We start from the raw sequence: 143,639 nt of genomic DNA, 5'->3' as shown, positions 1-143,639 counted from the left end.
GGCCTCAACTGGGTTTTCCCCCTTCGAGTTATTATACGGCGTCACCCCCGTGGCATACTAGATATCGCCAAAGAGATCTGGGAAGAGGAACCCAATGAGGGGAGAAATATAATAGAGCATGTAATGCAGATGCGAGACCGGATAGCCCGGGTTACCCCTATTGTACGGGAATATTTGGAGAAGGCACAGGAGGCCCAGCGAACCCATTACAATTGCCAGGCAAAAGTGCAACTGTTCCAACCAGGGGATCGGGTTATGGTGTTGGTACCCATGGCAGAAAGCAAGCTTCTGGCCCAAAGGCAGGGGCCCTATGAGGTGGTTGAACCTGTGGGGGAAGTAACCTACAAGGTGCGGCAGCCAGGATGCAGAAAACAAGAACAGATTTATCCTTCTGAAACCCTGGCATGCACAAGAGGCATGCACAGCGGTCCAAAAAGACCTAACCCAGGAAAACAAGCCTTCCAAACAGGTGAGAGTGTCTCCCAATTTAACACCAGACCAGAAGAATGAGGTGTCTGAGATGATCTTCCGGAACCAAGATGTGTTCTCGACAAAACTGGGTCGAACAACCGAGACATATCACCACATTGTCACGAACCCTGGGGCCAGAGTAACAATGAGGCCCTATCGGGTGCCAGCGGCAAAAAGGGAGCAAATAAAAGCAGAAGTAAAAAAAATGCTGGAGTTGGGGATCATCAAAGAATCCCACAGTCAGTGGTCCAGCCCAATCGTGCTGGTGCCCAAACCTGATGGCACCACAAGATTTTGTAATGACTTCCAGTGACTAAACGAAGTATCCCAGTTCGACGCGTACCCCATACCTCGCATAGATGAGCTAGTGGACTGTCTGGGTAATGCCTGGTACTTGACTACCCTAGACTTGACAAAGGGGTACTGGCAGATTTCCCTTGCAGAAGTCGCAAAGGAAAAGACTGCGTTCTCTACACCAGAGGGTCTTTTTCAATATACTGTCCTCCCTTTTGGACTACATGGGGCCCCAGCTACCTTCCAGCCCCTCATGGACAAGCTATTACGCCCACGTAACAGTTATGCTGCTGCCTACTTGGACAATGTGGTCATTCATACCCCAGACTGGGAAACCCACCTGGAGAAGGTGGAGGCAGTCCTCGATACCTTCAGGTGAGCTGGCCTTACAGCAAACCCTGCCAAGTGCGCTGTAGGGTTTACAGAGGCCAAATATCTTGGCTACATTGTGGGAAAAGGTCTGGTAAAACCCCAAGTGAACAAGTTAGAGGCCATCCAAAATTAGCCCTACCAAGTCGCAAGAAACAAGTCCAGGCGTTCCTAGGTGTAGTGGGGTATTAACGACGATTTATCCCCCACTTTGCCACAAGGGCAAGCCCCCTCTTAGACCTAATGAAAGCCCATGGACCTGATCTGGTGAGATGGCCTGACTCAGCAGAGGAAGCATTCACAGACCTACGGACTGCCCTCTGCAGTAACCCTGTACTGATAGCCCCTGATTTCACCAAGGAGTTTATCCTGCAGACGGATGCATCGGAAGTAGGGTTGGGGGCTGTTCTATCACATATGGTCGGGGAGGAGGAACACCCAATTCTATACCTCAGTCAGAAACTCCTTCCAAGGGAACAAAAATATGCAGTGGTGGAGAGAGAATGCCTCGCTGTAAAATGGGCCATGGAAACATTGCGCTACTACCTGCTCGGGTGCAGATTTGTCCTCGTGACCGACCATGCCCCGCTTCAATGGATGCAGCAGAACAAGGAGAAGAACACAAGGGTGACCAGATAGAGAAGCTGCTAGAATCAATTAAGGCAGGCTAATCAGGGCACCTGGGTTTTAAAAGGAGCTCACTTCAGTTTGTGGTGTGAGTGTGAGGAGCTGGGAGCAAGAGGCGCAAGGAGCTGAGAGGGTGTGCTGCTGGAGGACTGAGGAGCACAAGCATTATCAGACACCAGGAGGAAGGTCCTTTGGTGAGAATAAGGAAGGTGTTTGGAAGAGGCCATGGGGAAGTAGCCCACGGAGTTGTAGCTGTCATGCAGCTGTTACAGGAGGCACTATAGACAGCTGCAGTCCACAGGGCCCTGGGCTGGAACCCGGAGTAGAGGGCAGGCCCACGTTTCCCCCCAAACCTCCCAATTGACCTGGACTGTGGGTTCTTCCAGAGGGGAAGGTCTCTGGGCTGTTCCCCAACCCACATGGTGAATCTCTGAGGCAAGAAAATCCACCAATAAGCGCAGGACCCACCAAGATAGAGGAGGAATTTTGTCACAGTATATTAAATGCCTTTTGTCCGGCAAATTTTTTTTCCCGGGAACCTAACCCCCCCCCATTTACATTAATTCTTATGGGGAAATTGGATTTGCTTAACATCGTTTTGCTTAAAGTAGCATTTTTCAGGAACATAACTACAACATTAAGCGAGGAGTTACTGTAGTTCCCCTTTCTGAAATTAAATGCCATTGTGTTGGGGTTCTTTGGTATTTTCCCTCCCACAAGGATGTTAAATTGAATTAATTCTGGTCACTATTACCTAAGTGGTTCAGCTATATTTACCTCTTAGACCAGATCCTGTCCTCCATTTAGCACTAAATCAAGAAGTGCCTTTTCCCTTGTGGGTTCCAGGACTAGCTGCTCCAAGAAGCAGTCATTAACGGTGTCTAGAAACTTTAACTCAGCATCCCGTTCTGAGGGGACATGTACCCAGTCAGTATAGGGACAGTTGAAATCCCCCATTATTATTGAGTTTTCTATTTGTATAGCCTCCTTAATCTCCCAGAGTAATTTACAATTGCCATCACCATCCTGGTCTGCTGGTCAGTAGTATATTCCTACTGCTATACACTTGTTATTCAAGCATGGAATTTCTATCCATAGCGATTCTATGGTATAGCTTGATACATTTAAGATTCTTACTATATTTGACTCTATGCTTTCTTTCACATATAGTGCCACTCTCCCACCAGCATGACCTACTCTGCCATTCCTATATCTTTTGTACCCTAGTATTACTATGGCCTATTCATTATCATCGTTCCACCAAGTTTCTGTGATGTCTATTATATCCATATCCTCATTTAATACCAGGCACTCAAGTTCACCCATCTTAGTATTTAGACTTCTAGCATTTGTATACAAGCATTTATAAAATGTGTCACTTTTTAGTTGTCTGCCATTATGTGATGTCATTGAATGGGACTCCTTTTCATTTGACTGCTTCTCTTCAGGAGTTGGACCCTTCTATTTGTGCCCTAGAGATCTCATGCTACATCTGATTGAGTTAATTGGTGCAGCAAGGTCAGCTGTGCAGTCAGTGTGCAGGGAGGTGATTTGGGTTTAAGGTGTTGATGGCTGTAGCCACTAGAGGGTGATCTGGCTCTACTAGGTCATCTGAGCTCTGGTCCTGTAGCTGGGCCCTTATTCTAACTAAGGCCTGGTCTACACTACGGGTTTAGGTCGACTTTAGCAGCGTTAAACCGAATTAAGCCTGGACACGTCCACACAACGAGGCCCTTTCTTTCGACTTAAAGGGCCCTTTAAACCGGTTTCTTTACACCACCTCCGACGAGGGGATTAGCGATAAAACCAGCCTTTGCGGGTCGGAATTGGGGTAGTGTGGACGGAATTCGATGTTATTGGCCTCCGGGAGCTATCCCACAGTGCTTCATTGTGACCGCTCTGGACAGCGCTCTCAACTCAGATGCACTGACCAGGTAGACAGGAAAAGACCCGCGAAGGTTTGAATTTCATTTCCTGTTTGCCCAGCGTGGAGAGCACAGGTGACCACGCAGAGCTCATCAGCACAGGTAACCGTCATGGAGTCCTCCCAGGATCGCAAAAGAGCTCCAGCATGGACCGAACGGGAGGTACGAGATCTGCTCGCCATATGGGGAGATGAAGCAGTGATAGCTGAACTCCGTAGCAGTAAAAGAAATGGAAAAGTATTAGAAAAGATCTCCAAGGCCATGAAGGACCGAGGCCATAACAGGGACACACAGCAGTGCCGCGTGAAAATTAAGGAGCTACGGCAAGCCTACCACAAAGCCAGAGAAGCAAACGGAAGGTCCGGGGCAGAGCCGCAAACTTGCCGCTACTACGCGGAGCTGCATGCGATCCTAGGGGGTGCAGCCACCACTACCCCAACCGTGTGCTATGACTCTCTCACTGGAGAAACACACAGGGAAGACGGTTCGGGGAACGAGGAAGATGACGATGGAGGTACTGTAGGTAGCTCACAGCAGCAAGGAAGCGGAGAAACCGGTTTCCCCAACAGCCAGGATATGTTTGTGACACTGGACCTGGAACCAGTAACCCCCAAACTCACCCAAGACCCTCAGGGCACACAGGAGACCTCTGGTGAGTGTAACTTTGTAAATATTTGTAAACATTACAAAAAAAAAGCAAGCAAGTCTGTTAACGTGTATGGGGATGGAGCGGAAATCCTCCAGGGACATCTCCAGAAAGCTCTCCTTCATGTACTCCCAAAGCCTTTGCAAAAGGTTTCTGGGGAGGGCTGCCTTATCCCGTCTGCCATGGTAGGACACTTACCACGCCAGGCCAGTAGCACGTCGTCTGGAATCATTGCATAACAAAGCATGGCAGCGTATGGTCCCGGTGTTTGCTGGCATGCAGACAACATCCATTCCTTATCGCTCTTTGTTATCCTCAGGAGAGTGATATCATTCACGGTCACCTGGTTGAAATGGGGCGATTTTATTAAGGGGACATTCAGAGGTGCCCATTCCAGCTCTGCTGAACAGAAATGTTCCCCGCTGTTAACCACGCAGTGGGGGGGAGGGGTGAAGTGATCATCCCAGAGAATCGTGTGTGTGTGTGTGGGGGGGGGTGGTTTACTTGTGTTTGTGCCGCATGTTAACCGGGAAACCGCAGCCCCCTCCTTTTACATTGAAACCCCATTTTAAATGGACAACCCAATTCATCCTTGATATGGGAAATGCGCTGCTGTTTGCAACCTTTCCCGCATGTTAAGAAGGTTAAAAAAGCCAAAACACTGTGGCCTACGATGGCTGCCTGCAAGCCGAAATATGCGACCTTGTAATGAAAGAGTGTACCCATTGTTCCCTAAAATGTGTCTTTTTTAACCACCTCTCCTCTCGTTCATGTTGGACTTTTCTCATCTCCGACATTGACTGCCTCCACGCATTCTGCTGTGCTCTATCAGCGTGGGAGGACATCTGCAGCTCCGTGAACATCTCGTCCCTCGTCTTACGTTTTCTCTTTCTAATGTTCACGAGCCTCTGCGAAGGAGAAACATTTGCAGCTGGTGGAGGAGAAGGGAGAGGTGGCGGGCTGAAGACGATAGGTGGCGTCAGCTTGCAGACAGACGGCAAGAGGCAATGCTCCGTCTGCTGGAGCATCAAAGTGATATGCTCGAGCGTATGGTTGAGTTGCAGGAAAGGCAGCAGGAGCAGAGACCGCCACTACAGCCCCTGTGTAACCAACAGCCCTCCTCCCCAAGTTCCATAGCCTCCTCACCCAGACGCCCAAGAACACGGTGGGGGGGCCTCCGTCCACCCAGTCACTCCACCCCAGATGATCGCCCAAGCATCAGAAGGCTGGCCTTCAATAAGAGTTAAAGTTTTAAAATGCAGTGTGTCCTTTTCCATCCCTCCTCCCCCACCCATCCCAGGCTACCTTGGCAATTATCCCCCTACCTCTGTAAGGAACTAATAAAGAATGCATGAATGTGAAAAAACAATGACTTTATTGCCTCTGCAAGCGGGAGGGGAGGGGAGGGTGGGGTGGGGTGGTTGGTTTACAGGGAAGTAGAGTGAACCGGGTCAGGGGGGGGGGTTGGAGGGTTCATCAAGGAGAAACAAACAGAAGTTTCACACAGTAGCCTGGCCAGTCACAAAACTCGTTTTCAAAGCTTCTCTGATGCGCACCGCGCCCTGCTGTGCTCCTCTAACCGCCCTGGTGTCTGGCTGCGCGTAATCAGCGGCCAGGCAAGTTGCCTCAACCTCCCACCCCGCCATAAAGGTCTCCCCCTTACTCTCACAGATATTGTGGAGCGCACAGCAAGCAGCAATAACAATGGGGATATTCTTTTCGCTGAGGTCTGAGCGAGTCAGTAAGCTGCGCCAGCGCGCTTTTAAACGTCCAAATGCACATTCCACCACCATTCGGCACTTGCTCAGCCTGTAGTTGAACAGGTCCTGACTACTGTCCAGGCTGCCTGTGTATGGCTTCATGAGCCATGGCATTAAGGGGTAGGCTGGGTCCCCAAGGATCACGATAGGCATTTCAACATCCCCAATGGTCACTTTCTGGTCCGGGAAGAAAGTCCCTTCCTCCAGCTTTCGAAACAGAGCAGAGTTCCTGAAGACGCGAGCATCATGTACCTTTCCCGGCCATCCCACGTTGATGTTGGTGAAACGTCCCTTGTGATCCACCAGGGCTTGCAACAGCATTGAAAAGTACCCCTTGCGGTTTACGTAGTCGGTGGCTTGGTGCTCCGGTGACAAGATAGGGATATGGGTTCCGTCTATGGTCCCGCCACAGTTTGGGAATCCCATTTCAGCAAAACCATCCAGTATTGACTGCACGTTGCCCAGAGTCACTACCCTTGCTATCACCAGGTCTTTCATTGCCCTGGCAAATTGGATCACAGCAGCCCCCACAGTAGATTTGCCCACTCCAAATTGATTCCCGACTGACCGGTAGCTGTCTGGCGTTGCAAGCTTCCACAGGGCTATCGCCACTCGCTTCTCAACTGTGAGGGCTGCTCTCATCTTGGTATCCTGGCGTTTCAGGGCAGGGGAAAGCAAGTCACAAAGTTCCATGAAAGTGCCCTTACGCATGCGAAAGTTTCGCAGCCACTGGGAATCGTCCCATACCTGCAGCACGATGCGGTCCCCCCAGTCTGTGCTTGTTTCCCGGGCCCAGAATCGGCGTTCCACGGTATCAACCTGCCCCAGTGACACCATGATTTCCACATTGCTGGGGCCTGTGCCTTGTGAGAGGTCTATGGCCATGTCAATTTCCTCATCACTCTCGTCGCCGTGCTGCAATCGCCTCCTCGCCTGGTCCGGGTTTCGCCTTGGCATGTTCTGGCTCTGCATATACTCCAGGACAATGCGCGTGGTGTTCATAGTGCTCATAATTGCCGCGGTGATCTGAGCGGGCTCCATGATCCCAGTGCTAGCTATGGCGCCTGGTCAGAAAAAAGGCGCGAAAGTAGTATCTGATGGACCAGGAGAAGGAGGGCGGGAGGGAGGGAGGGAGGAAGGGCCGAGTGACGACATGGCGTACAGGTACAGGAACAGGGAGAAACACAAACAACTGTCACACAGAATGGTCCCCCCAAAGATTAAACTGGAAACCCTGGGCTTAGCAGGCCGTTGATTTCACGGAGGAAGGGGAAGCAAATGAACACAGAACAAATCTATTTTTTACATCTTAAGGTGGCAGCCGACGCTGCAGCATGAGTGACAGCCATACCAATATGACGATGACGGATACCAATCATAATATACCATCATCTGCCAAAAGGCAAGGAGCTGCTGCTGTGTAGCAATGCAGCCACACGTCTGCCAGCCCCACGTCCGCCAGCACCCAGCATCGCCCTCAGCCTCTTCTGGGTGCTTAGCAGACAATATTGGGCAATTGGCAGAAAATAGTATATTATGACTGGTAACCGTCATCATCAAAACAGTAGCATGTCTGCCCAGGTGGCCATGATTGACAGCCATACCAGTATGATGACGACGGGTACCAGTCATAATATACCATCACCTGGAAGGGGCTGGTGCAATGCAGCACTACGGCTGCCAGCCCCACGGCTATCACTCATGCTACACCGTCTACCGCCAAAAGGCAGTTAGCAGCTGCTGCTGTGTAGCAATGCAGTCCCACGTCTGCCGGCACCCAGAGGACATATGGTGACGGTGAGCTCAGCTGAGCTGAGCGGGCTCCATGCTTGCCGTGGTATGTTGTCTGCACAGGTAACCCAGGTAAAAAGGCGCGAATCTATTGTCTGCCGTTGCTGTGACGAGGGGGGAGGGGCCTGACGACATGTACCCAGAACCGCCCGCGACACTGTTTTGCATCATCCGGGCATTGGGATCTCAACCCAGAATTCAAAGAAAAGGCGCGAACCGCTTCTCGGCTCGAGCTGTGGCGCAAACGTAGTATCTGACGGCCTAGGGGAAGGAGGGAGGGGGGCCGAGTGACGACATGGCGTACAGGCACAGGGAATTAAAATAAAGAACGGTGGCTGTGCATCCGGGAGAGACACAAACAACTGTCACAGACTGGTTCCCCGCAAAGATTAAACTGAAAACCCTGGGTTTAGCAGGCCGTTGATTTGACGGAGGGAGGGGGAAGCAAATGAATACAGAGAAAATCTATTTTTTTACATCTTAAGACGACGGTGCAGCGTGACTGATAGCCCTCGGCATCTTTCTGGGTGCTTGGCAGCAAATACGGGGCGGTGTATGACGATGGTCTTCAGGCCTATTGCACGAGCTGCTGCTCAGGGAAGACTCTGCTAACGTGCGATGACCCGACTTGTAATAGGACGGCTAACAGTCATAATACACCATTTACTGCCAAAAGGCAAGCCCCACGGCTGCCAGCACCCAGATCGCCGATGAAGGCTACCAGTCTACTGCACCGTCTACCGCCAAAAGGCAGTTAGCAGCTGCTGCTGTGTAGCAATGCAGTCCCACGTCTGCCGGCACCAAGAGGACATATGGTGACGGTGAGCTCAGCTGTGCTGAGCGGGCTCCATGTTGTCTGCACAGGTAACCCAGGTAACCCAGGTAAAAAGGCGCGAATCTATTGTCTGCTGTTGCTGTGACGGGGGAGGGAGGGGCCTGACGACATGTACCCAGAACCGCCCGCGACACTATTTTGCATCATCCGGGCATTGGGATCTCAACCCAGAATTCCAAGGGGCGGCGGAGACTGCGGGAACTGTGGGATAGCTGTGGGATAGCTACCCATAGTGCAATGCTCCGGAAGTCGACGCTAGCCTCGTACTGTGGACGCGGTCTGCCGACTAGAGCACCTAGAGCATTTTATTGTGTGGACATACACAATCGGCTGTATACAACCGATTTCAATAAAACCGGCTTCTATAAATTCGAACTAATTTCGTAGTGTAGACATACCCTAAGGCATTCTGGATACTTGAAGGCAAATAAACTAGTCCAAACTAGTTGGAGTGAATTCATCCATTAAGTGGGGAGCAGGGAAAACTGTCATATCTGCTTCAAAGAGATGATGGATGGGCCAGAAAGGAGTTCTGTTTGCTGTGTTCTTGATGTCCAGTCCTGGGCTGAATAGCTGGTCCAGTCTGCGGCCACCTATGTGTGTGTCTGGAGGCAGAATTTCATGGTTTCCATGCTGGACTTTGTTGAAGTCTCCTGCATGGTCATTAGAGCCTCCAAGGCTCGAGAATCAGAGGCACCTCAGTGTCAGAGCAACTCAATTTATTCTTCTCTGAAGCCCACAGAACTTCGGAGAGGCTGGGACACTTGGGTGAGCCTGATGTTCTGTGGTCTCTAGAGCCACACCTCATATGGGTGGTCTCAAGGATTTGGCTGCAGGATGGGGGTCTTTTCTCTTCCAAAGACAGAAGGAAGCATGAATGACTAACTCTGCTTCCCCTCTTTTGTTTCGCTTGCTCTTGCCTCCTTCGTGGTAAACGTGGCCCTGAGCAGCCAGCGAAGTCAGCCTGGTCCATACTGTGTTGGCTGGGCCGTCTAGCCAGATCTCAGTGACACAGCGAGGGGAGTCGCTTCGTTTGACATCAGATCACCAGGAATGGGGTTTTGCTGATGACAGACCTTGAGCTTATGAGCAAGGGCCACAGCTGCTATCTGAGGGTGCGCATTGTTCTAATCTGCTGCCCGGCACAGCACTGGCAGGCGCATGGGGCTGGCCAGACGTGCCTGCTCTCGGGCTTTCCTGGTCGTGCTCAGATAGGAATTCAGACTGCAGGTCTTGGTGCCTCCTTGCCTTCCTGGCCTTGCTCCCTCCAAACTGCAGCAGGAGCTCCAGCTGGTCTTTCCCGGAGGGTTCCCAGGGATGGGGTGAGAGCCGTAATCCTGTTGATCCCAGCCTGCTGAGTGCTCAGAGTGGTTGAAGGATTCCTACTCCTCCTTCCCCGCTGCAGCACTCCCACCCCCACACCTGCTCCCCTTAGGATACAGTATCCTCATCCTGGCAACAAGGAAGCCCCGAGCCACGAACTCTCCACCTGCTTTTGTGACTGACAGGACTGGAGCCACTCACACAAGATGCTCCACCCCCTTATAGAGCATTTGAACTCTTGATTGGCTGTCTGCCCCATTTGCCACCTCTTTAGGAAGAACAGCCAATCAGAGCTGCTGCAGGTGGAGCTTTCTCGCCCTCCTCCTAGCAATCCAAAGCTGTTCTCACAGGAGGGGATAGGACGGGGGGCGGGAGCAGTTAATAGTGTTGCAAACGCTCCCGGATTGGCCGGGAGTCTCCCAGAATCGGCATCAGTCTCCCAGTGGCTATTGAAAGCATTCCGGGAGATTTTAATAGGCCGCTAAAAGTCCAGTTGGCAGCACAGTGGGGCTACAGCAGGCTCCCTACCTGTCCTGGCTCCGCGTGGCTCCTGGAAGTGGCAGCATGTCTGGCTCCTAGGCGCAGGGGTGACCACGGGTTCTCTGCACGCTGCCCCCGCCCCAAGCTCCAACTCCGCAGCACCCATTGGCTGGGAACTGCGACCAATGGGAGCTGCGGTGGGCAGTGCCTGCAGGCTGGGGCAATGTGCAGAGCCACCTGGCCGCCCCTGAGACTAGGAGCCGAACATGCTGGTCGCTTCTGGGAGCCTCCTGAGGTAAGCGCCGCCCTGCCAGAGCCCACCTCTGCCCCAGCCCTGAGCCCTCTCCCAGACCCAAACTCCCTTCCAGAGCATGCACCCCCTTCCACACTCAGCCTGAAGCCCCCTCCTGCACCCCAAGCCCCTCATCTTTGGCCCCACACTCTCAGCCAGAGCCCTCACCCTCCTGCACCCCATCCCTCTGTCCCAGCCCAGAGCCCCCTCTCGCACCCAGACTCTGTCCCAGAGCCCTCACCTCTTCCCTGAGAGGGTGGGGGGCAAAATTAATTGCTGGGCAGGGGATGGGCAGGGGTGTTCAGAAAGTGAAGGGCAGCCTCCAAACCAACAACAGCAGCTTTTTTTTTGTTGTTGTTTGTTTTTAAATCTCATGATTTTGGGGGTCCAGCTCATGATTTCTCAAGGCTGACAATGCTGAGCCTGGTATGTCCTCCCTTGCCCATGGCTGCATTCTCTGCCCTACTTGCAGGCCTGTCCCCGGTGGCCATGGCCTCCCTCTACCCCTTTATCTGACCCCTCCATTTCCCTCGCTGAGCGCTCTGCTATTTCGCAGGCTTTAGTCTCACTTTGTCCTCTGCCCCATCCTCCCCTCTCTGCCCTCCTCCAGCCTGTGCTCGCTCCCCCCATGCTCACTGTAATGCCTCCTTGCCCTTCCCCCATCTCTCTCCCCTGGGATTGTGGAGAGGAGCCAGGGTCTGGGGAGGGGCCTGAAGGAGGCAAGGGCCAGTGTCTTATAGCTGTTGTGCTGCCCTGCACCTCTGGGAGCTCTGGGTGGGCATATCATCTCTCTTGCCCGCTGGGCTGAGGGGCAGCAGCCCCCGAGGAACCTCTACTATTGGTGGAGGAGCTACTGGGCTGTAGCTGGTGGCCTCGGGAGCTTGCCTCCTTGCTGGTCAGGTTGCTGTTTGTGCAGGGCACCTCATCACCTTGCAGCTCCTTGGGTCTTAGCCCCATTTCACAGATGGGGAAACTGAGGCATGGGAAGGTGAACTGACGGGTTGTCAGGGGACCCAACCCCCTGCTAGATCCCCAGGCCAGCCATTCTCTGCTATCACTGTGCTGCTGTTGGCAAAGTTTGTGTTTGAATGGGCGGCGAATGGTGGTGCTCGGACTGGCTCTGCAGGGAGGTAGCTGAAATATTTGTCACAATTAGCACAGGCTCCCTGTCAGCCTGGGAGTGGAGAGCTGTGGGGCTGGTCGGCCCTGGGAAGCCCTGTGACCCTGGGGTGAATGGAGGAGACCTTTAGTGCTCACCAGGGCTCTCCGACTCCTTGTGCTCCTGGGGCTCCTGGTGCGTGTACACGGGTGGGGGGTGGCGATGGCGAGGGGTCTTTAGGGCTCACTGCTGTGTTCTGCCAGCCATTTTCAGACACTTCATCCCCCCAGGCTCTGTAAATGCCCAGGATTTTCACTTTGCTGCGGCAGGCAGGAGAGGAAAGTGGTGAAACCCTGCGTTTTACTTCTGAAAACAGGCCTAAGGTAGCATTAGCCCCTCGGCTGGAAGATGCCGTAGGGAAGCCTGAGCAGCTGATCCCCATTTGTATGGGCATAGCGCTGCGAGGGGAGCATCGGGGGCCTGAGTATGTGGGGTTCTCACAGGCCCTCCACGGGGAGTCGGGTGTTCAGCAAGGGAGCAGACAGGGCTCACAGCTATATTTAGGACCAGGTTTTCCTTAGCCTCAGCACAAAGCGGCATGTGCCCTAAGGACGGGGGGTGGGGGGGTGAGGTGGAAGAGGAGCGTGGGAGGGGATTCTCCATTGCTCTCAAGGGGGAGGGAGGATGTTTCCTTGGTGTCTCTGGTGGGGAGGAGGGAATGCTCCATTGCTTTGTTTGGGGGGTGATGGGGGGCAGGGGTCTCCATGGGTCTCTGTGTGGGCTGAGCTCCGTTGCACATTGGGTTCTTAGTGCATGTTAAGATTCTGGGCCCAGCGCATCCCGTGGGGTGACTGCATTGGCTCCAGCCTTCCTGCATCTGAGCATAGGCAGGGGACCTCCCCCCCCCCCATCACTGCTGACCCCTGTGAGTTCTAGCTGGAGCCTGTGCCCGGGGCATGGCTGGCGAGCGGCGTGGGGAGGCCCGGGGCAGGAAGGGGGAGCCGTGGTGCTGCTGGCGGCAGGACCTCAGGGCTATTTTTACTGCACTGGGAGCCTCATGCTCCAAATAGAAGAGTCTCTTTCAGCAGGTGGCATCTTGGACTTCCCCTTCCACGTGGGTTGGAGAGGGGGAGAGGGGGGGCTGAATTAACCCTTCCAGGCCTGGCTTCCAGCAGGGGGTTCCCCTCCCTATGTGCTCCAGTGCCCCATCGCAGCATGATGGGGCAGGGTCTGGAGGAGCTGAAATGTAGCAGCTTTCACCTTCTCTCTCCTCCTCCTCTTCTTCTCCCATCCTGTCTCCTGCTCCCCTCCCCTAGACCTAGTCCCTGCCCTGGTTCATTCTCCCTACTCTGCCTCATCAATCTCTATTTTCATGGCAGGCCTTGGCACTCGTTGGCTGTGCTGAATTGGCACTTTCTGTAGGTGACTGACAGGAGCCAGTGCTGACTCAGCGAGCGGGGAGCCAGTCGGAGGAGGAGAAGGAGCAGAGGCAGTTGCCATCAGAAAATGTTTCAAATCTCAAGGGCCAGAAAAGCTTCTCAGTTCTCCCCAGGCTGTTCGTCCCCATCCCGCCTGCCCCCTCAGTGCCAAAAAATGCTTTAAAAAAGGCCCAGCAGCGAATAGAGAATGCTGGGCTGATGCCTCAGGGACAGATGGCCGCTCAGTGCAGGGCACATTGTGAATCTCTCATTGCACCACTATGGGCCCTGAAGACCCTGCCCCTGCTCAGCCCCATATACCCTCCCCTTTGTCCCCCAGATCCTGGCCCCCACTGCAGAGTTTCCTCAGACCTGCTCTGCAGTCCCACTTCTGGCTCTGGCCTAGTCCCTCTTTGGGCCTATGCTGAGGTTCCTGGTAGTGATGGTGGGTTTTGTGATCTGGCCCCTGCTCAGTAGGAAATGGACTGGGACCCAGCGAATTCATTTCACAGCAGACACCCTAAATGATTGCAGTCCCTGCACTGGAATTAGAGTGGCACTGTCAGGGTGGAAAGCGCCCTGCCCTGCTGCCCATCACCAGTGTTCATGTGATTCTCCAGCTCTTTCTATCTTCCAATGCAGTATCAGGCCCTGGGCAGGGTGAATGCAGCAGAAGAAATGGGGTGGGGGCTGGGTAAATGGGCTTCCTTACCATGACCATATGGGCAATCAAAAGCATGTTATTTCTGACATAGCAGGATCCTTGCCACGTTTCACAACAGACGGTGAAAGCACAGTTGTTTCTGTAGAACAGGTGGAGCTGTGGCACCTTCTTCTGGCACCTGATCTATTAACTAACCATTGGCATTGTAACGGGAGCTGGGTGGGGAAAGGGAAAGCCAGCTTGTGGAGGAGTTCACTATCTTGAAATGGTTTTGTTCTGATCTGGAACAAAAAACACATATTGCAAAATTCTCCATGAAAAGGGATGGAGCCTGACTCTGCCGCAGTCTGCCTGACGGGTTGCCCCATAGCCATGGACCCTGGAAACTTGGGCTACTCAGCAATCTTCCAGGCAGACTACAAAGAGGTCAGAGTTGTTGGCCAGTGAGCTGGCAGGATTCCAGGCAGAATCCCAGACCTGCCAGGCAGGCAGACAGGCCTCCATCAGAAACCTGCCGAGTTTCTGGAGGACCTTCGTCACAATCTGACCGATTCTGCAGCACGTTCAGATTTCAACAAATTAGCAAATTCCAATGAAAAACTATTTCAACTGGCATTTTTCCGACTTGTTCTAATTTTAATTCTTCTGCCTGGTGTTGGTGGCAGCAACAAGGGCTGGGTTCAATACCTACCGATCCCTCTTAAAACTAACAAACATACTGGCTTGAGCCTCCATGCAGAATTTCTAGAATCATTAAATACCTTCTTTGGGTGCCTTTGTGTCTGAAACAAAGACAATGTATTAGGGGAGATGGGAGCACAGCATCAGCTTGGGAAAACAGCCACAATACAGCAGTATGAATTAAGTAAACACCCCTCCCCCCATGGCAACTTTGGGTAACTCAGTTCCCCACCCACCAGTGTGAACAATCAGTAAGCAAATGTCCCTCTACATCACTTTCCCACTTCCCCGAGGGCTAAGTCCCACTCATTGGGTGGTGAAATGCCAGACTTCTGAAGTCACTTGGACACGCCTGTCTCCAGCCCCTTGGGAAATGCTGCCTGGTCCTGTCCTTTGCTCCACCACGTAATCCATCTACAGTGATTGCTCCTTCATTAGTAGCTGGGTAGGATGAGGCCTCATCAGCATTCACTCTGCTCTACTGCTGTCCTCTACAGCTTCAGAAAAGATCCTTCTTTGTCCCCATTGAAGAGCTTTCTTTCCTTTGTTTCATCTCTCATTCAAGAGTCCTCAGTGGTAGCAAGCCAAAAGCACACAAGACTTTCAAGCAGAGTCCTTCCTTGATGCAAAACAGGAACCAGCTCCCTTCATGTTTCATTTCCACTATCCAACCAATTCTGAGTTTGTGTCCAGTTCTGGTGACTCCCAAAGTGTCACTGGAGGAATTCTTGGTAGAAAACTTATGCAAATGAATCTCTCTCTGTAGTAGGCAGGCCACTCATCCGATTTGAAACTGGACAGGCCTGCTTTTGTAAGGTTTGTCCCCCATCTGATACTGAGACAACACCAGCTGTAGTTTTGTTTGGTGTCAGATGGGGGACTCCCCTAATGGAGAGTGCACCACTCCACCCCTGCTGGTGTGACTGCCTCTTGTGCAGCATGACCTCCCATGCACTGTGCATGGGAGGGCATGCCACTGGGGATGGGCCCATGCCATTCCTGGAAGTACCGGAATGCCCAGTATTCCAGGAACGTGCGAGTGGCAACCCTCATCTGTAGCTGTACTTGATCCATAGTGTCCGTCCATCTGGAGTTCTGGGTAAACAGCTTATGTGGGTAAAGTAGCTCTGTGGCTTTTCTTCCAACAGAAGGGAGCAGAGAGCTCCTTACCCTAGAGCATCAGGCCCTGGGGCCTACCTCCATTCAGTTACCTGGCTCTCTTGTGACAAAAGGGGCTGTCTAGGCACAGCAAACTTTTCACACCTTGGGCAACCAGGTGAGAATCTGCCTTAGTTACAAATTATTTCTTCATCGGTCATGAGGTCCCATGGTCACCACTGCTCCTGGCTCAGGGAGTCTCCCCAAAGCAATTAGCAAGAGTGTTGCTGTCCTGCTAGCCTGGTGCCTGCTTTAGGTCCCTGGGCCCACCAGAACCTCAGTCCTGGTGGTAGTAGCCAAAGTCACAGATTTCATTTTATCCTCCCTCAGCACCGGGCCAGACCTAGCACTTCTGGGGGCTGGTTGTTTTGTTCTTTCACAAGCTGTTCGCAGAGCTATTGAGGGATCACTTTGCGCGGTTACTTACAGGAACAATCATTCTGAGCCATGAAGTGACATTGCAACAAGCAACATGTGAGAACGTTCTCCCGGAGACAACGGAACTGTGTGTGTGTGACGGCCATTATCCTGAAACGTGACATTCCCCAGCAGAAGTGTTGACAAGGGACACAGGTACCACCAGAGTTATGCCGCAGGCATCCTGCTTTCTGATGGAATCTTGGCTGAGCTCCCAAGCAGGGCCTAGGCCAGGCTTAACTGGAAAGCCTCCAGAGAAACCCAACTCTTTGGACCACAGATGTTGTATGAATAAATAAATACTACAGATCATGTAATGCTGGAAGAAGTAGCACTGATGATTTCAGAGGGAAATCCTCTTCCTTCTGAGTTAACGCTGAACTAAAGCCCCAGCATGCTGCCAAGAAATTGTGCTGCCAGAGCTGTGATTTTTCATATGGGATGTAAAGGAAAGGTCCTATCCATGTATAACCATTAACGATCCCTTCGTAGGTTTTAGCTCTGCTGTGCTAGTCTAATTCCAGTCAGCATTTTTATATTCCACCTCCCTAAATTTCTCCTGCTATACGAAGGTCAGGAAGTGAGGTGAGATGCGTCCTGATCTGAACTGTTGTGTAGGATTGCTCTGTGTTTTTAAATAACTGCTATATTCCACCCCAGAGGTGGCTGCTTTTCAGAGCTGGGTGAAGTGATTCCTGAATGCGGGTGGTTGTAAAGCGATCTAGCTCCAAGCTGACAGCCCTCCACCCTTTGGGAGGATGGGCCTTTGGCTAAAATCCATTGAATAGAAGTGGTGACCTCAGATGCCCAACGCACATGGTCACCATTGCTGATGCCTGTCTGGTGGTTTACCAGCAAAATGCCATATGTCACATTTTGATTTCAATTCGTGACCCATATTGACCAAGTGATTGAATTTCAAGACAGTAGCTCCTAATGGCCTCTGGTTCGAGATCCTAAATCTTCCATGGAAGGATTAAAAGCTGATGAGGATGGATATAGACCTGTCAATGACGTCTGAAAAATTCCGAGGTCAAAATGAGGTCCATAGGCAATGGCTCGTAATGCGTGAGTGGGCCAGATATCACTATTCTGTGCCTTTGGTGGGCACCATAACTGTCTGAATCCAATACAAAAGGAGGCTGACCTCTGACAGGTCAAAGGGCAATGTTCAGATGTGGGATTTGTTTCCTGTACTCAGCAGCCCATGATGAATGAATGCCATGGAGCAAATGTGGTGCAATGTAGAAGTAAATTTTGCCAGTCATTATTATACCCTCCTTTGGGGAGGCTAGCCCGCTGGTTCTGCCCCTTCCACCTGAGGCCCTCCTCTCCCCCATGGCCAGAGGAACCCCGGCCTTCCCATCCCAGCTGTGCTGACCGGCCTCCCGACCACTGGGCTGGTCCCAGTGCCCGACCGCACTGGCCACCTCCCCGCAAGTGCTGGCCCAGTCCCAGCGCCCAGCTTCACTGGCCAGTCCCCCCAAATGCCGCTGGCCCAACCCCTCCAGCCAGCCCAAGTGCCGCTCATGGCCACTGGCAGGCCCAAACTCCAGGCTGCTGGCTGAAACTGAGCCCCTGCCAGGCCTGCTTCAGGGTAGAGGGGGAGGGAGGGCGGAGCCTCCAGGGGAACATGGGTGGGGCCTGCCCTGGCCTTTGATACCTGCCGCCCATGACTGTGGTGAAATGAACCTTTGGAATAGCTAAAAGAGGTAGTTTAGACAGGTTGGGATGAAAGAGGTAGAATGGCCTAGTGGTTAGCCCATAACTTGAGAGGCCTGGGTTCAGTTCTCTCCTCTGCCACAGACTGTCTGTGGGACCTTGGGCAAGTCAGGTAGCCTGTCTGTGCATTAGTCCCCATCTGTACAATGCGGTGTGTGAGGGTTGAAGCATTCAGGTATCGTTTTGACGGGGGCCAGATAAGTACCATGGAAAGATAGAAATGAGCTTGTAATGATGATGTTTATTAGTAAATAATAATGATGTTAATGTTACATTTCTAACCTGCAGCTCAAAGTCTGTGGGATGATGCTAGGGAGCATTGGTTTATTCAAGGGCCAGCTCTAGCTTTTTACTTCTGGCACCAGTTCAAGTCCAGCCTAGGTTAGCAGCGATCAAAAGGCCTCCCATCTGATGGCTGTTGGGTGGCTCAGGTAAAAGATGCTGATGGTCTCAGTCCAGACCCCAGAGGACACACATTGACATTAGGCACCACCATTACTATTGGCACTGATTGTCAGAAGTCTCAGCAGAGGGACTAAGAGGCAAGCAGGCAATGGACAATGTATTCCCCTCTCCTGTAGAGAGGGCAGGAGTTTGGTACATTGGGGAGATCACCCTGTTGCTGTGCCCACTGTACCTGATCTGTCAATAAGCAGAGGCCTTGGTCTCCGGCACTGTCACGTTCCTCCATTTCATCAGCACAAAATTCACTCATTTTTTAACCTCGTTGTTGATTAAGAACAAAGGAAATGGAAAGCACCCATTGTTCTGTTGTGAAATTGTCCATGCATTGAAAATGGGGACACATGCATATGGCTGTGTGTTGTGTTCTATACAGTGTTGCCAACTCTCATGATAGTTGGTGTTTTCCCTTAAATCCCCAGCTCCTGGAGTCAGGTGATTATGTAAGCATCTCAACTTGCATTAAAACAAGGATGTTTCTAGCACCCTGGTTACAGAGCAAAGTTTGAAAAGCCTAAAACTGAATCCTAAAAACTCAAAAACCAGCAGGCCAAGCAAAAGAACCCACCTTTATTCTATTTTAAAAATTGCATTATTTTTAAGTCAATCTCATGATTTTTTTGAGGCCTGACACATGAGTGTGGGACTGACAATGCTGTGTTTATTACCCCGCCTTAGTCACTGTGTGGCAAATACCCCTCCCCCCTATTATCACTTAGTTGTCAATGTGGTGAGTGACTGCCGGTGGGATCTGTAAAGTAGGGTCGAAAAGCATATGTAAAAGGGGCCTTTTCTTCCTCAGAACATCTCCTCCCTGATTCTTGGAGTCCAGTCTGCTGGCTTTGCTGGCAATGGCATGTTGTTCCTCCCAGCCACCTTGCAGAGCCAGCGCAGCTACAGGAGTGGGAGATGGAGGCTGTTCTGGGAACAGGCGTCATAGCCAGAGTCACTAATTAAATCTCAGCTGTGGTGTTATTTGTAGCACCTGCTGGCCTCAACGAGGACAGGGCCCCATTTTGGTTGGCGCTGCATGGACTCACCAGAAGAGCCAGTCCCTGCCCTAGAGACTTGCACTCTTAACGCTGGGAAGCAGCAGGTGGGCCAGTCAAGCCAATGGGGTAGGGAGTGATCCCCTGAGCGTGTTTGGCATGGACTAACTGTGCGCGCAGTTCATACATGTGCCTGTCAGCAGCAGTAACCTCAGCCAATCACCTGCCTGGCTGTTCCCAGATGGCAGAGTTCTGAAGCTAAGGTGAGACTGAAGGAGGGTGTGGCAGGCCCCTGCTGGAGGCCTCATGGTCCTACTACACTCCACCCCAGAAAAGGAGCAGTAAAGGTGGGTCCTCCAGGCCTGTCTAGAAAGGCTGCAGGGAAGCAACCAATCAAAGCGCAGCAGACCCAGTTAAAAGGAGCTGCAAGGGCTGAGCAGATCAGTTGCTGGTGGGGACCAGATGAGCAAGGAAGGTGCTCCTTGTTGGAGCGCAAGGGAGAGCCAGAAGATGGGTGCTGGTGACATTGACATTCTGTCAGCCCTGAGGGAAGGGTAAAGAGGAAGGAGCTATGTGGGAAGTGGCCCAGGGAACAGCAGAAGCAACTATTACAGGAAGCAGCAGGTGGCTGCTATTTGTAGGATCCCTGGGTTGAAACCCGGAGTAGTGGTCAGTGAGAAGCGCTAAGGACAAAGACTCCAGTGAAGAAGCCCTGGGGACATTGATCCATAACAGGGCAGGGACAGAGTTAAAGCTAGCCCAGAAGGGGCTGAAAACTGAGCCCAGAGACAGGACTAAAGACAGGAACAAGAGCACTGGAATAGGCCCCGTTGCACCTATTAATCTGGAAGGAGTTTTGTTCCTTCATGCATGAGACTAGCTGGAGGCCTGAGCCACAAGACCCGCCTAATGAGGGTAACTGCTGAGAGAAGGCACCGTGAGCAGAACAAGAGAGTGCAGGTTTGCACACACCCGACAGGAGGGGCTCATGAGAGGTGAGTGGGCCCTTCACAGAGGGCTTTGAAGGATAAGGTGGTTGGAAAGAGCACATTCGCTGCTGTTGTGCCCCTAGCAGCTGGGTGTGGCAGAGCAAATTGTTTCCCCATTGGGTGCCCCTTGCCAATGGTTGCCCTGTGGTGATCACTCTTCCCGTAACAAGGCCCTCCAACCAGGTCATGTTTAAATCCATGCCTTCTGGGGTAACAGAATAAATAGTCCTGTAATCCTTCTACCAGGCCAAGTTGATAGAAGCAAGGGCCGGGTTCAGTACATAGGGGTCCCCTCCCAACAATGTAATGCAAAACTAGCTTGAGCTCCCACCCCGTGACCTGGGAAAATCTTACATACACCCCTGGGTGCCTCAAAGAGGTAATACTTCCCCTCTCGCAAGCACAGAGTCTCGGTGTAGCAGAAAATTTTTAATAACATGAGGTAAACGACATCAGCATTAAATTGGGAAAACACCACAACTAGGGTTCATAGACCAAACCATGAGCAAAGACCCACCCCAGCAAATTGGGCCATGTCCTTTCCCTTGGTTCTTTAGTCCAGCAACCCAAGAATCACCCAACGTCCCAAAAGTCCAACAACCCAAAAGTCTTTGTCCCTGGTCAGTGCAGCCCCAGAGTTCAAAAATTTATTTGCAGAATTTTATCCCCCCAGCTTAGGTGGAAATGGGAGGTGGGGGGCACAGGGTGTTAAGGGGCACCTTACATGGTCCGAGCCAACTGCCCTACCTCTCCGTGGGATTCGGCTGCAGCCTTCACTGGGAGCTGCTCCACTCCACCAGCCGACCCACAAACTGCTCTGCTCTTCAGGCCCCCCTCACTAGTTAACGCAGCACTCAGTGATCTCAGCTCTTAATAATTTTAGCTCTCTAGTGATTTCAGCTTGTACTAGGAGAGCCCCAGTGCTAGTACACTATTGGCCAAAAGTGAATTCAGCTCAGTAGCCTCTAACTAGACTCCTAATAGAATCAAAATTAGCTCTGATATTCAACAGAGAGAAGGAGGTGCAATTGGTGTTTCAGACCCTCAAAGGGGCCCATACAAATACCCATCCCCAGCCTCTCTCAATTCACAGGGTTTTGGAACCCATGTCCCTTGTCTAGCGAATGCTACTTAGTTGATGGCGAGTCCCTCTGTCATAAAACAGTTCCACTGGCCTTGATTCACATAATCAGGGTAACAGCACTTTATTTTTCCTGCCCCAATAACTAACAGAAACTGGGGATCCCACAGCAGCCAAAGTTACCATTTGGGCTGCTGTGGGCTCATGCTAGGCAGGATGGGTGTGTCTATGCAAACAAGATCAGCCCCTGAAGTTCTTTTGCACAACTCACCACAATTCACCACCAGATGTCAGGGTAGAGCTCATCCTGACTCTGCTATGCCCTTTCAATCAGTCTTTGGCCCTGACTCTGGTCCCTGTGGTCCTTGTGTGATCTTGGCTCATAGCTTTGAATGTCCTTATCCCCTTCTCTCCCCCCACTTTCCCCCCATGACTGCAACGGTGTTAACAGGCCACTTCACCTTGAATGGTCCCTTGAAGAGTGTGTTAACTACTTATGCTAAAGAACAGGTTCCACCTTGTATTTAGCTCTGACACCGAGAGCCTTTCCCAGCCCTGAAACAGAGCTCTGTGTAACTCAAGAGCTTGTCTCTCTCCCCAACAGCAGTTGGTCAATAAAAGAGATTACCTCCCCGAACTGATCTCTCTTATCCCCAAATGTCAGGGGGGCTTCACACCCCCTTCTCCAGTGGAGGTAGGGAACGCAGGCCCTCTCAGTACACTGGGTTCCACTCCAGGGACTCTATAACAAGCAGCCAAGGCCTGCTCCATACAATGCCTTGCTGCTGCTGCCTCCCTGGATTTCTTCCTATTCCGCCTCTCCCCTGCCACCGCTCTAGGTTCACTCTTCCCCCAGGGTTGGGACTCTCCAGGCCCTCCCCTGCAATCCCCCACCAAACTCCCAAGCCATAAACTACAAACAACCCTCTTGGGGCTCGATCTTCTGTCCCTCTCACTTCCTCCTGCTCTGTTCCTGACTGGATGCCTCCCAGGGTGCTCTTCCTGGCAGTCCAGTTTCTGCTCTTCTGTCAGTGCTCTCCACTCCAGTCTGCTCTGCTCCGGTGGCTGCTCCCTGTCTCCCCGGCCCCTCTATTCAGGGGAGGTTCCCAGGGCCAACTCTCCCCTGGGCTAGGGTGACCAGATAGCAACTCTAGAAAAAATGGGACAGGGGGTAGGGGGTAATAGGTGCCTATATAAGAAAGTCTCCAAAAATGGGACTGTCCCTTTAAAAATGGGACATCTGGTCACTCTACCCTGGGCTTCCTCCTGGTCTCTCTAGCCCCAGATAGGGACTCCAAAGTCCCTTCTCCTCCTTGCAGCCCCTTCTGCTCTCCACTTCCTTCATGTATGGTCAGCACCCAGCTGGGCTTCATCTCTAAGCTTGACCTGCTCTCCAGGGGTAGCTGGGTAGCATATTTGGCCTCTCAGGCCCACCTTAACTCTCTCTCTGAGTTTGTGTGGGGTACATTGTACGGGGAGCCCAGCCCCAGCGTGGATGCAGCACCATGGGAGATAGCGCCAAGCACAGGAGCACACAGCAACATCTGGGATCACTGGCAGAGCAGGGTGGCCGTGTGGTGACAGGACAGAGGGGTAGCAGAGGGTGAACTGAGAAGAGCCAGGTGGGGAGGCACAGGCCAGAAAGCAATGGATTCTGAGAGCCCAGTGCAAGGATGTAGGACTGGCTTCAGGCAAGGACTCCTCACCTAGGCTTTGTCAACACTAGAGGATTTAACTTGTTAATTGGTTGCCAGTGAGCTCATTAGCTTAAATCTGTTTAAAAGCTGATCTCATTAAAGTGACACAAACTGCCCTGTGGGGGCTCTGGCCATGGTGGAAAGCCACTCCTGTGGGTTTCAGTCAAGCTGAACTGAAATCAAAGGGTGTCTGTGCACAAAGGTGCTGAGTTTAACCCCTTGGGTCCCAATCCCCCCTTGCGTTGAATGGCTGCCAGTCTGGATGTGGGCCAGGCCTGTGGGGGGGGGGGGGAAGGGACGGACACTGGTGACTCATGGTCTCCATGAATCACCCTTCTGACCCTACAAATCTCACAGGACAGCTATGCCAGGAGTGAGACATGCAGCTTCTTCAAGGGGGCACACCCATGTGAGGGGCAGTCTGTACAGAGCCAGGGGCTGGGTGACAGCCATTGCATTAGCCCTGCAGCCCCATTACCCTCCCCTGCTCTGTAAGGGACCCATTTACAGTGTGTGTGCAGGACCGGCTCTACTGTTTTTGCTGCCCCAAGCAGCGCGCTGAATTGCCGCCGTGGACGGCGGGGGCAGTCCATGTGCCGTTAGGGCGACATGCGCGTTTCTGGGGCAGCAGCAATTTGGTGGCAGCTTCTGTCTTCAGCCAGAAGACAGAAGCTGCCGAATTGCCGCCACGGGCAGCTGAACATAGAAGCTGCTGCCGAATTGCCGCCGCCGTGGAAACACGCATGCTGCCCTAACGGCACATGGACTGCCCCCGCCGTCCGCGTCGGCAATTTGGCGCGCTGCTTGGGGCGGTAAAAACACACGGAATGCCGCCCCTTGCAGATTGCCACCCCAAGCACCTACTTGGAATGCTGGTGCCTGGAGCCGGCCCTGTGTGTGTGTTGGGGAGGAGGGGGCGAGGGAATTGGCCTGGCTGGGGTCGCTGGAAGATGAGTAAACCTGCCCTCTACTCTACCCATGTTTCCTGTAGGATCCATCCAGCAGCCACGTCTCTCCCTTGCGAAGACTGGCCGATCCATTTCTCAGAAGGTAATGTGTCGACGGCGCAAGGGGGAGCCGCTCAGCATAAGCGCTGTTTCCAGCCAGTGGAGTGTTCCAGACGCTTCCTCTGCGCCCCTACCCGGCCCACCAGGTGATCACACATAGCCCACACACTGCTAGTTTAGTGCTTGCCTCAGTAGGCCCCTGGGGAGGGTCGGTGGGTGATCTGGGGGGAGGGACGGATGCCTCCTGGCTGTTGAGGCTTGAGCCCTGGCACACGCCTATCCATTTGGCCTCTTTGCTGTAGGGGCTGAGAGCTGCAGAGGAGAAATCTCTTCCCTTCGTGTCCTGGGCCTGCCTCCTGGTGGCCACAGCTGGCAAAGTGGGGAAAGCAGTTTGCTCTGCCCCATCCCCTGGCTCCCCCGCAGTATCATTAATGCCCATTGTCTGCCGCCATCCAGCAACCACGAGGCTGGGGCAGCCCGGCAGGTCAAAGCTATGGTCAATCTGATGCCTTGGGAGCAGGCCTGGGGTATGCCCAGGTGTATGATGGGAAATCTGCCCCATTAGCATCGGGATTTGGGGGGGTGTAGCTATAGCTCCACTGTTCACACTGCTTGGGCGGGTGGGGGAGGGGCAGCAGAGATAAGGACAGGGTGGGGCTGTGTTTACCTCCTCGCTCTCTCACCAGCTGCAGCTGCAGGGAGATAGCCCAGGTGGAACGAGGGTCGCTCTCTTTGCTGCCGCCAGTGAGTCTGCTTTTGTGATGGGATCGCACGTTGCCTTTCCACAGCGCTCATCGGCACTCGAGGGTCTCCCGGTGCTTTCCGGACAAATGATGAGGCACCCCCACATGGCTTCAGGATACCCATTTTGCAAACTAAGGAGCGAGTGGCTGTGTCAGAAACAGCATGTGGGAGGTTTGGCTTCTGGTTGCCTGCTCTGGTGACTGGCCCACATGGCCTCCTACACCAAGGGCTGGGAACAGATAGTCTAGCAAACACGCTGCCCCAAGGCCTGCATTGTTAGTTTTCAGTGCTTCAGCGTCTGTGCTTGCTCAGCGGAATACATAATTCAAATGAACATGCTAGGTGGAAATAGAGAATAACTGGGAAGATCAAGATACTAACGCAGCAGTGTCTCTCCAGAGAGACAGAGGCCATGTCATCTTACTTTCCTCCTTATTTGCTGCTTGCAGATGGCTCCGTGGAGCTGCTGAGCTCAAGCTATCTCTCACTGCTCTCAACCAGGGGCTCCAGAATAGGGAAGACCAGAGGGCTGTGCCTCGCCCCCCCCCCCCCGTTTGCCAGCCGTAAGGGAGTGTGAGTGGGGGTGGGGGAGGGGAAGGAGAGGAGCAAGTGGGGGGCAGGGTCTTGGGGGAAGAGGCAGCATGGGGGTGGGGCCTCGGCAGAAGGGGCAGTGTGAGGTGGGGACTTGGGGAAAAGGGGTGGTGTGGGGATGGGGCGTCAGCTGAAGGCAGGGCCGGCTCCAGGCACCAGCTTACCAAGCAGGTGCTTGGGGCGGCCACTTTGGAGAGGGGCGGCACGTCCAGCTGTTCGGCGGCAATTCAGACGGTCCCTCACTCCTGCTCGGAGTGAAGGACCTCCCGCTGAATTGCCGCCGCAGATCGCAATCGAGGCTTTTTGTTTGTTTGTTTTTTTGTTTGTTTGGCTGCTTGGGGCGGCCAAAGCCCTGGAGCCGGCCCTGGCTGAAGGGGTAGGGCAGGGGGCGAGGATATGGTTTGGACATCAGTGGCCCCCCCCACTTTTAGGGACCTTCTGCTACTCCTGCTCTCAACACTTCTATCTATCTCCATTCTTAGCTGGCCTCCATCATTAGTGTCCAATGCCTACATTTGTGCCCTGCTCTACGCCTCAGAGGGCCTCAGCCAGGCTTTTGCATTGCAAGCACTGTCACTTGTGCATGCGTCTTGCTTGTTAGCTCTCTGGGGCAGGGCCTGTCTCTTTGTTCTGTATTTGTACAGCACCTAGCACAGTGGGGTCCTGGGCCAGGACTGGGACATCTAGGCGCTACCACAATACAAGTAACAATAATAATTAGGGCTGTCAAGCAATTAAAAAAATTAATTGTGATTAATCGTGCGATTAATCACACTGTTAAACAATAATAGAATACCATTTATTTAAAAATTTTTGGATGTTTTTTCTACATTTTTCAAATATATTGATTACACTTTGTATTGTATTGTAATTGAACAGTGCTGACTTTATATTTAGTTTTGATTACAAGTATTTGCACTGGGAAAAAAAACAAAAGAAATAGTATTTTTCAATTCACCTAATATAAGTACTGTAGTGCAACCTCTTTATCATGAAAGTTGAACTTACACATGTAAAATTATGTACAAAAAAACTGCATTCAAAAATAAAACAATGTAAAATTTTACAATGTCACCTGAAAGTGAGAATAGGCATTTGTATGGCACTTTTGTAGCTGGTGTTGCAAGGTATTTATGTGTCAGATATGCTAAACATTCGTATGCCCCTTCATTCTTCGGCCACCATTCCAGGGGACATGCTTCCATGCTGATGATGCTCATTAAAAAAATAATGCATTAATTCCATTTGTGACTGAACTTCTTGGGGAGAATTGTATCTCTCCTGTTCTGTTTTACCTGCATTCTGCCATATATTTCATGTTATAGCAGTCTCGGGTGATGACCCAGCACATGTTTGTTTTTAAGAACACTCTTGCAGCAGATTTGACAAAACACAAAGAAGGTACCAATGTGACACTTCTAAAGATAGCTACAGCACTTGACCCAAGGTTTAAGAATCTGAAGTGTCATCCATAATCTGAAGGGATGAGGTGTAGAGCATGCTTTCAGAAGACTTAAAGCAACAATCAGATACGGAAACTACAGAATCCGAACCACCAAAAAAGAAAATCAGCCTTCTGCTGGTGGCATCTGCCTCAGATGATGAAAATGAACATGCATCAGTCCACTCTGCTTTGGAGCGTTATTGAGCAGAATCTGTCATCAGCATGTCCTCTGAAATGATGGTTGAAGCATGAAGGGACATCTGAATCTTTAGCGCATCTGGCACGTAAATATCTTGCAGAGCCCACTACTACAGTGCCATGTGAACGCCCGTTCTCACTTTCAGATGACATTGGTATTCTATTGTTTAACAGTGTGATTAATTGCGATTAATTGTTTTTAATTACAATTAATTTTTTGAGTTAATCGCATGAGTTAACAGCGATTAATTGACAGCCCTAATAATAATGCATGCCAACAGTGGGGTCTGTGCCTATCTCCCAGCCCCCTGCAGAATCACACAGTAGATCCTGTCATCCCTGTGCGTGGCTGATACTGCTTGAATTGTGCACAAATCTCCATGTGTACAAAGTTGTGTCGGTAAATGGACACCAGTTTGAAAATGTCTTGTGCATAGATCCAGAGTGCTGTCCATTGGCGAGAAACACATGTGCTTGCTGAGCCCTATATCCAAACAGGGGCTGGTGGTAGCTTGAAGAGACCATTTGGAGCCTGGTTTGCAAAGCATTCTTAAGTTCCATGTGGGTATGAACAGGTGCAGTCACATATGCATTGCAAGCCCAGCTCTCCAGCCTTCATTTCCAGCTTTAGGGCAGAACCTGACCCACAGGTCTGGATCCATGCTTACTGTGTGCCAGAGACGCTGCATTGCAGGGGTAGTGGGAGGGGAAAGAAGGGCTTTTGAATGTGCCCATGCCAAACTCCGCCATGACTGCCACTTGGAAAGTGGGTGGTGGGGACTAAAGGGCAGCCAATCTCGCTCTGTGTTTGTGTGTGACATTCCTCGGCCCTGGTGTGCTGAGTGAGTTGGGGGGAGGTGGAGATAGTGTCATTCCCCACTCATTCCCCACCCCACAGCAATGCACGCGGCAGGTACCTGAAGGCAATGCACATTGCCAGCCAGCAGCCTGATGCTGCATGGGAATCTGAGCCAGCTAGGCCTGCGGCACTCTGACAGGGCAGTACGTTGGGACTGAAGCCAGGCAGGGAACTGGCAGGCTCAGCAGCAGGGTGATACAGGGCAGTGACTGCAGGAGCCCATGGGGGTGGTTACCTCTCTCGGGCTGCCCCTAGTGGTTGGGACAGGACCCACAGGTCATCATTCCCAGAGAGCCTAATTCGGACAGCACTTTCCTCTTAGCTTAGGGCATTCCCTGTACCCAATCAACCATGTAGGGGACTGGTGTGCACAGCACTGGCAGTGACTCCCTGTAGCAATAGGGTCACTTACACTGCTTTTTCTGGTCTGGTTTCCTGCATACAACTCATAGAATCACAGAAGATTAGGGTTGGAAGAGACTTCAGGAGGTCATCTAGTCCAACCCCCTGCTCAAAGCAGGACCAACATCAACTAAATCATCCCAGCCAGGACTTTGTCAAGCTGGGCCTTAAAAACCACTAAGGCTGGAGATTCCACCACCTCCCTAGGTAACCCATTTCAGTGCTTCACCACCATCCTAGTGAAATAGTTTTTCCTAATATCCAACCTAGACCTCTCCCACTGCAACTTGAGACCATTGCTCCTTGTTCTGTCATCTTCCTCCAGTGAGAACAGCCTAGCTCTATCCTCTTTGGAACTCCCCTTCAGGTAGTTGAAACCAGCTATCAAGTTCCTCCTCACTCATCTCTTCTGCGGACTAAATAAGCCCAGTTCCCTCAGCCTCGCCTCATAAGTCATGTGCCCCAGCCCCCTGATCATTTTTGTTGCCCTCCATTGGACTCGCTCTAATTTGTCCACATCCTTTCTGTAGAGGGGGCCCCAAAACGCAATACTCCAGATGTGGCCTCACTAGTGCCGAATAGAGGGGAATAATCACTTCCCTTGATCTGCTGGCAACGTTCCTACTAATGTGTTCCTACAATATGTCGTTAGCCTTCTGGCAACAAGTGCAGACTGCTGACTCATATCCAGCTTCTCGTCCACTGTAATCCCCAGGTCCTTTTCTGCAGAACTGCTGCTTAGCCAGTCGGTCCCCAGCCTGTAGCAGTGCAGGATTCATTAGCTATGGCTGAAGAAGTGTGTCAGTTATTAGCACTAGGTGGCTAGTGCTGTGAGCCCAGCAAGCCCTGTGAGGTGTGTTGCAATCTTCCAACAGCCATATTGCCACCCTCAGGAGACCAAAAATCATGTCAGCTCCTAAAAAATCATATGTCTGATCCACACAAATCATGAGATTTAAAAAGCATCATCAGCCTATGTGTTTGAGTCTGCCTTTTTGGCTTTTTAACGTGTGTGTGTGTGTGTGTGTGTGTGTGTGTGTGTGTGTGTGTGTGTGTGTGTGAGAGAGAGAGAGAGAGAGAGAGAGAGAGAGATAATTTTGGGATGGATGGACCCTCAAAAATATCCCTTCAAAGATGGAGATAAGGAGTGGAGGGTAGGAATTGGTGCTGGTGGCAGATTGGGGAGTATGTAGGTTACATTCTTATATACAGAGATAACACAAGTACTCAGTGGTGAGCTCACCAGTGTGATAAAGTCTAAATGTGTGATTAGGTTTTTCCACCATATTTTAAAATATACTGTACAAGGTCTATAAAGCGGATGTAAATGAACTGCTGAGAAGCATAAAGCTCTGTCTCTGTGTATCAAGTTTTCCAATATTTTTCAGTAAAGATTTATGTGCCATGCAAAGATCCTGATGTGCAAGTCTCTTTGCTCCATCCACCGCCTTTCAGAGCTTTCTGTGTGTCAGTGCACTAATTATATTATATAACCCCTAAATATTCCTTTTTAAAATAATCAGTTCAGTCCCTTTCAAAACAGTTCAAAAATGATTTTAAATCATTCATTTTTCTCTGTATAATTTTGATAACTACATAAATATCTACATCATCCAGTAGTCATCATACATGTAGCTTGGTATTTTAATCTCATAATTAATTATCCAAACAGCTAAAAAGTAATTCATTTTTATTTTAATCATTCTTCCCTCCAGCAGCCTCTGGGGCGTCTCCCTTCCCCAAGCTCAGCAGCACCCCTAAGATCCAACCATCAGTTCAGCCCCTCCATCAACCCTGCCCTCCAGTTCAGCCCGCCCCCACCCCTGCCTCACCTCTCCTCCTCCTGGGGTTCTTCACTCCATTCTGCCAGGCCAGGCGGGATGCAGCTGGGTCCACTCTTATCTCTCTCTGCCAGCCTGGGGGGCCAGCTCCAGGGGCGCGTCACCCCCTCTGCCACTTCCCAGCTGGGTGCTGAAGGGGGGGAGGAGAAGCTACACAGGCACTGTTCTGTCCATGTTTCTCACAGGCGGGGAGGAGGGAGAAAGGTGTGGCGCCATGGTGGACTGCTGGGCTCTTTGCTCTCCCTGTCCCAGCCCCCAATCCTGTGAGAGCAGCGAGCAGAGGGCAGAGACTCTGCAGGCCTCCAGCAGGGCTGAATTTCGGGAAGGGATGGAGCTTCTTGCCTCATTGTGAGACAGGCTCCAGAGTCCTTGCGATTAAATCACAAGAGCTGGCAATACTGTAACAGTGCTGTGCACGGATCACATTCTTAAAACCAAGCTCTTTGCCGTTTGCACTGACCCGCTTGCTGACCCACGGCAGTACATCGTCAGGGTATGCTTGCTTGCCCTGAAGTATCAAAGGCATTGCTGAAATGAGCCACGTGTGAATACTGTATTAACCCATCCAGCAGATCAGACAGTGATCTGCAAAGTGCCGTTATGTTGCTACTCAATAGCAGCTTAATTTCCAAAAAAATGTGAGCATTAGTGCACTAGAAAGAGGTGATCACTCCTGTTTAATTCAAATAGACCAGTGTCAGTCTAGACCCAAGCACGCTCAGGAACTTCGTGAGATTCCTAGTGCTGCTTTGCAGTCTGCTTCCTGTATAGGTGATAGAGTTCACACTCAAATACCTTATCTTCAATGGCAACTCTCAGGCCTGACCAGAGGAGAACATTGCAGGGCTGTTCTTACACTTCTGAATAGTCAGATGGGCTCTAGGTTAAGCTTAGCATTGCTGATTCTGTGACAGAGACAATGTGGGTGAGATAATATCTTTTGCTGGTGAAAGAGACAAGCTTCTGAGCTCTGCAGAGTCCTTCTTCAGGTCTGCCTTGGAGTTGCATATAGTGGTCAGAAGGTTATAGATGGCGAGTCCTCTGGGGATGATGCTTTGTTTTGTTTCTTGCATTTGCCCAGGAAGAAGACCTGAAGAAGAGCTCTGTGGAGCGCTAAATCTTCTCTTTCACCAGTAGAAGGTTGGTCCAATAAAATATATGACCTCCCACACTGTGTCTCTCATACCCTGGGACCAATACGGCTACCTCAGTTCATTCTGTGAGTAATTATACTGTGTAAGGTTCTTATCTGGCCCCCATCTGAGCACCTCACTTTCTTTACATACATTTATCCTTACATACCCCACTAATGCAGGGCAGTGCTTTTATCCCCATTTTATAGATGGGAAACTCAGGACCAGAGAGGCTAAGGAACTTGCCCAGGGGCACACAGAGTGGGGATTTGAACCCAGATCTCCTGAGGACAAGGTTATTGCCCAAACCATGGGCTCATCCATTAGCTGCCATGTCCTTTGTACAGAAGCCCATCATTTGAAACAATTTTATCTCCGTTGAGCCAATATGTTTTTATGCTTGGAGGTGCCTGGGCATTTTCAGTTGATCATCCACCTAGTACTTTTATCAGCATATTTATTGTCATTTGGGGAGACAGTGTAGCTATGCTGGTGGAACTTCTTTCGTGGGCATACCCTGCATCTCCACTAGGGGGCTTCGCCTTTATCGCTATACCAGCAAAGGCTCTGTAATGTTGACAAGCCCTTCCTTTCAAACCTGGGTAGTACTTGAGCCATGTTTACTTCACACACCTCTTCCAGCACCTCCTATGTGCTCTTGAAAGTATCTTTGACATTCAGATTGGGTGGGTGCTAATCATTTTGTACACACTAGCTGTGGTCCTTGTGCTCCAAGAATCTGTTTGGAGATTCTTTGTGCTAGTTTATTTTCAATGTCACAAATCAATCAGTTGTAGAATATCACCCTTTACAAATGTATTGACTAGAGCTAGACAGGACCGGGATTTTTCAGTTGATGGGAAATTCCACAATTTTGATTTTTTTTTCCATTCTGAAATGGAACCAAAACAAACAAACAAAAATTCAAAAATTTCTCCCTAAACAAAATTCCAAAAAGAAAAAAAAATCTATTTTGGGTTAAAACATTTCATTTCAATATAATCAAAACACTCTGTTCCAATTTTGGCCGTTTTCCCCCAAATGAAATTTCATTGAAAGTCACATGTTTCTCAAAACATTGTGATGAAAACTGTTTTTCAATGAGAAACAGTTTTGATGACAAATTTCTGACTCCCTCTAGGATTGAGATTAACAAAGAACTTTGTTTCCATATCACCAGGGGGAGAGGGAGGTGAAAGTAGCAAATGCACCGAGTACACACTTGCTTGTGGTAATTATTATGTGGTGTCACTTTGAGAAGTGGCAATCAGGTGTCTGTAACAGCCTGTATCGTTATGTTCACCCTTTTTACAAGACTATGATTATTTTTGTACTAAGTATGTCTTGTGAGGTATCATTTGAAAACTTGTAATGTGCTGAACATTATTGTCCTGGTAAAATATGTGTGGCAACATCATATGTGATGTTATAAAATTCTACTTTGTAAGACATGTTCCAAGTTGGGGAAACAGTTTCAAACCAATTCTCTAGAAATAAAAGGCTAGGCAGCACCTCAGCCAGGTGTCAGCATAATCAAATGAATTATCACCTGATTAAGACGCCATTCTTTGGCAGGAACAAAGGTGTGAGCAAGAAAGTTACATGTTGGCAAAGGAACAGCTGGAAGTTCCTGTCTCACAGACTTGCTGTCTCCTGAACCCCAGCTGGAAATGATTCTGAAAGAGCAGGAAAAGATATAAAAATGAGGAACAGAGGACACAAATCATCTCTCTCTTCATCTCTACTCATGGCACTGACAACTCTTGAAAGGCAAAGGAACTATCATTAGACTGGGAAGAGATCCTGGCTGAAAGATCCAGCCAGTCTGCAGAAGAATATGTGGTGAGAGAGACCCTTTTGCTTTAAGTTCACTTAGCTTGTTAAGTTAGGTATTAGTTTGCGTTTTAACTTTTATTTCTTTGTAACCAATTCTGACTTTTATGCCTCATTACTTGTAATTATTTAAAATCTATCTTTCTATAGTTAGTATTCTGGTTTTTATTGTTTTATCTAAACCAGTGTGTTTGGGAACTCCCATTTGAGATAGCAGGGTTTGTGCACATCATCTTCTATTAATAAAATGTCAGACTTTCTATGAGTTTGTATTGTCCAGGAGAGAGCTTCGCAGAACAAGCCACACATTTCTGGGGACAAGTCTGGGATTGGGAGTTTGCTGGTGTGGTCCTGCAATGCAATTCATGGGTGGCTGGCTAAGCACTCATACATAAAGCTGGGAGTCATTTACATGCTAGAGGCTGTGTCTGAGCAGACCAGGAGTTGTTGCTCTCACAGCAAAGCAGTGTAAAAGGCACCCTAATTTGGAGAATTCAGGGGACATACCGTCCATCAGCCCAGATTGTACCCCGGGGAATGTTCCAGTGTCTAAATAACTTAGTGGCACATAGCAGGCTTAGTCTTAGAGTTAATGAAAATAATGTATTTTATTTCTTACTTACTCTAAAAACAAATCTGATCTAACATGGAACTGGAAGCATTAAAGAAATTGTTGTATGCACCGAAACATCTTCCCCTTCTGTCAGTCTGCCTTGAGCTTTGTAATTATTTACAGATATGCCTACGTATTGTGCAGTGACCTGTCTGTCTGATGTCACCTCCTGCTGCTGGGATGCCTTTGGGAGACACTGAGAAATCTCTCCCCTCCCAAGCCCACCACGATCTGCTGATGTGGGGAGCTCCTGAAGTTGGGGACACCAAGCTGAGCTCTCTTCAGCCTCCCTCCTTACGGCTCTACAGTCCTTCCTCAATCATCCTGCTCTCCAGGCAACACCAGCCAGACCTCCTGGCTGACACTCGAGCCACCTGTTCATGGGCCCCCTGTCACCATTCCCAGAGCTCCCTCCCCGAGATCCCCACACACTGTCCCCTTGACAAACCTCCCCCTCTTCTGGCAATGTCAGCAGCTTCAGCTGTTCCTTCACCCCACATACTGTGATATCATCAACCGCACCCTATAGCTCCACTATTGTGCTCTTACTCCAGTAACATCCCGCCCGCGCAACCTATAACCCCCTGTGCTGTGTGCTGACCCCAGTAATACCCCACCCCTGCCCTATAACCAACCCCTGCTGTGCTACCACCCCAGAAACACACCCCACCCCCAACCTATGAGCCCCTCTGCTGTGCACTGACCCCAGTAACACACTGCCCCCTGCCCTATAGCCCCCTGTAGTGGGGCGGAGGGGCCTCCCACTGAGCCAGAGGAGTAGGGATCACTGAGCTCCCTGGTGGGTAGAGCCAGGCCAGCCCTGCCCCACATGCTGGAAGCTAAGGGGCGGTACAGGAAGTATAAGAGGTGGGGCCTCTAGCCCAGTTGAGCCTGAGCCAGGGAAGGAGATGGATATCCTAAACCTGCTGCAGGCCCTGGGCTCTGCATCAAGCCATGGAGCACCCTGACCCCAGAGGAAGCTGAGAGTGGAGCGGAGCGACTAGGATTGCTGGCGGCCCAATACCCCGATGAGACAGAGGACCCTTGGGCTATGGAACCCCTTGGCCAGATGGTGGTAAGAAGCAGTCCCAAGGAAACCAGACTTTGGTCCCCCTGCTGCCAACTCCACCCCTGTGATGGCAGTCTCCCCAATGTAGGCCAAATGGCCTGTGTTCACCTGCTGTGGGACTCCGCCCTTCCCTGCCAAAGGGGCCTGGAGTTCTGGCACTAATTCCCTGAGACTGGTTGGTGCCCCAGTGCCGTAGTGAGGTGAAGTGGCCTCCCACTGAACCAGAAGGGGAGGAATGATCACTAATGCACTACATCCCTGGCCGTGCTGTCACCCCCGGGAATGCCCCACACACACCCCGGCTGTGCTCTCGCCCCTGGAACGCCCCATACACACCCCGGCCATGCTCTTGCCCCAGGGATGCCTCCCAGCTCCCCCACCCCCAGCTGTGCTCTCACCCTGGGGATGCCCCGCTCCCCTGTTTAATGCACTGCTGAAGGGGCTCAGATATTACAGTGATGGGCACGGTATAAGGAGCTGTACGGAACAGACTAGTGTCCTCCAGGCGCCCTCCCCCCCCCGGCATAACCCTCTCTCTGCACTCTCTCTGCAGTTGTGCTTTCACCGCCAGGAGCCCTTGTTTCATGGTGTTTGTGACAGTTAGAGCTGAGTGTAACCCTGTGAAAATCCTCCAGCACACTCGAGGCGGGGATGGGGGGCAGGGCCCGAGACCCACACTAGGGAGGGGGCTTATCGGGCAGACTCTATCTGTGCAGGGCTGTGCTGCCGCCCAGTTCCCCTAGTGACTGTGGCCTGTCCCCTTCTCCCAGCTGCTGTATAAATAGAGGTGCCGAGCAGCAGAGAGCTCCTGGCAGCCACCATGCAGGGACTGAGGCTGCTGTGTTGCTGCGTGGCGTCTCTCCTGCTCCTCGGGGCTGCAGGTAAGGCCCAGCTCTGCTCCCCACTGCCTAGGAGGCTGGGGCCCCCGGACACTGTCAGGGGTTGTGCATTGTGTGTGCTGAGGTTCCGGGGCCCTTCCCTTGCCTCAGCTGTGCCCCTCTCTGCCAGCTCCCCTGTTCTGTGTGGGCACAACAGGGGGATTGTCTGGCCTGTCCCCTGCTCCAGGGCAGTGACTGTACCCCCAGCCCGCAGCTGGGGTGTGCAAGCCACACAGGTCTAAAGGGGGTGCCTAGAAAGCACTGGGTGTGGCATGAGTAGACCCCTGTAGGGAGCTGTCGAGCTCGGAGGCCCCCGGGGGGTATCTTGGCTTGAATTGACCCGGGCAGCCCCCCGTGCCTTTTGGGGGCAGCTGCCATGATGCAGTGAGGCTGTCCTGCAGCAGGCAGGCATGTGGGGAGGTGTTCTTTTGCTGTGTCCATGTTGCATGTGAAGGGCAGACTTTGATGCAGCGGGTGGGTTATTTCTGCGCTGCAGCTGGGCATTATGTTGGGCCTGCCCGTGCGCTGGAGTCACTCCGGAGTCGGGGACTCCGTGAATGTCCCAGCTGTGGGAGGCTGCACAGGAACACGGCAACTATCCAATGCCTGAATTTTTTTCTGTGCTGCACTGGGGGAGGCTGGGCTGCATTTTACCGTGGGGTGCTGTGCTATGGTGGTGTGTGTGCAGGGGTTCCTCTCCGTTTCCTTGCCCTGATGTTGCAGATATGCCAGGCAAAATGTAGGTGCAGTTCGGTATTTTGAGTCACATTCCCAGGACCTCCCCTCGCCCCCTCACTTTCTCCCCCATGCATGCAAGGCAGTGACCCCATGCCACCATGGGGCCCAGCTCCAAGGATTCCTGGGCTGTGTGTGGCTGCTTCCTGCAGGCTTCTCTCCTTTGGGTTGCTGTCGGAGGAATGGGGCAAGCAAATCAGCGTTACCCTTGCTTGCCCTTGAGTTAATTTGGTCTCTCTTTGCTACATGGGCTGGGGCTGCATATCCCAGGCGGCTGCAAGGTGGCTAAGTATGGAAACAGCCTTGTAACTGGACGCCGAGCTCCCCACAGCCCTCCCGCCCCTCCTCCCGCTCCGCTTCCCCAGCCTCTCCCACCATGGCCATGCCCAGCTGCTGCCTTCTAGCATTGTCACACAGGGGACTGGCAGCAGGAGTTTTATCCTTTTAAGGACATCCTTTATCATTCACAAGAACAAGAGGGGAGAGTGGCTGACAGATCCCAGCTCTCCCTCCAGTGTGTCCTGGGCTCCGAAGGTTATTCCCCAAGCTGAGCATGAATGTGGAACGGCTTGGCACCGGGAGGGCCAGGAGAGGATTCAGCCCTCCTTGGCTGTGGAATGGTTCGATAGCTGCTACTGCAGCCTGAGGGCTGGGGCAAGAAGAATGGCTCGTGGAGCCATGTGCTGGGGTGTCCATCAGCCCCTCCCCTGTGCCCATTGACGCTCAGGAGGGGTGGAGCCCTGCACAGACTTCTGGTGTCCTGAATCACATCAACTTGGCTGCATTGCACTCTGGAGTGGAGAGGAGCATTCGGACAGTCAAGGTCCTTCCGGAGGCTGCGTCTATATGGACCATCTGGGCAGGATTTGGTGCCATCAGCGCCTGCTTGGGCATGCCCAGGCCATGTGACACCATCGCTGGCAGGGCCTATCAGAGCCCGAGCCAGAATGGCAGGAGTCCCCCAGATTCTCAGCATGGGTGCCCAGAGAGAAACTGGGACCATGTCATGGTGGGACGCGCAGAGCACAGCGTTCCACTGCCTCACAATCCGTGGATGGGGAGGGCACAAGTGGCACCCCAAGGGGGCTGGCAGGGAGCTGTCTGGGAACTGTCAGACACATCCTGGATCCTTTCTCAGCTCTGACCTCCCATCTGCTTCTCTGGTCCATAACCTCAGAGCTGTCCCAGAGCCCAGCTCTCCTGTGTACCTCACTCTGCCACACACTGCATGTGCAGGTACCACCCTGCATGTGCCACTTCCTCCACTCAGACTGCTGGGTGGCAGCCCTCCCTCACACTCCAATATGGGGACACTTGGAACCCATCCCCTGCTGCGGCCTGCATAAATTCACCTGTCTCTTCCCACGCCCTCCCTCTACCCTGCCAAGTCTGCTCAGCTCTGTCCCTAGCTCCCGTCCTTGGCCAGCCACTGCCACTGCACCAGCTACCTGCCTCCTCATGCCTTGCCCATTTCCCATCGCCAGGTAATGTGCCGCGCAACACACACGGTCAGTCCCATTTGAGTCATTTGCATACTGGAATCCTATTAGTTTCATCATTATGATGTCACAATCGTGAATTAAAGTCTACATCGAATGTCAGTCAGGGGGAGGTTTGCCCTCATGCCACCTGGGCCGTAGCCTTTACAGAGGGATGGGAAAGCAGTGGCACCTACCAAGACTTGAGGTCAGGGATGCGTGTTTTGCTCCTCCCCTTCCTCCTAACAGCGACAGTTGCAGAGAAGGGTTTCTCCGATGGGCTGGGAGGGAAGTGGAGAGATTACCATTTCTATTTTTATGTACTTAGGAGACACTCAGATGCTCCCCTCACTGGAGTCACACAAGTATCTAGAAAGACAGCTGGTTTTTCCGGCAGCTACTGCTGAGCCCACCAACCCCTCAAACAGGAGCGGCACTTCTTGCTTTGTGTTAGTGACTGTAGCAGCTATGCAAGGGAGGAGTTACTTTCTTCTGCACACGTGGGGCCTCAAATAATCTGCCTTACCCATTTTTAAAAAGCAATTCAGTTTTCCCCTTTTAAATAAATGACTCCCCCACTCTCCCATGCACATACACATATACACCCCCTGCTGTGCAGCATGCACCTGTCCAACTCTGAGTTCCTTGCTGGTTGCCCGTCACATCGCTCTAGCTGTGTGTGTGGCAGGAATACCCTGGGGAAGTCACAGAGACGCTGCATAAGACGTCTTGTGTGCTCTCTGCAAACCCTTCCCATACCAGTCAATGCCCATAATCATATCAATGCCTTTTGCAGTCCTGTCACTATAGATTGTATCATCCCTTATATGTGCGTCTCACTATCACAGCTGGAAATTGTCCCTTGTTCTGCAGTGATAAGAGTTTTTATCAGGGACCCCAGGTGGCATTGTTGCTGGTTTTCCATGGCTATGCATTGTTTTTAGGGTTCCCAGGTACATGTAGCATATACAGGACTTAGCCATTGTGATGCCAGGGACTAGACCTGGGCAGCATCTCTTGCTGGGGGGCATGGATGGGCTAGGATAAAATAGGGCCTGCTCCAGCCAGTGCCTTTGTGGAGCTACAGCATAGGTTTCCCCTCTTCCCTGCCTATTTCTGTGCTGCTCTTTTGTGCACTTCCTCATTTTGCTTTGTGTCATGTGACAATGGTAACGAATCACAAGAGAGAGCCACTTTCTTCTTGCGCGAACAAGGAACTTTAATGGACTACAGGAAACAGTGTCATTCCTGAACCCCCTCTGCAGAGCTGCTGCCTCAAACCCTCTCCAGCCCCGTCAGGTTCCTGCTGTAGATTTAAAGAAACATGCATCCCCTGCTGGCAGCAAGAGAAAACCGTGACATCCCAGGAGACGATGTGTTCTCACATGACCTCCACCCAGAAGCTGGTGTCCTGCAGGAATGGAAGATCAGATGTATGAGGAGGAATGAGCAAGGCAGCTAAAAATATATAGTCTGGAAAGAAGAAGGCTCAGGGGACACAGGGTTGCAGCCTATAAAAATACCTAGATATTGCAGCACAACCTGAGAATTATGCTGTGGGGCCATTTACATAACTTATTGCAAAAGCTCTCTGGCTCTGCCTTTGGCCTCACTGGCGGTGGTATGACCTGCTGAGTGCAGTGCAGCTACTCCTTATTTACACGGGTGGAAGTAAGAGCAGAATCCACCACAAACTATTGGAACAAGTTACCAAGGGAGGAGGGTGGATTCTCTATCAGTGACAATTTTAAAATCAAGACTGGATGTTTTTCTAAAAGATCTGCTCTAGGAATTATTTTGGGGATGTTCCCTGTTCCAAGTTCTAAAGGAGGTCACACTAGATGATCAAAATGGTCTCTTCTGGCCTTTGAATCTATGAACCTATGTTCAGGTCATGTCCAGTTAGGAATTGATGATGGGCCTAGTAACAGAGAGGTTACATAGGTGTCTTCATGGTGCTTTCGCCATCAGAGAGGCATTCCGCGAGTCACTTTTCAGCCTGTATTAATGGGGTGTCTTTCACATCACGTTTTTCTAGTTTTCTTTCTTTTTCTAATTTTAGTTTATGGGAATTTTGTCTAATTCTCCAGGTTTTAGATCTATATTTGATGGTTTATAGTAGAAATATATTCTCCTTGTTATCACATCGCCGACTGTATATTTTTTATGTATTTTGGCTTCCAGGGAAGATTATTCCCTGTGATTTTTACCATGTAATGAAGCATTTAAGGAACAACATAATTTATGATTAAAAATAAACACCACTGAGGTAACAGTATAAATGAAAGAAGAGAATTGTTCAGACTTGACCAATGGCAGCATAAGAAGCTATGACTTGAATCTAAGGGAGAGTACAACTAGGGTACAAATCAGGAATAGGGTTTTTAATAGCAAGGCCCAGACAACAAATAAAGATAGTAACAATCTTTTTATACAAAGAGGTACAGGGGAGTTTGTGAAAAATGCTGGTTTTTCCCCCCCAGAAATGTTTGCATGTGTGGTTGGTTGGTTTTTTCAAAAATCTCCACTGATTTGCAAAAAAAAAAAAAAAAGTGCTATTTTTCACTGAATTTTCACTGAATTTTTTATTGCTAGTTTTTATTTTTCCAAAAACCGACTTGTCAGTAACAGAAACATTTCAGTCTCCATTTTGAGAACCTTTTTGATGAAACATTCAATTTAAAAGATTTTGCACAAAAAAAATCAGGAAAAATGGGTCATGTTTGAACCCTGCAAAATGGAAAGAATGTCAAAATGTCAACTTTGTTTTTCAATTTTTTATTTATTATTAATTAATATTATTTTATTTTATCATCAGCTTTGTTCTCAAAGGAAAAGGGTTGAGACACTTTCACTGGTAGTGTTTAAGAGCAGGCTGAAGAAGGTGTTAGCAAGCAAGAGAGAGAATTCTGTACAATTCACGTATGACCAAAATGATCTTTTCTTCTGTGAGTCTCTGATTAAACTGCAATTACATGCCATGTCATTGTGACAGATGTCAAACTAAGAATGCTGAGAGCCAATTCTTCTCTCAGATACTCCCCTGCAGCCCCATTAATGCCAACGAGATTGCCTGGGTGTGGGCAGCAGTAGACTATTAGTGTTTTAAAATTAGAATCAGTTGTCTGATTCTTCAGTGAACAGATGGATTGTTGATTCATAAGACTGGAGACATTTATAGAACATAAGTCACATTTTACACCATGTAAAATACACCTCTACCCCGATATAACGCTGTTCTTGGGAGCCAAAAAATCTTACCGTGTTATAGGTGAAACCGCGTTATATCGAACTTTCTTTGCTCCACCGGAGTGTGCAGCGCTCCCCCCCACCCCAGAACACTGAATTCGTGTTATATCAGGTCGCGTTATATCGGGATAGAGGTGTATTGGCTGATGCATGTTGCAGTCTGAACTGGGTACCTGTAGAGCTTTGTTGGAAAACCTAGTGAGAATCTGCGATGAATTAACTGGATCTAAAACCTGAGCGTCTTTTACTTGAGCTGAAGTACCAGGTACATTAGTTCAGAGGCAGGAGCATACTCATAGACTTCTCTATATGGTCTTGCCACTAGAGGGGGACAGAGCCACATTATTTTTGAGTGGGTTACTGTACTGCAGTGGTTTTCAACCTGTGGTCCACAGACCCCTGGGGCTCCGCGGACTATGTTTAAGATTGCCAAAGGTTCCACACCTCCATTAGAAATTTTTTAGGCGTCCGCAAGTGAAAAAGAGTTGAAAGCCACAGTTCCACTGGTATCCAAACCTTGTGATGAAACACTCCATATTATAGCTGAGAAAATACTTTCATATTGGAGCTGCTGTGCACCCCTGTTGTGCTCTCTTTCAATGAACGGGCTCACAGGCAGGAAAACTCAGGGCAACAGTGACTTTTAGAGAATATTCCCAGAGATCAACTTTCAAAGGTGTAAATGGGAGTATTTGTGCCAGACACCTGATTCCAAGGGTTATGCTCCTCATCCAATCAGGGTAAGGAAATAATACCATGTGACCTATGTGTGCAATCAAAATGAACTCAAATGTTGAATGCTGGAGTACTGGCAAAAGAGCTGCTCGCATCCAACGAAGCAAGAATTATTCACCCGAGGTGGGGGTGCGGGGGATTCCAGAGAAAATGGATACTGGAAAATTGTAAGGCGCTCGTTCACAGTTCCCAAACAGGAAAGAACCCCACTCTCTCCTACTCCCCCTACACATGAAATTCATCAGCTAATAATCCCTAAGAATCACGTGTTCAGATCTGATATCACTGTGCAGCAGCTGTTGCAATTTTATCTCCTTGGGATAGACCAACAGGTATGAGATTACATCACACAGTAACACTACAGTATGCAAATCCATACATGGGCCGGGCCTGTCTGTGGCTGTGATCACAGGTGCTGCTGGGCTCAGTTCTTGAGATCTCCTTGGGTGTGAGGCCACCTCTCTCAGCTTTTCTGGGGGTTTTGTGCCTAATGTGGTCTGTACTTGTGTAGTAGTAGGGTTTTATGTTTGTATTTTGTATAATTTAAAATGAAGGATAAAGAATAATAATATAGCATGTATTAAATGTGTTGGTGTATGATTTGACCATATTCTGCCAGCCACCCTTTCAGAAAGCAGAAAGGAATGGCCTAATGGGCCATTGGTAGAGATGCATCAGCCAGAATCTGTGTCTGTGCTGAATTCAAGGCAGTGACAGACCTTTTAGGGTCACCACTTAGTTGTAGGTTTAGCATTTTAAAATAAGTAAAAGAATGCAATGGTTGTTTTTCTCTTGCGTTGCAATTTGATGTTTCTGTTCAAATGTTCTGTGTATATCAATTCTGTGTTGTGTGTGAATAAGGAATGTGTGTTAAGAGATAAGTGTGAAGGCCATCACTGAACCAAATGTTCTAGAGAGGAACTGAAAACAGACGCAAGATTGCCAGGAGGTTGCAACACGCCCCTGTTGAAATGTCAGAAGAGGGCAAATTGACAACTCTAAAGATGAGACAGGTACCTATAAGCATAACACTTGTGCTGTAGACACAGGAATGATATGGCCCAAAGAGCTGTGGGTGGTTGAAGGAGAGGCCAGGCCAGAATGCAAACAGGGTCATTGTGAGTCCAGCTCCTAACGTACAGGTCTCCGTCTCACCAGGGGCCTCTCATTAGTTATTCCAGCGGCAGAGAAGTCAAGGACCTACATACCCACTCACTGATGGGGCTGTTCCTCTCTGTCAGAACTGATCAGATGGGTGGGGTGTTGCCTGCTGTCTCTGCTGCACCACGCCAGCAGCTGAACGGAGAACCATGGCTTTTCTAGGCTGTCAGTGCATGGAAGAGGTGGCATGACTCAGCCATGGCATGCTAGTGGGGAGCTGGCACGGCGGGAGCACAGCAAGGCCTTAATGGACACTCCAGCTGAAATTGCAGTCAAGATCATTAAGTGTTTCAACTCCACCCAGCCACCTCCATGCAGCAGGTCAGACTAGAGGATCTGGTGGTCTCTTCTGGCTTTGACCTCTATGGCGATGACTATTGTGGAACCTAGTGGAATGTCCACTGGGGAAGTGAGTTGCTGATGGGAAGAAGAGTCTGTCTTGGCAGGAGCTGGGTGTGGGGCCTTCAGAAAAGGGGCCAGGTCCCCTATTGACCAGCCGTTCAGACAAAGTAGGTGTCTTGGTGGGCTTCCAGCAGCTTCACAAAGGCATAGCTTGCTCGCCCCATCTCTTCCCCCGGTCCATACCTACCTGCTGAACAGGAGAGTGGGGGTGTTTCAAACAGACGTGTTTGGTAATGTTGGGTGGACTGTCATACGGGCACCCAATGGCAGAAGTGCCATTTCTACATTGGAGCTAAGTTCTCATAGTTTCTGGTGCTGTAGAAAAACAACCCTTTGGGCTAAAATGTCACTGGCTCGTTATTAGCAGAAAGGTGACTTTTTGGTGGCCGTTTGCTCGGCCGTTTTGAGGCAGGTAAGCCTGACAGCACATTTCCCACCCCCACCCCCCCAATTTCATTGTCCAGACGCTTTTTTATGCTTAGATGATTCAAAAATGGCTGAATTTGGACGCTTCAGATGCTTCAAAGGCTGATGAGGACAGGCCTGAAGAGAGAAATAACAAACTTTGGAGCATCTGAAGGATCCCTGTGTGGGATTGTAGCTTATGTGTTTTTGCACTGAGAGGTGATAGGATGAGGGCAAAGTAGGGCAAACATAACGCCGGTGCTAAAAAGCAGGGCTTGCTGCTATCCTGGTCACACCTATGCACTCCCTTCCCAGCCTATGGCACAGACAGGATCGACTGTGTTTCATCATTGGCATTCTGCTTGTTTAAGGTATGGATTGGCTTGCTGGAAAGTCACTCTGAAATCGCGACTGTTTTTAGTGCCATGAGCGCACAAAGTAATTAATTAATTCACACAGTGCAGCCAGCCTCTTCCAAACCTCCAATGGAAAATGCTGACAGCTGTGTAACCAAGGCAGGAGGAGAGAGTTGCAAAGTTCCTCACCAGCTGAAACCCAACGTTAGGACAGTAGTTCATACCCGGGGGCAGAAGTGTAATGTACAAGTGTCAATGCGGCTGGCTTTGTGACACAGGCAAAGAAAATGAGAACAGGACCCCAAGCTTTGGCTTTTCAAAACCGGTTTGCTCCAAGTTACTTCTGTCAGAAAAGGCGCCCAGTAGGAGGTGGTGGGCGGTGCTGAACTGACCTTCCATCCCATATCCTAGACAGGCGCTAGTGATGGGCAAGCTTCCAAACAGCTTTCACTGACCATGCTCCCCTTCCCTCAGAAGTGAAATCGTTTTCTGTGGTAGATACACCATTGAAAGATGAGGAGAAGTGGATTGCAGGGAGGACGTCTCCTGACCTCCCTCCTCTCTGCTGTGATTCTTTGCACCTCCCAGCCACGTGCTAAGTTGAGACTGAAAACTGGCTTTTCTCAGAACCGTTGCTTGGTGCAACATGGGAGTGGGGGGGGGCAAGTGTGAACACAGTGGTTCGCCAGTAGCCCCGGACACACTGCTGAGAGCCATTGCATGTGAAGGACTAAAGCCTGCAGGCCTGCTGACTGAGAACGGAGTGCTTCAGAAAGGGCGCGTGCCATAAATTAGCGATCTACTGGACTAGGGGGGTATTTGTTAGATAGGTGGGAAGCCTTGCCTTAGTGCAGAATCCATGTGGGGAGCTGATGGTAATGATGTGCTGGCCAATAGTTCACAGAATGATAGCAAGGTAGGGCTGGAAGAGACTTCAAGAAGTCATCAAGTCGAGTTCCTTGGGCTGAGGCAGGGCCAAGTAAACCTGGACCATCCCTGACAGGTGTTTGTCCAACCTGGTCTCAGAAACCTCCTGTGATGGGGATTCTGCAACCTCCCTTGGAAGCCTGTTCCAAAGCTTAACTACCCTTATGGATAGAAAGTTTTTCATAACATCTAACCTAAACCTCTTTTCCTGCAGATTAAGCCCATTACATCTTGTCCTACCTTTAGAGGACATGGAGAACAATTGATCACTGCCTTTTTTATAATAGCCCTTAACATATTTGTGGACAGTTATCTGGACCCAGGTGACAGAGTGCACCTGGCTTTTCGAGGCCCCCTGTTGGAGGCCCGCAGCCCTACCACACTCCCGGCTCAGTAAGGAACAGTGGAGGTAGGTCCTCCAGGCTTGCCTAGACTAGACAGGCCTTGGGGAAGCAGCCAATCAGAGCCCAGCAGGCTCAGATAAAAGGAACTGCAGGGTCTGTGCAGAGCAGTCCCTGGCTGGGACCAGAGGGGTGAGGAAGGGGGCGCCTGCCTGCCTGCCTGCCTGCCTGCCTGCCTGCCTGCAGGAGCTGGATGTGTTGTGTTTACTTAAACTGGGAGAAAGGGGACTGGAGAACTGTAACCCTAAGGTAAGGGGAAGATAAAGGGACCGGGTGGGAAGAGGCTCAGGGTGGTAGCAGCAGAGGATTGCAGTGAGCGGCGCGTGGCTGCTGTGTGTAGGGTCACTGGGTTGGCACCCAGTGTGGCTGCTGGGCTGAGTTCCCCATGCCCACTGACAAAGTGGCCTAAGCCCTGAGAAAGGGACAAGGCTTGTTTAGAAGCCCGAGCAAAGGGCTGGATTTAAAGGGGCCAAGATGGGGCTGAAGACCAAGTGAGGGCCAACAGATTTCCTGGACTTCTGCTACCTTGGAAGGGCTCCATTTTTGATTGTGTGATTTGGCCAGAGGGCTGAGCCATTGGTGACGTCAGCAACCTATAGGACCAGGGTTCTCAAACTGGGGGTTGAGATGCCTCAGGGGGTCATGAGGTTATTACATGGGGGGGTTGCAAGCTGTCAGCCTCCTCCCCAAACCCCGCTTTGCATCCACCATTTATAATGGTGTTAAATATATTAAAAAAGTGTTTTTAATTTATAAGGGGGGGTTGCACTCAAAGGCTTGCTATGTCAAAGGGGTCACCAGTATAAAAGTTTGAGAACTACTGCTATAGGAAGTGCCGGGAGCAGGAAAAAGACTGCAGCACCACACCCAACCACTAGGAGGCGCTCAAGAGGTGAGTTCTGCCCTGTCACATCCCGCTCAGTCTTTTTTTTTTTTGTCTCAAGAATAAACATGCTCAGTTTTTTTTATAACATTTCCTCATAGGTCAGGTTTTCAAAACCTTTGATAATTTTTGTTGCTCTCCTCTGGACTGTCTCCAATCTGTCCACATCTTTCCTAAAGTGTGGTGCCCAGAACAGGACACAGGACTCCAGCTGAGGCCTCGCCAATGCTGAGTACAGCAGGACAATTACCTCCCGTGTCTTACATACAACACTATTAATACACCCCAGACTGCTATTAGCCTTTTGCATCTGCATCACACTGCTGATTCATTTTCAACTTATGATCCACTATAACCCTGAGATCCTTTTCAGCAGTGCTACAACCTAGCCAGTGATTCCCCATTTTGCAGCTGTGCCTTTGATTTTTCCTTCCTAAGTGAAGTACTTTGCACTTGTCTTTCACACCAGAGAAATAGGAAACCAAGATTCAAGAGGCAGCAGTTCGCGTCTGCCTGCTGCCATGCTGAAAATATTCCGCATAGGAAAATCCTCCGCCCCAGTGCAGCTGCCTCTGGGCTGGGGGGCGGCAGCTTGCTCCTGCACAGCAAGCTGTGGGCACTCTAGCTGGGGCGTTGGTGGGGGGGGGAATGTTAATGGCCATACTGAGTGGGCCGACTGCAGTCTGGCTTTGGGGCCTGGACAGGAGGAGGAGCCCTTCCTAGAGTGCGGTGCCTGCAGTGGGGCTGCCTTCCTGCACTCTGCAGGGCAAATGTGGCACATGGGCTCCTGTAGGGTGGCTCATCTCCAGGGCTTCTGGGAGCGAGGACACCCCCAGCTCTAGCTGGGCTGCAGGGATGGAGCAGGGAATCCCTTGCAGTGAGTTTCACAGCTCCCCCTGCTGGTGCCCAGCCTGGGTGCAGGAGGCGGCAGCAGCAGCTGGCTGGGGGCAAGGGATTGCAGGGGGGAGCAGGCGGAGGGAGGCAAATGGGAAGCCAGGGCAGAATGGTGGAGGCTGATCCAGCCCTGCCTCTCCCCTGGCTGCTTCAGACTTTCCTGTCCTCCTCCTGCCCCCAACCAGACCCCGGCTCCCTCCCCCACAGTCTGCCCCAGCTCCTCTCTGCACCTGCATGGAATGCTCTGCCTGCACCTCGTCGCTGAACTGTCCCCTGTGCTTCCGCCAGCTACGCCCTGCGGCGAAGGCAGAGGGGAGCTGGGCCGTCTGTGCTCACTACCCAGCCGTGGCACGGCCCCTTGTGCAGGGAGCCAATTGGGCTTTGCCCCCAAGCTCAGCTCTGGGCATGTAGGACACCCCACTGACCCAGTGGAGGAGAACAGGTTTGCTAGTCAGTCAGGGAAAGCCCCTGCTTGAGGAGAGCCCCAGTGACTGCATCAGCAGCAGGGTGGGCGGGTGGGTCTGAAGTGCTGAACTTGCCCTAGCCACCGAGTTTCCTGGCTCCATTTGGATACTGGGGCTGCCAGCTGGGATCCATGCTCTGCATGGGGGAGGGGCGGTGTAATTGGCCTTGAGCAAGGCCACGAAATGGAGCTGTCACCGCCCAAACCTCACGCCTGCATGGAGAGCTATTTTGGGGAGATAGGTCCAGCATTAAATCATTCACAGCTTCCAGTCCGCTGGCCACCTGGACTGGCCCCTCCCCGAGGCAGGGCAGGAAACGACAGCAAGGGGACACGCACAAGGGCTCTCTGCTTCTACACCCCTTATTTTAACCCCTTACTTGCTGCTGGCGCCTGTGGGTGTGTCAGGGCCAGCTGCAGCCCCCCTTGATGCGATGAATGGGACATTGGGGCTCAGCTGGCTGGAGGGCAGCTCCCAGCTGTGTCACTTGGCACCATCAGTCAAAAGGGCTTAAGCTTGATACTCGTATTAACTGGAGAAAGCATCGCAAATTCTGATGGGAAGGAATGCTCCTGAGCACCTGATCCGCCTCCGAACTGGAGCCCTGGACAGCAGAGAGTTCAGGAAAGCCTGAGACTGCATATGCGCCTCCTCAAATTCAAGCCATGTTTGCAGACTGTCAGAGCCTTCTCCCAATCAGTACTAGTGCAGACGATTGCCCAGCCCGAGGGAGCTGCTCCCCATCTGACCCCAGCACAGGCTCCAAGGGAGCTCCCTCCCCGTCCAATCTCATGCAGACACTGTTAGTGAACACTTTCCATGAATTCTTGGTATGTCTGTGACTCCAAATCCCTGAGCTCTCACTGCTCTGGCAGTTAGTCCAGGACAGTGGTGCCCAAATTTCTCCTGTCACACCTGTCCCTTACCAGTAATGGAATCTGTGGCTTCCTCAATTACTGCACAGCCAAGGCTGAAGGCGGAGCTGAGTTGGGGGCGGAGCTGAGCTGGGGGTGGAGCAGAGCTGGGTGGCGCTCCCTCCCCACCCCTCTGTGGGGACTGGCCCAGGCCCTGCCAAGCTCCCCACCCCACCCCCAAACATTCCTCTGTGTTCCCCTAGTGGGGAAGTCCCACAGTTTGGGGAGCACTGGGTGTGGAGCACAGGCCTTTTGTAGAGCTCTGGCTCTGGAGAGGGAGTTTGTCATTCTGATCACTATGCAGAGCGTCACTGCCACTGACAGATCAGAGGAGCGGATGGTTTATTTAAGTTGGAATCTGCTAATTCCCAGTGCATCTGATGAGACCTTAGCTTGGACCCCTCCAGCCCTGGAAGCTTTGCTCTGTCTGCCTTCAGCCTTGTGCATCATGGCTCACCTCCGTTGGGGAGTGGGCAGAGAGGGCTCAGAACCTGATGGTACAGCACCAGGATACTGTGGTGATAGGATCTTTGCAGATGTTGTTGAGCTATAAAGATGGATTAGTTAGAAAGGAGCATTGCAGCAGCAGTAGAATGCAGATGGTACCTTTCCCGAGGCTCGCTGCATCTCTGTAGTTCACTGACTGCCCTGCTGTCATGGCTCATGGAGGGCAGAGTTTAATAAGAATGGACTCTGATTTTTCATGTGCTTTCCTACATTCATCTTAGAGGCACAAGGGAAGGAAGCTGTCACCCCTCCCCAAAGCAGTGCTGAGAACGGAGAGGTAAATGCGCCTGAGGCCAGGTCTACACTAAAAAGCTGGATCGACGCAGCTACGTCACTCAGGGGTGTGAAAAATCCACACCCTTGAGTGACATTGTTAAACTGACGTAACCCTTGGAGTAGACAGCACTAGAATTTTTTCATCAATCTAGCTCTTGTGGATTAATTCTAGCGACAGGAAAATCCCTCGCCTCGCTGTAGTGAGTGTCTACACTGAAGCGTACAGTAGTACAGCTGCAGGGTGTCTAGTGAAGACATGGCCATAGGAATTTTTGTTTTGTTCTATTTCCCCCTTCTCCGCTCAGCATGAGGTAAAATTCCCACCAGCTCAACACCTTCCACCTGATCTTTCCTTCCAGAACAGATCTGTGTTTGTAACCGCCTGCTTTACCACGAGAGCATATTCATTGAAATGGAACCTCCCACAACTCCAGCCCATATCCAGTCTGCCCTGTGCTTCATTGTACCACTGTCCTACTCCATTCTCAGCCAGTGCATTTCAGGCCTGATCAGCAGCTCCCCCTCCTATATCAGTCACGAGCTCCCACAGTTCTGCCAAGGCATCTCACCTCTGACTTGCAGCCCCCTTTTTCAACCAAGCACAGTTTGCAAGTGCCAAATTGGATGGTCGTTTTGTGTTGTCTGGTACCTCCAGGTCCAATTCACATAACATTGTATCTTAGCTGGATTGGGAGCCAGATCTTCCATATGACAATCCAGCTGATGCATCGCTATCATCCACTCCAGCCATATATTTAACCACAGGAAGAACTTTCACTAAGGTGCAGAGTCTATGATGTTTGTAATATCCTATTAGGCTGGAACGTAGTTCCCAGTTTTTCACTGCAGAGATGGATGCATTTCATTGGTGGCCAATTGCATTTTTCTATGTGAATTTTATAAAGTGCCGAATAAGTCTTTGGGAGGTACCTTAACACTAGGACTGGTTGAAATTTTTCCATCAAAACTTTTTTTGATGGAAAATTGGGTTCTAGACTGAATGAAAACTTTCTTAGAAAGTGTCTGCATCCCTTGAAACTTTTTGATTTTTTTCCCTTGTCTGAAAACCCCAATTTTTTTCAGTTTTTGGCTCAAAGAGTTTTGGGTTTTCAATGAAAACTCAATTTCTGTGCTGAGTGGTTCAACAAAAATAAATTGTTTCAATTTTCAATGAAATATTCTGTGGGGGTAGAGGGAATCCCATTTCCTGACTGGCTCTGCTTTAGTAGTATCTTGTAAATAAGTGCTCTGAATGAATGATTGGAGTTAAACTCCTCTGAGCTATTGAGAGCAGCAGATCTGGCCGTCTACTGCTGGAAAGATAATTTCCTGTAGTTTTGTCACAAAGTCTTCTATTTGACCTCCAGGCTGACCTTGCTTTCAAGAGGCTCCAATGCCCCGACTCCAGTGTGGTAATATTCAGGCAAACACATGTATGACATTTGGGTAGCTAAGCTAAAATTATATTAAATTACAAGAATAAACTCCAATCTAGTAGAACTCAATTTCTGAAGTGTAACCTCCTTGTATGAGATATTCCTGCTCCATGGGTGAGGGAGCTCAGCTTTTATTCTGCCCCCTAGGAATAGTGTTTAGAGCATGGGTTTTTTCTCATATTGGTGTCTGTAACGGAATGCTAAACTCTATTACACTGTTCAGCCCCTGTGTATAAAATACCTTTATTTAAGCTAACAGCAATACCTGGCAATGCATTAAAGAATTTTATGAGGAACACATCTGGTGTGTATCTTGCTCAGAAGTAGCTCTGCAGCCAGTCTATATCTGATACAGGAGCATGACATGATGTCAGAAGTAAACTAGTGCCAAAGAAGAACAGAAACAGCAGGAAAATAACAACAAAGGTTGCAGACAGAAGGAAAAAGAGATAAAGGTTGCAAGATCTCATCAACTTGTTGCTCTTCAATGCCCTAGAGAACTTTAGCTTTGACAAACCTTCACAATGGACAGACTGGAAGCAGTATTTTGCAAGATTTCAAAGAGCACAATAAGGTCCACCAAGAAACTGGCGATATACAGGTATCTTCTTTAATTTTATGCTGTGGGGAAGCAAGCAGAGCACATCTTTAAATCCTTTGACTTTGCTGAAGACAGTCAGAAAGATGATTATGAAAGGGTTCTTTCTTGATGTATAACTTTATACCTCAGAGAAATGTGGCTTATGAAAGAGCCTGTTTCCATCAGGAATTCAAGAACCAAGGGGAAATATTGAATGTTTTATAAGAGCTCTGCATCCATGGGCTGAAAACTGGGCTCTTGGAACATGAAAATATCAGAGACCGATAAATACCTTTCACAGCAGCTACAATTAAAAACAGATTTAAGTCTACACATGGCTATTCAGATTGCAAAGCAGTCTGAACTGGTGAGACAGCAAAACTAAGAGCACCTTGAAAACCAAGACAGTAGCTTAGAAGCAGTAAATAGACTTAGCATGTCTGTTAAAAATCATTATCATAAGACCCCTGAGGCTAAGAGGGACAAATTCCAGCCTACATGCACATGGTGTGGAAAAAGTCACATCCCAAAAGATAATGCATGACCAGCCAGAGGAAAAAAGTGTAATAAATGCACAAAATATGGACATTTTGCAGCTGATTGCTGCACCAAAGCAGTCAGGGAGTTGACTTATATCACAGACAATCAAGAACCATTGTTTCAGGGATCTATCATTTGTGACAACACAGAACCTGACTGGAGAGTGAAATGGAACATTCATAGCAAGACTGACTTTAAAATAGACTCAGGAGATAATGTCACAGTCATCTCAGATGAGACTTACAATCACTGTAAACCCCTCGCAGAGCTGAAGTTGCCTGAAACAGCATTGACTAGCCCTGGAGGAATCCAGAACTATATGGGCCCGTTCACCACAGAAACAACTTACAAAGACAAAAGCTGTGCATTCAGAGTGCATGTGATCAAAGGACCACAGACCAATAGCTTTCTCATTTGCAGTGTGGCAGCCGCGATGGGTCTAGTGAGAAAGGTGGAAGAACTTAATGGAGGATTTGATGTTTTTGGACTTTTGAAAGGAGCTCCACTACAAATCAACTTAAAGAGACAATGTTGAATCATACAATGTGCATTCTGAGGACATCATTACACCACTACCTCGATATAACGCCACCCGATATAACACGAATTTGGATATAACGCGGTAAAGCAGTGCTCCGGGAGGGCGGGGCTGCACACTCCGGTAGATCAAAGCAAGTTCAATATAACGTGGTTTCACCTATAACGTGGTAAGATTTTTTGGCTCCTGAGGACAGCGTTATATCAAGGTAGAGGTGTACCTGTTTGTAGTGGATTATTTTTCCAGGTGTATAGCAATCATGTATTTGAAAGACGTTGCAGTGTTATCAAAAAACTGAAGTGCACTTTTGCTCACTTTAATATTCCAGAATAACTAGTGATGGACTACAGACCACTATTTACTGCAGCAGAATTTGTCATTCTGAATGAAATGTGATTTTGATCACATTATTAGCAGCCCACATTACCCATAAGCAAATGGAGAGGCTAAGAGACCTATACAGACAACCAAGAAAATCCTACAGCAAGAAGATTCATTCCTTGCTCTTCTGAGTTACAGAATACCAATAGCAGCTACTGAATATAGTTCAGCACAACTCCTGATGGGAAGACAACTCAGATTCTTTTCCAGAGTTGGAACCATAGTGTTCCATCTCCAAAGTGGCCAGAAACAAAGAGTAGCCAAATCGGATAAAAAGGCTAAAAGAGCTTATGAATACTTTTTTTACAACAGATGTCACTCAGTTAGAAAACTGCCACGTCTAGAACCTGGTGACCAAGTTCATGTCAACTTGGAGGGAGAAAAAGGATGGACAACTCCAGCTGTCATAAAGAAAAAATTCAGTGCCCAGATCATATGTGATTGAGACTGACAGTGGAGAGTTCAACAGTTGACATCTACAGTTTGTTCCTCAGGAAGAACAACCAACAGAGCAAACTTTACAGATGGTGGATGCAGAACAATGAGGAGAATAATAATAATCAAGAATTCTAGACTGACCACAGCCAGATGTTGCAACTAATGGACTGCCAGATGACCAAGTTATGTGTTTTGGTTGTGTAATTAGAAAACCAGTATGATTCAGAGACAATTAACACTGATATGTACTGAACTTCAAAGATTTCTGTGATAGTGTATATTTTATAGATGGTAGGAATGTAGAACTTAAATAGGGAGATGTAATGGATGCTAAACTATAGTCTACTGTTGAGCCACTAGGTGTATGAGAACTTTTATTTTAAGCTAACTTGAGCCATACCTGGCAGAGCATTTAAAGGCTCTTATAATGAAGACATCTGGTATGTATCTTGCTCAGAAGTATGCTCTGTAGACAGTCCATATCTGATACAGGAGCATGACACTGTCTAAGGGAGGAAGAAAATAACTCCTCACTGAGCAGTGAACTGCAGGCTGTGGGTGAAAGCCTGGCCCTATTGACATCAACAGCAAAACTCCCACTAGTTTGAATGGGGTCAGGCTTCCTAAGCGTGTATCTCAGTGTCACTCTTTAGCGGGGCAGAGGAGGCATTGCCAGTGGCTTGGGAAGTGCCTCCTTCCCGCTGCACTTTTCTTCATCGCTTCTCATTGCAAGATACACCAAGAAGGCTTTTATGGCGTGAAACAGCTGTGACCTAGGGCTGGGTATCTCAAGGGCTGTTGTGCTACAGCATTTTTTGTGCTTGTGTCACTGGTTCAGTTCCAGCCCAGATAGTGTTGACTGCATCGGGCCATCTACACCTCACTTTGGGGGCCCATGTGAACTGAGTTGATTGCCTCCATTCTGTTCCTTGTGGCTAGGGGACCACATTGCAGAACACTACCTTAACTGGCCACTTCCCTGGCAGTCTCAGCAGAAAGGCCAAAGAAGCCACTGGAGGCCCCCCTCTCCTGGCTGCAGCTTGCCCTTCCCACTCAGCATGTGGTGTGCCATGGGGGAGTAGTCTTGGTGGTAATCGGCCAATGTGCCAGTCTTGGTGATAGTCAGCAGACGTTGGCAGGCAAGGTCTCTCACTCTGGCACCTTTCAGCAGCATGAAAGTCAGGTGGGGGGACCCAGCACTGTGGCTCCGGCTACCACCAACAAGCACAAGCTATCAGTACCTGATTGGTCTGCCCATGTTTGTACATAGCTCTGGCATGCTGTGCAGAGGAAGCATTAAGCAAAGCCCCCAGCAGGGCATTTGGGCGGAGGGGGTGGGTGTTCCCCATCAGGTGCTGCACTGGGGAAGTTGCAGTTACTCACCGTGCAGCTATAATTGTATCAATGACACTGATAGTGATACACTCTGCCTCCCCCCGATCGTTTCCCTATTCTTCCCTCTGACCCATCAATCCTTCACCCTCATCCCTCCCAATCCACCGTGGGTCTCCTTTCCCAGTGTCTCATGGAAGCGCCTCTTCGCAATGTGAGCCATCCTGCAGCCTCTGGCTGTGGAGTGCTTGTCTGTGTAGAGGGGCATCCTGGCTGGAGGTGGGCTGGGTGGTTGGTTGGAGAAGGGGTTGTTTGATTGTTGGGGTGGGCAAGTCTCCCCTTGCCAGTAGGGAGTGGAGGGTTAAGTTAGGTGGAGCAGCTCTCCCAGGGCTGGTGTAGGGACTCCACTAGAGGGCTGTGGTTCTCTTAGAGCAGCTGCTGCCATTATGAGAACGGCAGGTGCACTGGGGCATGAATGAGCAGCAGTGGCTCCATCCCAGCTTCAGAGGTGCTGGAAATGTTAATGGGGATCTGACCTGAACGCTTTAGGGTGATGCTGTGTTACAACCCCTCCCTAGTGCATCAGCATCACTGCAGTCCGGGGGGAGGCTGGGGCTCTGGGAGGGTCAGGCTGGTGGGGGCGGGAGAAGTGGTTCTGGGAAGATATCGTATAGTAAAAGTAAAAACCAAGGCACTCTTGAAGGTATTTGAGTAAGTGAGGTGCATTATGGCCTAGTGACTGGTTCAATAGTCGGATCAATCGAGTTCTGTTCTCCCACTTGACTCACTGTGTGACCTTGAGCAAGCTGTTTAGGCAAATATGTCCCAAATGGACACTAATTTCAGAGGGGGGCCTCAATTTGGCCTGGATCACCTCTTGTCGGACTCTCGGAAGGGCTGAACACTCATGACGTTAACTGACATCCGTGGGAGCTGCCTGTGCTCAGCCCCTTTTGAAAGCAGGCCTGAGCTGTTTCCAAAAAACAAGGCAGCCCTGCTGTGTGGATACTTTTGACTATTTCAGCCTTAACCCATCTTTGCCTCAGTTTCTCTAGCTGTAAAACAGTGACAGTAATACCTCCCTGCCCTTGTCCATCACACTGAGAATCATGGATAAAAGGTGTTATTTCAATGCAATGTGCAGGTAGCTGCTGCGATACTATGTGGATAGGGAGCATACAGCAAAGCTAGTATGGATTGTTGTTATCGTTAATTGCTTGCTATGGTTCCCCTGTCTCTATTAATATTTGCATCATCCTGACAGGAACTGGATGAGGTAGATTAGTGACTGACTGTGATGGGGCGTTCGCCCCACACTGGCATGCAAGGGGTTAATAGGGCCCTAAGGGAGGCTGCGCAGGAAGCAGCCAATAGGAGAGGTGCTGCAAGGAATAGCCAATCAGGGCCCAGCAGGCCAATATAAGAGGAGCTGCAGGGCTGAACAGGATCAGTTATACCCTGGAGCTCAAGGAGGGAGGACTGAGTGCCTGGCAGGCAGAAGGAAGCTAGCATCCTGGACAGAGGCCTTGGCTACACTGGTGCTGTACAGCGCTGCAACTTGCTGCGCTCAGGGGGGTGAAAAAACACCCCCCTGAGCGCAGCGAGTGCAGTGCTGTAAAGCACCAGTGTAATCAGCACCTGCAGCGCTGCACGCTCTTGCAGCTCTGCAAGCTATTCCCCTCGGAGAGCTACTTGCAGCGCTGGCGGCGCGACTACACTCGTGCTTCACAGTGCTGCTGCGGCAGCGCTGTGAATCCCCAAGTGTAGCCAAGGCCAGAGCTTAGATAGAGAAGAGCTTCTGGCTGGCTGCTGGGATTTGCAGGCTGAGGGAAGGGCAAAGAGGGTGCTGGGGCACTGTGGAAGTGGCTGAACAATTGGCTGCAGTTGCCACTGAGGAAGTGGCTGGACAATTGGACTGCAGCACTGGCTTCTGGAAGGGGGGAGTGCAGATTATGGCATGGCCAGAGGGCTGTGTCATGAAGAGAATGCCACGTTCTTTGGAGTGATGTGGTCCGGGAGCATAAGTGATGGTGGGCGAGTGGGAATGAGTGTACCCACCTGCGGAGCTAATCCCCAAGATGACCAACAGGAGTTGCCAGCGTGGTGAGTGGAGCCCCGTCATGCTACACAGGCAATGTCAGAATTTACATTGTGGTGTTATGGAGAAACTAATAATTTCTGTTGGCCACCACCAGGGCGGTGCAAATTTGGCAAGATATTGTGGTTTTGTCTTCAATACTCTGGATCAGTGGCCTGAACATGCTTCTTTGGCACATCCCAAACTCCCACTGAAATCAGTAGTGGATGTCCGATGTACCAGTAGGGCTGTGGGTCAGTCGATAAGCTTTTCAGATCAGGGGCCTCCTATTTGTCTGCAAAGCAGTCCCACGTGGTCAGTGCTCTAGACAGTGCTCACCCCCTTCCAGCCAAATCCCTGAACCCAAATTAAGCAAATGACAGTTGAAAAAACCACTCTTCTGCAATTTCTTTCTAAGGGCATGTCTTCACTAACAACGTTAAAGAGCTGCCACAGTCACGGCTACCAGCGCTGGGAGCACTGTCTACACTGCCGCTTTATAGTGCTGAAACTTGCAGTGCTCAGGGGGGTGTTTTTTCACACCCCTGAGTGAGAAAGTTGCAGCACTGTAAAGTGGCAGTGTAGACAAGGCTTTAAGAAAATGGAGCATGTTTTCCACTGCATGCCAGGTGGTGAAAACTGGACATGCAGAAGGTATCTAATTAAAAGCACTAAACTTGGGAATAAAAAACGTCAGTCACAGGTTTTTTGATATACCCTGCAGTTTGTCAGAGATTTATTTGCAAAAACTTTGTAGTAAGGACAAATCAGCTGTCCTGCTAAATACAACATTAAATATTATGGAATGCATGATGTAGCTCTTCTCTGTTTTACATTTTCTTAATCAGTATTTTTAAGCTGATTTTATATTTTAAATGTCTTAAGCCTTCATAAAGTAATCATTCCAGATTACTACATATTTAACTCACTGAAATAAAGACATTATTTTAAAATAATCAGTCATAGAGGTTTAGTGTTCATAACAATTTTAATTGCTTTTAGAAAAAGGGAACACTAATTTACTTTGTGTGATCTCCATAACAATAGACATGTTTATGAAATTTCACCAATTTTAAAAAATGTTTCCAAAGATTTTTGGCATAACTAAGGACTTTATATCTTACTAAGCTACTGATTTAGCTGGAGGGTTCTCTTACAACTAGTTCATCAAATAGAAGTAAAGAAAAGGAAATTCATTTGTCCAGCTAGCTGGAAGGAAAAGGGTGTTGTCCCTTTAAGTCTCTCTTCAATAGGGAGGGTGAAGGGAGAAAGGGATGGACAGGAAGATTTTGGAAGTAAGGGATTTTTTTTTTTGTACTATAGTAATTTAAATTAAAATGTGTATTTTAGATAAGGGTGGTCTTTTGAAGGATTTATTTAAAAAACTATGTCTGAAGATCCAAGCATTTAAGGCTAAAGATGAACACAGATTGTGCATCTAAAAATCTATGCAAGGATTTTTTAGAGATGTGATTTTTATAATCTTCAGCAACACACTAATGAAATATTTTTAAAGCAAATTTTAAACTAAGGTCCTGTAGACTAACATGTTCTGAATAAATTTTATTAAGATGATGTTAAAAAAAATAGTGAACAGAGTTTGAGCATAGAAGTTTCTGGTTATCAGGGAATAACATACAGATTATCGAGGGTACAAAGTTTGGTTTAAAATAAAGTGGCATGAGGAATACATAATCTGCAATATCCCCAATTTGGGGGTAAAAGGTTGATGGGTCAAAGTACAGACATTAAGATATGAGGGTATGAAGTTCATAAAGTGGCTATGTTCGGGTGTGGATTATAATGAGTGGATATGATGATGAGGATGGATTGACCCTCATTTGGTGAGATTTAATATTCAGGGAGTTTATGGTTCCAGTTCATATGATCCAATGGAGAAGGTCACTTGGTCCCTTTCTCGTAGTGGGAGAACGATGTCGCTCTGGCTTATGCCTCCTGATATTGTCGGTGGCCGGTGATGTGCTCGATGTAGATGTCCGTGGACCATCGGATGGCGTCTGAGACCATGAGGCGCCACATGAGATGTGCGTAGCGTCGACCGATCCTGCAGGTCCACAGCCCACGCTCGTTGCAGGGGTCCCAGGCACCCAGGGCTCCGACAATCAGGGCGTCCACCTGCACCTCATAGCCCTTCGCTCTCAGGATGTCAGCCAGGGGGCGTACTTTTCCAGCTTACGAGCTCGGGCTTCGCGAAACGCCGGGGTCCTGTACTCAAAGGAAACCGTGATGTCGACGAGGATGATCTTTTTCTGGGCCTCGTCGGTGACGACCACGTCAGGTCGTAGCTGGCTGTAGGTACCGGCGATGGTGCAGTTCACGGAGATCTCCCCCAGGTGTGGCGTGATGGCTTTCACCAGGCGGTTCTGGATGGCGTTGTGGCGCAGCTGCCAGGCTCTGGAGTGGGATTTGCAGCTGCACAGGACGTGGGGCAGGGTCTTGTTGGGGTAGCCGCACTTCCTGCAACGCTTGTATCGGTTCCCGTGGTGGACGGCTCCATTGAGCGGGACGCAGTTGAGCTGGGCACGGTGGATGAACCGCCAGTCGGCGAAACGGGTGAAGCTGCCCCTGTCGAGGAAGTGGCTGCTGGCGTCCCACTTGCTGGTCAACTCAAAGGCTTTACCCTGGTCTGGTTTACGCTTCAGGGTTTCCACGTACAGCAAGCAGATGGTGGCCTTCAGAGTCCTCTCCAGCAAGCCCCTGGCCGTTGGGGTAACGACAGTGTTGTCATCAGACCCAATCTGCGGCACCCGGATTCCCAGCTCCTGGCGCTCCTCGCACCACTCCCAGCGGCAGCCGATGCACTTCCCCAGGCGACACATGGCGTTGCGAGTACGGGACCACAGTGAAGCAATGTCGTGCCCGTCCCTATTACATAACTGTTTTTGTCAGTAAATTCAGAAACTGACAGTATATACCTGGGGGTTGGCAAATGCCTGTTAATTGGCTTCATTATCCCTTGAATGGCTCTTTAACAGTTTCAATGTTGTGCTAAAAGGTCTGGCAGGCTGGAGGCTTTTTCACTTTTAAGTTACTGGATCCCATCTGGAGGAAGACTCACCAGGCTGCAGCAGCTAGCTGCGGAAGCCTGCAGGAAGGGTCAGAACAGGGATAGGAAGAGGAGGAAGGGTGGACACTAAGACCCAGGGGTGCCCCACATTCAGAGCCGGCTCTGGCTTTTTTGCCGCCCCAGGCAAAAAAGCCTCCGGCCGCCCCTCCCCTCCCCCCAGCGCAGCAGGGGAGGGCGGCCAGCACCCCGGGGCGGGGGGGAGGGGGCGAGCCCTGGCCGGGGCTCCGCTCTCCCCGGCGGCCAGAGCGCCGGGGCGGGGGGTGGGGGCGGCGAGCCCCGGCCGTGGCCCCGCTCTCCCCGGCGGCCAGAGCTGGAGCACCGCGCTGCCCCCCTCCAGGTGCCACCCCAAGCACAAGCTTGGTGGGCTGGTGCCTGGAGCCGGCCCTGCCCACATTTTTGGGTGCCCTACGCAGCCTACAGACGGCCCTGGGTCAGGTTTTCTAAACCTTTTATTCTTTTTGTTGCTTTCCTCTGGACTCGCTCCAATTAATCCACATCTTGGCACCCAGAATTGGACACCATACTCCAGCTGAGGCCTCACCAGTGCCAAGTACAGGCATACAATTACCTCCCATGTCTTACATACAACATTCCTGTTAATATGTCCCAGAATGATTTTAGTCTTTTTTACAACAGCATCACATTGTTGACTCCTATCCAATTTATGATCCCTTATAGCTCCCAGATCCTTTTCAGCAGTACTACTGCCTAGTCAGTGATTCCCCATTTTGTAGTTGTGCATTTGATTTTTCCTTCCTAAGTGAAGTACTTTGCACCTGTCTTTATTGAATTTCATGTTATTGATTTCAGACTAATGCTCTAATTTATCATGGTAGTGTTGACTTCTAATCCTGTCCTCCAAAGTGCTTGCAACTCCTCCAGGCTTGGCGGGATAAAACAAGTAAACAAAGTTTCCAGAACAATTTATGTCAGGTTTATATTTCAAGTTTTTCTAATGGAGTGATTTTATTTTAAATGGTAAAAAAGATTAACCTACCAGTGACATCATTCCCCACACTGGATCAGTTATCTATGTTCAGAGTAAAGTTTAATTGAATCCTTTTCAATATGTACAGCTGTTTGGCAGTAGAATAGGCAGGTCTTGTGATGCTCCCAATAGTGACGCAAAAGCATGAGTACTAGCCTCAGGGCAGACTACTGAAAACCAAGGCACAAACCCCAAACAGGCTGTGCCTTCTAAACTTAGATTTCACCAACAAACTGCACCAAGTGCAAACTCCTCACGCACATTAACAGCCTTAAACAGAGTCAGACAGTTCCCTTGGGTACTCTGGTCTGTCTTGCCACCCAGGTGAGCGTATCTCTTTTGTAGATGGCCCCTTACACCAAGAATCAAAGCAATATTCAGCTTGCTCCTAGTTCCAAAGAACCAGTCACTCACCCCAGGTCAGTTGCGCCTTAGGTCTCACACCAAGGACATCACTTGTAGCCAGTCCTATAATAAACTGTATGAAAATGTATTAAATAGGAAAAAGAAATTAGAGAGAGATTTACAAGGTTAAAGCAAATAGTCACATAAATAAGTTACAGTATTAGGTTTCAAAAGGTAACATAGGCTTCTATACTCAGCAAGCTCTATTTGACCTTTAGGGCTAACCCAGGCTAACCAGCTGGGGATCTCTTGCTTATGCCTAGAACACCTTGTCCTGTCTCACCCTCTCCTGAACAGCATAGAGATCCTTAGTTCCTTTGGTTTGAGGTTTTTATCCCACTCCTGTGCTCTGAGTTGCAAACTCCACTGATGGGAGGAGCCACTTTCATGACTCATCCTCACTGGGAGAAGAGCAGAACAACAGTAAGGATCTTTAGTCCTTTTGCTGACAGTTTCTCAATCCTGATGTAGCGAGTTTCCAGTTGTAAGATCCAACCCTCACCCATCTGGTATCGGCAGGTCCCCTCTTTCGGGGCAGGGGCAGAACAATGTCTGTAGAGGAGCAGCTCGTCACACTAATGTCCCTCTCCTGCATGGTGATTCGTACAGTCAGAGGCTCGCAATGCACCCGTTCAGTTCTTACAGTACAATTTGGAATGCAGATGTTATAAGTGAGATCAGTTCATGCAGCAACTCCGAAGCATTCAATGGAGTCTGAACACTTAGAATTCTAATACCTGTTTTATCAACGTTAACCCACAAGCGAGCTAGACAGATTCCAACTATGTATCTGTTAGTGGCTGTGCCCATTTTGCTGTGTGTGGAGTATATATTTTGTAAAGGTTTATAAGTTAGTTAAAAGTAAGCTAAGCAGTGCAAGAAAACATAGATGATTATCAATGTAATATTGGGGTCTTAAATGGGATGGATTGAGGCCATTAAAATGAGTGATTCAGCAACATCTGTTCCAGCAGACCCAGTGAATGAAAATATCCATTTGACCACTTCTTACCAATTCAGTCTCCTGTTAGGAGTACTGTGTTTTATGTATCCTGATTCAAACTGGCTTTCTTTCCACTCCGCGTATCTGCCACAAGGGAGTTGGAGTGGGTGGCGTTGCGGTCTGGTGCACTCCAGGGTGTTGGGCGTGTTTGTAGGTGGGCCGGGGAGAGGCACATGCTGCAGTTTTGACTAGGGTGGCGGGTTGTCTTAAGCCTCTGCTAAAATGAGTCAGCAAATGAACTGGCAGCGTTAAGGGGCCCGGAGGTTCAGGGGCTGGCAGGGGTGAGGCTGGAGATTTGTACTGTGGTTCCCTCCACGCTCTGCCTGGCTCAGGCAAGATTGTTGACCTTTGTCCAGTCAAAACTGTTTTAGTTTGTTGAAACTGTACCCGGGAATCTCTCTGCCTGCAGCACCCAGTGGGCACTGCCAAGAGGAGAGGTGACGGAGGCAGGCAGCAGAGAGAAGGGCAGGGTTTGGTTCTCTTTGCCAAAGGAAGGTTGCTGAGATGGAGGGGAAATAAACAAAGGGACGGGAATCCTCTAGGGAGTACCCTCACCGCCCCCTCTCAAAGTAAACCCAACCACGTCAGTGCCCCTGAGAGACGGGAGGAAGTGGTGTGTGTGTGTGTGTGTGTGTGTGTCGGGGCGATGGGGCAGCACTGTGTGCATGTCACTGATGGCCTGGGAGACTGCTTACATGTCACTGGGGGTGGGGAGAGGATCTACACTGCATGCATGTCACTGATTACATGGGTGGGGGAGCGGCGTTGCATGTGTGTCAAGGGTGGGGACTGTATGAGTGTCACTGGGGGTCCCATGCAGTGGAGGGGGAGCCGCAGGCCTATCCCAGTGTCTTGAGGCAGAACTGGCTGTTTCCCCACAGGAGTTGTGCTGTGCAGTCCTTCTCCCTGAATCTGCTTCGTGCTGTTCCCTTTGGCACGGATTGTGATGTACCAGCTTGTTTCCATAGCGACGCTGCTCAGTACTGGCACTTTGCACTTCTCCAGCCTTTTTGCTCCTGGCTGTCCTCCTATAGTATCAAGGTGAATGAACGGAGCCTCACAGCCCCTAGGGAAGACTCAGCCCTGTGTGCAAATGGGAGCTGAGGCAGGGCGAAGTGAAGACCCCCATCTCAAAAATGGCCGCTGTGATTGGGTACCGTGGTGTTTGGATTCCCAAACTGAGTCTTGCTGGGTCTAATTTGCAGAGGGCCTGAGACTCCTACTGGAGTCACTGGGATTTGGGGGCTTAGCATCTCAACCCCAAGGGACTGAGTTGAATACCTAAAAAGCATGATACCCCAAATCAGTAGCCACCTTTAAAAAGGTGGCTGTATTGCCCTCACTCATACAGTGAGTCTGGTGCAGAGCCAGGAATAGAACCACAACCTCTACTCCCCAGACCTTCGCGTTAGCCAGAAGCTGCAAAGGCAATACAGTGATTAACCACAAGGGTGTTGTCATGAGCAGCAAGTGCTGTAATGAATCTAGCTCCGAGGAACTTGTGAACTGCCTCACAATGTCCTTGGGACAGCAGGGCAGCCTCACAAGTTCAGTAATAATAATGAGAGATTGTCTTGCAGGAAGGAACCCCCAGGGGAAAGAGACTCGTGGGAAACTCATTTGTTTGCACCCAAAGGCAGCTGTATTGCTTGGCTTCAATAACCAGGAGCAGGAAAGCACCTAAAGGAAACTACAGTAAGGGATAATGGAACACCACAAGCTAGAAAACTGGATAAGGGCCAAGGGGGAAAAAAAAGACATGCTTGTACACTAATGCAAGGAGTCTGGGCGATGAAATGGAGCTACTGGTGTGGGAAGTTAAACCAGCCATTATAGGGAGTACAGAACTGTGGTGGAATAGCACTCATGGCTGGAATACAGGTATTGAAGCATAGGTGGGTCAAAATCACTTTGGGGAAGGGTTGTAAAAGGGGTTCTGTTAGGATGATTTTAGCAGCCCTGTTATGGGCAGTAATCTCTTTAATATTGTTAGAGAGAAACACTTTTGGGAACTGTGTCATAACGGGAGACTTTAACTTCCTGACTATAGATTGGAGAATAAATGCTACCAGTACTGGTAGGGCCCAGTTATTTCTGACAGTGATAAATGACAGTTTTCTTCATCAAATCATCACTGAACCAACAAGAGGTGATGCAATTTTAGACTTGGTTTTACTAACTAGTGAGGACATCACAGAAGAACTGGTCGTAGGAAATTACCTTGGATCGAGTGATCATAGAACTGGAAGGGACCTCGAGAGGTCATCTAGTCCAGTCCCCAACACTCAAGGCAGGACTAAGTATTATAGACAATCCCTGTCCAACCTGCTCTTAACAATCACCAATGATGGAGATTCCAAAACCTCCTTTGGCAATTTATTCCAGTGCTTAACCACTCTGACAGTTAGGAAGTTTTTTCTAATGTCCAACCTAAACCGCCCTTGCTGCGATTTAAGACCATTGCTTCTTGTCTTATCCTTAGAGGTTAAGAAGAACAATTTTCCCCCCTCTTCCTTGTAACAATCTATTGTGTACTTGAAACCTATTATCATGTCCCCTCTGTCTTCTCTTCTCCAGACTAAACAAACCCAATTTTTTCAATCTTCCTTCATAGGCCCTGTTTTCTAGACCTTTAATCATTTTTGTTGCTCTTTTCTGAACTTTCTCCAATGTGTCCACATCTTTCCTGAAATGTGTCACCCAGAATTGGACATAATACTCCAGTTGAGGCCTAATCAGTGCGGAGTAGAGTGGAAGAACTACTTCTCATCTTGCTTACAATACTTGCTTACATGAATTGATTCAGATTAAATTAAATAGAAGGATAAATAAAACCAGGTCATCAACTATGATTTTTATTTCAAAAGGGAAGACTTTGGGAAATTAAGGGAATTAGTTACAAAAATCAGCTGGACTGAAAAGCTCAAGGACTTAAATGTGGTGGAGGCTTGGAATTTCTTCAATCAACTGTACAATCTATCTGAAATTTGCACCCCAAGTAATGGGGGCGGGGGGAAACTTGTAGGGAAAGGTTCCAGACCCAGCAGGATGAATAACCATCTCAAAAAGGTTAATAGGAGTAAGCAGAAAGCCTACAGAGAGTTGGAAAAGGGGGTGATCAGCAAAAAAAAAAAAACAAACCCTACATTGTGGTGGTTATAAAATGTACAAATAAAGTGAGATTTGTTAAGTCAAGCTGAATTAGCTCTTGCCAAGGAAATAAAAAACCTCTTATTTATTTTAAGTGATATAATAAAAAGAGTAAGGAAGGATGAGGTTGGGCTGTGCAGTGGATGGGAAGGAGATTAAAGTTAATCTAGGTATGGCCCCAAAACTAAATGAATAGTTTGCCTTGGTTTTCAGTTACGATGATAATATAGAAAATGTACATGAAGGCAGTGTAGCTGATGGGAATGATTGTCTAGAAATGGAAATTACCAAATCTGCGGTGGAATTAAAACTTAAAGCTCTTAATGTGCTCAAATCAGGGGGACTGGATAACTTCCACCCCAGAATATTGAAAGAATTGGCACATGAGATTGATTTATTAAAAATCTTTGCTACTTAATGAGCCCTCCATTCGGGGGTAGTACCATATGAGTGGAGAATAGCTAATGATGTATTTATATTTAAGAAAGAGGGTGGGGGAAAGTGACCCGGGGAATTAAAGACCTGCTAGTCTGACGTCAGTAGTATGTAAGGTTTTAGAACAAAAGGAAGGAAAGAATAATTAAATGAATAGAGGTAAAGGGGATGCAATGCAGCATGGGTTTCCCAAAGACATCATGCCAGATTAACCTGATTTCCTTCTTTGGGAAAATAACTGCTCTTTTTTAGATAAGGGAGGTGCAGTAGATCTTACTTGGACTTTAGCAAAGCATTTAATACAGTGCCACATGGGCAAGTATTAGTTACATTAGAGAAGATGGTGATCAGTACAAGCATTGTACGGTGCATAGGCACTGACGCTGAGGGTGCTCCGGGGCTGGAGCACCCATGGGGAAAAAAATGGTCACCAGCAGCCCCCCAAATCAGCTCCTCCCTCTTCCCCCAGCACCTCCCACCGGCCGGTGGCCCCACTGATCAGCGCCTCCCTCTTCCCGCCTGCTGCATTCAGTTGTTCCATGATGTGCAGGAGGTGCTGGGGGGCAGGGGAGGAGAGAGGGTGGGACGCACTCAGGGGAGGGGGCAGAATGGGGTTGGAAGGGCCGGGGTAAGAGTGGGAAAGGCAGGGTTGGGAAGAGGTGGGCTGGGGCCTTGGGGAAAGGGGTGGAGTGGGAGCAGGGCCTGGGGCAGAGCAGGGGTCCAACACCCCCTGGTACATTAGAAAGTCAGCGCCTATGGTAAGGTGGATAAAGAATTGGCTAAAGGGGAGAAGGCAATGGGTTGTGCTGAAAGGTGAATTATCAGACTGGAGGGAAGTAACTAGTGGAGTTCCTCAAAGACTTGGGACCCATCTTATTCAATATTGTTAGTAATGACCTTCCTACAAACAGTGGGACTGTGCTCATGAAATTTGCTGGTGATACAAAGCTGGAAGGTCTCATCGATACAGAGGAGGATCGGAACACGACACAGGAAGATGTGGATGGCTGTGCCGATGGGAGTGACAGAAATGAGATGACATTCAGTAGTACAAAGTCAAGGTCAGGCACTTAGAATCTAGTAACAAGAATTTCTGCTGCAAGCTGGAGGGGTCCTCAGTTGAAAGCAATAAAGGAGGAAAGAGACTTGGATGTGTGTGTCGATCACAAGATGACTCCGAGCCACCGATGTGATTTGACTGGGAAAAAGGCAAACGCAATCCTAGGATGTATCAGGCAAGGCATTTCCAGTAGAGATAGAGATGTAGTAATGCCATTGTACAAGAGACTGGTAAGACCTCTTTTGGAATGCTGTGTGCAATTCTGGTCACCCATGTGCAAGAAAGATTAACTTAAACTGGAATCAGTGCAGAGGGAGCTACTAGGCTGATCAGGGGAATGGAGGGCCTATCTTATGAGAGGAGACTAGAAGAACTTGGCTTGTTTAGTCTAGCAAACAGAAGGCTGAGAGGGGATATGAGTGCTCTCTATAAATACACTAGGAGGTAAATATCAGGGTGAATTCCTATTTAAGCTAAAGGACAGTGTTGGCACAAGAACAAATGGATATAAACTAGCCATGAACAAATTCAGGCTGGAAATTAGAGGGTTTCTAACCACCAGAGGGGCAAGATTCTGGAGCAGCCTCCCAACAGGAGTTGTGGGGGCAATAACTTAGCTTTGAGAAAGATCTGGACAAACTGATGCATGCAGTTGTATGATGGGGTTGTTTTGATTGGGGGAGGTGGGGGGAGCAGGACTCAGCAGCCTTGGCACTCACTTCCAGCTTATGTTCTATATTCCTGAAGCTCATGCTCCAGCGTTTCAGCAGGCCACTGGCAGGGGTCAGGAAGGGATTCCCACCATCCACCTTCAATGTCTTCTGGGAGGGTCTTTTTTAATCTCCTTCCTCTGAAGCATCAGGGATGCCTTCGGCTGGAGATGGGACACTGGATGGGTGGGGGCAGGGCTCTGTGGTGACACTGAGCATTCTCTCTCTCTCTCAGGTACGTGGCTAGCTGGTTCTTGCTCATATGTTCAAGGTCTAATGTTACCAAATCTGCCCGTTACTTTGGGGTATGCTCATTTATTCGGGTTACTCTTCTGGGGGAGGGGAGGCGTTCTGTAATTCTATCAATGTACTGCTTGTGTCACATGTGTTATCATATGGAGCTCTACTTCTCCCTTATGCAAGTCCCCTCCCAATGGAACTATCCTGCAGGACCTAGGTTCTCTAGGGCTTGGTTCCTCCAGCCCCAGAGCCGGATGAAAACACACACACACACTAACAGAGCAAGTCTGAGTGGACCGGGTCAAGCAGCACTTTCAAGCTGCCACCCTTATGTGTCCCAGATTCAGCATGTCCCTATCCCCACTCTCACATCACAATTCAACTGGTAGTAACCTATTTGATGAGCAAACCCCACAGTATTTTGGGTGCCGCAGGGATCTTTAGCTTAGGTAAAAGAAGTGTTGCTGCAGAGTAAATGGGGAAGCAAAAACACAAAAGAGTAAAGTTCAGCAAGAGAGAGAGAAGTGACCAGCTTAACCATAAAAGTTATTTATTGAATAATAGTGATAACTACACAAGGAGGGCTAAACCAACATAACATACATTATTAAAGGTTAATACCTAAGGTAGAAAGGAAAACAGAGAGAGAGAAAGAGGGGGATCTCACCCACTCCATGAGGCTTGAACTGGTCGGGGTTCCCAGGTGGTGGTGATAGCTCAGGGTGCTGAGTGCTGGAGACAGGCAGAGCCCCCAGCATGATCAATCAGGAGAAGATGGAGTCCCAGCAGAACTGATGCAGAGGTTTGGGTGTATGCAGTAGAACATTTACTTGAACATAGGTAGGGGTTTTTGTAGAGAAACAACAATGGTTCAAGAGAGAACACTAGATTTGTTTATGGGTAAACTGATGACTCAAGGGTTTTCTTTAGGCTAGACAATAGGAGCTGATCACCCTTGGCTATGGGTGGTGGTTTCTTCCAGGGAGCTCACAATGCAACTAGGCTGCTTCAGTGTTTTGGATATCAATCAAGGATTCATTACTAGAGTTGGTCTGATAACTGCTGAGCTGGGTGTGGGCAGGCCTAGGTTCATTAACATCTGGAGCAGAGATTCCCATGATGCAGTGCTTCCCTGCTTTTCTGGTCCCAGAGTTCAGTGCGGTTCTTTGTTCTTCATTCTGTATGCTAATCCCTGTCCCATCTTTCATGCAGATGAGGCTAGGGGAGTTATCTCTGCTCTCCATTCTGTATGCAAATGGAGATGTCTTAATCTTGTCACCCTTGTCAGGATGGGTCTAGGTGTGTCTCCCAACGCCCTTCACTGCTCTCTGCAAGCCTTTTCTCTGATCTGTCTTGGTTCAAGCAGAGATCAACGGGGTGTGTGGGTGTGTGTCCCTCATAAGTGAGACAGGCCAGACACTGCGCCCTAGTTCCCCAAAAACACAGAGCTGACTGGTATCACTAACTGATCACATATGTGGAGTTGGGAAGGAATTTTCCCCCAGGCTAGGTTGGTAGTGACCTGGGGTTTTCTCACTTTCCCTTGCAGCGTGTGGGTGCAGGTAACTTGCTCCAAATGGGGTGTTGGGTCAGGGTGGTTAGCTATCCTTGTAGGTATAAAAAGCCTGTGGATCAGATGGGAGAGAGGAATGAAAACAGTCAGTGAACACTGGTGAGGGTGGAAACAGAATTTCCTGAGGGGCTGCTCCAGGGGAGGGTGGGCAACAAATCATGTTCATCTATGTGTCTGATAATTCTGTTCTTTACTATAGGTTCAGGGCCGGCCCACAACATTTTGGCACCTGAGGTGGGGAGCTCAAATGATGCCCCCATGCCTCCTCGCTTGGGCCAAAACTTTGAAAGGTCTCAATTCTGTCTTCTTCCTGTTCTACTCCTCTCATGGTACTGCTCTTCTACCTACCCCAATAAAGGAGAACTAACAACTTAAAATGCCTTGTTCAAAAATTTTAACACTTAACTTTCAAACACCTGAACAGCAAATGTAACTTTTCTTGTCTGCATAGTAAACATTGGCATTTTTATCTGTTTGATTATTCAAAGTGGTGCTTTCCGTGCCTCTTGGTTGCAAAGATTTGAACTGCTTCCTGAAAGTCCACAGTCTGGGCCAGCTCATGCTCTATTGAGACGGTTGCAAGGCCGACCAGCCTCTCCTGTGTCATTGTGGAGCGTAGATGTGTTTTTATTAACTTCAGCTTGGAGAAGCTGCGTTCTCCAATGGCAACTGTTACAGGAAGTGTTAGTAATATGCACAGAGCCACAAAAGCATTTGGAAAGAGAGTGGTCATCTTATTTGTACACATATATTCCAGAACAGCCTTTGGAGTTGATCCTGATGAAATGTATCTTGAAAGGGCTTTCAGTTCATCACCTAAATCACTCACATCAATATCGCACATGTCATCATATGTCAACACTGTCTCTAGTGCCCTGCATTGCTGGTGTAGGTCTTCTTCGGGTATACTGAGGAGTTTTGGAATATCATACAACATCCCAATATACTGCTGTGTTCCTTGAGCTGCATGAAACGTTCTTCAGCTGACTGTATTGCACAATCTAGCACCTGGTTAAAGAATTCAACTTTGAATTGTTCTCTGGGGTCTTTTATGGGATTATCCCATGCCTCGTAACCAAAATGTCGTCTTCTTCAGTGACTCTTGTATTCTTGAATGGGTGGGAAAATAGCTTCAGTGTGAAGTTCCTCTGCCAACTTCTGTGCACTCTTCAGAACATTTTGAAATCCCTCATCTGACCAGTAAGACTGTATGTATGACTTTGCTTTGTCCAGTTGTTCCATTGCTTCAGATATTTCAAGGTCAATACCTTGGAGTCTCTTGCTTACAACATTTATTTCAAACAGAATGTCATGCCACAACACTAAGCCACACAGAAATTTGAAGTTATGTATGTTTCTGGTGATTCCATTTCCCTCTGCCACAGTTCCTGTCATAGCATTAGCCTCTACAATGGCAACCAGGGCCAGCTTTAGGCCGATTCAGCCGATTCGGCTGAATCGGCCCCGCGCCTAAGAGGGCCCCGCAGCAGTCCACCCCGCCCCCAGCTCACTTCCCCATCCTCCCCTCCCCTGAACGCTCCGCCTCCCTGCTCCTTCCCCTCCCCTGCTTCCCGCGAATCAGATGTTCACGGGAAGTCTGAAAAGAGGCAGGGGCAGGTGGGCAGCAGCAGGTAAGTTGGGGTGGGGGGTGCGCGAGGAGGGCTCCAGGGAGGCGCAGCACGGCCCACTCTGGCCCTGGCCGAGCACCACTGTCCCCGGCCCCAGCGGCTCTGGCTCCAGCCCGGATCGGGCCCCGGGGCACTGGCCCCGGTTCCGCCCGAGCGCGCTGGCCTAGCCCGGCCCGGCCCGGCGGCTCCGGCCTGGCCCTGGCCGAGCACCCCCGGCCCCAGCCCGAGCGGCTCTGGCTCCGGCCCAACTCTGGCCCCGGGTCACTGGCCCGGCTCCGGCCGAGCACCCCCGGCTCTGGCTCCGGCCCGAGCAGCTCTGGCCCTGGCTGAGCACTCCCGACCCAAGCGACTCCGGCCATGGCCCCGGCTGCTCTGGCTCGGGCCCCGGGGCACCATCCCCGTCCCTGGCTGAGCGACTCCGGCCCAGCCCTGGCCGAGGGGTGCCGGCCGAGCACCCCCGGCCCCAGCGGCTCCAGCCCAGACCCAAACCCCGCGACCCCGGCCGGAGCGTGGCCCGATTCCTGGGAATTGGGCCCCGCTCTTGCTAAGGCCGGCCCTGATGGCAACTATGGCATCATCTATCTTTCCAATTTGGTGTTTGATGGGCTTTATCGCCTCTACTCGACTTTCCCATTGTATGGCACTCAGTGGTTTCAGTGTCAGAGAGGATGTTCCCAGATGTTGCTTCAAAATTTGCCATCGATAAGTTGATGAAGAGAAAAATACATAGATTCCTTGAATTACATTAAAAAATTCAGCAGCCTCACTAGAAGCTGATGCTGCATCACTGACCACCAAGTTCAATGAATGAGAACTGCACGGAACAAAAAAAGCTCGAGGGTTTAACTCTCAGATCCGTGTCTGCACTCCTCTGTTCTTTCCTCTCATGTTGGCACCATTATCATAGCCCTGACCTCTCATGTCAGCTATCGCAATTCCCATATCTTCCAGCTTTTTAAGAAGCACATTTGTCGTACCAGCTCCTGTAGTATCATCAATGTCAATGAAGTCTAGAAAATGCTCTGACAGTCACCATTGCAGGGACATTTTTCACTAGGTTCTGTTACAAAATGCACCATTAAAGTAACTTGTTCCGTGTGATTGACGTCAGGTGTGCAGTCCAGAATAACAGAGTAATATCTTGCTGACTTCAGATCTGCCACAATCTTCTGTTTGACTTTTGTTGCCAGTAACTGTGTGATCTCATTTTGAATTGTTTTTCCAGGGTAGTAGTGTGTGTACATTTCTTGGGTGGTGACTCTTCTTAGATGCTCGTGGAGTACAGCATCAAACTCCGCCATCAGCTCCACAGTTTTAAGGAAATTTCCATTGTTTGGCACATACAGCTGATCTGAAGTGCCATGCAGTGCTAGGTTTTGGGTAGCAAGCATTCTCACAATGGCAATGAGCCTTTTCAGAACATTTTGCCAGTAAAGAGACTCTGATGCAATCTTCTCTTGATGCTAATCATCTATGGTGGCCTTTAACCTTAGTCTCATTTCAAGCTCTTTCCACCTATGGAATGCTCTCTGGTGATTTGCTGCCCTCTCATGGCATGCCAGATTTTTCCAGTCCTTTGTTCCTGTAGAATCCAATGTGGCTGGAACATTAGACAGAAGAGTTTGCAACAAAAACAGTACGCAGCATTCTGGGTTTTTGAGTACATAAGCCATGGCCTCTCCATTTTGTCACCATTGGGGATTTCACACCAGTAATGTATTGGAAGGAAACTTCTATTTTCATTGTCTTTGGGGAACATGAAGTTTTTCACTTGCTGTGGCTCATGCAGTACAAGGAAATCCCTCAGGCTATTGCTCAAGTGAGTCCACAGTCCTGGATCACCTAGACTTAAGGAACTAAACTCAGCAGCAGCTGTTTCTTGCACCTCCACCACACTCTTCTCTGATCTACACTTTTCTTCAGGAATGTGCATGGTTACATCCATTTGAGATGGAGATATGGATGCTGCAGTAGCTGCCAGGTCACCTGCACTCTGACTAACAGGAAGATCAGGCATCTCCTCACCACTCACATCCTCACTGGGGCCGGAAGGCTCACAGTGAACATTTGTATCTATGTATCTCAGGAGAGCTCCTTCCTGCTTAGATAGAAAAGCTTCCTTTGTTTGCTTTCTTTTTCTGAATGCTGCCCCAGAGGGGCATTTTCTTCTTTCACTCATGACTGCTGTTCTGTGCCAGCTATAGTGGCTCTCAACACTCAATTGAAGGGGACAAATAAGCAGGCTGGTAGCAGGGCCTGAGTGAGGGAAGATATCAGCATCTTAAGGGCCTAAATGGCTCCTACTGCTTCAGTTGACTGCCTGTTCTCCTCAAGTGGGTTCATGGAAGCAGCAGGAAACAGGAAGCTCTCTGAGAAGCTGAGGTTAATCAGTCCAGGCTCCTGGGGGTGCTAGAGAGGTACATAAGAGGCTCCTCCTCCTCTCTCTCCCTGCAGCGCCTGCTGCTTTCTGTTATTCCCTCTCACCTTTTCTCCTGCCTGCCTATTATGTCTCTTGTGCCCTCCTTCCTCCAGCGCAGCGCTCCACCATCTCTGTGCATCTAGAGCAGAGAGAATGGACACAGACTGGCTAACCTAGTGAGGAGGGCTTTAAACTAGGTTTGACGGGGACAGGTGAGCAAAGCCCACAGGTAAGTGGGGAACATGGAGACCGGGGAGATGGGTCGGAAACGAGAGGGAGTGTGGGCTATATTGTCAGAGAGAAAGGAGGGTCAGGACAAAACTGGGAGGAAAGATCAAACCAGTATCTTAGATGCCTATATACAAATGCGAGAAGTATGGGCAATAAGCAGGAAGAACTGGAAGTGCTAATAAATAAATACAACTATGACATTGTTGGCATCACTGAAACTTGGTGGGATAATACACATGATTGGAATGTTGATGTGGATGGGTACAGCTTGCTCAAGAAGGATAGACAGGGGAAAATGGGAGGAGGTGTTGCCTTATATATTAAAAATGTACACACTTGGACTGAGGTAGAGATGGACATAGACGGAAGTGTTGAGAGTCTCTGGGTTAGGCTAAAAGGGGTAAAAAACAAGGGAGATGTCATGCTAGGAGTCTACTACAGGCCACCTAACCAGATGGAAGAGGTGGATGAGGCTTTTTTTAAGCAACTAACAAAATCATCCAAAGCCCAAGATTTGGTGGTGATGGGGGACTTCAACTATCCGGATATATGTTGGGAAAATAACACAGCGGGGCACAGACTATCCAACAAATTCTTGGACTGCATTGGAGACAACTTTTTATTTCAGAAGGTTGAAAAAGCTACTAGGGGGGAAGCTGTTCTAGACTTGATTTTAACAAATAGGGAGGAACTCGTTGAGAATTTGAAAGTAGAAGGCAGCCTGGGTGAAAGTGATCATGAAATCATAGAGTTTGCAATTCTAAGGAAGGGTAGAAGGGAGAACAGCAAAATAGAGACAATGGATTTCAGGAAGGCAGATTTTGGTAAGCTCAGAGAGCTGATAGGTAAGGTCCCATGGGAATCAAGACGGAGGGGAAAAACAACTGAGGAGAGTTGGCAGTTTTTCAAAGGGACACTATTAAGAGCCCAAAAGCAAGCTATTCCGCTGGTTAGGAAAGATAGAAAATGTGGCAAAAGACCACCTTGGCTTAACCATGAGATCTTGCATGATCTAAAAAATAAAAAGGAGTCATATAAAAAATGGAAACTGGGACAGATTACAAAGGATGAATATAGGCAAACAACACAGGAATGCAGGGGCAAGATTAGAAAGGCAAAGGCACAAAATGAGCTCAAACTAGCTACGAGAATAAAGGGAAACAAGAAGACTTTTTATCAATACATTAGAAGCAAGAGGAAGACCAAAGACAGGGTAGGCCCACTGCTTAGTGAAGAGGGAGAAACAGTAACAGGAAACTTGGAAATGGCGGAGATGCTTAATGACTTCTTTGCTTCAGTCTTCACGAAGAAGTCTGAAGGAATGCCTAACACAGTGAATGCTAATGGGAAGGGGTAGGTTTAGCGGATAAAATAAAAAAAGAACAAGTTAAAAAACACTTAGAAAAGTTAGATGCCTGCAAGTCACCAGGGCCTGATGAAATGCATCCTAGAATACTCAAGGAGCTAATAGAGGAGGTATCTGAGCCTCTAGCTATTATCTTTGGAAAATCATGGGAGACGGGAGAGATTCCAGAAGACTGGAAAAGGGCAAATATAGTGCCCATCTATAAAAAGGGAAATAAAAACAACCCAGGAAACTACAGACCAGTTAGTTTAACTTCTGTGCCAGGGAAGATAATGGAGCAAGTAATTAAGGAAATCATCTGCAAACACTTGGAAGGTGGTAAGGTGATAGGGAACAGCCAGCATGGATTTGTGAAGAACAAATCGTGTCAAACCAATCTGATAGCTTTCTTTGATAGGATAACGAGCCTTGTGGATAAGGGTGAAGCTGTGGATGTGGTATACCTAGACTTTAGTAAGGCATTTGATACAGTCTCGCATGATATTCTTATCGATAAACTAGGCAAATACAATTTAGATGGGGCTACTATAAGGTGGGTGCATAACTGGCTGGATAACCGTACTCAGAGAGTTGTTATTAATGGTTCCCAATCCTGCTGGAAAGGCATAACGAGTGTACCGCAGGGGTCTGTTTTGGGACCGGCGCTGTTTTATATCTTCATCAATGACTTAGATATTGGCATAGAAAGTACGCTTATTAAGTTTGCGGATGATACCAAACTGGGAGGGATTGCAACTGCTTTGGAGGACAGGGTCATAATTCAAAATGATCTGGACAAATTGGAGAAATGGGCTGAGGTAAACAGGATGAAGTTTAACAAAGACAAATGCAAAGTGCTCCACTTAGGAAGGAAAAATCAGTTTCACACATACAGAATGGGAAGAGACTGTCTAAGAAGGAGTACGGCAGAAAGGGATCTAGGGGTTATAGTGGACCACAAGCTAAATATGAGTCAACAGTGTGATGCTGTTGCAAAAAAAGCAAACATGATTCTGGGATTTATTAACAGGTGTGTTGTGAGCAAGACACGAGAAGTCATTCTTCCGCTCTACTCTGCTCTGGTTAGGCCTCAGCTGGAGTATTGTGTCCAGTTCTGGGCACCGCATTTTAAAAAAAGATGTGGAGAAATTGGAAAGGGTCCAGAGAAGAGCAACAAGAATGATTAAAGGTCTTGAGAACATGACCTATGAAGGAAGGCTGAAAGAATTGGGTTTGTTTAGTTTGGAAAAGAGAAGACTGAGAGGGGACATGATAGCAGTTTTCAGGTATTTAAAAGGGTGTCATAAGGAGGAGGGAGAAAACTTGTTCACCTTAGCCTCTCAGGATAGAACCAGAAGCAATGGGTTTAAACTGCAGCAAGGGAGGTCTAGGTTGGACATTAGGAAAAAGTTCCTAACTGTCAGGGTGGTTAAACACTGGAATAAATTGCCTAGGGAGGTTGTGGAATCTCCATCTCTTGAGATATTTAAGAGTACGTTAGATAAATATCTATCAGGGATGGTCTAGATGGTATTTTGTCCTGCCATGCGGGCAGGGGCCTGGACTCGATGACCTCTCAAGGTCCCTTCCAGTCCTAGAATCTATGAATCTATGAATACGTATGCACCAGCAGCAGACACAATTTTCTACACTCTGGGTCCTAGTGGCGTCCCGCTCCCCACCCCCCAGTCTGGCACCTGAGGCAGCCGCCTCAGTTCACCTCATGGTAAGGCCAGCCCTGTATAGGTTCAACCAATTTGCCCAGTACTGAAGTTAGGCTTGCCAGCCTGTAATTGCCAGGATCGCCTCTGGAGCCTTTTTTAAAAATTGGCATCACATTAGCTATCCTCCAGTCATTTGGTACAGAAGCTGATTTAAGTGATAGGTTACACACCACAGTTAATAGTTCTGCAATTTCACATTTGAGTCCCTTCAGAGCTCTTGGGTGAATGCCATCTGTCCTGGTGACTTATTACTGTTTAATTTATCAATTTGTTCCAAAACCTCCTCTATTGACACCTCAATCTGGGACAGTTCCTCAGATTAAAAAGAATGGCTCAGGTGTGGGAATCTCCCTCATATCCTCAGCTGTGACGACTGATGCAAATAATTCATTTAGTTTCTCCACAATGGCCTTATCATCCTTGAGTGCTCCTTTAGCATCTTGATCGTCCAGTGGCCCCACTGGTTGGTTAGCAGGCTTCTTGCTTCTGATGTATTTAAAACCAATTTTGCTATTATTTTGTGACTTTGTCTAGCTGTTCTTCAAATTCTTTTTTGGCCTACCTAATTATATTTTTACACTTGACTTGCCAGAGTTTACGCTCCTTTCTATTTTCCTCAATAGGATTTAGCTTCCACTTTTTAAAGGATGCCTTTTTATCTCTAGCTGCTTTTTTTTACTTTGTTTGGCCCTGGTGGCACTTTTTTGATCCTCTTACTATTTTTTTTAATTTGGGGTATACATTTAAATTGAGCCTCTATTATGTTGTCTGTAAAATGTTTCCAAGCAGCTTGCAGGGATTTCACTTTTGCGTTATACCTTTTAATTTCTGTCTATCTCACTTCCTCATTTTTGTGCATCATAATGATTGTACAGAGGAGAAACTAATGCATGGTGAAAGTTGCCAGAGGAGTCACAGGAAGGCAATGGCAGAACTGGAAAGAGATCCCTGATCTCCTGTCACCCTCTTCTGTGCCTGAGAGCCAGCCCTTTGCCTAGGGGTCTCAAACTCCCAGCCCGTGGGCCATCTGCGGCCCGTGAAGCTCCAACAATGTGGCCTGTGGGACTCCAGCAGTTTTGGGGCCAGGTCTCTCCCTTGGCATGATTTGCAATGGCCCCGGGCCCGGCAGCTCAGCGGGCTGAGTGGTGTCTGCCTGCTCGCTCCATGTGGCCATCAGCCCCTCCCTGGGGTGGGGCTGTGCTTCTGCATGCTACCCCTGCAGCCAATGGGAAGCTGCGGGGGCGGTGCCTGGGGGAAGCAGTACATGGAGGCCCCCCAGCCCGCCCCTCCTTGGAGCCCCAGGTAAGTGCCACACTCCCCAACGCCCTCCCAGAGCCTGCAACCCCACCCCTCCTCCTGCACCCCCATCCCCTGTCCCAGCCCAGAGCCTGCACCCAGCACCCAAACTCCATCCCAGAGCCTGCACCCCAATCCCCTACCCCAGACCTCCTCCCCCACCCAAACTCCCTCCCAGAGCCTTAGGCAGGTGGAGGGTGGAGTTTTGGGGGGAGGGTTCTGGGCAGCATGAGTGACATTATTGGCCTGCTGGGAGGATTTGAGGACTGGCACTGGCCCTAAGGTAAATTGAGTTTGAGGCCCCTGGCCTACCACCATCATTATTCCTCCTCTGAGAGTGGCCACTATGCTTCCAACTGATAATCATCTCTACTGGGCTATTGCTGGCCGAGGCCAAGGAATATCAGCCCATTTTCAATGAGAGGAGCTGCTGTAAGACATTATCAACTAGCTTTTCAGCAGGCTAGAGCCGGGGCCGGGCCAGGGCCCCAGGCAAAAAAGCCTCCCGCCATCCCCCGGCGGGGAGTGTGGCAGGGGAGGGCGCCGAGCCTGGCCGCGGCCCTGCTCTTCCTGGGCAACTGGAGCGCTGGGGGGAGGGCGGCGAGCCCGCCGCGGCTCCGCTCTCCCCGGCCGGCCAGAGCGCCGGGGGAGGGCGGCGAGCCCAGCTGCGGCCCCGCTCTCCCCGGGTGAGCGCCGCCCCCCTCCAGGTGCCGCCCCAAGCACATGCTTGGACGGCTGGTGCCTGGAGCCGGCCCTGGCTAGAGTGGTGCTTGCAGAAGCCAGGAGGGAAACTAGACAAATGTCTCCATGCATCTTTCTGAGTGCTGGCCTCTCCCTATTGCAAGGCAAATACAATCCTGACACATAATGGCAGCTAAAGTGGATTGAAGCACTTTATCCAGTACAAATGTCCTGGATTGTTCACTGCAGACTGCACGTCCTCCCATTCCAGACATGCAGCTGCAGTGAGTTCAGTTCACCTCGCAGAGATAGCCTGGGTGGTTTATATCACCTGTCACATGCTCAAGTGCAGAGGAGGGTTACAGGCACCGAAACACAATGTCCAGCTGTAATTGCTGCAGATATTCTTGCCAGCATTAGAAAGGTCACCAGGGGATTCTTTCTTTGCTCTCTGTGCCAGCCGAGCTGTGGCTTTGTTCTGCGTGAAGGTGAGATCTGTGCTGTGCACCTTCCCTGTCCCCCACACTCTGGCTTCGACTTGAGGGGCACCCTTAGAAGGGAGCTATGCACATGGGGTATCCTCAAACTACTCAGAGGCCAGGCTTCCTGCAATGATGTTACTGTGGCTGAGGTGTCATTCTGTGGAGCACCAGCTGCTGGAGGAGTCACTCGTGGGACTAACAGTGAGAAACAGCATCCCCCCTCCCTGGCGAAGGCCTAAGGGTGTGATCCTGGCTCCCCTGAAGTGAATGGCAGAACTGCGGTTGACTTCAGTGGGGCCAGCATATCACCCTGCACCTGCAAACAGCTCGCCTGTTCCGTGGTGCAGCCCTGCCCACCCGCATCGTGCACACGTCTCACCATCTGCACATGCACTAGTTCTTCACATGCACTGCTCCGGGAAACAGAGCCCCCCCTGCTCACAACTTCACTAGCTCCCCATTCCTTTCAGTTCAAAACCTCCCTCCTCTTTCCAACCTCCTGTGGGCTTGCTCCAGCCCACTCCCCAGGCCTCCTGCTCCATTCTGCTATCCCAACCCTGGCCTCTGCTCAGTCCCTGCTCACTAGCTCGCCGTGTTGGCTGTCCTAGAATAGCCTTCCCTTGTTCCCCACCCCACAGATCCTTCAAACCTTGTATTTGCTTCTGCCTCAACTAGTATTTCCCTATTGTCCCTGGACAGTGTTGGGGGGGCCCTGGAGGGGTGCTGCTGCCCAAGGAAAGTCGTGGTGTTCTGAGTGGCATAACAATGCTGAGATGCTCCATAGCACACAGCTGACTGAGGTGTGACTGGCGCATCTCCACTCCACCTTCTGTGCTCTCCCCACCACCCATCTTCACGTGCCAGCTCATGACACCTGCTCCCCAGAGGACCTGCTGGGAACAGTTACAATATTCCAGAAAGGTCAGGAACATAAGACTAATCCTCCTTGACTGACTTTTTCCAACAGCCAGATTGATGGCTGGCAGCAACCTGGATTATTGTAATCTGCAGCCAGTAAAATAGCCTTGCTGGCATGCATAGCACAGCAAGCCATGTTTGGGCCTCCAGCTTAGAGCCCAAGCAGAACCAAAAGCGAACTATAGGGAGCTCGGTTAGAATAGAGGCAAGTATCTCCAGCTAACCCTGAAGGGAGGAGACCTGGTAATAAACTCCTTGCAGATGCCAAACCAAAACCAACCCATGGTATGACTGAACCAGGCTATTAGCCAAGCTGGATTTTGCTAAATCTCTTTGCCTTTCAGCCACCTACCATTGGGCAGTCACCTTCCTTTTACTCAAGTGACCCCTTTACCCCATCTGTGTAACATAAGGGTGCTGTGTATTCTGGTCCAGGAGCTCCTGGCTGCATCTGCGAATTTTTTCCCCCCAACCTCCTTGTCTTGTGAGCCCTGTGAATGAAACTGACCAGCTCTTCAGCCCCTGGGGGAGCCTTTGCTCACAGGCACCCAACAATTCCTCTGCCCCCAACCCTCTCACCCAGGGTCTCCTGGTGCATTTAAAACACATTGTTCCAGCAGGGCTCTAAGTCTCGGAGGAGGAGCAGCCCCAGGACTGGGGTGGATCTTGAGGTGGCAGGCTGGGGATGGGGCCTTTGAAGGATGGGGAGAGAAGGAAGTAGAGACCTGGTGTGATGGCTGCCATCTTGGCTGACAGCAGGGCTTGATCTGGGCCCCAGGAGACCTGAAAGCATGGATCTCTACAGCTGGAGCTAAAGGGCCAGGTTCTGTAGCTAAGAGCTGTGCTGCATCCATAATCTTGATGGGTTGGTCACTGAGGGGGACTTTTAGCTCACACTGACCAGTGGGTTACACTAGCATGAGATGCTTGTTCAGCATCTCCACCTCTCCAAGCTGCTGACTGCCTCAAGACCAGAGTGTGGATAGACTGGTGCATCAAAAACCTGGTGACTTGTGGGATTTAAGTCAGCTCTCCAGGTTGCTCTGATGATCAGCAGGAGCATGGGAAGCCAGGTGCAATGGAAGGGTGGTTGCAACAGGTGCCAGAAGAATAGTTCAGGGACCTTCCTCCTGCCTGGAGTCAGAGTGCATTGGGCCAGGACCTCTCTCTTCCAAAGAGAGAGGCTGAGGTGGTGCCCATCTGGGCATGGGCTTATTCTATAGGCATGACCATTGCCCACCTTCCTCAGCTCCTGCTGTGGATATTTGATTCCTACCTGAACATCCAATGACCGTGTAGCATTATACTGGAATGTAGTTATAAGATCTAGGATTAAAAGTACCCAAAGGTGAGAGGAAGAGACATTCCCATACAACATAATAAACAAATAGGAGCTCTCTGATGAAGTGCTGTCCCCTTAAGAACTAGGCAGGCTGGGAACCACCTGTAGGATATAAATTGCCTTCCCCTGATCACTCAGTCTCAGGTAGGCACACAGTAAGCGGCCTAGGAAGAGAGCCCAGTTCGGAGTAATGAGCTGTACCTGATTCTTCATCTAATAATAATAAAAATAAATTAGAATGTTGAAAAAATGAACTGAAACTTTTCCATGAAAAATCTAGGGAAAAAATGAAACATGTTAATTTAAAAAAAAAATTCTTAAACATCTTGAGGTTTTGTTGTTGTTTGTTTATTTTTTTGTCAAAGCGCAAAGAAAAAATTTGACTTCATTCTGTGGTTCTTCCCTTCCCCCTTCTTCAAAAATAGAGGGGGAGGAGGGGAGAGAAAAACTGTAAAAAGTGAAAACAGAAAATATTTAGTTTTGATACATTTTGTTTTGATGAAAAATGAATATTTTTGCAGAAAAATTTCAAATGCATGTCAGATATTTTTCATAACAAAAACCTTTTTGATTAAAACATTTTGACCAGTTCTAAATACTAGTAATAATTAATACATTGTTGCTGACAAACTGGGATTTGGCCTTGTGTTCCTTGAGTCCTTGTAAATCTTAGTCACTGAGCTCTACGAGTCAGCTGAAACAGCTTCCCTGTACCAAGAGGGCAGGCTTGGATCCCATTCAATGAAGCATTAGAAATTATTATTATTGCCAGAAAGGATCTGGGCCAATCATCCAGAAACTTCTCTACCCGGGCACCTGTTCTCAAGACTTTTCTCTAGTCCAGTTTTGAAACATGGTTGCTGGAAAGTTCAGTGGAGTTTGTGATCTTCTCAATGAGCCCAGAGCCAATTGTCTAAGCAATCGAGGGACAAGTTTCCAGTGAGCTTCAGTTGATCTATGATTTTGCAAAGCTATGTAACATCCAATTGTTTCACCATCAAACGAGGCCAGTCTCCAGTGCTGCTTGGTTTTCACCCTGAATTCTTGGGTTTCTTTGAACCCAAGTGAAACTAGGGGATGTGAATCTGAGTTGAGTGAAACTAGACTCAAAATTTGCATGGACTCTTGCAAATAAAGACTGCTGAATGTCTCACGGCACTAGTGTATGAGAGAGAAGCAATAGCTTGCACATATCCAGCAGTTTAAACATTCAGTAAACCAATATCACATATGTAGTCTCATGGGCGAAACTGCATGAGCCTTGAGCACATCTGAGATACACCTCTACCTTGATATAACACTGTCCTCGGGAGCCAAAAAATCTTACTGCGTTATAGGTGAAATCGTGTTATATCGAACTTGCTTTGATCCACCGGAGTCCGCAGCCCTCCCCCCCCCGCCCCCCGGAGTACTGCTTTACCGCATTATATCCAAATTCGTGTTATATCGGGTCGCGTTATATCGGGGTAGAGGTGTACTTAGGAATCAAAGGTCAGGGGGCAGTCATTTCCTCTAGATTGACCTGTGATTGCAGTGTTATGAATCATTCACAATCTCTATTCTATTATTTCTTCATGAGTATGTTTGTAATATAGTAGCTCCCACGATATATTAGGCACTGTCCACATATACAACACACAGACAGGGACACACAGTCCCTTATAAATAAGAGACAGAAAACATAGCCAGCCATTTTGGGGTAGATTCACCCCATTATTTTAATAATTTACAAAACTAAACTCCCTTAGGAGAAGTTATTTCTTTCTAAAATCGTCCATTTTAAAACCTGCTCCTTATATTTAATGACGAGCGTGTGCTTCTAACTGCTTGGCAAGGTTGCTGTGAAAGTCAGGATTAATGATAAGTGCGGTTTTTATGTTTCGCCATCCTCGGGTAGTGTGTGGGTGGGTGGGAGGGATTTTGCATTACCCAGAGAATGGTTAATATGAAAGAAAATGAGGCAGTTATTATTCTAACACAAGCTCAGGAGGCAGCAAGGGGGATTGAAACAAGAAAACCCCACCCTAAATTATCATCAAAAGCCAAATTGGTATTATTTTTGTCAACAACATTTCTCAGCACAGAAGCAACAAGCACAAGCTCTTATCAATTGTTCATACAGTGCCAGAGGGCTCAATGCCACGTTACAAACAGGGGAAGACAAGATCAAGCAAGGTTAGTTGCAAAGCACCAGTTCAGGTCCTGGCACATTTGCAAAAGGATCCTCAGGCCAGTCTGCCTTTTTTGATGTCTATTTCCAGCAGGTGCAACTAAAATAACGGAAAAAGGGGAATTGCTGGCATCCAGAGTGCATGCTCCCTTCCCATCAGCATTACTTTCATTTTGCTTTGAACAGCTCCAGACAGCTTGTGTTAAACTTGGCTCTAACAAATCAAGCAAACGGCGGTAAAAATGTCCTTGCCGCACCCATGTTATGTGCCACTAGAGCAGCCCAGAGATCTAACCTGTTTAAGAGGTATCTTGATACGTATCCCACAAGCTCCCTGGGACTCAGACTGAGATATATTTTGGTCAATGAAAGCAGATTAAACAGGCCTGCGATTTATTCTTCTTTGTTGGGCTGCCAGGAGCAGAGATGGCGACCTGAGGATCCTGGGGTGACTACATGTGACACGATAGGTTAGAGATCTGCATAAAGTACTGCTTTCCCATCTCATTGGCCTGGCCGTACTACGACGGCATTCTCACAGACCCGCCCAGCAGGTGGGAGTACTTGAGGCATGTTCTTTGTGGCAAGGTCTTCTCTGTTTGAATGGCCAGTTTATATCAGTGTAAATCCAGAATGGCTCAATTTTGCATATTTACAGTCATGTAACCAGGGCTGGCTCCAGGCATCAGCCTGGCAAGCAGGTGCTTGGGGTGGCCACTCTGGAGAGGGGCGTCACGTCGAGACGTTCAGCTATTGACTTTTGTTCTTTCTTGTTTGCTTCCCTTAATCCACAACAAATTGCAGCTGCTTTATGAGTATTGGGAAATATAATAGCCCCTAGCTAAAAACAGATGTAAACTGGTGCCAACTCTCCAATGCCCTAGCTCTGGGAGGTCAAATGCAATGGGCCTCACCGCTGACCCAACCCTGGATTTGGGTTTGCCAAACTAAACCCAGTTGATGAAGTTTTGTGGGAGCAAAGGCAGGTTCCCTGCAGCCTACCCCTGCTTGCAGCCTGCTAGAGCTTTCCTTTCCTTAGGCATAGGAAGCAAGCAGCGTGGTTTGGCCCAGCCACCGCAGTACTGCCTCTGTTAAGCCTTTATCAACATTAAATAACAGTTTCTTCCTCACCCTGGTATTTTGTGCTGGTGACAACGCACTGCAGGAATGCTGATCCCTAAATCAGCTGCCGCTGACAGGAATATCTCTCTGGTCGCAGCGAGGGCACCCGGTTTGCTGCCGAGCAAAGCAGGGCACAAAAGCCTTTGTCTCTTCTCTGCTGTGTATCCCCTGCCCTATGCTCCGTGCTTCTATTTCTGTTGGTGGGGGGGCCTCTCCAGCCAAGCCACCTGTTCCAGTCTGTCCCATTGTGCCCCCTCCTTCCTCAGTGCTTTCAAGCTGCAGATGGGATCTGAAGGAAAACTCCCTCTCTAGCCTTAAAGCTATTGGCATTAGAAATAAATACGTAGATGGCAGGGTTACTTGCTCTGGTTTTAGGGCCTATGTGCTGCAAGGGCTAGATCCTCTGTTTGGCATGATCTGTTGTGAGAATGGTGTTCTTCCACCACCAGAGAAGGAGAAATAATCTCCACACTGCACTGTTGCTGTAGGAGGTAAAGTCCTCTGCAAACTACCATAGACAAGTATCATTCTCCCCACTTTATGGATGGGGAAACTGAGGCATGGAGTAATGACAGCAGTGTGTCAGTGGAGGTGGAGTCCATAGGGGAAATTAGGAGTCTGAGGCACCTGAACTACAACTCCCATGAGGCACCGCAGCAGATCAGGCAGACACAGAGATTACTGGACACTATCTGAAACATTATGATTTTTCTGACAAAATATTGAAAAATTTCAGCAAAATTGTCGTTTTCCTCAGGACATTTTCCATTTTGCAGAGACCCCATTTCCCACTGGAAAAATAGGTAGGTAGAAAATTCCCAACCTGCTCTAGAAATTAGACGCAGATGACAGGCCACTCAGCCATTGTCACTGAGACACCACGCTGGGCCAGCCCCCTCCGGTGAGACAGACCTGTGGAAAGAGACCCCCCCTCCATCCCTGGGAGTGAGGACAAAGAGCTGACCCCTACTGCCTAGCCTCCGAGCTAATTCCCACTCTGATTTCCCAGTGTGCCCTGCGGAATGTCTGCCATAGCAACTGTCATGCCTGATGGTTTTTGTGGTGGTTGTGGAAAAGTCAGATGACCCCCATCTAACTTCTGTGTGGCTGTGATGTGGCAAGGGGCTCAACTATCATGCTGATGAGTGAAGTATAAATGCTGAGAGATTAGACAGATACTAATGAACAGGGCCCTGACCCTCCTCCACACTCGAAGAGGAAGGTAACTGTGTAAGAGAAGCCCTGACCTGGAGCCCAAAGCTATGCTGAGATGAGGAATGCCCAAGGCTCTGCTGTGGTTCTGGGGAATAGCCCGATGACGTGGGTGGAAACTATAATGGTGCTCTGGCACCCGTTCCTTTCTGCTGTAATCCAGTCCCCAAGGCGCCCTGAGCAAGGTATATTGTCTTACATAACTTTCCACTGCTGTAACTGAACTCAGCTGTCTCGGCCTGGTACCTACAGCACAGGGCTCCAAGTCCTGGGCAGTACCGAGTGTCATTTTACAATGCACTTATAGGACATGTTTGATAAATGCTTTTACTTGTTCCCCTCTCTGTCCCTTCCTCCCCCCACCTCATCCACCTGGAGGAGGTGGACTCTTCCCACATCTGATGTCCCACATTGGTTACATTTTATAATTGAAATTGTGGCCTTTGGTAGGGAGACACACAGTAGTCGGTTGGGTAATATCTTCCCGGGTAGTTCCTTTTCTTTTTTGAGTTTGAAGGAGCCACTTCTTCAGTTTCCACCATCCAGTTGCTGGACATATTTTTAGCCTTAGGAGGGCGCTAAACCCATAACCTTGGCCCCTTTGGCTTCCAAGTGATCGTCAGTTGGCCATCTGCAGATCAGCACAATTTACACTCGATGTATTTAAAGAACATGGAGGGGGGGAAAGGGAGAAGGAGATGGGGTGGACCGCAGGAACCTTACATAACACCCCAAAGGTCATGGGAAATCATGTACACGTCTGAAACAGCAGCAGAAGAGTCCAAAGCATGGAGGCTGATTTGATCTGATCAAGTAATTTTTTAGGCTCTACCTTTTGGGATGAGCTGGTCCAATGCCACCCAACATTTCAAGCAGCTGTAGCATGTTACTGGCTTACGGGTCTTTATGTTGCATGCTTATTTAGCGTTAAAATCAATAAGCGCAGGCTCCAGGTGCCATGACAAAGCATTAAACACAAAAGAGAAGCAGCAGCAGGTCCCACGGCGCCCAGCCCATCTCGAAAACACACTATGTGCCCTTCAGCCCAATTCCCCCTCCCCTCACACTGTAGCACTCCTCAAATGCCTGGCAGAAGAAACAAGCTTCACAGCATGCCCTGAAGCTGAGGTTGCTAGATCCCGGCTATTTTGGACCAAAAGGGGGGATGAATTCCCAAGTTCTGGTGTCCTGGAGAGCATGCTGCCAGGAACTCCGAGAAGCTGCACTGATCTCAACAGCAGCAGTATTGTGCGCTGGGGCCTCTCTCAGGTAGGCTGGCTCCAGGCCATTTAGGGCTGTGTGGGTCAGAAGCAGCACGTTCAGCTCCCACCAGACGCTCAGTCCATGCAGCACCTGCCTTTAGAGGTTATGAGTCACTTTACATTAGGCTCCCTTAGGCCTGCTTACATCACTCCCTGATGTGGATGGGAGGGTCAGGGTGGCTCAGCTGGTGCGGAAGAAGCATGAGCTGCAGGAGGGTGGAGGCTGCTTTACCCTGGTAGTTACTTCTCTCCTACAAGCGTTTCTAGCCCCTGCGTGGGCGAGTTGCGCTCTCTTAGGTGCCCTGTGGGCTGTACTCAGAGCTGATGTGCTGGGAGGGCTGGCTGCTAGCGACACGCTGGCCAGTGGGTGAGAATCCACATTGAGACACAGGTCAACTCTGAAGAGTAGTTCTCTTGCAATTCACTCAGGCTGCCATGTCAGTCTTCTCCCCTGGGTCTCTGTGCTCACTTGTCTCAAGGCGAGCAGCATGGCTCCCATGGGACGTTCTGCCCTGACATGCAGCCGCTTGGTTGAGGCTTTGCTCAGGGGAGGCAGGGCTGGGGGACAGACTGGGGCAAACTTACCTTTCAGCCTTCTAGTCTGCTCTGTAGTGTCAGGACAGAGGTTTCCCTGGGGATGCAGTGACTGTGTGCCATGATCGGAGGGTGTGAAGGCTGAGGAGGGATGGGTGGGGATGTTTTGGGTGGTGCAAACAAGTATAACTAGAAGCAATGAGGTGGAACTGAGCAGTCAGGGTGGCTCGCAGAAGTAATCCCCTGAGGGTGAGATCTGTTAGACCATGAAACACCCTCCCCAAGAAAAGGGCATTTTAGAGGGGACTGGACTATGCTGCAGGAGCAATCCTGAATGGCAGGCCTGGGTGTTGGGACAGGACCAGCTCCATAGCTGGGAGCCAGGTGGTGGAGAGCAGGAGATTTGGAGTCAGGGCGACAGGTTGCCGTTCCCAGGTCCCACTGACTGGCTGTGTGAATGCAGGGCAATGGCTTGTCTCTGCTGTGTCCCCATTAGAGGGAGGCTTTGAGCTTCAGTCAGGAATGTCTGGGAATTGCTGTGAAAGGCTCTTGGAGGGCAGGCCCCAGATCCTGGGTCGGTGGCGCTATGAACTTCATGCTCAGTTTGTGCGACTGACCCCTTTGCTCAAGCCCCAGTGTCCCCAGGCGAGCTCTGAGATCAAAGAGCAATAAGACTCCCAGCAACACTGAACCCCTGAACCACCGGGGACCAGCGCCAACCCCTCCCTCGCCTCATCCCCCCTCCACGCTCGCTGCTGGCAGCTCTACGCGCTCCTCCCTGCACCGCCTGGCAGCCACTGCAGCATACCCCATTGACCAGGCTCAGCTCCCTCGTGGCTCACCCACCCACACGGCATCCAGCTGGGTTCCCCCACGAGCCTGAGCCTTCCCTCCCTCCTCCTGGCTCTCACCACTAGGCTGCTCAGCCTTGCTCCCCTGCTGCATCTCCTCCCCTAGCCCTCCTCCTCCTCTCCACCTACCTCTGACCCATGGCCCTGAGTCCCTCCTGCCACTGCTGTGCAGCCCTGACGCCCTCATGCCTCCCGCCCCACCTCCCTCCCACCTCCGCCCACTGCCCTCCTGCCTCCTCCCCCGACCCCAACTCCCTCCCATCTCTGCCCTGCAGCCAAACACCCTCCCTCCCTCCTCCCACCCACCCACTGCCCCAACTCCCTGCCCTGATACTCTGCCTCCCATCCACTGCCCCGACTCCCTCCCACCTCTGCCCACTGCCCTGACTCCTTACATACATCACACTATAGTATTAATGACCAACATGTTACCAGTTTGCATATGATTCTTTAGATGACACCTGTTAGATACAGATTATGACAACACGGTGTTGGGGCGATGAGTGTAAAAGGCCTGATGTGAATTATGGTATGGTGTGCACTGTGGGGTTCTCAGGGTCACAAAAGATAATAGTGTTACTCTAAGGTACTTAGACTTCTGTAAGGCATTTGACTTAATAGTGTATGACATTTTGATTAAAAAAAACCTAGAAAGATATAAAATTAGCATGGTACCCATTAAATAGATTAAAAACTGGCTAACTGATATTTCTCAAAATTTAACTGTAAACGGGGAATCATTATCAAACTGGTCTGTTTCTAGTGGGATCGGTTCTTGGCCCCTATGCTAATTAACATTTTTATTAATGACCTGGAAAAAAACATAAAATCACCACTGATGCAGAGTGCAGACACAAAAATTGGGGGAATGATGGTAAATACTGAAGAAGACAGGTCATTGATACAAGCGAGCTGGATTGTTTTGTAACCTGAGGTCATGCAAATAATGTGCATTTTAATATGGCTAAATGTAAATATATACATCTCGGGGGGGGGGGGGAATGTAGGCCGTACTTACAGNCTTGTAAGGTATCATTACAAAGCTTATAATCTACTGAGTGTGATCATCCTATTTGTATAAATGTACCACTCTCATATCTAAAACTAGAAATATGAAATATAACTCTGAGGGCTTATTGTAATTATGCAAGTGTGGGCCATTAATGGTGGTTTGGAATCTTGATGACTCCCATTAACCAGGACCATTGTCTGCAGATGGCTGTGTTTACCTGTGAGTCTTCCTGTATACGTGTTTGCTGGCAAGTGGGTAATGAAGTCTTGCAGTGACATGTGATCATGTCACCTGAACTGGAATCCATCCTTAACCTGGTGCTTTTTCAGTGAGGGGGGGTGGAAACCCAGAGGGACAAAGGGTTCCCGCCTTATGCAAAAGATATATAAAGGGGTGGAACAGAACAAAGAGGAGAGAGAAGAGCCATCATGAAGAATCCCCTAGCTACTACCTGAGCTGGAACAAGAGCTGTACCAGGGGAAAGAATTGTGCCCAGGCCTGGAAGGTGTCCAGTCTGAGAAAAAACTTACTGAAGCATCTCAGAGGGTGAGATTATCTGTATTCAGTTTGATTGGACATAGATTTGCGCATTTTATTTTATTTTGCTTGGTGACTTACTTTGTTCTTTCGGTTACTACTTGAAACCACTTAAATCCTACTTTCTGTATTTAATAAAATCACTTTTTTCTTATTAATTTACTCAGAGTATGTATTAATACCCGGGGGAGCAAACAATTGTGCATCTCTCTCTATCAGTGTTATAGAGGGCGAACAATTTATGAGTTTGCCCTGCATAAGCTTTATACAGGGTAAAATGGATTTATTTGGGTTTAGACCCCATTGGGAGTCGGGCATCTGAGTGCTAAAGACAAGCACACTTCTGTGAGCTGTTTTCAGGTAAACCTGCAGCTTTGGGACAAGTAATTCAGACCCTGGGTCTTTGTTGGAGCAGACGGGAGTGTCTGACTAAGTAAGACAGGGTGCTGGACTCCTGAGCTGGCAGTGAAAACAGAAGCAGAGGTAGTCTTGGTACATTAGGTGGCAGCTCCCAAGGGGGTTTCTGTGATTCAACCCGTCACAAGCTGAACATGAGCTCCTAGTGCGACTCTGGCCAAAAGGGCTAATGTGATCCTGGGTGCATTAACAGGGGAATATCGAATAAGAGCAGAGAGATTATTTTGCCTCTGTATTTGGCACTGGTGTGACTGCTGCTGGACTACTGTGTTTAGTTCTGGTGTTCTCAACTCAAGAGGGATGTTGATAAATTGGAGAGGGGTCCGAGAAGAGCCACAAGAATGATTAAAGGATTAGAACACCTTCCCTACAGTGACAGACTTAAGGAGCTCAATCTATTTAGCTTAACAAAGAGAAGGTTAAGTGGTGACTTGATTACAGTAAGTACCTACATGGGGAATATTTGATGGGCTCTTCAATCTAGCAGAGAAAGGTCTAACACGACCCAATGGCTGGAAGTTGAAACTAGAAAAATTCAGCCTGGAAATAAGATGCAAATGTTTAACAGTAAGCAACATTAATCATTGGAACAACTGACCAAGGGTCGTGGTGGATTCTCCATCACTGGCCATTTTTAAATCAAGGCTGCATGTTTGTCTAAAAGAGCTGCTCTGGGGAATTATTTTGGGGAAGTCCTATAGTCTGTGTTCTACAAGAGGTCAGGCTAGATGGTCAAAATGGCCCCTTTTGGCCTTGGACTCTCTGACCCACTGCTCTGACTCCCTCTGGCCTGTTTCTCTTGGTCCTTCTCTCCCACCGCCGTCCCTCTCACAGCTCTGCTCTTCTCCACCTGTTCCATCTGCAGGGCCCTGTCCCATCTCTTCTCTCCAACTTCCCAGCTCTCCTGTGCCACTCCCCACTTCCCATCTCCATTGCTCTGCGTGCAGGGCCGGCTCTGGCTTTTTTGCCGCCCCAGGCAAAAAAGCCTCCCGCCGCCCCCTGCCGAGGAGCGTGGCAGGGGAGGGCGCCGAGCCCGGCCGCAGCCCCGCTCTCCCCGGCCGGCCGGAGCGCTGCAGGGAGGGCGGCGAGCCCGGCCGGGGCCCTGCTCTCCCCGACTGGCCGGAGCGCCGGGGGGAGGATGGCGAGCCTGGCCGCGGCCCCGCTCTCCCTGGGTGAGTGCCGCCCCCCTCCAGGTGCCACCCCAAGCATATGCTTGTAGGGCTGGTGCCTGGAGCTGGCCCTGTCTGCGTGCATTCTGCACTGGATCCCCCTCAGCCACATCCCACTTCATAGCCTTCCCACTTCTGAATTTGAAACCCCAAGCAGGAGTGAGAGGGTGGATACCATGGCTCTCCCCACGGACTGACTTTGGTGAGCCACTGAAGGTGGCCAAAGCAAGCCACAGCAGAGGCACTAGCCCACCACACCCCTCCTGCAGAGACCCTGCAGACTCACACGCTGTCTGACATCTTTGGATATGTCTGTACTGCAGCAGGAGGTGTAATTCCCAGTTTGGGTAGACATACACGGGCTAGCTTTGGTTGAGCTAGCACACTAAAAATAGCAGCACACCCAGGGCAGCACAGGCTAGCCACCTGAGGACTTAGGGACGCAGATGGGATTGTACGTGGGCAGCTAGCCTGAGCTACTGCCCATGCTACCATGGTTACACTGCTATTTTTATCATATTGCAGTGACCCAAGCTAGTGTGTGTACGTCCACCTGAGCTGGAAACTGCACCTCCCCGCTGCAGTGTGGACAGACCCTCTGCGGCTGTTCTGTCCCGTTGATACGACCAGCTCACTGCTGCTCGAGTCCGTGTGCTGGAGTGTTGCAGGACTGGCTCTCCCTTGCTGTTATTTACACTACAGGCGAAACCAAACGCAGTGATTGGAATCTTTTAAAAGCAGGTTGTTTTTTCTGGTGCTTTGCTTTCCTAATCTAGCACCTGGCTGTTCCGAGTGCCAGTTACAAGGGTTTGGTGTACAGGGAATCACTCACCAAGCAACCATCCCTACTGCTCAGGGAAAGCTGCAGCATGGCCCCTGAACAGGGAGGCCTGGGGAAAGAAACTGATCTGACAGGGTCAAGTCTCACAGTGTAGGATCTGGGTCCGAATGATCACAAAGGCCAGGAGTGTTCAGGTCGTAGGTTTGACCATGCTTCTCTCTCCGGTAGTAGTATGAACAGAGACTGTGCTCCCCTAAGTGCAGGTGCTAGGGTCTGCAGGATGAGGTCTGCTGGGCTGGGCTGAGCTGAGCTCTGTGTATGGCCTGACTGGCTGGGCAGGGCAGTGCTTTGAGATCCTTGGATACAAAGTGCTAGCATGCCAAGCACTGCTGTTCATAGTGGTGCGAAGCACTGTGCCGGGTGAGACTGGACACTGCTGGGCTGGAGGGCAGTGGGGCACTTCCCACACTTTCTCCAATACAGCATTTAGGAACCTGGACAGTGGGAAGACCATCAAAGGGTCATGGGAGAAGACTAAAGGAATGGCCCATGTCAAGCTCTGGTTGCTATCTGAGAGAGCCTGACAGTGCTACCCATTTTTCCTCCCTTTGGCTTGAGTGAGGATGGTACTTTCTGGTTGGCATCTGCTTGCCAGCTGGAGTACAAAGGAATTATTCCCTTTTGAAATGCGTCCCTGGTATGTGGACATTAGACTTTTCAGGGGATTATTCAGACTAGTAGCAACTGTTTGTGACAGAGACGCTATAGCCAGTAATGCTTTATTTTAAGTATCTGTTGACTAATGTTGAATTACAGAGGGGGGCCCATGGAAAACGCAGGTGACATCTCCCGGAATGCAGAATGAATTCATTGCATTCCAGTCAGTTTCAAAGAGCGGCAAATGTTTTCCTAATAAAAGGCCACTCACAATAAATAGCACTCTAGCATGGACCCTGGGTCAGGCTGCACCTTCAAATCTATTCACACGGGTCTGCTCTTCTTGTGGCCAGTACATTCTGCATCCCCCTTCCTTCAACTCTCACCCTCACCTCTATTATTGACCCAGCAGACACACACCAGCTAAACTCCAATTGCTATGCAAGAAACTGAACATGGAAATGACCCTTTATGATTTGCCACACGCAAGTGGCTTTTCAAATATAAATGTTCTGGGCTAAGCTTCTCCCCCACCCCCACCCCAGCCAATATATTTATAAAAGGTCACTTTCCTTGAGAATTTTATACTGTTCACATCTGTTCCAAACACTGCTTCTGCTGGGGTGAACCACAGGGGGCAGAAGGGTTATAGCAAAAGGCAAGACCCAGAGAGAACAATTGCTGGTATGACTTACTGGGGCTAAGAGCTACTTGACAGTAATCTCCTAAATACTGTCCATGTAATATAAGATATTCTCTCCAACAAACACCTGTTTGCATACGATTTATTGATAGGCATTAAAAGCAAGATGGCACCAAAGATGGTTTTTGCTGCCCATGGATCAACAGGGATAGCATTAAAATTCATTTATAATAGCCTCAAAATAGAGATTTTGTAACATGCTGGGACTCCATATGCAGCATCGTATTAGTAAGCAACTGAGTTTTACTCCACATCACACACACATAAGCAGGTGTGAGTGTAAGCACACACACATATTGTGTAGGCACATGTAGGCTCTTTTGAGGAGAAGAACAGAATCAGCCTCAGATAAAACTGACTGCTAATGTTCTAATCATTTAGAATTGCAAGTTTCTGCCTCGGGGGGCACTGAAGATGTTGCCAACTTTGTTGAGAATCACTTATCAGCTGGAGACCGGAGCCTAGAGGGGAACGAAGGGGTACTTTGCCCAGACTCTGTACCTCCTGAGAAGACTGTTCTCCTCCAGCCTGCAGACAGCAATGAGGCAGCAGCCCAGGAAAGGAGCGGAATGCCACATGACTGTGGTTCCAAGACAGGTGCTGATATAAATATCCCTGTTGATGGCTCGAACAATGAGAGCCAAGAGGAGGACAATGACGTGAACGTTGCTAATGCTTCTTCGTCGGTTTCAGAATGTCACACTGCCACAGGCAGCAATGCTGATGGAGGTGAGATTGTGGCGAGAGAGCCAGAGCCAGCAGAAGGGACTCCTCTCCCAGGGGAAGACACGGAAGAGCTGCTGGCCAAAGAACAGCCTGGAGGCAGCAGGAGCGAAGCTGCAAAGGAGAGCAAGGAGGAGGGGGAGCTCCATGTGGCAGGGGTGGAGATCAGGCTGGAAGAGGCTGGGAGTGAAGAGGACAGGAAAAACTCTCCTCCCGCCACAGCAGGGAGTTTTGAAGAGAGCACCTGCCTGCCTGCAGAGGAGAGGCAGGTTTCCCAGCATGGTACAAAGGCTCTGGCTAGAGAGGAGGTAGCAGCAGCAGAACACCACTCAGGGCCTGATGATGGCAAAGATGCTGCTGAAAAGGAAAGCGAAGTCAGCGAGGCCTCCCAGAGGAGCACGCCGCCCTCACCGGCCAGCGGGGAATCGCCCCCTCAGGGAGATGCACATAGGGCTGAACCTGCTCTAGCAGAGCTAGGAACTCTTGAGGAAGAGGGGACACAGCCGGAAGAAGGCTCTAAAGAAGACAAGAGCCGTATTCCACATGCCAGCCAAGGTGCCGAATCTCATGTGCAAGGTAGGAATCATGCAAACACGCAAGACAAAGAAGTCTCTAGCTCAGAGACCAGTCATGTCTCTGGGGACCCTCTCGGGGGCAATGGACTAGCTGTAAAAGAGAAGGAACCTGATTCAGGCAACAGAACTGGTGACAGTCCTGAGGGGGAGACCGCCACTGATGGCCAGCCAGCGGAAAGGGACCGAGAGGAATCAGGCACTGCCTCGGCTGAGGGAGTGGGAAAAAACCCTAACTTGGAAGCAGAAAAGTCTGAAGAAAGTTCAGAGGAAGAGGATGATGACCAGGAAGAGTCTGAGGAAGAGGGTGATGACTCAGCAGAGGAAGAGGGTGATGACTCGGCAGAGAAAGAGAAAGAGAGGGCTGGCCTGGCAGAGGAAGAGGATGGTGATCCGGCAGAGGAAGAGGGGGCTGGCTTGGCAGAGGAAGAGGGTGGTGATCCGGCAGAGGAAGAGGGGGCTGGCCTGGCAGAGGAAGAGGGTGGTGATCCGGCAGAGGAAGAGGGGGCTGGCCTGGCAGAGGAAGAGGGTGGTGATCCGGCAGAGGAAGAGGGGGCTGGCCTGGCAGAGGAAGAGGGGGGTGATCCGGCAGAGGAAGAGGGGGCTGGCCTGGCAGAGGAAGAGGGGGGTGATCCGGCAGAGGCAGAGGAAGAGGGGGCTGGCCTGGCACAGTCAGAGGAAGAGGCTGAAGAAGTCATTGCCCCAGATGTCCGAGAGGCTGCTAGTGACATGGAAGACCATGGCCATGTCAAAGAGGAAGAGATCAGTGAAGTGGAAGCTGAGTCTGATTCTGCAGGCCAGGAGAATGCACCCCGCAGAGACATGGAGCAGGACAAAGATCATTCTCACAATAGTAACCCAGCTGTAGCAGGAAGCCTTTCTGTGGATGCGCAGTTAGTGGCAGAAACAGACAGCCCACCTGGCAACAACCGTCCTCCTGCTGGTGCTGTGCCTGACCCCAGGCAAATAGGTCTGACTTTTTTGTTACTAGGCGTGCCAGTAGTAATAGCCTAACAGCAAAGGGCATTGGTTAGTGAACCACTATCAAACCCAGAGCGCCGCTGAGCTTGGCAGACATTAAAATGCACCCAGTGCACGGCCCTTGTTCTAACGCTTGTGCTTTCAGTGTGTGACCCTAACCAACTGCTCAGACCGGAGATCCCTGTCCTGCCAAAGCCAGGAGGGGTGGCATTGGTGATATGGGGTGGTCCTGGGCTGCGGTTGGTACTTGGTAATGGGAGATGAAGGCTTTCACCCCTTGGGCATTAGGCTGAATTAGTACAAGGTCAACAGTGACTATCCATTGCCATCTGACAGCTCTGCCATGGCCTGCATGAAATGAAGTGTTATGTTCCCTCCCCGTTTCCCAGGAACGGGTTGTCCAGCTCCACCCCAGTTAGCACCTGTTGGGAGCCTCAATAGAGATGCCAAGGACTCCATGGGCCATGGCAACTGAACTCCGCTCTCAGCACTACAGGTGGTCCCTCCAGGATGGGGCACATTGGCAGGGGGTGAACTGGGCAAAGGTTGGCCTGGATCTGTTCTGCGGATAAAAACAGACATCCATGTCCAGGAACCAACATGGCCCTTTCACCAGCATTGAATTCATGTCCTAATACTTCTAAAGGCAAAGGAACCTGGTTCTTCACAGCTCCGTGCTTTGTGCAGTCATTGATACCAGTGCAAAATGAGTGCTAACATTCTGCTGTGATAGTGATTGACACCATTTTGTACCAGTGGGGTAGTCCTGAATGGACATCTACCAGAATGCCCCTGCCAGTGTGATCTCACAGAACAAAATGGCATGCTCCATGCAGCAAATGGACCAGGACACCGTTCTGCTGCAATCTGGTCCTAATGCACCAGTGCTTTACACTGGCGTAGATGATTACACAGGCCCTGAGACAGCAGAGAGCCAGGTCCAAGGAATATAAACACTTTGAAATACACCACACCTTTCACACAACCTGGCAATTTAAGAGTCAGCACAGACAACACAAGAGAATTGGATCTAGACTGGGTGAAGTGTCCAGTGTACACCAGTTTGCAAACTAAGGGGAATGAGCTATCCTGGGAATAGCAGGTTAGAACCCTGAGCCTTTGCTTGGGAAAACAACAAGGAGTCCGGTGGCACCTTAAAGACTAACAGATTTATTTGGGCATAAGCTTTCGTGGGTAAAAAACCACTTCTTCGGATCTGCTAGTCTTTAAGGTGCCACTGGACTCCTTGTTGTTTTTGTGGATACATTCTAACACGGCTATCCCCTGATACTTCACTTGGGAGTCACTCATGCTCCCCCTTAGTGATAATCCCTTCCAAAGATGTGAATTCCAAGGGAAGTCCTAGATAAGTTTTAACACAGTCCCCAGATTGCATTATTGTTTCAGAACTCTCTGAGCAGTGCTGGGATTGTTTTCCCCAGAGCGCTGGGAGGGGAAAGGTGGGTGGATGAACTGGGCATTCAGATTAATGCCAGATCATGAAAAAAGGAGGCCTAGGTCCTGCTCCTGCAATGTGCAGCTCATGGGCAGAATGCAAACCCGGGCAGAACCCCATTGACTTCAGTGGCGCTTGGTGTGGTCACTGCCTCCCGCTCTCACGCTACATAGTGCAGGATCGGGGCCCTAGATTTTCCCAGGAAGCCGGCAGAAAGCTGGTAAATTTCCAAATTGCACAGACCGCATGCTCCAGTCAGTCACAGGTGAGTTTGTGGGTGAACAATGAATAATTATCCGTCCCATATTTTCTTTGGACCTACTCATGAAATCTGTCTCATAAATTTTTCAGACTTTGTCACTGATTAGCTTACATGACAAGGAGAAACCCCACCCCCCACTCCCCTCCCCTTGCTTAGTGCTGTGCTGTCACATACTGACCTACTGAGCGGCTGCTGGTGCCCAGATGTAACCAGAGCTGAGTCTCTGTGGCTTTTTTTGGCAAATCCAAAAGACCTTTCTTTGCATGATGTGTGTGCGCTTCAGTTCAGATTCTCAGGCTAGTGAGGAGCGTGAGAACGAGAGCCGCCCATGTGGTGAGTGGTGGCTCTATTCCCAACCCAACAGGATGGGCTGGGAAGATGTTTGGTCACAGAGCTGTTTGCAAACCATTCTTGAGCCTAGGGCCCAATCCTGCACTTGCTGCTTTCAGAGGGAGCTTTGCCATTGACATTAATAGGAGCTAATGCATCTATAGAGGTCAACATACCTACAAGGCCAGACACACACCCCTGTGTGATACATCCTGCTGCATACACTTTGAGCACTAATATTCATATTGACATTAAGTGGAGATCTAGATATATAGTCCTATTCTGTTCCAAGCAGTTTGTCTTGTGCTACAGCCCTCTCCCCTAGGCTGATGTAGTATTATTATTATTACAGTAGCAGCTAGAGGCTTCAACCAAAAGCAGTGCCCCCATTATGCCAGGTGCTGTACAAACACATAGGAAGGGCCAGACCCTTTCCCAATGAGCTGATAGTCTAAATGGCCAAAACAGACAAACGATAGGGGAAGGGAAAGATTATTCTCCCCATTTGAGAGATGAAGAAACTGAGGCCCAATGATGTGAAGTGACTTGTCCGAGGTCACCCACGGATTCTGTGGCACAGCTGGGAGTTGAACCCGTGTGTGGCAAGTGGCAGGCCAGGGCTGTCCGGCAGGGCCACGTTGCCTCATCCAGCGCCCTCCGTCGTCAATATCAGCACATTTCATTTTCAGTTTTGGTTTGTAAAGAGTGGACGTTTAACTCTTCTGCAGATAGATGCCTGGGTGGAGAGACAGAGGGGGTAGCCAGACTAAAGCAAGGCATTAGCACTATTGCTATGAAAGAGTTGTAGTTCGGGTCTGACCAGCTGCAGGTGAAGACATATTGAAATCTTTCTGCCCATATCAGTGCCAGGGCAGGGACTGCTATCCAGCAAGCTGGCATGTGCAAGTTGAACATATTGCTATGGTTTTCTTTATTATCAAGCATCCCTTTCAGATGAATATTTTGCATTCATTGATGTCAAGCTCTTATTTCTTAGTTTGCCCAGGGGCATGGTGGAGTCTCCATCACTGGCCATTTTTATATCAAGAATGGATGGTTTTTAAAGATGTGCTGTAGTTCAGAGGGAGTTATTCTGGGAAAGTTCTATGGGCAGGTGTGATACAGACGAGATGATCAGAATGGTCCTTTCTGACCTTGGAATCTATTAATCTGTAACTTTCTAAATCATGAGGAACATGCCAACAGGACTAAGTGGGTCAGTTGCTGGTCTCTCTCCAGAACCAAATAGAAAGATCACCACATTGCAAAGCCGTAATCATAATTGGCACCAACAGACACCTCTGTTGGGAGCCTCAGCAAAGTTTTGCGAGAGAGCGGGGAGGGAGGGGGAAAGGAGTGTCTGCATTAAAAACAGAGCAGTGAGCTCTTAATGACTTAGCCATTCAAAGATTCTTCCCTGGCAAGGGGGTTACAGATGCTTCTCAGCCCCCTCTGTGGCCAGGAAGTCACTCACCATGTCGTGCTGTGGTTTGCGTGCTCTTCCTAGTCTTGTTTTCAGACATGCCTAACAGGCTGTTTTCCTTTTTCTCCAGAAGAGACAGAAGATGTTGGGGAGACTGCCAAGAGGGACCGTTCCCATATAGAGAGCACCCTTAAACTGAGTGAGGCTAAACCTGCAGATGACTACTCAGGTAGGAGTGTGGCAACGGGCGTGCAAAAAGGGGGCGGGGTAGGAAATACACTCAGGAAGCAAGGTGGTTGGGTGCAGTGGGGGCCCCAATCTATTGCAGACATAAAGACTGGGATTTGGGGAGATTCTGTGGCTTCTGGGGCCAGGCCGTGGGAGATGGCCTTTATTGAGTAGCCTCTAAGTGCAGGCTTGTTACACATGCATAACAAGAGGAGAAGAGCCCATACTCCCACCTCTGAAAGACAGAATCATGCAGTTAAACAAAAAGCACTAGTGTCAATGTCTTTTTTTTTTTTTTGTCTTAAATCTTGTTTCTTACAAAGCTGGTAACTTTTCACATTCTCCTTGAGTTTCTTGCCTCTTAAATGCTTACCTTTCCCCTGGATTGCCATAGTTCCGATAGTGCTAAGATGTACACATGGTGTGCATAAGAAGGAAGTTCAGATAAGTCTGGAGAGCCACAAAAATAAGAACAGACATAAGCTCCCCTCAAAGCCAACCCAATCCAGCCCAGCCCTGAACATTTATTGAGGCGCAAAAGAGTTTTGAGCAACTTTTAAAGTTTTATTTTTCATTTTTGAAACTTATCATTTGCTGCTGCTCTCCCCTGTGTCCGCTGGGACTAGATGAAGAAGCACCAAAATACTGTGGGAAGAGCTGTTCCTGACACTCTTCTGGCCTTCAGAAATGAAGATGTACTGGGCATGTCATAGAAAGCCTGTTCTTACTGGCACCCAGGCACTACAATGAAGGGCCCTTTAGGAATTTGTGTATCAAATATTAAATAGTAATGAATCTTGTGATTTCTTACCCAATGTACCGATACATTTGCAGGTTTGGAGAAGGCTGGGGAAAGCATCTGGAGTGAAATCCTGGCCATAATGATACCAATGAGACTTTTGCCAAAGAGATTAATGGGGCCAGGATTTCACCCCTGAAATTTTGGGTACTTATTTGAATCAGCCGTTTAAAGCTATTGACGTTCTCTCATCACTGATGGAAAACTAGAGAAAGTTCTAAGGCTTAAGAGGGGTCGGAGGTGGGAGTGGAATCACGCCAGAACCACAGGATTGCTTCTTCTGTGTCTTTTATGGGTGATTCCACAGAAGCAAATCAAAACTGAACAACGGCTACAGCCAGGCAGCAGCTACCTCCCAGTGAACAGAGGTTAATGCCACCGGCACAGCTCATGGGACAGGCCTGGAATCTGCCATCCCTTCTCTAACTACAGTGCTTAATCCAGAGCATCTCAAAGGGTTTTATTCTGTGGTACCTTATTTTCTAAAGATGGGAACATAGGACTGTAGGGCACCTCCCTGGTCATTGACTCAGTCCCCTGCTATCATGAGATTTCATGCCCATTCTTAATACCTGTCCCAACCAGAAATCTCTACCCACAATGAGAGGCCTCCCATTCCAACAGCCAAATGGAGATTTGTTTGCTTGTTTATCTGCACTGCCTCTGTGTGTGTACATGAAAGAGATCCAGGGAGGTAAAGAAGATGGTCAGGACACCAGAGGCATCTGGGAGTAGCTTTGAGTTTGATTTGTTTCTATTTTATTACCCCTTGAACCTGTAGCAACACTGCAGCGGTTGAGAAAGATCTACCACTCCTCCATCAAACCCCTGGAGCAGTCCTACAGATACAACGAGCTCAGGCAGCATGAGATCACAGGTAAAGCTGAGGGGCTGTAGGGATGCATCGGGCACAGTTAGAGTTCTGCTGCGCGTAGGTTCAGAGTACAGACACTGGATCCGTGGAAGACCTTGAATCTTCCTTTGCAGCAGACAAAGAGATCCAGAGAGTGTTGTTACCTGGGTCCCATGCAGCCCAGGGCAGCGGGTTTCAGTGTGTGGGAATTCTGTGTATGCACGTTGGCTTTTTAGGTCCCTGCATAACATCACCTCAATCAGCAAGAACAATTCCTCCTTTTCCCTGGGGGAGTGCGTCAGTGCACTGAGCTGATGAGCCTCAAGGGCCCGGCCCTCCACTGCCAGCACCGTGCGCAGTCAGGGGCCCCTGTGCCATGTGCATGTGAAACGCTGCCAGATTAGAACCTTCCACGCACCCTGACAGGGGTGCTTTCTGCCCACGCCGCATGGGTGTGAATCACTGCACAAGGCCCAGAGAACCAGCCCTCAAGAAGGCATAGGACAGCTGGCTCACAAGGAGGCTTAGGCTTAGGGTGTCTGAACCCTCTAAGGAGTAATAATTCTGTAACACTCCGTCCTGTTAAGTACCAGACACGGATGGATGAGCTGCTTCTCCTGCAGCTCTTCTTCTGGGTGCAAGATTTTAGCCTAACTTCTCTTTCCAGGGGAGTGGATGACTCAGGGGGCGTGATGGAACATGGAGCTTTTTAGCTCCAGGTCATTAGCAATGGAAATTCGGCCTAGGCCAGTCGTGATCAAAGGTTGGTCCCCGATGGCTGTGCCAGAGCCCGCTAGTAATTGCTAAGCCCTAATGGTGTGCTTGGTCCACTCCAAAGGAGGTAAGAACAGCCGCTGCTCTAAGGAGCTTGTAGACTACGCGAGGCCCTTGCAATCTGTGTGACACAGCAGCCGCATGGCCCCATTTCTAATGCATTAGTGTCAACATCACAAAACCCTGTTGGCAGCCTCAGCAGAGCAGCCAAGGCCTGAGGTCCCAATTCAATGGGAAAACTCACATGCTCAAAGTTAGGCACGAGTACCTTGCTGAACTGGGGCCTGGATGGAACCGTGGAGACGAAATGCTCCTCTCTGCTCTAGAGCCGGCCGTACTAGATTGGGGTGAGGCACATCAGTTGGGGTGGGCCGGCGATGCTTGCCCTGCTGCTGCCCATGCTACACCTGCCCTCTGGGCTTTTTACTCATGCTACAAAAGATGATTAGCCTCCAGGGATGGGGGGATTACTCCATAGCAGAGTCCTGGAGTTTATCCTTATTGCAAGGAGCTGATCTGTGGCTTACACCCTCCCTGCCTTCCCATCTCTGCTCCCCACAGTTCCACTCATGCACGCCCTCAATCCCACTCAAGATGCAATTTCCATTCACCACATTGCAGGTTCCCCCGTTACTATGGTACATCTGCCCCTCCTCCTGGTGCTACCCTCCCCTCAGTTGGTTCAGCATTACTCTGCATCCCACACATATCTGCCATTGCAGCTGTTCTCAGCTGAGCTACTATAGCCCAGCAATTTAAATAGCCCATGAGCCATATTTTGCCTGTAGAGATCCAGTCAGACCTGCCGGTTCCCTCAGAAGCTACAGCTTTACGGGCCTGGTAGGACTCTACACCAAGCTCAGCACCTTGTATCTGCAACATTATTTTTGTATAACTCTATTTTGCGAAGCGATGAAAAGGGTCGTCATCCAGCAGGTCCTTCCAGAGCTCCTGCCTCCAAACAGGGCCACGTCTCCTGGTCAGGATCGTCCGTGGCTCACGTAGGCTCTGATTCCCATCCTATTTATTTGGGTGGGCTGGCTGGCTTGTAGGGGATTATGACCCACGCTGAAACCCATGGCAAGCATTCAGCTTCCCATATTTAACCTCACACTTACACACACACACGTGTGCACACACACACGCAGAGCCACTTGGCAGCATCTCTTTTTTATGCTCTTTGAGGTAGTCTCAGTTGGATCTTTGATATTTCAAAACCACCAGTGCAAAAAAGACCAACCACAAAACACTTCAGTGCATACTCAGTGCTCCGTGGGCTGTAGGAGAAAGTCACACTTCTACCCATCATAACCACATACTAGGAACTCCCTGCATCCATGCCCCATTCCTCCTCCACTCCTACCCCTGAAGCATGGTGGCTCCAATCATGACACCATTTCAGCTCCTCCAAAGCTGCTTCCTTTTGCAAGTGCTGCATAAGCCGGTGCTTGCGCTCGGCTCTGATTAATATTTGGGCATTGCAGATGGTTTGCTTTGAGATCGCCTGAACTTTAATAATTCCCAGTCTTTGTTCTCTGACTTTTCACCTCGCCTCTGTGTGCATGCATGTGAGTGTGCGCACGCCCATGTGTGGGTGCTGCAGTCTTGTGCACGCCAGTCCTTTACAAGGTGTAGAAAGGCACGCAGCATTGCAGGATGCTTGTGACAGCGATGTGATCCTCACTTTGGGATTGCCTGGAGCTGAGGCCCAGGGAAGCAGGAAGTGGAATTCCAGTTTAGCAGGTAGAGGCACATGCTCAATTATGCACAGACAAGTCTCTTTGTTATTGACACTATCAGGCTTTCATTTCCAAGCCAGAAAATTTAACACAAATTCCAAAAGAACCACAGAACAGCAAAGTTGGGTGGAGGGTGTTGTTCAGGGAATGTCTACACAGCTAAGCTGCTGGGCACTGTAGTGTAGACACGTGGTGCAGCAACAGAGGGGATTTTTACGCCCCTTGAGAGGCAGCAGTTACGTCGACAGAAGAGTTCTTCCGTCAACATAGCTGCATCTACAGTGGCGGGGTGGGGGCGGATCACCTAGGGTCTGGACTTATTCACAGCCCTGAGTCACATAGCTAGATCAACCTACATTTTAGGCATAGACTAGGCCTCAGATTCGCCAAACAGGGATTTCGCCCTCCCCTGCCTCCCAATCACACAGCTAATCCCTCCCCAGGCAGACCCATCACGGGTGGGCCTCAGAAATTCATCCCTACCTCTTCTCCTCTCTCTTCCGAGGGGAGTGCCGAGCCCGCCACCTGGCTGACCGCAATGCGCGTTACCTGAACCAGGGCCTGACCTGGTTGGAGTGGATCAGGGGCTGGCCCCGTGAGCGTTACCATTTTCCATCCTGTGGGGTTGCTGTCCAGACTACACCACTGGGTAGCATTCTGGCCTCATGTGCGTGAATTGATATTGATATTGCCAAGGAGAACGGTGAAATGCTCACCCTGCACCTTTCACCAGTCTCTGCAGAGGCCTTTGCCCCCCAGCCAAGCCAATGCCATGGCAGTGACCCCTATGGAGGTTATTAGCCAGAGTGTGTGATAGTCCTAGCGCGATGGAGCAATGGCACCCCCAGGCACTGACATGGAGGGTGGGGATAGGAGCCACATGGCTTCCCAGGAACCAACCTCAATGCTCACCTTGGCATCAGGTCATCCCTTCAGGGACTTCTTTGTGGATGATGTAATGTCCTGGAGACAGCCCCTCCAAGTTCCTAGTCTGGACTATAGAACAGCTGAAACGACCAGAGACACCAACCCAGGTTTTACACCGACCCCAGGGCATGCTGGGTCAGGGCTCTGGGAGTGTAGCCCATGCTTTTTAGATATCCAGGCAGTTCAGACACGCTCAGTCAAAATCACAGTTTATCCACCTCACTCTTGGTTCTCGGTGCCATGATTTCACGCGCTCTTCCATTGATAGCCTGGGCCGTAACAGATAGCTGGTGCCTTGTGCACACAGTCCTCATTCCCAGGAGGGCTCGGCACTGAAGATGGGTCATCTCAGTGTTCCATTTGGCACCACTGTCTCCCGAGTCATGTGTCCAGGGCCACACCCCGTTCCGTTTGGAAAATGGCATCGCCACCATTGCCTTTTCTACGGCACATGGTAAAGTGCCATTTCTGTAGCTGCTTTGCAGTCACTGCTCGGGCTCCAGTGCTGTCACCTGCCACCACTTCTCAGACCGCCGGCTCTCTCCTATGCCTGACTCAGCAATGCCAGCACTTAAACCAATACACCTGATGCCAAATGCTCCTTCCGCCGTGCACCTCCACGTTCTTGGACTGAGCAGAATGGGCGACGTTTGCCCGGAATACCTGTAGCAAAGGCATCTCCCATCATGCCCACTGGAAGCCCAGTGGAAGAGTAAATAGAGCAATCTGTCAAGTAGTTAGAGGCGTGGTGATGACTGTGTAGCCCAGCAAGGAGTTTGCACCATGTGCTAGGGAGCCCCTGTAACTCAGCAGCCCAGGTGAGCACACTGCAGTGTTGAGTGAGTGGTCACAACTGCCTTCGACTTCCTTTGGCTTCACTGCCAGAGTCTCTCTGCATGGCAAGCTGCTGCTGCTGCGGCTGTGGACAGTACAGGCTGCATCGGCTGGTTCCCTTTCCCTCTGCCACATTAATAACCTGATGGTGACTTCGCTGAGCAGGGAAGGTCTGAATGCGTCCCCGGTGTGTCCTGAATGCCAAAATGGCTCTTCTCTAGAAAGGGGTGGGGAGGATGTATGGAGTTGTCTCTGACCCCCCTGGTGGTCATTAGCTCAATAGCAGGCCCAGGCAGGGCCCCAGTCTGACAGGACTCGTGATGGATCATACAAGTTAGGGAAAATGTGGAACAGGAGTATCAAGAAACAGGGGTTATGTTCCAAGGGTCAAACCAATATGCAATGGTAAGTTCTCTTTCTGTTCCTAGCAATCCGCTTCTTTCCCTCTCCATTATACAGCAGCCCTCCAGGAGTTTTGTATCCATGGGACCAGTTCTGCCCTCGGTTACATGGCTGCAGCTTGCGCCCATGTACATTGATAGGAGAGCTGAGCTGCATTGCTGTGCCTAGTATCAATGCTAGAGTCATTTGGGTACTGTAGTATTATTAGCGCTCTCTGCTGTAGCTCACCAGGATCCTAGGTCACTCAGCAACTCCTGGCACATAGCAGATTTTATTTACAACTGGCCGGCCTGGAGTCTCTTTCTAAAATGTCTGGAGGCTCTTTATCTGCGGTGTGTTCAACTTCTCTGGAATGTGTTTGCAGATAGAAACCCTCTCTTTAAAATGTTCTCATGTTTCAGTATGAGCTGTGCCATCTCCATGCTGGACACCTCTCCGGTGTGTACACAAAGACACTGTGTTTACACATCCCATATGGAGGCATGCAGGCTGCAGACCAATCGATGTCTCCATGCATGTGGGTGTGTATATGTCCATGGTATACGTGTGCACTCTCTCTAAGTTAGGGGTGCCAGTTTTCTCTCTAGCATGCTGGGATTGTTCTCCTGGTTCCATCCTCAGAAGAACTTCTGCCCGGTTGGGGAATGTCCTGGTCCAACGACAGGGTCTGAAGAGATGTCACACCAAATTGCGGTACATGCTGGCAACCCTAAACCATGTATGTGTACATGCAGACTAACATGCCTGCATCAGGGACTGCCTTGCTCCTAACCAAAGTATCTTCCACAATCTGGCATTATAGGAGGGGAAACAAGTAACCATAGCCCAATGGAAGGGGTATGGGACATTGCGTTTATGACTGTTCCTGCAGTTCAACTGAACAGACCCTAGTTATGGCTTGTTACAGACAATTCAGCCAACTCATTCGCTCTGTAGGAGAAAGCAATTCCTTAGTGTGAAGTTGTTACTATTCAATGGGGCTCCCAGCTGGCCCTCACTGGACCTGCTGCTGGAGCCAAATTCCGGTATCCTGGGGGCACAGAAGGTATCTCAGAAGGATGTCAGTGAAGGAGGAAACCTGTCCTTGGGCCACTCCCAAAAGACTGGTCCTTGCATCCAATCCAGGTCCACAGTCTTGGAGACCAGCGAATGGGATTTTAATCTAAGACCAGTCATTATAAATCTCTTAGTGCATGCGCCCTCTATTCCTGCAGGTCATTCATTGTGTCATTCTTCCTGGAGTGTTTGCATTGCTCATTGGTTCTGCTCTCTGTCTCAGAGAAGGCTGAACTGACCATCAGCTCTCTCGCTCTCTCTGTGGGTCCTACCAGACCAATCACCTCCTTTCCTTCCTTCTACTCATGTTGCCTTTTCTCTCTCCCCCTGCCCTCTCCCTGCTAACAGCTTACCACGGACGTACCCTGGGCTCCTCAGCCACAGGTTGGTATTGCTGCCTGCCATTTGCATGCTACTAGCAGCCAGATAACCTCTTCACTGCCTCTCAACTGTCATTGGTCAAAGGCACTGAAAATCCCAGCATTTTTCCTCTTTCCAGACAGCAACTAGCCAGAACAATACTCCCAGTGCCTGCTGGGCACTAGTCACAGCAATACTCCCAGTGCCCCTGTGCACTAGCCACAGCCACACACCCAGTGCCCCCCGTGCACTAGCCAGAGCCACACGCCCAGTGCCCTCCGTGCACTAGCCACAGCCACACACCTAGTGCCCTCCGTGCACTAGCCACAGCCACACACCCAGTGCCCTCTGTGCACTAGCCACAGCCACACACCCAGTGCCCTCCGTGCACTAGCCACAGCCACACGCCCAGTGCCACCCGTGTACTAGCCACAGCCACACGCCCAGTGCTCCTGTGCACTAGCCACAGCCACACGCCCAGTGCTCCTGTGCACTAGCCACAGCCACATGCCCAGTGCCCCCCTGCACTAGCCACAGCCACACACCTAGTGCCCCTGGCACTAGCCAGATCCACATGCCCAGGGCCCCCTGGGCACTAGCCACAGCCATACTCCCAGGGCCCTCTGTGCATTAGCCACAGCCATACTCCCAGTGCCCCCCTGCACTAGCCATAGCCACACACCCAGTGCCCCCCTGCACTAGCCACAGCTACACGCCCAGTGCCCCCCTGCACTAGCCACAGCCATACCCCCAGGGCCCCTGTGCACTACCAAGAGAAATACGCCGAGTCCCACCGTTCACTAGCCACAGCCTTTCACCCAGTGTCCCTGTGCACTAGCCAGTGCTAGTTATATACACAGTTGTCTTTATTATTTTGCAGTGGCTGGCTTTGTGCAGCAGGCCACACATTCATGGCATCCTCAAATAAACATCTTCATAAAATGGACACTGTAGTCTCCGGGTACATCGTCACTGCAAGTGAAGGCTCGATTGCAGCATGGGTAGGCATTTCTGCGCTGGGGTCAATATAACTAGAATGGGTAACAACTACCACTCCATACCCAAGGTCCACAGTTGGCTTGTACTCAGGCGCTAGCCCAATGACTAGCCTGGGCCACCATGTCATCACTGCTGTTGGTACCTGTGCTAGGTTAACGCTAGCGTACCCACACTACATACATAGGCGCCGACTTCTGCTCGTGCCAGTGGGTGCTCGACCCCCCTCTACCCCCGGCCCCGCCCTGACTCCACCCCTGCCTGGAGCACTCACGGAGTCGGTGCCTATGCTACAATCACAGCACCGCTTTGCAGCAAAGGCATAGCCTGTGTGACAAGAGAATCAGTCCCGGTCAGTCACAGATGTCGGCAGTCCCCCACCTTGCCCAGGCCTGCAGAGTGAACATTGCAAGGCTGCCCGTTTGGATGAAATCTGAGGGTGCAGCAGTGCGAGTGACGGAGGCTACAATTCCACCCCCTTTGATGGGGACGGGTGGATATTGTCCCCTCCAGTGCCCAGCATCACCTTCCCAGGAACATAGCGTGCCCTCGGCCCCTTCAGGAGGCAGAACCGGCTCTAGCCCTAATGTATTCTACTTAGAATGGTGTTGCCAGGGTATCTGTGTCGCTCCCATGAGGACCATATTTGGGTGATGGGAATTAAATTGAAATAGGGCCCCTCCAGGATGGTGCCCCGGAGAAAGGTAAAGGGCGTGGCTACCCAGTACAGCATGCTCCCAGTTGGGTTGGCAGGAAATCCTGGTGCTTGAAGGTTCCTGAGTCTCTCCCAGCCGGTCAGCCATACAGGTACGGGTGAGAGAGCCATACAGGTAGCAGCAGTGGTGGATGGGTTGGTGCCATTGGCAAGGTCACAGCCACATGATCAGCCAGCAAAATGCTAAAAAATTGCCGCCGTTCCTTTAAGCCTGTCCCTCGCAACACACCCAAAGCACAGGGGGCTGCTGCTGGAAGAGCAGCCGTCCTTCCAGAGTCACAAGGACATCATAGCACCCAGTGCGCTGTGCACCTCAACCCCCCACTTACACTAACATACCTGCCAGACACACTCTGGCTTTCCAATTGAATTTTATTTAACCCTCTGGAGACTGGGGAGATAGCTGTATACATATGCAGATAGATAGAGTTACCTATAGCTACATGTATTTATCTATAAACACAGCCCCTCTATCTATATTACAGAGCCCCTAGATCTGTAAACATACACATTTATACAGATGGTGTGTCTATATATATAGATACACCATCTGTATAAATGTGTATGTTTACAGATCTAGATCTATAAACATATATGTATAAATTATATATATATAACACAAATGTGTGTATGTATGCCTATATAGTGCATATAGCTTTAGATATATAGCTGGAGAGCTGTAGCCAGAAAGGCCCTGAGAGGGCAGACATTGCCCCCAGGGAGAGAGCCCTAGGGCACCACTCTATGCCAGAGCAGGGCCAGCTTAAGGGAAAGGATACATAGGGCCTTGAGAGAGGCTCTTTTTGGATTTGTACCCTAAAGTGTTTGCTTTGTTTTTATTTCACATACTGACAGTGTGTGACTCAACCAGAGGGCTGAGTCATCAGGCCCCACCACAAACCGAGAGAGAGAGAGAACAGGCACATGCACTGAGACAGGGGTCACTTGCAAGAGGTGAGTGCACCCCATTACAGTCAGTCTGTGTTCTTTGCTGTGCTGTTACTCCCACTCCTCGGGTTGTAATGTATGTTTTGGAGACAGTCACTTTTTGAACTCAAATACTGAACAAAGCAATTTTTGTCTCAAATTAATGGAGACCAAACGGCTGTGGGGCAGGCTGTGGGGCAGGCCTGGCATGTACCATATACACCACGGACCTAACCACAAACATCTCTACCCAACGGCTAGAGTGAGCTCCGGAAATAAGCAACCTCTGAGGAGAGCTTTGACGTTAGAAGCAAAATGGCACCGCCCATGTTAACCCACTGCAACAAGGGCACCTCTCTGGGTGAGCATGCCCATTAATATATCCTTAGAATCCTGCCACATGGCAACGGCCCTGTTGCAGGCTCAGACCTTGTTGCCAAACTACAGCCTAACTGTGCTCCACAGCATGACAGCATAAGATATTTTTCAGCTTGCTGCCCATTTTGATGGGTGTATGTATAAGTCCCGCCATGCAACACAATGCAAACAGAGCTGGGCAGCCAGAGAGCCGGGGCTGCTGTCCGGGATCCCAGCTCTGAAGCAGAGCCCCCGCCAGCAGCAGCGCAGAAGTAAAGAGGGCATGGTATGGTATTGCCACCCTTACTTCTGCGCTGCTGCTTGCAGAGCTGGGCCCTCAGTCAGCAGCCACCACTCTCCAGCCACCCAGCTCTGAAGGCAGCACAGAAGTAAGGGTGGCAATACTGCAACCCCCCCTAAAATAACCTTGTAGCCCCCCTGCAACTCCCTTTTGGGTCAGGACCTCCAATTTGAGAAATGCTGGTCCTCCCTGTGAAATCTGTATAGTATAGGGTAATAGCCCACAAAAGACCTGATTTCATGGGAGGAGACCAGACTTCATGGTCCATGATGCGTTTTTTTCATGACTGTAAATTTGGTAGGGCTCTACAGATGCGGCATAGGAGAACACTGAGCCGCTGAGGTCTGCTGGGTCTGGAAGCCCATGCAGGAAATGTAAGGAGGAAGGATGTTAGGGGCAATTCTCTGATAGTCCCAGGGCTCAAGCGAGAGCCAAGTAGTGTTAGCCACAACTGGGGAGTGCTGATCTCAGCATTGGCAATAGGGTCAGATTCAGACAGCGGGCAGAGGTGACTGCAGTTTGCAAAGAGGCTTTTAAGGAGACAGGCCCTCACCCGAAGCTAGAGAAGCCCAGGATAGCGCTCAGTATACCTGCAGGGTCAGGTAGATTACCTGGTGAATGCATAGCTTGCACTTGCTACAGATGTAAGGACTGTGTGCATGGGGCCTCCTGGATAGAGTCATAATCTGTGAGATGGGCCTCCTGAAACACCCAAGAGAAGCAAAATAGCCTACTTAATGAAGAACCAATGAGGGTCCTGCTGCCCTGGGTGTTCTGTCCTGGCCCCGAGGTGCCAGTCCCGCTGCTCCCCAGAGCGAGGGAAGAGCTAGATAGCAGAGAGAGACTGGTGTAGCAGAACACACTCTGGAGCCAAAGAGCAGGGCTCCCCTTGACAGCTGTGGGCGGTGACTGTGTCTGCAGAGACCCTGAAGCTGGGAGCAAGGAAATGCGAATGCTCCCCACTGTCACATGACACAGTCAGAGACTGTAACTGGAAGTAAATATGGCCCTTGTCATCCTGACAAAATCCCAAAGTGCTTTATGAACTCTAGAGCTACAGGGATCATTTTGGGCCCTGCTATTAAATGGCCACTTCTGGAGTGGAACATGTCAGTGTATTAATGCGCAGTAACACTACTCGGTAGTTTAGGACAGGAAGTGAAGAAGTAAATTATACCCTATTGAAACCCCAGGGAGAATTTATGTAGGAAGGATGAAGTTACTCGGATGGCTAGGGCTGTCATCTTTGGGAAAGGCTCCTAATGGACAAAAGAGAGTCAGTCTTCATTGCATGGCAACTTGGTGACCTTGTCATAGAATCATAGAATCATAGAATATCAGAGTTGGAAGGGACCTCAGGAGGTCATCTAGTCCAACCCCCTGCTCAAAGCAGGACCAATCCCCAGCTAAATCATCCCAGCCAGGGCTTTGTCAAGCCGGGCCTTAAAAACCTCTAAGGAAGGAGACTCCACCACCTCCAGAATGACAGGTGGGGTCATGATTATGCCTGGACATTCAGGCTATTTGTTAACTGGTTTTGCAGGCCAGAAGAAGGACCCACAAAGCCAGAAGCAAGCCTGGAAAATTTGGGTTGGGTGGCAACCCTGTTCTCACCTTCCACCTAATGAGACTTCTGACTGCTAAAAACTCAGGCCTTATCTTCTAGCTCAGAAAGCAGTTATGGTTAGAAAAGAGATTCTCTACCCTTCTGTGTTCATTGTCCCTCTCTAATGTCTAGCTCTAATGCACTCAGTGTACAGATTTTTTTTCCCAGTTGCCAGCTCTGCAAGTGGGATCTGAGAGTCAAGCTGCTTATTCTTTCGCCATCCTCATCAATATTCTGGTCTCAAAACTATTGAGTATCTAATATGTAGATTCAGTCAAATACTAAATAATTAGAAATAATATTAATACAAAATCAGATTGAAAGTGAATAGATCACTAGATGAAGCAGTTGTATGCAGAGCTGATCAAAAAACAGAACTTCTGTCCTGCAGGAAATACCAATATTTCAATATTTGTTTTTATCCCAAGTTGGGATAAAAAATCAAAATATCAAACTTTTTATGGAACAAAACTGGCCGGGCTACAGCTTCTATGAGGCACTGTGGCAGGTCAGCCACATAGAGAGACTGTTAGATGCAGTTTAGGGCCCATAGGAGAGAATGGGGTTGTGGAGAAGCCGGAACTACAATGCCCATGAGACATCATGGTGGCTCAGGCAGATGCAGAGAGCAATGTCAACCCCATTCAAAATGAAACATTTCATTTTTATTTTCTTGATGGAAAATACACCAAAATCCATATTTTCTCCTAGGAAATTGACACAAAATCATATTTTCCAGTGGGAAAATGTTTTGTTTGAAATTTTCCAACCCACTCTATTTGCATGTATTATATATGAGCATTTATTGCTATGAATAAGAACCAATACCATTGGCTAATCAAACGCTTAGCCCCACAAAACCAGAACACATTAGAATAGAACACTCTTCAGATTATATGTTTTAATAACTTGCTATTGTCACCATAACCCCTTGTAAAGTTACTATACAGGAATTCCAGTGCTGATCATTTTTAAAGGTGGAGATGTCTCTTTTTCTAGGAAGACATTTTAGCAATAATCTATCCTGGAAACAATTGTTTTAACTTATTTTCAAAAGAGATTTATTAATTTGTTTCAAATAAATAAATAAATGGGACTGATACACTCGTGAACAGTTGAAGACCTTACTGTGAATGCTTCTTGCTTATATTATTGACTAGGTAGAGAGTTCAAAGTAATAGCAATCTTTGCTTAGGAGGCAGATAATAGTGACAAAATGGTTGTTTTAAAAATATGGGGTCAGATCTATGACTAGTGTAAATTGGCTAAGCTCAGTTTAAGTCAAGAGGGCTGTAGAGTTATACCAGCAGAGGGTTTGGCTGAGATTTCATAAGTGAGAAATGAGACAAATGCTTCCCTACACAATATAAACTAGCACTGCACAAAAAATTCTCACAGAAATTGCTTTTTGATGGAAATGTATTTTGACTCAATGGATTCTTTTATGAGAAGTGTCTGCTTTCCATGGAAAATTTAAATTTTTCATTGAAAAAAACAAACACTTGAAAATCAAAATATTTCAATTTGGAAATGCTCCTGTGGTGGCTCCTGGGATTTGTAGTTCAGTTACGTCAAGTCCCCATTCTCCTTTATGGGCCAGTCTCCATGCCCAGACTACATCTCCCATGATCCACCACAGCAAGATACTCCCACAATGCACCACCTCCCCTCACCAAGCAGGAAGAGTGTGGTACATCATGGAGGATATAATCAGACCAGGGAACATAGCCTATAGAGGAGAATGGGAGCATGAGGCACCCATACTGCAACTCCCATGAAGCGCTGCAGCATTTCCAAACTTTTTTTTTTCTTTGTGTCAGTTTTGGCCAAAAATTTTTGAATTTTGAATTTCCATCCAAAAGGCATCTGTGCGGGGGGATTTTTTTTTTTTTTTTACCAGCTCTACAGCCCTTCTCCCCAGCCCTCAAACCAGCATCCTGACAGGGTTTTGAATTCATGCCCAAGCAGGAGGGGATGGAAAGATCAGCAGAGACAGGATCTGAGGACAAGAAGCAGCCAGTGCTGTAGGAAGCCACCAGAATACAATGGAACCTCTTCAAACCCTCCACTTCTCTCCTGTCTGCTGGTCCATTGTGAGCCATGATCAGCACAGGCCTTGAGGATGAGAAGGCTGCAAACTAGCCATGCTGCAGGCACCATCATGTGGGAGCTGCAGTCTCCTTTGAGCTATTTAGCTTCAAGCAGCAACTTAAACAACTATTTGGACAAACCCAAGTATGAGACTTGTGGCTGTAGTTCAGCACCAAATGCCTGTTCAAAGCCAAATTCTCAGCTGAAATTTTTGGGACTGAGCTTTTGGTTCTGCTGATGATGCATGGGACAGAGCAGAATGGAACACACTTTGCTCTCCCACAGCTTTATTGGCACTGCAGGGCTGGCAGGAATAAAATTGTATTTTACCAGTAAGCTCAGTGAATACATCTCATGGGCTGAGAGAAACAGCAGCAGGCACAGTATCTTCTTGCCACTTTTCAGATCATAACCACATGCCTTAAATCCCCAGGAGACCCATCCTGAGATGCTAAGGGTGGAGAGGTTACCCTGGAGATGGCCAGACTCTTGCCACGTGATCTGTGTGGGTGAGGAGACACTTACAGGACATGAATTTGGGTCTCACCCAAGCTCCAGGGATGAACTACCCACAGAGCTGAGTTACCTTTGGTGTGGGTTATTGTGGGTGTTTGTTTCTGTCTGTGGAAGGGAGCTGCTAGTGACAGATAGTGAACCTACTTCATTTGTGTGGAGTCATCATAGATAGTTCTCTGAAAACGTCCACTCAACGTGCAGCAGCAGTCAAAAAAAAAAAAAAAGGCTAACAATGTTAGCAAGCATTAGGAAAGGGACAGATAATAAAACAGAAAATATCATAACGCCTCTATATAAACCCATGGCATGCCCACACCTTGAATATTGTGTGTAGTTCTGGTCACCCTATCTCAAAAAAATATATGAGAATTGGAAAAAGTACAGAGAAGGGGTACAAAAATGATTAGGGGGATGGAACATCTCTCCATCTGAGGAGAGATTAAAAAGACTGGGACTGTTCAATTTTGAAACGAGATGACTAAGAGTGGGGGCAGGTTATGACAGAGGTCTATGAAATCATGAATGGTCTGGAGAAAGTGAATAGGGAAGTGTTATTTACCCTTCACATAATACAAGAACTATAGGTCACCCAATTAACTTTATAGGCGGCAGGTTTAAAACAAACAAAAGGAAGTATTTGTTTACACAACACACCGTCAACCTGTGGAACTCATTGGCAGGGGATGTTGTGAAGGCCAAAAGTATAATTGGGTTAAAAAAAGAATTAACTAAGTTATTGATGGATAGATCCATCAATGGCTATTAGCCCAGATGGTCCAGGATGCAACCCCATGCTTGGGTGTCCCTAAACCTCCAACTGCCAGAAGCTGGGAGTAGACAACTATGGACAATCACTCAAAATTGCCCTGTTCTCTACACTCCACCTGAAGTTTCAGTCACTGGCCACTGTCAGAAGACAAGATACTGGGCTAGATAAACCATTGATCTGGCCTACTACAGCCGTTCTTATCCTCTTATGTGCCCCCTTCTTTAAAATTCCCATTTCAAGGCTCTAATCCAAGGGCCAAATTGTGACCTCAGATGAGCATGTGGTGGGATCCTAGAACTTGGCCTGTGTTGCCGGCACAGAGTGCCCGAGGACAGCAACAGCGGGGTCCGTTGCCCGGTGTGCTTCGCGCCAATGAACACACCAGGGTGGAGAAGCAAACAAAGTTTATTTGAGATTTTAAAGTGGTGCAAAGAGACAGGCACGTTTTAAATTAAGCACACCAACATAAGCAGCTTTTGTTTTTTATATAGTTTGTAACTAAGCCTTTTTTTTCCCCCGTCCTTTTTTATTCCCCCTTCTTTATTCCCCTTTTTCCTTTGGCTACATTACACGACCTTGGCTGTGCAGCTTGTTTTTACTGTTTTTGCAATTTTGTTTTTTAGCTGGAAGCATGTAAGTTTTTTTTATTACTACTGCTTTCTAGCTGCTGGCCTGTGAGGTTAGTAAAAAGTTTAACATGCAGGAGCTTTGATTCACTTTGGCCTAGAGCGGAGGGGCTTTATCGACTCTCGGGTCTTTCAACCCTTCGAGTTACCTAGGGTGATGCCTAGTGACACCAGCAACTCCCTTCTTTGAGAATACTCAACAAGTTTTTGGCTGAATTTTCTTATATTTTGTGGACAAGATATGATTTAAGGCCATGGTTTTAGGATTATTGATTAAAGGGAAAAAGGAGGTGTCTTGACTTCTAGAAGTGGTACATACTTTAACCATTAAACATTTTAGGCATGAGAAGAGAGCTAGGGTGTGGAAACAAAGTACGAGACCAGTAAGCAGGAGGCGGACAATACCACCTCCCAAGCCCCCCTAGGCTAGGGAGCCAGCTCTAGAGGGTATTAAATAGAGTGGGTTTCTGTTCCTGGGCCTTCCACTGATTGAAGGCCTGTTTAGAGGACAGGATGTGCTTGTGGAATGGTAGTAGCATTATTAAATGGCCTCCAGGTGTTATTTTCTAGCAGGCTAAAGGGGGCTTTTATGGTGCAGTTTTGTGACAAGGGGGTACCTGAGATATTTTTTCCCCTACTGAACCATTTCCAACAGATATTTGACCAATTTTGGGGGACTACCCTCCAAGGTAACCGTGCCGCGTGGTGCGGGATTTGAGAGCATAACCAGCAGTTAGAGAGGTTAAACTTTTGGGCAAAGCAAACCTTCAGGGCCTCATACGTATTTGTTTTTAAGAGGTTTCCCTTATCACTACTGCTTCCCAGCTGCTGGCCTGTGAGGTTAGTAAAGTTTAACATGCAGGGGCTTTGATTCACTTTGGCCTAGAGCGGGGGGGGCTTTATCGACTCTCGGGTCTTTCAACCCTTCGAGTTACCTAGGGTGATGCCTAGTGACACCAACACCTGTGCGTTTAAACACTTATATCTCAGCTGGACTGGGAGACGTGGCCTGAGACCCTGACTGTTAACCTGGATCTCTTAAGTAAGGAAAGATACCAAGCTAGGGAGGCTGTGAGGAAAGCAGTGAACAGGACTATCTGGCTGCCATCACACAATCATGTTCCCCTCCATTTGTATGATCTCGCCTTCCCACGTCCTAGAACATCGCAAAGAATGCTGCTGTGGGAGACGCTTCTGCAGCACTTATGGTCTCTCCACAGCGTGGGGGAGAAATGCTGCCCCTTTGCATATGAGAAGGTATGACCATAGAAAATCCCATTCTCCCTTCTCCAGCAAAGTTCTCACTTCAGTCACCCTCCTCCTTCTGTTCTGGAGATGAGCACTCTCGTTTCACTCCTCCTCCATGCAAACATGACAGTTACTAAAACAACATACATCACACCCTGCACCTGCTGGTCCCTTTAAGCCTCGGGTCTGCCCTGCCCTCTGGCGAGGTGTGAGGGCAGTGAACAGGTCTCAGGGCCTGCGCTGTGCAGTTGCTCATGAATGCCGCTTCAGTCTGGAATGAACCTTTTCTCTCATAAGATGCAACATCCCTCTTGTTGGCAAGGGCTCAGCCTCCAAAGTTCAGTGTCCACCAATCAGAGTCACCCAGGGCTAAAAGATTTCTCTCACATGCACGCAATATAGGTCATCTGTGGCCAGCCAGCCCTGCCCCTTCCCATAAATTGTTATTCACTGGGAACCATAACGCTCCAATGTCTAAGCCTTTCAGCTGAAGCTCCGATGGCACAAGCCAGCACAGAGACTAGCTGGAGTGTCGCACATTTACAGCACTGAACTAAATGAAACACCAGGGGACTCCTGATTGGTGATGCTGCACTTTTGAAAAGGGTTTTTGGTTGAATTGAAAAGTCTTATTGCTCTGCTGGGGAAAAGGGGGTAATTTTTGCTTATGAGCACCCATTGGTCTGTCTGCTCCCCTGCTGTTCCTGCTTCTGGCTGGATAGGGTTCATTTCTCTTGCTCGCTGACATCAGACCTGTAACTGGAAAGGCTCTGAATCCCACTGTTGTATTCTTTAGGTTTAGCTATGTTAAATCTTGGCAAGAGAAGAGAAAATAGCAACGCTCTAGTGACCTGTTCATCTTGTGAAAACCTCTAGCTTTGGTAGGCCCACAGCACAAAAACATGACAATAGAGAGAGGAAATGCCAGACCCCAAACAAGTTACCCTGAACTCTACATGGTGATCAGCAGAGAACCAGCTCCGGGGGCTTGTAAACTGCAAATGTTCTCTTTGTTTGCTAAAATGTGTTTAACCAGCTGTGTTTAGTGAAGAGTAAAAATCCCCACCTGTGGCTGGTGTCTTCTAGGAATTCACAGCTACTCAAGTAGAGGACACCGAATATTTGAGTGACACTGGCTGTTTTTCTCACTTCCTTGTGTCTCCACTGCGGGCAGGGTGTGACTGGCCGCTGGTGCAGACGTACCTGCACTAAACCTAGCAGTGACAAGGCAGCCGTGCGGGCTTCAGCATGGGTTTCACAAGCCCACCTGACCCCCCGGTACGTTCTACAGCCAATGCTGACACCAGCACTGCAGTGTCCTCACTGCTCTTTGTAATGATCTAGCTGGAGTGCAGGAATGTCTATACGAACTGTAAAAAGCAACAGAGGGTCCTGTGGCAACTTTAAGACTAACAGAAGTATTGGAGCATAAGCTTTCGTGGGTGAATGCCCACTTCATCAGACGCAAGTAATGGAAATTTCCAGAGGCAGGTATAAATCAGTATGGAGATAACGAGGTTAGTTCAATCAGGGAGGGTGAGGTGCTCTGCTAGCAGTTGAGATGTGAACACCAAGGGAGGAGAAACTGCTTCTGTAGTTGGATAGCCATTCACAGTCTTTGTTTAATCCTGATCTGATGGTGTCAAATTTGCAAATGAACTGGAGCTCAGCAGTTTCTCTTTGGATTCTGGTCCTGAAGTTTTTTTGCTGTAAGATGGCTACCTTTACATCTGCTATTTTGTGGCCAGGGAGGTTGAAGTGTTCTCCTATAGGTTTTTGTATATTGCCATTCCTGATATCTGACTTGTGTCCATTTATCCTCTTGCATAGTGACTGTCCAGTTTGGCCAATGTACATAGCAGAGGGGCATTGCTGGCACACGATGGCATATATAACATTGGTGGACGTGCAGGTGAATGAGCCGGTGATGTTGTAGCTGATCTGGTTAGGTCCTGTGATGGTGTTGCTGGTGTAGATATGTGGGCAGAGTTGGAATCGAGGTTTGTTGCTTGGGTTGGTTCCTGAGTTAGAGTTTCAGAATAGCAGCCGTGTTAGTCTGTATCCGCAAAAAGAACAGGAGTACTTGTAGCACCTTAGAGACTAACAAATTTATTAGAGCATAAGCTTTCGTGGACTACAGCCCACTTCTTCGGATGCACTTCTTTTTTTTTTTTTCTTACTTAATTGGCCTCTCAGAGTTGGTAAGACAACTCCCACCTGTTCATGCTCTCTGTATGTGTGTATATATATCTCCTCAATATATGTTCCATTCTATATGCATCCGAAGAAGTGGGCTGTGGTCCACGAAAGCTTATGCTCTAATAAATTTGTTAGTCTCTAAGGTGCCACAAGTACTCCTGTCCTTTTTGAGTTAGAGTTGTTATGGTGTGGTGCGTGGTTGCTGGTGAGAATATGCTTAAGGTTGGCGGGTTGTCTGTGGGCAAGGACTGGCCTGCCTCCCAAGGTCTTTGAAAGTGAGGGATCATTGTCCAGGATGGGGTGTAGATCACTGATGATGCGTTGGAGAGGTTTAAGCTGAGGACTGTAGGTGATGGCCAGTGGAGTTCTGTTGGTTTCTTTTTGGAGCCTGTCTTGTAGCAGGAGGCTTCTGGGTACACGTCTGGCTCTGTTGATTTGTTTCTTTATTTCCTTGTGTGGGTATCATAGTTTTGAGAATGCTTGGTGAAGATCTTGTAGGTGTTGGTCTCTGTCTGAGGGGTTGGAGCAGATGCGGTTGTACCTCAGCGCTTGGCTGTAGATGATGGATCATGTGGTGTGTCCGGGGTGGAAGCTGGAGGCATGAAGGTAGGTGTAGCGGTCGGTGGGTTTTCGATATAAAGTGCCACAGGACCCTCTGTTGCTTTTTACAGATTCAGACTAACATGGCTACCCCTCTGATACTATACAAACTGCAAATCACACCCCGGGAGGCAGTGTAGACATCCCCTAAGGAAGGGGAAAGGGAAAGAGATCAGTGAGAGAGAGGCGGGGGGGGGGGGGAAGGTGCTGAGCTAGGAGATGGAGAAGGGAGTGCAGAAAGGTAAGACTGGGAAGCAGGAGAGTTTTAATGCCTGATGTTCTGAGGCGCCCGTGCCTTCAGATGGAGCTGCAGGTACTCGCACTTCTGAAAACCAAGCCTAAAATGTCTGTCCAGCTGCAATCCCGTGGTGCCACGGATGGCCCAGGGTGCACCTGCTGTGCTAATTGCAGGTGGGCAGTAGCAGGTCTGGAGCGCCAGCTGAGCACTCCCACAGGTGTCCTGGCTGGGCACCTTGACATGAGAAATGTTGTTTCCCTGTAACCTAGTGGCAATGGGTTAAGGACAAGATCCCTCCCTTGGTGCTGGAGCTGCAGATCTGCTGTTTAAAGGTTCCTCGTTGTCACGTGTGCATTGTCTGCACACCAGTCACCAAATGACTGGAGGATAGCTAATGTGATGCCAATTTTTAAAAAGGGTTCCAGAGGTGATCCTAGCAATTACAGGCCAGTAAGCCTGACTTCAGGACCGGGTAAACTGGTTGAAACAAAATTGTCAGAAGCCTAGATGAACACGATTTGTTGGGGAAGAGTCAACATGTTTTTTGTAAAGGGAAATCATGCCTCACCAATCTACTAGAATTCTTTGAGGGGGTCAACAAGCATGTGGACAAGGGGAATCCAGTGGATATAGTGTTCGGAAAGCCTTTGACAAGGTCCCTCACCAAAGGTTCTTAAGCAAAGTAAGCTGTCATGGGATAAGAGGGCAGGTCCTCTCATGGATTGGTAACTGGTTAAAAATAAGAAACAAATGATAGGAATAAATGGTCAGTTTTCAGAAGGAGAGAGGTAAATAGTGGTGTCCCTTAGGGGTCTGTACTGGACCCAGTCCTATTCAATATATTCATAAATGATCTGGAAAAAGGGGCAAACAGTGAGGTGGCAAAATTTGCAGATGATACAAAATTGCTCAAGATAGTTAAGTCCCAGGCAGACTCCGAAGAGCTATAAAAGGATCTCTCAAAACTGGGTGACTGGGCAACAAAATGGCAGATGAAATTCAATGTTGATAAATGCAAAGTAATGCACATTGGGAAAACATAATCCCAACTATACATACAAAGTGATGGAGTCTAAATTAGCTGTTTCCACTCAAGAAAGAAATCTTGGCGTCATTGTGGATAGTTCTCTGAAAACATCCACTCAATGTGCAGCAGCAGTCAAAAAAGCGAACAGAATGTTGGGAATCATTAAGAAAGGGATAGATAATAAAAACAGAAAATATCACATTGCCTCTATATAAATCCATGGTACACCCACATCTTGAATACTGTGTGCAGATGTGGTTGCCCCATCTCAAAAAAGAAATATTGGAATTGGAACAGATTCAGAATTGGGCAACAAAAATGATTAGATGTAGGGAATGGCTGCCATTTGAGGAGAGATTAATAAAACTGGGACTTTTCAGCTTGGAAAAGAGATGACTAAGGGGAGCTATGATAGGTCTACAAAATCATGACTGGTGTGAAGAAAGTAAATAAGGAAGTTTTATTTATTCCTTCTCATAACACAAGAACTAGTAGTCACCAAATGAAATTAATAGGCAGCAAGTTTAAAACAAGCAAAAGGAAGTATTTTTTCACACAACGCACAGTCAACCTGTGGAACTCCTTGCCAGAGGATGTTGTGAAGGCCAAGACTATAACAGGGTTCAAAAAGAACTAGGTAAGTTCATGGAGGATAGGTCCATCAATGGCTATTAGCCAGGACGGGCAGGGATGGTGTCCCTAGCCCAGTGGTCTCCAACCTTTTTATGCACAAGATCGCTTTTTGAATTTAAGATCATTCCAAGATCTACCTTGCCCCTTCCCTGAGGCCCCTCCCCACTCACTCCATCCCCCCTCTCTCCATCGCTTGCTCTCCTCCACTCTCACTCACTTTCACCGGGCTGGGGCAGGCAGTTGGGGTACAGGAGGGGGTGCAGGCTTTGGGCTGGGGCTGCAGGGTTTGGAGTGTAGGAGGGGGCTCTGGGCTGAGCCTGGGGCAGGGGGTTGAGGGGCAGGAGTCAGGGATGCAAGCTCTGGGAGGGAGTTTGGGTGCAGGGGTCATATGGTCACACTGCACCTAACCTCATAGAATCCACTGGACAGTTCATGAGTTTTACTTTTTATTAGTGTCATTTGTGGTTTATAGATCCAAAATCCTTCAGGGATTGTCACAAATGAGTGTAACATTCTCACTGTGGGGTGTGCATTGGCTGAGCCTGGGGCAGGGGGTTGGGGTCCAGGAGTGAGGGGTGCAAGCTCTGGGAGAGAGTTTGGTGCAGGAGGGGGCTCCCAGCTGGGACAAGGGGTTGGGGTGCAGGAGGGGGTGTGGGCTTTGGGAGGAAGTTTGGGTGCAGGTGCGGGCTCTGGCAGGGGATTGGGGTACAGGAGGCAGGGCCAGAGTAATCTTTTGTGGGTCTGGGGCCAAACATATTTGTGGGCCCCCATGGAGGCAATGGAGCATGGCGCAGGGAGGTCAGTCCCTAGAGGGAGGCCTGGGGGCACTCGGAGGAGAGTGTGGAATGGGGCAGGAAGAGGTGGGGCAGGGGTCGAGCGGGGGCAGGAAGAGGTGACGTGAGGATGGGGCCTTGGGGGAAAGGGTGGAATGGGGGTGGGGCATGGGGCAGAGCAGGGTCAAGCACCCCCGGGAAATCAGAAAGTCAGCATCTCTGCAATACCACCCCGAATCCCGATGCCCAGTGCCCCCCCGCACAGACCTGCTATGCCTATCGCCCCCCCAGAACTCCCACAAATGCACAGTGTCCTGCACAACACCACCCCTGCCCAGTATCCCCTGCCCACAGCACCACAACAACTGCCCAGCACCCCACACAGAACCCCCACTCCCTAGTGCCCCAAAACACACAGATCTTCCCTGCCCCCTCACAGCCCAGCACCCCCCCTCCGACCTCCCAGAGACCCATTCCCCCATGCCCTGTCTCCCGGCCGCACTCACCAGCCTTGCTGGGAGGTGACTGTGTCTGCCGGGCTGAGCCAGCAGGACCCCTTGGGAGTGGCGTCATCAGCCAGGCCACACCCTGCCCCCTCGGGCTCCCTCAAAACCCACTTGCCTGGAGGGACCCAGCCTAGCCCCCCATACTGTCCCCTGCCCCAGCTGGCCAAGACTGGCCAGGCTTCTGCACCAGTCCCAGGCAGCTCAACTCCAGGGAGACAGGTGGGGCCCCACAGGTGGTGGGAAGCAGAGACTGTCTGGAGCTGGAGGTGCACTGGGGTCCGGCCAGGGGGCAGAGAGGAGACGGCAGGTGGGGCCCAGGGGCCAAGAGGAGCAAGTGATGGGAGGGAGGAGCCAGTGGGCTGGCAAAATCTTGGGGCGCAGTGCAAGCAGAGCAGGCAGTGGCCCCTTCTGAGCATGGGCCTGGCTCCATGGTGCCACTGGTGCCATTGTAAACCCGGTACTGGAGGAGGGGGTGAGGTGTGCGGGCTCTGGGAGGGAGTTTGGTGCAGGAGGTGGCTCCAGGCTGGTGCAGCGGATTGGGGTGCAGGTGGAGGTGAAGGGTCTGGGAGGAAGTTTGGATGCAGGAGGTGGCTCTGGACTGGGGTAGGGGGTTGACGTGCGGGAGGGAGGGCAAGGCGCAGGCTCCGACCGGAGGCGCTTACCACAGGCAGCTCCCTGTCGGCGGCACAGCAGGGCTCAGGTAGGCTGCCTGCCTGTCCTGGCCCCATGCCATTCCCGGAAGCGGCTATCTGCTGGCATGTTTCTGCAGCCCTTGCGGAGAAGGGGGGCAGCTGGTCTCCATGTGCTGCCCACAAACACTGCCCCCGCAGCTCCCATTGGCCGGAAACTGGCCAATGGGAGCTGTGGGGACGGTGCTGGGGACGGGGGCAGCATGCGGAGACACCTCACCCACCCACCCCTGGGGCCGCAGAGACGTGCCAGCAGCCAGCCGTTTCCGGGAGCAGTGTGGGGCCAGGGTATGCAGGCAACCTGCCTGAGCCCCGCTGTACCACCAGACTTTTAGTGGCCCGGAGATCGCAATCGACTGGCAGAGGCTCCAGGATCAACCAGTCAATCATGATCGACGGGTTGGTGACCACTGCCCTAGCATCTGTTTGCCAGAAGCTGGGAATGGGAGACAGGGGATGGATAAATGGGTGATTACCTGTTCTGTTCATTCCTCTGGGGCACTTGGCATTGACCACTGTCGGAAGACAGGATACTGGACTCGATGGCTGTTCGATGATACTGTCTGACTCATTATGGCTGTTCTTATGTTCACTGTCACCAGAGCTGTTTTCTTTCCTCTTTGACAACCCCAGGAGAGAAAAGCTCCACTCCAGATTAAAGCTCTTGTCTGAGCTCCCATGCAGGGAGAGGTGAGGGTTTGAGGGCAGAGAGGGGGAGAGGGAAGCACAGGGACAATGCTGAGGACTGACAACTTTCCCCTGGTGATTGGTGACCATATGCCATTTCTGACCTCTCACTCCCTGAGCTGGGACCACTGTGCAGGCAGAGAGCTCAGCATCAGGGCTGGAGGGAGAGAAAGAAGCTCCTCATTTTGATCACCAGCATCCCTTCCAACTGACTTCAAGGAACACCGTAGACTCAACATCACAGGCCTCGGTGAATGCTGCACATGGGATGCTAGGAATCAGAGCTCCATGGCTAAGGGCCTGAAATTGCACCAATATTGAGTTCACAGGTTGTGCAAAAGGGGGTGAAGGTCACTTAAGTGAAATCATGGCCCCACTGAAGTCAAGGGCAAAGCTCCCATTGAGTTCAATGGGGCATGATTTCACCTCTAGAGTTCAGAAAGGGGTGAGCAGCTGGAAAGGGGGATGGGGCCAAAAGAGGAAATATCAGGGGAAAGGACCTCTGAGGCAATTCAGGGGTGGTGCCAAAGAGAAAATGTGATTCCTGACGGGGCTGTGATGTAAAGTTGCCTCTCCCACCATGGCAGAAATCCCTGTGGCTCTTGGCAGCACACACAAAGCCCACCCAGACCCCCCCCCCCATTTCTGTCAAACACCATTTCCCCATGCAAAGTATGTTTGAAATATTATCCAGTTGGCACCATTTTATACAATATTCAGCTGTCTTGTACAGACTGAAGCCATAGGAATTCTCAGCTCATAGTGGGGGTAAGGCCATGGGTTGGGAGCTGGTTGATCTGGATTGCCTTCCTGAATCTGCTTCAGAGTCTCTACATAACCTTGTGCCATTCTCGTACCTTCCCGGTGCCTCAGTTTCCCCATCTATAAGAATATTTCCCTACCTCACAAGGGTCCTACCCAGGAAAGTACTGAAGCACCTGCTTAAATCCCACTCGAGCTGGTCAGGAATTTCTTGGTAACTGTTTTCTTATTGAAAATGTTGATTAATCAAAATCAAAACAGGAAAGGGTCAGTTTGGTCAAAATTCTCGACTCGAAGAAATGTTGAAAAACAAGTTTTGAAATTGTCAAAATGTCCCATTTTGACATTTTTGAAACCAAAAATTCTGGTTTCCCAGTTTGAAACAAATGTTAGTTTCAAAATTTGAGCTCATTATAGTAAAAAAAAACAAAACCCCAACTTTTAAAATTAAAAAATAGTTGAAATTGAAGCAAAATGTTTCAGTTGATCCAAACCATTTTTTAAAAAATCTCAGATATCTTCCTAGAATGGGAAAATCACTTCCTACCCAGCTCTAAGCCCCACTGATTTTAAGCAGACATGTAAGTGTTGCCCTAAATCGGAGCCAGAGAGATTGCAGGGATTAATTCATTCTTATTTGTAACCCTAGTGCAAAAGTATAACCCATATTGCTGGCGATATGTTTTGCTTTATATATGGATAATACATTATTTGTAGATACAATAATATATTATTTCCATATGAACGTACTGCCTGTATTAAATGTTTGTATCAATTATACGTTTTACTTTGTTTCTATAATTTATTATACAGTGTATAATATAGGATTTAAGTTACTCAGTGTAAAGCGATAGGTATAATAAATTATTATGCAGAGTAAATGCGATAAAATACATGGTTGTTTTCAGCATATTCCCTCCCTTTCCCGTCGTATGCAATGGTTTCAGTTTTAGAACATGGAAACAATTCTTTAAATGTTAGTGTTACACTGCGCCCCCGAGCAGCTCATCAGGAGCCACGATTGAACTTGGGACGGGTAGCTCTCAAAACATGCCCGAGCTAACATAAGAACAGCCATATTGGGTCAGGCCAATGATCCATCTAGCCCAGTCTCCCGTTTTCTGACAGTGATGGTGCCAGATGCCTGAGAGGGAATGAACAGAACAGGGCAATCATCAAGTGATCCATCTCCTGTTGTTGAGTCCCAGCTTCTGGCAGTCGAGACACAGCAATGAGGGACCAAACTGTGGTAGGCTCATCAACCTTTGTGTGTCTGTGGCCCAACCACAACTGTAGGGTGACAGAGTAGTGCACTGAGTGGGTTACGCTGGCAGTGTGCCTGATCGCTGGTGCGGAGATGTCTCCCAAACATCTCTTTCACTCACTGTGGTTGTCCTGTGGTTGTCACTCTCCAGGGGTCTCTTCATGGGCTCTTTGCGCAGTGTCCTCTGCAGCATACTCTGCAGTCCTCCTTTGCTTGTCTCTTTCTAAGTGCCAGGTGGATCAGGTCTGAATCCTGGGATGTGCTGAACACAGCAACTCCCTGTGGCCCCTTGGTGATGTTAGTTGTCCATGGTTCTCAGCAGGTGGCTCCAGGTTTGATCCTGCAGAACCTCACCTCAGTAATCCTTGCCATTGACTTCAGTAGGGCTAGTTACATGAGTAGCCTCACTTGAAGTACTCCTCACTTGAGTAAGGGGCTGCAGGATCAGGCCCTTATGCCCTGATCCCATGAAAGTCCACGGCAAAACTCCCATTGATTGTAATGGTGCACGATCAGGCCCTTGATGAGTTTCCTACTGGCCCCTACCAGCTGGGGCATGTAATGTTCCCCGGCTGCCAGCCCCATTGTGTCAGCCTGCCCAGCTCTGAGCCTGGCCTTGCACCTCTTGGCTTGCCCATGCGTATCATGGGGATCATGGCAAAATCTCCAATTGATTTGTGTTCTAAAAGAAGCTGTAAAAGGGGCACCTGCAAAAATGCATGCACATCTGTTCCATGTGCAAAAACTTGCCCATGTCCACACAAATTGCCAATTTGCTTCCATAAAAGAAATAATTCCAGTCACAATGGCCTGCTTGGCATGCACGAGGGCAGGTTTTTGCGGGGGCATGCACATTTTTGGGAATGCATTGCTGCCTGTAAAAAGATGCCTGCAAAAATTAACTCAAAATTCACTAAGCAAATAGTCTTCAAAACAGAGTAGAAAAACATTCCTTTCAAGACCTTTCATAATTTGGGTAGGGTCAGCCTGTGGGGACTTTTATGCAATAATCCAAGATGGCCAGGAGGAGTGGAATAGGTTAAATACCTACGGCTGGGTGGTGCTTTGAATTTGAGGTACTAGGAGATCCTGGAATTACCTCAAATTTGTCCATCTCCACTTAATAGAATTCTAAAGCACAGTAACCATTGGGACATGTGTGGTCATCCGGGTGTGAAGCTCCTACAGAACCACTGTTGAGTGAGGTCTGCCCCAGCTCCTATTGTAGTCAATGGGCGTCTTTCCATTGACTTTGGTGGAAGTTGGATCAGGACTTTAACCCTATTGTGCGCCACAAGCAGTGCACATTTGGTGGAGTCGCCCACTGCACCATGTGGACAGAGGTCCAGCCGTAAGGCTGTACATCATCAGGCAGCCAAAGGGTGAGGCTCGTTCCACTCTGGATATAGTCAGGAGGGCAGCAATCAAGTTCATATCATTTCTTCCATCTCACAGACGAATGATCAGACTGAGGGAGTCTCCTGACTGTCTAGCACCAGCACAGCCTTAGCTAACATTGGGCACCTGGGTCAGTCACAGACCCGACTGTTTTGTTCCACATATTCAGTCCCAGTACCAGGGGTTCTGAAGGCTAAGCACAACCCTAGCAGCATAAGTAGCATGTGTGCACCCGCGTATCCATGACCCTGGCCCCGCGCAAGTCAGTCGCCATGCCCTGCTCTTGCAAACGGCTGAAGGAACTTTAGAACATTTCCCTGAACTCGGAACATTTAGCTAATGGTGTGGGACAGGGCAGCTCTTGCTCACTCTTCAGCTGGGACATTCGTTACGGCAGGGAGCTCAAATTCTAGTGCTTGTTCACTTCCTTTTGTTATTTCCTCTCTGCAGACGGGGAGATTACGTCCAAGCCAATGGTGCTGTTCTTGGGACCATGGAGCGTTGGCAAATCCACCATGATAAACTACCTCCTAGGGCTGGACGACACGCCCTACCAGCTGTACACAGGTAACGTGCGCTCCGGCTTGCCCATTGTTTCTGCTTAATGTGCTGTGCAAAGGGTACAAGCAGGCATTGTCACTCGTACATTCACTTCTCGAGTCAATTCCAGCCAGAGCTTGGCTGGTAAACATTGTCCCCAGCTGCTCTTTGAACCTCTCTTTTTATTCATTGCAACCCCCCAGGCTGTTAAGTGACAGCCATCTCTCTGGTTAGGGAGGACTTGAATCCTTGCAACCCTGCACCTGTAAGAGTCAGAGGAGTTGGTGCAGAGAGAGACAGATGAGATTCCTCTTCCCCTCTTCACCCCCCAGGATCAAGCTGTGCATCTGCCTCCACAGCATTCCCACTTCCTGCAGTCCAGAGACTCAGGACTGAGATCTTCCAACCCGATAGGGCATCGCACTGTAGGTCACCTTCCAGGCCAGCAGAGTAACAATCCTCTAACAAGGGGAACTTGCCCTTTTCTTCTATCCTTCCCCACCATGCATGGAGCCAATTAATTTACTTTAACAACAGGCGTGACATTTCCCATCTCCTCTTCTCAGCTCCCACTCTCTTTTATCCCTGAACACAGCTGAGCGTAGCACTGCTGAATTAAAAACTGTACTGAGCTCTGGCATAGGGAGAATCAAGGCACTAGAAAGCAGAGCAGGAGTTGGGCCTTTATAGTGCTTTGCATATTCGTGATATCTCAGTGTAGATTAGCCACTGCAGGAAAAACTGCACTCGTGCATCCATGGAATAGCTACAACCTGGTCTACACTACAGAGTTAGGTCGACATAAGGCAGCCTATATCAACCTAACTCTGTAAGTGTCTACACTAAAATGTAGCTGCCACCCGTGTAATCTGCCCACTACACCAACTTAATAACTCCATCTCCGTGAGAGGCATAGCCCATAGGTTGATGTAGTTAGGTCGATGCAGTGTCACTGTAGACACTACGTCACTTACATCAACACTTGCTGCCTTTCAGATGCCGTCCCACAATGCTCCACACTGACAGTCCTGGTGAAGATGCGCTCCGCTGACACAAGGAGTGTAGTGTGGACATGCAAAGCAATTTAATTACTATGGTGGCTGTACATCGAACTAACTTAGGTTGACTTAATTTTGTAATGTAGACTTGCCCTACGTTTCCTCAAGACATTCTACAAGGCATAAGGTACATGATATTGCAAGATGCTCTCTGACCATACCTGTTGCTTTGGATCACCCTCTGTATATTCATGAGTAAGCAGTATCCTCTGCAGATAGTCTCAGACACAGAGTCTGACTCATTTCCAGCAGGACAGCTTAGACTTTACAGCTCACCTGCTCTGCTTCTCTTGTTACTGGACAGGGGCTGAACCCACCACCTCTGAGTTCACGGTCATCATGCACGGCCCAAAGCTGAAGACCATTGAGGGCATCGTGATGGCTGCTGACAGCGCACGCTCCTTTTCACCCCTCGAAAAGTTTGGGCAGAACTTCCTGGAGAAGCTGATCGGGATAGAGGTGCCTCATAAGCTTTTAGAGCGGGTCACCTTTGTAGACACACCGGGCATCATTGAAAACCGCAAGCAACAGGAACGAGGTAGTAACCGGCTTTGTTCATTTTAAGAGAGACCAGAAAAGAAGGAGCATTATAAATGTGAGATAATAACAGTCCCTTGCTCTTCTACAACGCTGTTCATCAGTAGATCTCAAAGCGCTGTAGCATTTTCCCTGTTTTACAGACAGGGCCGGCTCCAGACACCAGCTTAACAAGCAGGTACTTGGGGCGGCCAAGGGAGAGGGGCAGCACCTGCGGCAATTCGGGGGCAGCGGGTCCCTCACTCCCTCTAGGAGCAAAGGACCTGCCGCTGAACTGCTCCCGCTGATCGCGGCTTTTTTTTTTTTTTTTTTTGCACTTGGGGCGGCAGAAATGCTGGAGCCGGCCCTGTTTACAGATGGGAAAAAAAAGTGACAGTGGCTGATCCAGGAAGAGAACCAAGATCTCCTGAGGCCCAGTTGAGCGCTGTATTCATTAGGTCACACACAACAAAGGGCCAGTGAGGAGGTGTTGCAGGGTGTTTATTTTTATATTGCAGAAGCACCAAAATTTTGCCCACCTGTGTTTGTAATGGCCACCTGGCAGGGACCTCAGGGACACACACAATATTCATAAAATAGAGCAGATACAGCACACTTCTTCTTTCATATGGAGGGGCAATGTTCAGAGACTTAAGCAAGATGGGGGTGTTTGTGGCCTTTGGGCTGTATTTAGCCTATGGGCTGCACTTTGCCCATAATTTTCTATCATGTTTCTATCATGTTCTTTGATGCAGGCCCCTGCCCAAGTCTCTGTGCTAGACCAGGACACGATGGAATGCTGGAACACCAGCATTTCCAGGATAACGTATCTCACAACTGGGGTAGCACTGCTGGGGTTTGTCAACCCATATACTAGATACATTAGACAGCATTGGAGTGACCAAAACATGGCCTTAGAAAACAATCAGAGCACAGATAATCAACAGCAGGCTACAGAGAAAAGGAAAATTTGGAAGTGACTTGGAAGGAATTTAATTCCAGAAGAAGCAAAACACACCCCCAACCACTAGGAAGCAGCAGAGTGTACGTCAGAGTGGGCCTAGAGGCAGAAGGCAGTACCATCATATTAATAAAATGTTTGAATTGTCTACTAAAATCTGTTATTTACCTATATGCTCATCAGTGCATTAATTACACAGCATCCCCACCTCCGCTCTCCCAATATCTACTTTCAATCCAGGGGGAAATCCTGGCCCAATGGCAAAACCCCCGTTGACTTTACTGGGGTCAGGATTTTAACAGAGAACGCCAGCTAAGGCACTAGTGCCAACTGAATATAGACCAATTGTGGATATTGGTGCCAAGATGTTCTGCGATGGCTTTAGTAGCTGAGAAACGAGATTTCCCACTGCATGAGTCTAAGTCTGAAGGGGTCTGAGACATGGTGGGCTTGTGTCGTATCTATGCTGGTGAATGAATGGATCAGTCCTGTGTTAGATGTGGGGAGCTGGACATTTCTGTTTGATTTTTCTCTCTCCTCTCCCAAAGGTTACCCATTCAATGACGTGTGCCAGTGGTTCATCGACAGAGCTGACCTCATCTTTGTCGTCTTTGACCCTACAAAGCTGGATGTGGGGCTGGAGCTGGAGATGCTGTTTCGCCAGCTGAAGGGCCGGGAGTCTCAGATAAGAATAATCTTGAACAAAGCAGACAGTCTCGCCACCCAGGAGCTTATGAGAGTCTATGGCGCCTTGTTCTGGAGCTTGGCTCCTCTGATCAATGTCACTGAACCTCCCAGGGTCTATGTCAGTTCCTTCTGGCCTCCAGAATATCACCCTGAAACCCACAAGGATCTATTCCTTAAAGAAGAGATCTCGCTCCTGGAAGACCTTAACCAGGTGATTGAAAACAGGCTGGAGAATAAGATTGCCTTCATCCGCCAACATGCCATCCGGGTTCGCATCCACGCTCTCCTGGTCGACCGCTATCTGCAAACCTACAAGGACAAAATGACCTTCTTCAGTGACGGGGAGCTGGTATTCAAGGACATTGTGGAAGACCCTGACAAGTTCTACATCTTCAAGTCCATCCTGGCAAAGACCAATGTCAGCAAGTTTGATCTCCCCAACCGCGAGGCTTATAAGGACTTCTTCGGCATCAATCCCATCAGCAGCTTCAAGCTGCTAGCTCAGCAGTGCTCCTACATGGGAGGATGTTACCTGGAGAAGATCGAAAGGGCCATTACTCATGAGCTTCCTGATCTCTTGGGGAGTATTGGCTTGGGGAAGAAGCCCAGTGTTCTCTCCTGTGACACAACTGGCTGTGGTGAAACCCCAAGGAACCGCTATAGGAAACCATAACATGCTATGTACTAACATAACCATTCATGTGTTCCTATTGGTGAATGAGCTTATGTCTTATCTGTCCAAGAAGCCATGGTTTATTAACCCTTTGAGTGCCACACTGGCAAGAGCTACTGTCCAACAAGGACTTTGAGTCATTGACATTAATGGCAGGGGAAGTGGGGTGGGCATAGAAAAGAGAATAAAGAACTGTGAATTCCTGACATTTTATCTTTGTTATTTCAAATAGAAAGCAATGTTTAAACTGTAAGTAAAAGCAACAAATGGTGAACTAAAGCTTTAGCTGCTTTTTCACTGGTACTGAAGTTCATGAGTGTGGAACAAGAAGTTCAACCTTTGCATACACTAAGCAGACAGGGAGTAGGAAACGCAGACTCTGGAAAGATAACCTGGAGGAAGGCTGCGACGCCTTGACCTGGAGAACCGGAGAGGAGCACCCCTGTGGAGAGAGAGATCCAGCAGAGTAAATGTCAGCTTTTGGTGGCTGTATATAGGCACGAGGACCACAGAAATGCCTATAAATAAATAATAATCTTTTTTTTTTCTTTCCAAGACTCGTAGGCCATCAGGTTCAGTTCTTTGTGAACTCCATTTGGATGACAGTTGAGCTGTAACTCAGAATCTTTAGCATTCACCCAGGTATTAGCCCTCTCCTATCCCCAGGGGTAGGGAAAGAAAGACCCCATGTCTGTGTTTAGACTGGATTCAGTCCAATCTCTGGGAACATATGGCATTGTTAGCACCAAATGCATGTCCCAGGTGGGATTTGGAAGTCTGGCTCATAAGGAGAAATGGACTGGAGCTGAAAGAGCAATGGCACTTAAGTTACATTTGAGAGACAGTGGCTGTAACTCAAGAAAGTTCAGAAGAAAGTTCAGGGAGCTTAGTGTATGCATTTGCTGTTAGCGTCATGCAGTTGTTGGCAAGGCAAGCACAAACCTTGGTAGGCTCAGAGGGTTAATCAATTTGCATTTTGACCTTGTTTATGCCAGTGTTGCATGTTTTCTCCAAGTCAGATCCCTGCGTTGTTGTGCGGTTTGGAGGAAGACAGGAACACCCTCCATTTCACAGCCGTTGCCTGTTTTCTCTTCCAATCTTTTAGCTGTAGGTTAGGAAGTCGAAGGTGTCTGGGCCCTATCTTATTTGGGCTGAGCCAAGCAGTCATATTTATTTGTTGGCATTGCCATGTTGTTCACCTGCCCCAACACACCAACACCCAAAATTGTGAATTGCAGGAAATGATGCCACTGGAACCAGTGCCAGCCTCTCAGTGGACATAGTTCATTGTAGATGGCAACTAAAGCACGGGGGAAGTATGGGAGCCCTCTTCACTAAGCAGGCATTGTTTGTTGCAATGACCCAGCATGGCTGGTGGTTGAGCTAAGCTCTAACTGAAGAAGAAGGTGGATGTTGCCCTGAATGGTGTACGAGACCTGCTAAATAGCCTTTCTTCATTAATTCTCCCTGTCAAATGGACCAGAGCTGTGGCCGGTCTTCAGAGAACCTTCTGAGTAGAAGTACTCACTGTAACATACCTGTGGGCCTTATCTGCACGGGGTCAAGAATTCAATGAAATGCCAAGCAAAGCAAGGCAAAGATAGAAAGACAAAAGGAAATAAGAAAGCCATATGTTGGCTTTTTAAAGAAGAAACTTGAGCAGATGAGAAAGTGGAAGGTGCTGACCAGAGCCTGTTGGGAGCATGGTATGGGGTCTGAAAGGCAGCACATCTCTGATCCACGTGTGAATAGAGATGGAGCTGTGGCTACAGGAGAACCAAACATATCTAGCATTGGTCTGGGATTCAGCTTTCTTGGTGCCGAAACCTTGAGTTTAAAAGAAACGATCTTTTAAAGCAATCCAGGTGAGTTCTAGTGGGCATTTTCATGGGTGCTTGACTTGATCCAAATGTGTCACCCTGGAGGATACATCCGATGGGTAATGAGTCCCCAAAGGCTGGGTGCCGGAGAAGAAACAAGTACATCGATGAGTACTGCAAGAGGGCAGGTTACATGCCGAGGGATTTTGTGCACAGCACTGAAAGGAACAGGGGCAGCTAATTAAGGCAAGAAGAGGTGTCAGAGAAACTGGCATCTGAAATAGCACAAAGAGAAGTGACATGCTGGTGAGTCAATACTGAGTGAGGTCTCAGACTGCTTTGGAGCTGCTTCCTTCATTCACTTCTGTTCTTCTTCTCCTCTCTTTCTTTTACATTGCCCCATTCCTCCTCCTCATCCTTCTTTGTCTTGGTCACCCACTCTTTCTCACTTCTCATTGTCCTCCATTAAGCTTACCTGCTGCTCCTGTCACTTGGCCTAGTTTGCATGGTTTTCTTAGGAGCGAATGGAAAAGAAACACTGTCAGAACTGTGCTAATTTTGCCACTGCTTCTGCCATCACATTATGTTTTATTGTCACCATAAGCAAATAAGTCTGTTAAACTTTTCTAATTCTCTGTGCCTTATTCTTCCTGCTCGTTCTTTGCCTTTTTATTTCTCTTCGCTGTGCTGCCATCTTCTTTTTGTCTTTCTCCTGTTCATGTTCTCTTCCCCTTTTCTTCAATCTTTCTCCTACCTTTTCTTTCCTCCGTTTCTTGTCATCCTCTTTTCACTATACCCAGGTCCTTCCTTCCTAGTTCCCTCTAGCTCACTAGCATCCTGCTGGTCATAAAGCTACTGCTCTCCTTTTGGGTGTTGGTGTAGTTTATGATTGTGGTGTGGCTGGTGTTACCAACACAATATAGACCGAAGAACGTTGGCAGCATTGAGGAGGATGGAGGTTGTAAAGCACGGTTGTCTACAAGTACTGGGCCTGTTGGTTGACGTCCTGTTGGGTAAGCATTCATTGACAATGAAGTTCTCTGCATATACTCAAGAAAATCTCCTGTAATCAGATGAGTTCACCTTTTAATATGTGACTGACAAAAGCATAGTACTGGCTCAAAAGCCCAGCATAGAGGCTCATGCATTGATCATAACCATCTTCCCATCTGAAAATTTACACTAGGATTCTCTTCTTAAAAGCACTCCTGGCGCTCCAAGTTTAACCCCCCTGTGGCCTGACATCAGGTGACCCTTAAGAAACAGTGGACCTAAGAAGTGCATTTGTTTGTTAACTGCACATCAAGCTGGGCCCACTCTTAGCTCTGGTTGGCTACCACAGCCCTTGTTGGGAATCGGACACATTTCTGATGGCCTTTCTTCCCAAACCCCTTGACACTTGAAATGACTTGCATGGCCACAGCAAATGATTGTTAGTCTAAGAAGGACTGTAGTTCAAAGCCCATCTCATCTGACACAGTCTGATGACACAGCAGGCTCCTACCATCAATCTGACTGTCTCTGTTTTATGAAACAAAATGAACTTGATTAGAAACAAAATATAAAGCGTGACATAAGCGATGTGTCTCTGAGTTACAGGAAATGCATCAGGAATGAAAATAGGGAGCCTGAAGATCTTTTAATTTTGCTAAAAAACCCAACATCCCTAAACCCACTGTTGTGTGCTTCTTTTTTAACAGGAATCTGGACAGACAGATTATAAAGAATTACATGCTGTAATATATTCCCAATTAGGTGTTCATGATAATGTGCATTTGGATAAAATTGTTGGTCCTGTACATCAACCCATCTAATAAAATCAGTATTTTTCAAACACATTCCACGGCTACATTTACTTTGTTTGCCTGTCCACAGAGATGCTGAAACCATGGGCTTGCTTCTATTGAAGTCAATGGAAGTTTTGTAATTGGCTTCAAAGGGAGCAGGATTGAGCCCCATGCAGGAGAGCAGTGCTTATACAAAACCTGGGGAGGGAAGGAGAAAATCCCAGATTGTGCCCCTGAGTTCCAAAGGGAAGTGAAACGTTGCCCTCAGATGCACACAGGTGGCTCTGGTTGATGTCCATGCTGCTAGCAGAAAGCATGGAGCAGCGCCCAAGCTGGATGGAGAAATGATGGTGGAATAGTGAAGCATCACAATACCCAGCTTTCAGCCTTTCCCATACCATGTCCCACGTTACAAAAGAAGAACGTTTGGGGACCCACGCCTCCCAGCGAGCCATAGAGAAGGGGAGAGCTCTCTTCATAGTTCCCCACACATGGCATAGTGGAGCATCTTGGCATTAGGGGTGAGGCACTCCTCCAAACTCAGCTTCTACTGCATCACCTCTCCTGCAACCGTCTCAGGATGTGCTAAAAAGGGCATATCACCTAAACACAATCCAGCCTGCACAGTGCCCCACGCTCACCAGGGGAGAGCTCCCCCATCATCTTCTCACTCTCCCTCACCCAAGAACCCACTGCCAGGCCTCCTCTCCCTTTTGGGGCCTCACAGAAAAAATGGCTCATGCAGGACATGGCTCACCTGGTACCACTCCAATACAGGCCTATCGGTTAGGAATAAGAGGCATTCTTTAAGGACAAATTCAACCCACACTTTTCCCGTTAAGGTTTGCTCTGGACACTGCTGGGAGCTGTAGAGTCTGCAGAGGAAGGGCCATGGGCATCACTGGAGGCAGTTCAATGAAACTTCTGCTCAGAGTGCAGCTGCGATCAAAGCAGCTAACGGTATCAGGATGCATAAGGAACGGGATGGAAAATACCTTCAATCAGTGCTGTGGCTTCGTGCAGCACTGGTCACCCCATCTCTCACATGACAGGGCAGAACTAGAGGGGTTCAGAGCAGGGCGATGAGAATGACCAGTGGCCTGGAAAACCTCTCATGAAGAGAGATTGGAAAGGCTGGGATTGTTACCTTAGAAAAGGGACAAATCATCATAAAAATCTGTGAAATAATGAATGGGCTAGACAAGGGAGATGAGGAACTTCTGTTCTCCCTGTCCTCTAACGCAAGAGCAAGGGGACAGTCAGGAGATTAAAAGGTGAGAAATTCAAACTCCAGAAAAGGAAATACTTTTCCCACACAACATGTGATTACACTGTAGTACTCACTGCCGCAGGAAGTCACTCAGACCAAGAATTTAACAAGATTGTAAAGGGGACTGGATATTTATATGCAGGCCATGAATATCCAGTTATTGTAATTAATGATGACAAATGCTGGAAGGGGTATTAAGCCTCACACTGCAGGGTTTACGTCAATCGCTAACTAGCAGAGACCATGTTGAGACACAGCTGGGGTGGGTCACAGATTATTTCACATCTGCTACTGCGGGGCTCTTGCACCTTCTGATGCTGGCCGTGGTAGGAGAGAGGCTCCTGGTGTGGATGACCCTCGGGTCTGATCCAGCCTGGCTGGTCCTACATTGTTCTAAAGATTTAGCCGCCAAACTGGGGGCCTAGTTGTCCTCTCGCTTATCCCAATTTTACGTGGATTCTTCCTAATCTACTACATCTGGCTACATCTACAAGGAGCAAGGGGTGTGATTCCCAGCTTGTGTAGACATACTCACGCTAGCTCACATCAAACTAGGGTGCTAAAAATAGTCAGTGTAGTTGCAGTTGCATAGGCAGTAGTAAGTGGCGGTACAGGCTAGCTGTCCGGGTATGTACTGTAGTCAGGCAGAGTGCCTCCCTCTGAGCCTGAGCTCGAGGGACCATTACACTCTCCTGGTGGGTGGGGCTGGGCAAGCCCTGCCCCCCATGCCAGGAATATGGGGCAGGGCAGGAAGTAAAAAAGGAGGGCCCTGCAACTCAGTTGAGCGGGAGCTTGGGAAGGAGACAGATGTTTCCACTGCTGCAGAACTCTGCAGCGCCCTGCCCCCAGAGGAGAGCAACCCAGGAGAGGAGCTGCTGGGACTGCCATCCACAGTGTACCCCAAGAAGATGGAGGACTCTTGGACTACGGAACCCTCAACCTGGACTGTGGTAGGAAGTAGCCCAGGCAAACCTAGGGTTACCATATTTTAATTTAAAAAAAGGAGGATACTTCATGGGGCCCTGCCCCAACTCCGGCACCGGCCCTGGCCGAGCACCGCTGGCCCCAGCAGCCCGGGCACCGTTGGCTTCGGTTCCAGTTCTGGCCAAGCAACTCTGGCCGAGCACCGCTGGCCCTAGCGGCTCGGGCATCCCCGGCCCTGGTCCCAGCGGCTCCAGCCCAGCTCAGCTCGGGCCCCGGCTCCGGTCGAGCGGCTCCAGCCCGGCACCGGCCGAGCACTGCCGGCCCCAGCCCAGACCCAAGCCCCACGACCCCTCCCTCCCTATTTTCCCGGACATGTCCAGCTTTTTGGGATTTCCTCCTGGACGGGGATTTGAGGACCAAAAAGCCGGACATGTCCGGGAAAATCCGGACGTATGGTAACCCTAGGCAAACCAGACTTTAGTCCGGTTTTGTTACTAGAGCCCAAGTCAGCATGTTTTGGAGGGATCTCCACTGACCCAGTGGTGAAATCATCTGCCACTGTTAGGGCCCTGGGCTGGGACCCTACCCCCTGCCACCAATCCCATCCCTGGGGTGGCGGCCTATCACCCCTAAGCCAAAAGGTCTGTGCTTTGTTTGTGGCTTGTGCCAGCCAGGAGACTGTGGGCCCAGACTGTGTGTTTGTGGGCTGCCTTAGCCAGGAGGCTTAGGCTAAAAGTCTGCTCCCTGCTCTGCCCGCCAGAGGGATAGACCGCTAACTGACTGTTGCCTGATGCCTCAAAACACAGGGTTCAGATAGGTTTGTACTCGAAGCAGCTGCTAGCCCATACCACTGCTGCCTGTGCACTGTGGCTACACTAGCATTTTTAGCACGTTAGCTCCATGAGAACTAGCGTGAGTATGTCTTCATGAGCTGGGACTCGCCCCCGCCCCATCTGCAAGCGCAGACATACCCACTGTGTAAGAGGAGGATCACGCCCTGCATGAAAAGCAGAGGCACTTAGTCTGTGAACACATCTGTGCCTCGAATAAGACTCACCGGTGCCTCTGAGCTCTCTTGGGGGGTGGGGGGGGGGGGGAGGCAGGAAGAGGTCTGACTATTCTTGAGGCTGTGATTAGCACACAAAAAGCAGGCCACACTGCAGTTGTTCTCTACCCATCACCATGATACTGAGCAGGTTCAGGTGCTCATCACAGGCAGAGTATGGGCTGCTGCAGACACAGAAATCTGCCTTTGCAAAACAGACGGGCTGGTCCCCCATCCATCTGGTCCCAAAAGAGCACACTAAGGTAATCACAGGCACACTGTGGTGACCCAGCAAGCCCCTTTGTCACAAGGACTAAATGTGACACAGGGTGCGTCTATCAGAGGCACCAGTTCTGCCTGACAGGGTGAGACTGGCCACTGCCCCCTTTGATGTCCAGCTGACGTGTAGGTGAATGGCCCTTCGGCTGGAGCGTGAGTCTCATTACTACAGTCTGCCTCGTGAGAAATGTCAGGCGGTAATCCTAGAAAGGGGCTGCGATGGTCACACAGGTGGGGAAAGATTAAGGGAGGCCTCAGAGGCCAATTAAACCCCCTGGTTACACCCAGGCCTGCTGGAGGAGGAGAGAGGTGGTTCTATAGGAGTCTGGAGCAGAAGGAAGTGGCAGGGAGAGGGAAGGACTCTGCTCTTGGTACTAGAGGGTGAAGTGTGAGGGAGGAAGCCAGAGTTGGCCCTGGGATCCTCACCTGGGTAGATGAGTCTGGGAGGAGGCCAGGAGAGACACGGAGCTGCTCCTGGGCTGGAGCAAGCTCAGGTGGTGAGGAGCCTTGATAAAAGGGCAGGATCTGGACTTCCAGTGAGAGAGAGCCTGGGGGGGGAGGGGGCTCCACTGCGGAACCGAGCGAGGCCCACCTCAGAGGATGGAAGTTCAGGTCTAAGGAGGACAGCAGAGGGGGACAGTTTGTACTTTCGATTTGGGATTGTGTTGGGGAACACCGGGAGGGTGTCATGTCTTGGCCCTGAAGGAAGGGTGAACGTAGAAAAACTGTGGGGGGAAGGCCTGAAAAAAAGGCTGTGGTAGGAAGCAGTCCAGGCAGGTAGCAGCAAGGTGTCTCACAGAGCAGACCGTGGCTGCTGGCTGTAGAGTCCCTGGCCTGGAGCCTGGTGGAGAGGGAGGGCCTGGGGTCCTTACCAGCCATGGGGGAAGAGGGCGTGAGGCCCTGAGAAAGGGATAAATGTGACTGAAAGCCCTGAGACCAGAGGGTGCAGGGACACGGGGCCCAGAGTTGCAACCAAAGACCTGACGTAAGGCGGTGAGCAATTGCTGTGAGCCTAGTAGTATCTCTGGATTTACGCAGGATTCGATGCATCACGGCTTTGACTTTTAGTCACATGCACAGGATTAAACTGGTCACCAGATTAGGAGCAGGAAGGATTCCCCCTCCCCCCCGGGGCAGATTGTCAAGGCTCCTGGGGATTTTCCCCTCCCTTAGAGCAGGAATCCCTATCATGATGAGGGTGGGGAATCTCAAAGACAAATGCCCCACAACTGCCCAGAGCCCAGGGCTTTCTGGACGTTGTTTCTTCATCGTCTCCATTTCCATGTGTGAGTGGATTTGCACTATTCTGTTCATGGATGGCAGAGCCATTCTGTGGATGGCGAGGCTGGCTCACTGCTGCCGCGGCACACGGCTTCTGCAAGTGCCACCCCCACCAGTGCTGTCAGAAGTCACAATGGGAATGTAGGTTCCCGTAGCACCTTTCAGCCCGAGGGGCAACCTTGATGTAGGTCCCTACGGTAGCACTTAAGTCCAGCATCATGGGGAACTTTTCTGTCCGAGCTCAGAAGCAATTTTTCTTGACAGAAACGCTACACACGCCCAGGTGCTGTCTATGTCATTCAATACAGTAGATGTCTGAGGAAAGCAGCCAGTCATCCACACTTCCGCAGCTTTTGTCCGGTGCCACCAGCTTCCAGGCCCCTTCTCTAGCTTCCCAGCCATCCCTGCAGAGTCTTTGATGTTTGGCCAGCTGCCAAAGGGAGCGAGGCAGGTTGCTCACATTATTACCCCCACCTCCTTCTCTGCTAGCCAATCATGCTGCCTCCCTGCCCCCAATTCCTTCCCTCTCCGCCAAAGAGACAACCAGCAGGGGAGGTGGAAAATGGAGGGGAGGCAAGGGGAGGGGAGGAGAGGGGGAGAATTGAGGGAGGGTAGAGGTGAGGGAACTGATGTGTTTGTGTAGGAATAATTAATGGATCTGGGGAGAAATGATGGTTGCATGGTGTGGAGTTCACTGTAAATTTTGTATGAAATTTGCTTATATAAATGTAATGCAAATTTTCCTTGGGCTTTTTGCTGGCCTGGTGGAAGCAGGTCAGCCCTGCAGTTGTGCCTGGATCCTTAGAACAACGGCATCATTAGTTCAGTAACACAAGGAACAATGCACGCACATTAGAATTCAGTTATCCGGCAGCATGCCAGCACGTTGTGACAGGACTAGACCACTTCACATGCCCCTCCCACCAAAATGCAGCCAGCTCTGGGATGGAAGGCAACAACTCTTTAACAGTGCATGGGAACAGTACAGAACTGTTTAGGACAGGAAATGAAGGATACAGAAACCAATAGAAGCTACAGGGGAAATTTTAAGGAGGCAGAATGTAATTACCAATGCTGGCGTTTGGCCAGGACATGCGGGTTAACTTCTGACTCCTGCTAAAAGTGCCCTGAGACCTAAAGTGCCCCTAGCCACCAGTACCTCAGTTTTACATCTCTTCTGAAAGACCTCCCCTTCATTACTTCAGTACTGACTCAGCAGGAAAAGCACCACCTACAGAGATGCTAGCACCATTTCCTTCACCAGCTGGGTTTTCTCCTATCCATTACGGACTGGGCAAGACCTTGCTTAGGGCGCAGTCTCACCCTTACCCGTGGAGAGAGGAGTGGTACGGACTGCCCAAAGCCCTCCTTCTGGTGCAGGATAGGATAGCCCAGGCAGACTGGGACTCGCTCACTGCTATATCGGCTGCCCACTTAGCACAGGTAGCTGTATGAACACACACGCCTCAGTAATTCCCTGGAAGCCCAGCAGAACCACAATATGTGGTAATAGTGACCAATATTAGCTAGTTCCCTGAGAATCACAGCCTCAGTTGGGGCTGTTGATCACAAAGCCGGTCCAGATGCTAAAGACAGGCCATAGGAAATAAAGCTGGGGGCTTCCTTAATGGCAAACAAGGAGTGCAAGGTTTCTTGGATTCATTTCTAATCAAATGGCCTCTGGGCTCCTTTCCTTCCGCAGCCTCTACCTCTACCCAGAGGGTGTGTTAGCTCTTTGAGGCAAGGCCTGCCTTTCTGGCCTGTGTTTGTACCGCACCTGGAGCAATGAGGTCCGGGCCCATAACAAGGGCTCCAAAGCACTACCATAAAACAATGAAATAAAAATAAGAATAAAATTAAAAATGGGAATCCATTCTGCAGAGTTATGCAATTCAGGCCTTCGCCCAGCAGAGGGCAGCACTTCTATGTACAGTACTTACTATTAGGAAAAAATGCTTGGGAAGAAAAATCCTCCAGGAGCTGCCCAGCGACTTCCCTCTCAGGTGTACCCAAGTCTCTAGGGCAGTGAGTCGCTGTTTTCACTATTTACTTTAAGCCCGTCTGGTGCATTAGTTAGGATACAGAGATGATTCCC

At 49.4% G+C, this 143,639-nt stretch overlaps 1 protein-coding gene across 5 annotated transcripts; it reads left to right on the top strand.

The window, feature by feature from the left end:
- The first annotated feature begins 35,650 nt into the window (after positions 1–35,650).
- On the top strand, positions 35,651–133,346 carry SRL (sarcalumenin). 5 transcript variants are annotated; one of them, XM_034783234.1, is made up of 9 exons: positions 35,660–35,805; positions 94,438–94,653; positions 94,750–95,355; positions 99,934–100,032; positions 101,612–101,707; positions 107,764–107,799; positions 129,154–129,270; positions 130,606–130,839; positions 132,327–133,346. In XM_034783234.1, the coding sequence occupies exons 1-9, from the start codon at positions 35,745–35,747 to the stop codon at positions 133,136–133,138; spliced, it is 2,277 nt and encodes a 758-aa protein (XP_034639125.1). In that variant the 5' UTR covers positions 35,660–35,744; the 3' UTR covers positions 133,139–133,346. The 5 variants fall into 5 exon arrangements, with proteins under 5 accessions (XP_034639122.1, XP_034639126.1, XP_034639123.1 ...); XM_034783231.1 differs by having other exon boundaries at positions 35,651–35,805; positions 94,438–96,321; XM_034783232.1 differs by having other exon boundaries at positions 35,659–35,805; positions 94,438–95,355.
- The last annotated feature ends 10,293 nt before the right edge of the window (positions 133,347–143,639 follow it).

This window comes from Trachemys scripta, chromosome 10 (assembly GCF_013100865.1).
Source record: "Trachemys scripta elegans isolate TJP31775 chromosome 10, CAS_Tse_1.0, whole genome shotgun sequence".
In the NCBI taxonomy this organism is placed as follows: domain Eukaryota; kingdom Metazoa; phylum Chordata; order Testudines; family Emydidae; genus Trachemys; species Trachemys scripta.
The sequence above is the reverse complement of the archived record's forward strand: the minus strand, read 5'-3'. Positions and strand labels throughout refer to the sequence as shown.

What these genes read in the sequence shown, in the direction of transcription:
- SRL (XM_034783231.1), top strand. Translation starts at nt 35,745, where the DNA reads ATGCAGGGACTGAGGCTGCTGTGTTGCTGCGTGGCGTCTCTCCTGCTC. An exon ending in CCTGCTCCTCGGGGCTGCAG is followed by an intron (nt 35,806 to 94,437) that starts GTAAGGCCCAGC and finishes CTAATCATTTAG; the next exon opens with AATTGCAAGTTTCTGCCTCG. An exon ending in CCTGGGCTCCTCAGCCACAG is followed by an intron (nt 107,800 to 129,153) that starts GTTGGTATTGCT and finishes TCCTCTCTGCAG; the next exon opens with ACGGGGAGATTACGTCCAAG.